Source organism: Sphaerodactylus townsendi, linkage group LG03 (genome assembly GCF_021028975.2).
Source record: "Sphaerodactylus townsendi isolate TG3544 linkage group LG03, MPM_Stown_v2.3, whole genome shotgun sequence".
Classification (NCBI taxonomy): domain Eukaryota; kingdom Metazoa; phylum Chordata; class Lepidosauria; order Squamata; family Sphaerodactylidae; genus Sphaerodactylus; species Sphaerodactylus townsendi.
This window is the reverse complement of record NC_059427.1, coordinates 174522108-174641073: the sequence shown is the minus strand read 5'-3', so window position 1 is coordinate 174641073 and position 118966 is coordinate 174522108. Positions and strand designations below refer to the sequence as shown.

At 46.5% G+C, this 118966-nt stretch overlaps 1 protein-coding gene across 15 annotated transcripts; it reads right to left on the bottom strand.

Moving 5' to 3' along the window:
• Positions 1–14317: 14317 nt before the first annotated feature.
• On the bottom strand, positions 14318–110725 carry IKZF4 (IKAROS family zinc finger 4). Of its 15 annotated transcripts, none has more exons than XR_007243835.1 (9): positions 110492–110724; positions 79866–79917; positions 60812–60952; positions 48958–49218; positions 45921–46088; positions 23824–23973; positions 21658–21789; positions 14911–20111; positions 14318–14741 (listed from the first exon to the last, which is right to left on the bottom strand). XR_007243835.1 is itself a non-coding variant. In XM_048488563.1 (8 exons), exons 2-8 carry the CDS (start codon positions 79903–79905, stop codon positions 19363–19365), a joined length of 1638 nt encoding a protein of 545 aa, XP_048344520.1. In that variant the 5' UTR covers positions 79906–79917; positions 110492–110725; the 3' UTR covers positions 14886–19362. The 15 variants fall into 15 exon arrangements, 13 of the variants coding, with proteins under 13 accessions (XP_048344520.1, XP_048344518.1, XP_048344517.1 ...); XR_007243836.1 differs by lacking the exon at positions 14318–14741 and having other exon boundaries at positions 14886–15863; positions 16057–20111; XM_048488563.1 differs by lacking the exon at positions 14318–14741 and having other exon boundaries at positions 14886–20111; positions 48958–49215; positions 110492–110725.
• Positions 110726–118966: the final 8241 nt, after the last annotated feature.

Below are 118966 nucleotides of genomic sequence, written 5' to 3'. Positions count from 1 at the left end.
GGTGCCTGCCATTGGCCTCGAGGAGAGAGGGTGGCCCGGCTCATGCCGGCCTTCAGTATGGATGCCCAGCAAACCTTCGGCAGTTTGAGATCCAGAGACAAAGTGGGCTACGGGAAAGTAAAGGCTGCCTTCATGCAAGGAAACTCCATCGGCACAGAGATACACCGCCAGCGCTTCAGGCAGTTCTCTGCAATGAAGCTTGGGGCCACGCTGGTCTGGCTGTGGGCTAATTTGACCCCGGCTACCACTTGGCTCTAACCCGGAGGAGTCGAAACTGGAAGGAGTTGGAGGAAGCGGAGCTGCTGATCTTAGAGCAGTTCTTGAACATCCTGCCACAGGAGATCCAAAGCCAGGTCAGAGAACGGAGCCCCAAGACCTGCGCCCAAGCGGTAGCCCTGGCCGAAGGCTTCATCCTGAGGCAGCAGGAAGGTGACCAACCAGAAGATCAGGTGAGGATGCTTCCTTTCAGAGCAGGGGCAAAATCAGCCACATGTGCAGAGCTGTAAGGGCCATTCTGCGCACGAAGCAAGGCTTGCCAACCTCCAGGTGTGGCCTGGAGAACTCCCAGAATTACAACTGATCTGTAGACTTCAGAGATTAGTTCCCCTGGAGAAACTTGCTTCTTTGGAAGGTACTCCACACAGTGGTGGGATCCAAAAATTTTAGTAACAGGTTCCCATGGTGGTGGGATTCAAACAGTGGTGTAGCGCCAATGGGGCTGGGAGGGGCACGACGGGGGCGTGGTTGGGCATTCTGGGGGTGGGGCATTAATAATTTCTTTGTTGCTGTAAAAAACTCTTACTGTAAAAAAAAAGTTCCTAATTTCCAGCTGGTATCTTTCTGTCTGTAATTTAAACTCATTATAGCAAGTCCTATTGTCTACTGCCAACAGAAACAACTACTTCTCCTCTAATTGACTGCCTGTCAAATACTTAATACTTTCAAATACTTAATTTTGTTTCTAGAAATCAAAAGAAGGATACTGTCCTTAAACAAGGAACTTTACCATATTTCTAAAACATGTTTTTAAAACAGCCCAACAGGGAGAATTATCCCGTTTTCCACCTTCGCTAACCAGCCACATAGGAAACAACAGGACTTGATGATTTTTGGACCTAATGGAATTTCTAACGGAAAAGCAGACCCAATTAGTAACCCCCTCTCGGCACCCACAAATAATTAGTAACCCACTCTCGGGAACTGGTGAGAACCTGCTGGATCCCACCTCTGACTCCACGGTATTATACTCCACTGAAGTCCCTCCTCAAACTCCACCTACAAACTACCAAGAATTTCCCAACCAGAGTTGGTAACTTTATGCAATGATCTGACTCTACTGTTGAGGTATCTATTGTACATTTGAGAAAAGGAAACAAGGACACCAGCTATGTATTATGGAAGCAAATAATGCATAGCGCTGCAGTATGCAGGCATGTTCACTTTTTCCCTTTTCTCTTTAAGATAGAGTAGGGAGAGTGTGCGCCCTCCCCGCATTTTCTTAGCCTTATGCTGAATAGATCATAAGGGGAAGCTGCAATACGGGATCAGAAAAATGTGACTATTTCTTTTCCACTCGCTATGTGAGCACATGGAGCCTTTTGTAGGGTTGCTGGGTCCCCTCTGGCCACAGCTAGTGGCCCTGTGGTTGGCTACTGCTGGTAGCTACAAACAGAAAAAAAGATTTTGCTGTACTGACAAAGGCTTTCACGGCCGGATTCAACTAGTTGTGGTGGGTTTTCCGGGCTGTGTGGCCGTGGTCTGGTAGATCTTGTTTCTAGGACAAGGAACAAGATCTAGGAACAAGTTCCTAGGAACAAGATCGACCAGACCACGGCCACAAAGCCCAAAAACCCTACCACAACCAGATTTTGCTGTGTTCCTCCGTCACCTGCTAGAAAGCTGCTCTGGGCTGTATACTAGATGAAGGATACTGTGCCCTCCAAATGGTCTTTTTCTTCTTCAGTGGGGCATTGACTGAGATACATTGTGTTTAGCATGGCCTAGAGCCTGGCTCTCACATAATGCAATTCCTGTGTGTAATCGATTGGCGCTATTGCTGCAAAGAGCGCTTGATCTCAGTCGGTCGAAGTTCCTTCAGAACGAAGGCCTGCTGCCCCCAAAGCACAAGAGCGAAACAAAACACCACCAGCTTGAAGGGTTAAAAATTTAGGACATACTTACAAAGTTGGGAGCTACAGTGTATGCATAAGCTAGCTAATATTGTGTATTGGATGATTAGCCGCAATTTGGCTACTAAATTTAAAAAAGCCAAACACCTCACCAGGAATCTGGGTTGGGAAATACCTAGAGATGTTTTTTGGGGGTGGGGGTTGGAGCCTGAGAATGTGGGTTTTGAGAAGTGGAGGAACCTCTGTAGGATACAATGGCATAGAATCCATCCTCCTAAGATGCCATTTTCTCTATTCCAGTGATTCCCAACATTTTTTCACTCATGTACCTCTTGGCAACTCATTTCCCTCAAATTGTACACCCATAAGCACAAAGAAGAAGAAGAGTTTGGATTTATATCCCCCCTTTCTCTCCTGCAGGAGACTCAAAGGGGCTTACAATCTCCTTGCCCTTCCCCCCTCACAACAAACACCCTGTGAGGTAGGTGGGGCTGAGAGAGCTCCGAAGAACTGTGACTAGCCCAAGGTCCTGCCCAGTTGATGCATGTGGGAGTGCACAGGCTAATCTGAATTCCCCAGATCAGCCTCCACAGCTCAGGCGGCAAAGCTGGGAATCAAACCCGGTTCCTCCAGATTAGATACACGAGCTCTTAACCTCCTACGCCACTGCTGCTCCCCATCACATAATTTTTTTCATGTAGCCCCAAACGTTCTGGGTGCACCCCTGGAGGTACATGTACCCCAGGCTGGGAACCACTGCTCTAGTCTAGAAGAATTATCTTGGTTGTTTTGAGATTATTTGTGATAGCAGAAAATCTTCAGGTGTCATCTGGAGGTTGGCTGTCTCACAATCTGGGGCTGCTTTGCTTGGGTAGTATGAACTGGTTGAATATCATTTGCACACCTATCTGTCTTGCTGCTGTTCCTCAAATTTACAGGGAAGGCCCATTATACCAATAAAGGTGACATTTTCAGTTAGGTGGGGGAGAGGAAGCAGAACTTCCTATTTCCGTGCTTGTCTGGAATTTTTGAAGTCGATCCTGTGCGTTTAACTCCCCTGGAGAAATGCATATTTTCCTATCCTTCGAACAACCCTCAAGGGAGGTTCAGTAGATGTTCTGAACTTCGCGGTCCCTCTTGCCCTGCTTAGAACATCCGAAGACACTCTTGGCCAGACCAGTGGCCTATCTAAACTGCGGCTGTCAGTTCAAGCTAGCTCTCTCACACTGGTTGTTCCTAACTTTCCTACCAGAGATCTGTTGTATGGGATATTGTTTCGTGTTCTCCCATAATTCAATAAAGAACATGCTGCTCCACTGCTAAAAAACATTGATCCCTTCCTGAACGGGACTGTTGATATCATTTCAGAAGCCCGAGTCATTCCCAGGCATAACTGTGGATTTTTCTGAAGCACAGAGAGTGCCATTGGATGCCAGACAGAGACCGCTTGGCAGAGAGGTCAGGAAGCAAGATAACTGCAGCACCAACTGTTTGGGTAAGAAATACATTTGGCCCAATCGACCACATTTTATGCTCCTTGTCATTTCTAGATGTAGTCTTACAGCAACGGAGACAGCATGTTGTTTCGGCCAGTGAGAGATGCAGGGGGCAACTCTGCCGTCCCGTTTCTCCCCAAGCCCTTTTATTGACAGTTTACAAGAGGAAAAACAAACAAGGCAGGCAGGTAGGGGTTTGCAGCACCTGGATACAAGACAATATGAACAGGGCAAGGAAGCAGGCTTAGGGGATTTGGGCTGGGGGGATTTGGCAAAATTGTAACGTGCATTACATATTGGAGCCAGGAGGTCTTGTAACCTCAGCGGTTTCTCGAATCCACACTTTGGCTGAGAGGTCAGTCAGGGGAGTGTGAGAGACCCTTTTCCGGTGGTGTGCCCCCGTACTCGAGCGTTTCCCAGGCACTCATGCCCTCCAACACTAGGGAAGAAGCTACATAGTTTTCTCACCTGCTCCCTCCTGCTGCAGTTCCAGGAACAGAATTTGGGGGGACATGACCAGGGGTGGGGGTTCTGCCCCGAATGTGGAAACGCTTCCATCCACAGACCCACATCTGGTGGATCTAAGCCAGGGTCCCCAACCTTTTGGAGTCTGTGGGCACATTTGGAATTCTGACATGGCAGAGCGGGAACAGCAACAAAATGGCTGCTGCAGGAGGTAGAAACAGCTGCAAAATGATTGCCAATTTAACTTCAGTAACACAGCACAGATCCTTGTGCTGTGGTGTCAACTGCAGCCAAAGTAACATTAAATAAAAATCTGCACAACCAATCAAATGTCTAGTAGTCAATCAGAAGCCTTGCTGGGCAAAAGCTCTATCTGGCCCCACCGACTTCCTAAATATACTTAGTGGGCACCGTGGTGACTGAGTGCCAATGCAGCACGGTTACCACATTGGGAACCCTCTGACCTAAGCAAATAGATCATGCTGTGCCTCTGGTCCACTGAGATGATAGGAACTTAAGAGATGGTCAGGTGGAGTAGGACTGAGTCCAGATCATCTGCTCATGTGATTCCAGGGGTGGTTAACCACATGTCTGTGGAAGCTCACAAGCAAAGTTTCCACGTTAGCTTTGGGCAGGTGCTTCTGACTTTGGATTGAGAATTCCCTTTTATCCAACCTGCAAATAGAGGCACTGATAGAACAATTAGTCCCTCAAGACTAACTGGATTAAGGCAATGGCCCTTGTTTGAGGCACTCATTCGCAATGATTCCCTACACGGGGATGCCCTTGAAAACAATCCAGAAGCTGTTTAAACATAATCTTTCAGCATTTGTTTAGCACACCTTTCCTAAGAGTGATTCTTGCATAGTTCCACTGTTTCTGTTCTCAGTTCGGCGGATGGTAAAAACTCATCTCTTCTGACAAGCTTTTGGAGACTGGAATTGGATTTTATTGTTGCCTGTTTTCTTAATTTTCAGCATTTCTACTGATTTTTTTCTATTTGAATTTTATAACTATTGTTTTATAAGGTGGAAGTTGCTCAGAGGCTATATGACCAAAACTTGACTTGCATATTATAAAACAACGACTTGTAAAATATATGCAATTATTTTGAACACTTAAATTGAAGAATTGGATCCTTTGGTTTGCAAATACTTGGGGTTTATTTTTATTTAGATATTTATATCCCACTATTCTCTCCAATGGGGACCCAAGTGGCTTGCAATATAATTCTCCTCTTCTCTGTTTTATCACAACAGCCCCTTTGTTATTATTAGTAGCAGAGTTCAAACTATATTCTCAGATAAACATGGACTACAATTTGTACCTCATCCCAGCCCCTGCCAGCATGGCTAAGTGGCAGGGCTGATGGGAATTGTAGTTCATGAACATCTGGGGGACCATAGTTTGAAGACCCCTGGGTTAGGGTTTGACAAAGAGTGACTGGCCTAAAGTCACCTAGAGAGTTTCCGTAGGTCTTCCAGATCGTAGTCTGACACCCTAACCACTACACCATTCTCTCTTTCTTTTAGCAAAGGATTGTAAACTCTTAGATGTGGACTGTCCCAAAGACCACAGTGCTTTGCTTTGTAGGGAAATTCAGAGGCTGTACTGTAGCAACAATTCTTGAGGGGCAAGGAGCTATCACACCCAGGGTGGTCTTAATGGTTCTGGAGCCTTGCTGGATGGGGATCCAAATCACTGCCACCATAACTGCCTCCCACCACTGTGATCCAGGGTTGTTCCTCCCTTGTACGAGGTGGATAGGAGCTGCTGCTGGAAGCCCTAGACGTGGTGGGTTGATCTGCCTGCCCCCCCCCTCACCATAGGGCACAGGTGTCAAACTCACGGCCCTCCAGATGTTGTGGACTACAGTTCCCATCATTCCCTGCCAGCATAGCAGTGGATGATGGGAACTGTAGTCCATAACATCTGGAGGGCTGCAAGTTTGACACCTATGCCATAGGGGCAGGGCTATGGGACCTAGGCAGCCACTCCTTGATGCGCATTGGTTAAGGTCACCCTTGCCTCCGCATGTTATAGAAGGGTGATTTTTCTTCCTCATTTTACAGGTACTGAGATTGCAAATGAAACTGGGGAGAAGTTTGAACATCCAGAAATGAAGGAAGAGGAGGTAACTGCAGCACCAGAAGGAACTCAAAGGAAAGAGAAGTCTCACCTCTGCATTGAGTGTGGGAAAAGCTTCACTCGTCCATCAGACCTGGCAAAACACCTGAATGTTCACACGGGAGAAAAACCCTACCTGTGTGTCGAGTGCGGGAAAAGCTTCAGTCAGCTCTCTCATCTGACCAGGCATCAGAAAATCCACTCGGGGGAAAAACCTCACATCTGCTCTGAGTGTGGAGATACATTCAGCCAACGGGCCTATCTTGTCAGTCATCAGAGAAGCCATTCTGGAGAGCAGCCGTACTGCCGTTGTTAGTGCATCTGTCAGAAACAGCCAGCTGATCAGTCCAAGCTCAAGGATATTACGGAAGTGGAAACCCATGGCGGGCTTAGAAACCAGATAGCCTAGTGGGATTTGGAAAGCTTTTTTTGCTTCTCTTCCTCTCTTACAACCCCACAGGATCCACACGGGAGAGAAACCTCATGCCTGCAATGTGTGCGGGAAAAGGTTCATCCAACACTCTAATCTCGTATCACACCAGCGAACCCACTCGGGGGAAAAGCCGTTCTCCTGTAAGGTGTGTGGGAGGAGATTTGCTTACCCTTCTGATCTTACAAGACACCAAAAAATCCACACAGGAGAAAAACCCTACCCTTGCGATGAGTGCGAGAGACGATTCACCAGGCTCTCAGATCTTATTACACACCAGCGAATCCATACGGGAGAAAAAACCATTAAAACCGACGCTGCTCTCGAAAGCTGGCAGGAGGTTCCGCCAGAGGGGGGTACTAGTCAAACACCAGAAGTGCCATTCAAAAGAAAATCCAAAAGGAGGTGAATTTTTCCAGCCTGTAGAATCACAGACAGACAGAGAATTTAAAACGTGTGAGATAAAGCAAGAGAAAGGCAATTTAGAAAACCTGACGGAGTCTAGCTTGATCCCTTTTCCTTACTCCTGATTTCCTTACTACCACTTATGCTCAGCATCAGTTAAAAGGGAGCAAACATCTTTTAAGCCACAAAAAGGTACGGCTTTGCTCCTTCTGCAGAAAAACAATTCTTTTTATTGATGCTGAATGACTGGTTGTGAGGGCCATTGTCCCTCCTCATCTCCTATGGGGGGCTGTTGTGAACAGGGTGAGCAAATCGCTGTGAAGACTGTCCTCAGTTCAGGAGAGGCAGGAAGTGAGGAATAGTTTTTCCCTTTCCTCTGACCTTTCACCCTCCTGCTGCCATTCTGATTTTTGGAAGAAGCTGAAACAATGCTCCATAGGGAGCAACGGAAATAAAGCTCTCCCTAGCAGCTGGCTTGTCATTCCCAAGAAAGTTGGCAGTGTGGTTTACAAAACAGCTGGTCTCTCATAATCTTCTCCTGTTTAGTGTTACTACTAAAAATTATCTGTTGGGATGCAAAATGTGCCAAGTTGGTTAAGGTAGGTAAATGGGACTTGGCTACTTTTGAGGGTGGAATGCGGGGGTAAGAGTGGGATCCAAACCTGCAAATTGTATTTTAGAATGCAGTACAGAACATTTGTATAGAACTGGCAAAGGTGGGATTGTGTACACCATAATTTCCAGGGAAACGTAGAAATTAGCATCTTGAGAATCACAACTTCAAAAAAGCAAGTTTTTCATTGCCTTAGTTGTGCACATAAGTGTAGAAACTGAAGGGCAGCGCCTAACGGGAATCTAACAAGTATTGTCAAAGGCTTTCCGACAAGATCCCTGAAGTTGTTGTGAGGTCTCTGGTGTGTACTGACATACTCCAGCAGCATTTTCTCCTAACGCTTCGCATCTGTGGCGGGCATCTTCAGAGATCCTTAGGCGAAACGTCAGAAGAAAATGCTACTGGAACACAGCCATACAACCCGGAAACCCCACAACACCCCAATCTAACAAGTGTCACTGCCACACACAGAGCCAAACCGTTGGTCTGTTGAGTCTGGTATTATTTCCTTCCCTGACATTATGGTCTCTTGCAAGAAGCACTTGACATTCTTTGAACTGGAGATCGCATCTGGGACACATTGACGGACGACTCAAGAAGGGTGAAAAGGAGCTGTCATCCTAGGGCAGGATTTGGGAGAAATGTGGTTAGCTTGTTGGGGTTTTGATTCCCTCCCCCTTCCAAGTGTTGAGTTCACACAGCCCTGCTCCTCGGAACTTCTGCTGCGGGGATGAAAGCATCTTCACGTGATCTTGAAAAGATCTTAAAAGCAAAATCATTAATATTTTGCCCTGCATTGATATGTATCTTGAGCTCCGGAAGAGAAGCATGGAAGAAATACATCTCTTGTCACATTTAATAACACGCCTTCTTTCAGCCCCTGGGAATTGCTGCTGTTTGTTTCAAGGCCCAAAGGTAACCTGGCAGACAACCATGCTGGTTTCCAAGTCCTTTTGTAAATAACTTTTTAACAAATGAGCTAAAAATTTTTTCCAAAAAGCTTTCTTCTAGTATATTTTTATAGTTAATCTATTCATGAAGGATTAGACAGTTTTATGACAACTTTTACGTTTTCAACAGGAATATGACGAGTTCAGCGATCACAGGAATTCTTCATTTCCTGGGGTTTTCTACTTCATGACTGTCGTGTAATGGGATTGCAACTAGAGGTCACAGGAGCTGTTTTGTTTGGAATACCAGATGAGAGGAAAAAAAGAAGCGTGTAGTTTCCTATGTTAGAACTGGACTGATCAGGGCAGATTGTCCCAGATAAGAACACTGATTCAGGGTATGAGGAAGCAGGAAAAATGATATACCTAAAGAGAGCTGTATGTACCCAGGAAAGTTCTGGTACCTGTTGCAGTTTTCATTTTAAACACTGTACATTTCTAGTTCTTATGGTAGTGGAGAGTCACTTAAAAGCATGTAGTCTATTTGAAAGCTCCGAAATTCATGCAGAGGAGAACAGGGATGAAGTGTTCTAAATACCTCCTTGTCCATGCCCATGACTAGGGGGAAGATGTGTGTGAAATACAGTCTATACAAGCATTTTGGCTGCCTATTTTATTCAAAGTATGCCGTCCTGAATGTTACTTGCCCTTGTAGCATTTTTTAAAAGTTAAACCTACATGGAAAAGACAAGCAGAGGTGTCCAACTCTGTAGACCAGAGGTGTCCAACTCTGGCGTTTTCAGATGTTCATGGATTACAATTCCCATCAGCCCCCGCTGGCATGGCCTACTGGCCATGCCAGCGGGGGCTGATGGGAACTGTAGTTTATGAACATCTGTAGTTTATGAACATCTGAAGTTTATGAACATCTGAAGCACCAGAGTTGGACACCCCTGATGGAGACAGAGGATTGGAAATTAACCTGGTAATGAATGGAAAGAAGACACTAGGACCATGGTGGTGAACCTTTGGCACTCCAGATGTTATGGACTACAATTCCCATCAGCCCCTTCCAGCATGGCCAATTGGAAGGGGCTGATGGGAATTGTAGTCCATAACATCTGAAGTGCCAAAGGTTCGCCACCACTGCACTAGGATATATGGGTAGGTGAATTTCCATCTTCCGGTTTAGTCCGCGAGAACCTGAAGAATGAGATTTTGTCTACAGGAACTGGCAACTGCAGCGCTAGCAGATGCTTTAAAAACTACTTTTGTAAATGAATTGCTTTGGTTAGAAAAAGAATTTAGAAGCTCCTACATTAGCTGACTTTGACCTGGGGCACAGGCATTCTTCTATTTTAAGCAAAAAAGCAAAGTGAAACAATTGAAGGCTGAAAAATACAGAAAAGAGTGGCGCTTTCAATATTAAAATGATCTGAGAGATCTGGAGTCCTGAGCAGGTTCTTGATTGAGTAATGAACGTTGGTTAGTTGCAGGGTGGGAAGACTAGTAAGCTGGGAGGGTTAGGGTCCAGCTGTTTGGAGCTGATATGCAGATGACCACATTTTGCTGAGGTTATTATTGGAACTACTAAACTTCCTTTTTAGCACTGCTGTTTAGCTGGCTTATTCCTTTGGTTGGTGCCACCATTAAAATCTAGTTTTGACTGAAAATTTTGCTGTTTTGTCTCATCTCGGAGCTATTAAAAGTGGACGGCTGCAGAAGCACAGCCCAAGCAGATCACATTTGTTATTCTGCCCTTCCTTAAAGAAGCTCATAAGAACATAAGAAAGAGCCTGCTGGATCAGACCAGAGTCCTTCTAGTCCAGCACTCTGCTACTCACAGTGGCCCACCAGGTGCCTTTGGGAGCTCAAATGCAGGAGGTGAAAGCAATGGCCTTCTGCTGCTACTGCTGCTCCAGAGCACCCTATTCGTTATATGCTTTGGCAATCTCAGATCCTGGAGGGATCAAGATTGGTAGCCATAGATTGACTTCTCCTCCATAAATCTGTCCAAGCCCTTTTTAAAGCTATCCAGGTTAGTGGCCATCACCACCTCCTGTGGCAGCATATTCCAAACACCAATCACACGCTATGCGGAAGAAGTGTTTCCTTTTATTAGTCCTAATTCTTCCCCCCAGCATTTTCAATGTATGCCCCCTGGTTCTAGTACTGTGAGAAAGAGAGAAAGCTCAAGGGAACATACCTGTGTTTTCCTTGCAACAACCCAGTGATCAGCTAAGATCATTCAATGAACTTCAGGGCGAAGCAGGGATCTGAACACGTCAGACTTTGAGGACACTGTTACCACTACGCTGGCTCTTAAAATAGTGAGAATGGCACAGGAAGGGGTGTGGCCAAAGGCTATTTGCATAACTGTACAGTTATCCCTTCCACATCATTGGGCTTGGGTGCAGTCTTCATAAAATGTTTGGCCCACCCTTTTTGTGCGAGAAGTCTGATTTTTTTCTTTTCTTTCAACTTTTTAAAAAGAAACGGTGCATATTTATGGTATTAAAATATATTATAAAATACTATACATATATTTTATGCATTTCTGAATTCCTAAACCTTTTCTGTGTCGTCTGCTGTGTCGTTTTCTGTGGCCTCCGTGTATCATCTGAGGCTTCTGCAAAACTTTCCCAAATTTCCCATTTAATTCCTTATGCTGACCCACAATATATCAAAACTGTGATGGGGAAAGTCATGACGTGGAAGGGATACCTGTACATCTGCAAAAGTAATATATATTATGTGTGCAATGTGGATCTGAGCATAAATCCCGCTCTTGGATTTATAGTGGTTCTCAACCTTCCTAATGCCATGACCCTTTAATACAGTTCCTCATGTTGTGGTGACCCCCAACCCTAACATTTATCCATTTTACAGATGGAGAACACTGATGCAGAGAGTCTTAGGCGACCCCTGTGAAAGGGTCGTTCGACCCCCAAAGGGGTCGCAACTCACAGGTTGAGAACCGCTGATTTAGAAACTGTAGGGAGCACACTGTAGGGTACAATGGTTACAAATGAATACTGATAAAAGCAATTAGAGTAGAAGGGCACAGAACTGGGATCGTATATGAGAAGCTTTACCCTGGGCATACAAAAATACATCCCAGAAAAACAGAAGTCATCAGATTCCTAACATCGGGATGGAAATGAACTGATAGCCAAACTCTTAAGAATGAACTGCTGGCTCCTAAAAACACAGCCATAAAAGGGTAAGAACCGGGGGGGAAATGTCCAAGGTGGTTTCTTAACTACAGGTGGCACTTTTTCGCATCTGACCCCCATGGAAGGTGAGGAAGGACTCTACGAGTATATGCTGCATCTAATCCCTCGGTGATGGCTTAACCTTTTCAAGGACCGAAAACCAGAAACAGCAACCCAGAACCCACTTATTTATGTCGCAGTGCCAACACGGCAATTTAACCCGGAGTACCAGGTTTCAGTTTAGAAAAAACCTTGGTTGGCTCAAGCGCGCGCTACTTTCGGGAGTAAGCTTGGTGGTACCGGTGGCAGCAACCGCGGCAACTCTTCCGAAAGCTGGGTGAATTCACCACTCTTTGAGAGGTTTACCAGAAGCAAGCCCCCATTGCCAGCAACCGAAGCTTACTCCCAGGTAAAGGGATCACGCTTTAGTTCTTTTGTATGAAGAAAATCAGTGGGGTTTAACAGCGCTTAACAGGGTTAACCTACACTGCTTCCCCAAAACTAGGTCTTAGGTTTAATGCTAATAATCGAGCCCAGCGGCCCAGGCCACCCTAGATGTGTGTGTGGGAGGGGGGGAGAGGGCGACTCTATTTGCACGTGCCCACAGAGAGGGCTCTGAGTGCCACCTCTGGCACCTGTGCCATAGGTTCGCCACCACTGATCTAACTCAACGTGTGGGGGATAGGGGAGCGGTTACATGACTGGTCATGTTCCAATGCCCATAACACCACATACCTTTCTGCCTGCACACAGAAGCCATCAGATGGATCCAGGGAAGCATCTCACTGGGAACGTCCTGAATGACGACAGCTTGACCATTCTCCACCTGCGTACCTGACATACTTTATACATACCTGACAGGCTACAAGGAAGATAAAAGCAAACTCTAGCAGTGTATCGTCAGTACTCATTTCAGGCCTAGGAACAAGTTAATGACAAGGCAGATTTTTGAACCAGACTTTAAATCTAGTTTAGTTTCACAGTACAGGGTAGTATTTTTGATACTCTTCCCCTTTCCCCCAAAAGAGAAAGAAGTCTTGTCCTAAACTTACATGCATACAAATGTTGGCCACTGCTCTGTGGTCACCCAGAAATAGATCTGGAAGCTGTCTTCTGTAAAAGCTACACTGTTCATACGGCTCCAAGGTAGCTCAGCGGCATGGCCACGTGCCCACCACGCTGAATGAGGTGAGTCAACACATGCAAGTACATTGGGTTACTCTGGATAGGAAAGGAAAGTCAGCAAAAGGTAGACAACATATAGAGGAAAGACCAGACTGTTAAATTACTCATGTTTATTTGTAACAGACCTTCAGCCAGTACAGTACAAAACTTAACAGTAGTATAATCTCCATTACACAAATACGTACTTACAATATATTACAGATACAAAAAAGATTTTGCAGTAAGAGGTTTTCCTTTCATTTAAAAGCAAGTTTAACCCCACCAAAGAAAAAAAGGGGGAAAAAGACACCAGCAAGTCCAATAACAATATACAAATGAAAGCTTGTTAGAAAGAGAAATAGTGTAGCGGGTTGGGGATATTGCACATCTTTCTTTTGTTCTTCATACATCTGGTTGCAATATATATTTTGCAATTCAAGTTAAAGAGACTTGAGGATTTATTGAAAATTCCTACTTTTTAGGGAAACCTCTCATATAGATGAAAGAGCTATTAAAAGAAAGAAAAAAAACGACCGGTTTTTTTCTAGAAATTTCCAGAGTTTTGATGTTTCTAAAAAACAAGCCTGTTTTTGTTTTCACCAAAGGAGAGAGGAGGAGGTATGGTGTAAAGTCCAAAACAGGATAATTCTTCCCTGATTCATAACGGAAGCAGGGCTAAGGGAGGTTCGTACCATTCCACAGTGCAGTAAACAAGGTTTAATCGTGATGCTCTGGGTGCCTACCTTCGGCTCCAGAACTGTCCAATATTTCTGATTTAAAAAAACAAAACAAAACACGACCACCACCGAGAGAATTCCTACTGAAAGCATTTCTATTCCCACTAAAAACAGGAAGCAGCAAAATTCTGAATGTGGGTTTTGTATGGAGGCACAAAGGGGTAGCTTTTTTTTTCTTGTTTAAAAGAATCGGCAACTGTGCCGAGCAACTTTTGGTGTTTCTGCTTCTGGGAAATAAATGCCGGAAGGCTAAGCGCTAAGCGCCATCTTTTAGCGTATTTTCTCCTCGAAGTCAGTATCCGGCTGCGAAAACTGATTTTCCTGTGGCAGATTTACACTACTGTCAGAGGGGAAAAAATGTGTAAAAATGTAACAACAACTGCACGCATATTCTCTTTGAAGCGTCACATCTCAGGAAAGCTAATGCGTAACCTCTGCTTCTTCAGGAATGCATGAGGCCGACTGCTTACATTTTACACAGTCTTTGACAAGAAGTAGTGGTCTCTGCATTGAAAATGAGGTGACAGAACTTTTTCTACGGGATTCAGGAAGAGCTCCCTTCTCGCATGGAAAAGTTGAGGAGACCAGTTCATTTCTGAAAATTCCAGAAGTCTAGGACGCTTTGACAAGGTCCTAAAGCGAGTCTCTACTCATGCACAATACAAGCTTCTAAGTTGCCATGTTGTTGTTGCTGAGTAGTTCCATAACTCTCACTTTAGCCAATCGGATGCACAAAAGTGAGCAACTTAAAAGCAGATACAACTGGCCCACTGAGAAAGCTGGCGACATACATTTACACTAATATACTAAGCAGAGTCGTACCCTTTTAATCCATTGAAATCTGTTGTATTAGAAGGTTATAAACTCTGCTTCGGGTTGGAGAATGATTTATTTTATTTTATTTGACCAGGCAGGAAACGGCACCTTTTCCATGCAAAACTAGACCGTTCTTGGGTTTGGCTGGAGGATTTCATCAATACCATTTTGTCGTTTTGCTTTGGTATTATAGAAGGAGTGCCCATTAAAATGCACGGTTTGACTCAAAAGACACTAGATCAGTGGTGGCGAACCTTTGGCGACGCTTCCATACTCTATCAGGGCTGTTCATTCCAGCACACTGGCCATGCTGCGGTAGGGTTGATGCCGGAAGTGTAGAATCCATGCTGGCAGAGTCATCTGGAGATGCCAAAGGTCTCACCACCAATAATTAGATCAAGGACCACAGAAGCAGTGGCATACTAAGCCTATACGGGACCCGAGGGGATGACCGCCTCTCCCTGCCCTGATTCCCGCACCCCTTGCGCCCCTCTTACAGAAGCCAGCAGGGAGGGCAGGGCTCAGACGGGCACCGCAGCGCTCGCCTGGGCTGGCTGCTGCCGAGCCCCGCCCCCCAGCCTCTCTGCAGGCTGGCTCCTGCCCTCCCCAGGGCCTGGGCAGGAGTCAGCCTGCAGGGAGGCCAGGGAGAGGGGTGGGGCTCGGCGGCAGGTGCACGGCGGCATGGGATACCCCATGTCCCCATTAGCGGTACGCCACTGCATAGAAGTATAGCAGAAATTACAGATCAGGAGTCAAGATAGCCCCAGAGAAAAACGCCATTGCTAAGGTTCGACACGGAGAAGATCTGCTTATGTTGTATACCGAAAAGCATCTGCATTTTCTACTTAGACACAGAGTCATACTGGGGAAAAACATGTATACAAATGGCCCTTCTGTGGGTTGCTCCATTATTTCATAAAACACAAGTCTGTTTGGACCTGAACATACGTCTCTTCTCCCAGAGATCCAATCCTGCTGTGACATTTGGTCTCTGTGGGTATTCTCATTACAGTGCCGGTGCTAACCCTGAAACTTTTCTAAGGGCATCCTTCTAAAAAGGAATCCTGCTCTGCAGAGCGATTCCCAGAAAAGCTATACTCTGAAGTTGAATTGAAAAAGAATATTATGCTCACTCATCGGATGGGCCAAAAACATGATTTGGCAAACAGCAAGTTGGAAATCAGCTTTGAGGTTATTACAAGTAATAGCATTAGATTTCTGATGCTCTTACAGGTCTTTAGAGAAGTCTTCCTGAGGGCCCACCCGTGCTTTTTAAAGAAACATGGGAAGCAACTTTTAAGATCTGTTCTCTCAGAGTTCTGGGGACACACATGGAACAACCTTGCAGTTTATGCACTACACCAGGGGTCTGCAACCTGCGGTGCTCCAGATGTTCATGGACTACAAATCCCATCAGCCCCTGCCAGAATGGCCAATTGGCCATGTATATCAGTAGATCTACAATTGGCCACGTAGATCAGAAGATCAATTGGCCATGCTGGCAGGGGCTGATGGGAATTGTAGTCCATGAACATCTGGAGAGCCACAGGTTGCAGACTCCTGCACTACACAATTCTCTTTTACCAAACTACCTGCATCAATCTATCTTAAACCTTCACATTGCCCGATCCGTAGCAGATAAATCCCTTTAGAACAACCTGAACTCAAAAACCATTCAAAAGAACAATGTTTAAGGGCTCGTTCACACAATCTTATTTGCCAGTCAACTGGGGAGCCCCACCCTCCCCCAAACAATTTGCCAAACTGCCAGTGGCCAATTCCTGTTGCTGAATAATTTGCACAACACATTTTAATGAACATCTAAATCTTGGGAATTGTTTGGGGGATAAGGCAGGCCACGTGAGCGGCTTCTTTAGATGCAACAGTCGTAAAGAAGTGCTGAATATTTTATAGGGACATCGAGAGGAAAGGCAAGTGCTTTAAAAAAAACCCAACCCTTTGAGCCTAAAGGACTTCAGGGGTTTAAAAGTGTAGCCCTCGCTGAAAAGCAAGACTGAGACGAGCATGCCCCCATAACAATTTGGCAAAAAAAACCCCAGCGTATTTCATTTTTAGTGCACAACTGTGATCAGAATGACAAGGATTCTAACATCCCATTATTTCATCATCTGTTGAAGCTACACTATATATTGCTGGGACCAGTTCAAAAGGCCCCCAGAGCCTATAAGATATGCTAAACCAGAGAGAGAGCGCCGGGGGGGGGGGGGGGGCAGCTTTGTACCACAATAACTTAGAGATCTCCCCCGCCCCAATATAACAGTAGAGGGCAAGTTCTTAAAGGAAGGCGCCCCACCCCTTCCCACTTCCTTGAATAACTCCCCCCAAATGTCCCACCTGACCAGAGCTTTTCACCTAAGCACCTAAACCCTTCAAAGAACAGCTCTAAAACACCGCTATTTCACATCTTGAAACAATAAGAGGGAACGAAAGTGTTGTATCTTGAGGTTTTCTTTCTTTTTGTAGAAAAAAAGAGAAAAGAACAGCCTTTGGTTTATCCCGCAAAAACAGTTCACCGGGCTGCAATTGAGCAAAGTAATTTTATGCATGACGGGCGTTTGCGTAAAAGCCAAGAGCCGTGTCCTCCTTGCCATGGCCTCTGCCCAGCTAGATCAGAAGGCAGCCGTAGCTTTATCTCCGGATTTTCAGTCAGCCAAGGTTCCCCCCCCTTGCAGGTCAGCCTCCAAGACTGGTCCTTGAACAAAGGCAAAAACTCCCAAGTGATTCTGCCTTAATACATTTGGCAAATACTACACTCTTCAGAGAAAGTACCATCGGCATGCCTGGTTTTTCTTTTTTTTAATTGCACTATAAAGGAAAAAAAAACTTTAAAAAAATATGCAGTTGGTGTAATTTTGATGGGCAGGAACGGCTGCATAAACCTGACAAGCGAAGTGACCGACTTCCGAAAGCGGTCCTGTCATGACAGCCGTACGAGACCCGAGCTACGGAATGGAAGTTTCAGCCCTTTACTGCGACTTTAAGACACTGAATACCCACGGCAGGACAAGAGCTCCCTACTGAATCTGCACCGGTGTCGGGTTGCCCCCCCCAAGCCGGCTGCCCAACAATATGTCCTATAAGGAAACTGGGACAGGTGTCCGCTGCCACTCTTTCCAGGCTGTTGAAAAAAGTGACCTATAAAAAAAAGAAAAGTCACCTCTCTAATCCAGGGGGGGGAGAGATTCTCCTGAAAAGAAGCTGGGGTTTTTTTGCAAAGCACGCACCCTCCTGGCTGCAGATGACGGACTTCTTTTGCCACAGAAGCAGACTTTCTGACTGTGATCTTACTAATGAGTAAAAAAAAAAAAATCCCGGCTGTTGATTGACAAGGCTTGCAAACCATCTGAAGAGTCCAAGCAAACACCGGAAGTCACGCTCGGTGGGGGAAAAAGCTGCGCAGTCAAAGCTCAAGCTCCTCATTGGCCAACAAATCTGCGGACTATGGACGACAGAGGCCAAATAACTAGGCACGGGTGTAAGAAGAGGACGAAGCACGATTTGTGCTCCCAGCTCTGGAGGACTGTCCTAGTTCGGCTTGCTACTAGAGAGGCAGTTGGGTTAATCCCAGAGACCGCAGCCAGCATCTTTCCTCCCCCCCGATGGAAAATTTATCAGAGACGTCTCTTTGGGACTTATCCTGGGCAGCAGGGTCATGTTTGTTTATTCATCCTAAAGGAAGTTGCACTCTTTTGGAAGCCAGGCAGTGGAGAGCTTCTTGCTTAAAACAGGCGAGACTTGCACCTTCTAAGAACACAGGCAAGAACAGCTCTTTCAGAGCCAACGGAAGGAAGCTCAGGGAAGGTTACCTCCAACACAACTACTGGAGAGAAGGGTCAGGCTGTCCGCCCAATGTACCAAGCATGACTGTGGGCAGGGCAACATCCCAGATTCCTGACAGCTGGGAGGCAGAAGACAGCCTTGCCTAGAAGTTGCTCAAGTTCCTTCACTGCATCCTCAGGACAGCGTTTGCTTTCCAAATGCCACCTCTCGGTTGAGTTTGTAAAGGCAGCGCCCGGGCAGGTTTTGCGTACAAAGCGTTCGCCACCTGCCTTCAACTCAGGTGGCGCAGCGGCTCCTTCATCTTCACCGGCTGCAAAATCTGCCATACGCCTTCAATGCCCCGACAGAGGAAGATAGCACATTTCAGTTAAAAAGCTATTGTGAGCAGAAGCACAGAGGTATTGAGTTCTTGCAACCACGGAAGTCCTAACAGGACATTATTCTATGCTCCGTTTCACTGACGCCCAGAAAAGAGGGCGCGTGTGGTTCGTCTTGACATTACCTCGGGCGAGCGTGTTGCCACTTTCCTGTCCCCTCAAATGGGAGGGAGAGGGGAGTTCTATAATATTTTAGCACCTGATCTGAGGTTCAGGATGTCTAACACGATGGACCGACCAAGACACCTGGACTGAAACCAAAAGAAACCCAAAGGAACTTCAAACGGAGGAGGAAGAAGGGACTTAGACCTTAAAGAGACACACACACACCTGTGTCCCTCAGCGGATAAAGTTCCTAGCAAAACAACCAAGGAAAGGGTTAACAAACAAAAATTAAAGATTCATAAATAACTACAAGGGGAAGAGAATCAGAGAACAAATCTCAAAACCAGTTAACGATATTTAAATAACACAGCATAGAAAAAGGCAAATCAATACAAGCTCCTCCCGGTCTCAAGCTTAATAGATTTTTAGTTAGTGTTTTTTTTTTATATTTCTCTTTTTTAGCCAAAGTCAGTGCAAAGGAGTTATAAAAGAAACAAAAAAAAAAGGATCCATACCCAACTAGGATGGAGCACTAGAGACGGGAAGGGGGGACTTCTAGGGAGGAGGAAGAAGAGGGAAGGGGATTTGGGGGTCAGCCTACTTTATGCTCCCCTCGCACTATGTGGGAGGAGAACTCGTACCGGTCTTGGCTGTGATAGCCACAGATGTTGCATTCAAAAGGGTCTCTGAAACCATGACAGCCCATGTGGATGGTGAACATGACATGGTCCAGGAATAAGATCCGGCAGTGCTCGCATTTGAAGGCTTTCACCTGCTCCCCTTCGTCGTTCACCACCCGCAGGGCTTCTTTGGCTGAGCTGGGAGTTGACCGGGTAGTGGCGGGGATGATGCCCTCCTGCAGTTTCAGGTCCTCTTTGGCGTAGGCCGGACTCTGCCGGCTGCTGGTGCAGTTCCCAATGCCCGACAGCAGCGGCTGTTGGGAGCCCCTCTCCTCGTGGATGCTCTCAGTGTCTGTGGAATCCTGGCAGCCGTTGCTAGGCGACACCATGCTCGGCTCCCGCGACGCCCGGTACACGATCTGCGTCCCGTCGTGGAGGTCCTCGTGGCCTTCGGCAGCTTCTCGGCTTCCTGCGATTTCCAGCCGGCCTGGCAGGGGTTGGATTTGGGTGTAGACAGAACTGATGACAGGAGTGATCTCAGAGATGCAGTTTGTGGGCGGGAGTCGGAGGGGGCGCAAGTGTTCTGCCCCCACAAATGACAGCGAGCCTCCAAAGCTGTGGTCCATGGGGTGGTGAGCAGCCACCATCTCCACGTCCTTGTCAAAGCTAGAGTTGACGTCAAAAGCTACTTCGGAGAGGCCAAACCGCATCTGCTTCTCTCCTAAGGCAAAGGATAGACAGCGTCAAAAGGAACATTTGCACCTAAAGCCTGAGTTTGGACCAGTAAGAACGCAAGAAAAATAAGGCATGTGAGGTACAGTGCTTGGGGTGAAAGAGTGCAAAGAAAGCCCTTGGGTCAGGGGTCTGCAACCTGCGGCTCTCCAGATGTTCATAGACTACAATTCCCATCAGCCCCTGCCACCATGGCCAATTGGCCATGCTGGCGAAGGCTGATAGGAACTGTAGTCCATGGTTTATCGTCGCCGAGAGTCGCACGGAGCAAACCACCGCCTTGGAAACGATGCGATAATTAGTTGACAGTGCTCAAATCTTCATGTCTGTACAGGAGAGCATGGAAACAGCATTGATGGGTGGTGGTGGTTTATACTTCCCCACTGCAGGTAAAGTCTCCCAAAATGGAGTAAAGCATTGAAATGACACACACTAGAAAACAGCTTCACATTCACTTGAATGGGCTCAGGTTCGGAGGGAGGCGGATTGACGATTCTGCTTCGTAGACATTTATGTATTGATCTCCAGTATCTCCATCACATTGTAGTACAGTGGAACCTTGGTTTTCGCCGGTAATCCGTCCGGCAACGCTTGGCGAAAACTGAAGCTATGCCATTTGCGCACGCATTATGCAAACGAAGTAGCAAATTTATGCAGAAAGTGTAAATTTACGCAAATGGCATAGCAATTTTGCGCAAAAAACGTAAATTTGCGCAAAAAGCGTAGCCGAAAACGGAGGCTCCCGGCAAAAACCGAGGCAAAAAATGGCCAGGGGCAAACTGGCAAAACCCAAAACCGGCGAAAACCAAAGGCGATGATTACTGAGATGCCACTGTATTGTATTGTTGAAGGCTTTCACTATATTGTTTTCTTCTTGTCTAAGCACGGTCAAATTCCTTTAACAGCAGATGCTTTAGAGCAGTGATGGCGAACCTTTTCGAGACCGAGTGCCCAAATTGCAACCCAAAACCCACTTATTTATCGCCAAGTGCCAACACGGAAATTTAACCTGAATGCTTAGGTTTTCGTTTAGAAAAAACAGTTGGCTCCGAGGCGCACGTTACTCAGGAGTAAGCTTGGTGAAGCAACCATGCAACGCTTCGAATGGGTGAATCACGACCCTAGGAGAGTTTACTCAGAAGCAAGCCCCATTGCCAGCAACCGACCTTACTCCCAGGTAAAGGATTGTGCCCAGGCCAGCCTAGATGTGTGTGTGTGTGTGGGGTGATTTTCCGCCCCGCCCACATGATGAATTCTGGGCACGCGTGCCCACAGAGAAGGCTCTGAGTGCCACCTCTGGCACCCGTGCCATAGGTTCGCCACCACTGCTTTAGAGAAACAGAATAGCTACCAAATATTACTCTTGAAGTTACTACCATCACGCTAATGAGACTCAACAGAAAGCTGGCAGAATGAAGAATACAGGGGTCAAAAACCAGGACAGGGACACACCCAAAGGCCTGAAACTATGCAAATAGGAACAGCTGCCTCACTGTTATGTCACCATCTCTAGGAATCCAGGGGAAATGCCTTACCCACGAATTTCTGAGGTGTAGAGCGTTTTCGTTTGGTGATGCTATTTGCCAGTCGGTCAATGAAGGCAGGCCGATCGGCTGAGGAGTGAAGCATGGAGTCTGGCACCATCTCCAAGTCTCGCATCTCGTCACCTAAAAAAAAAAAGGCCACCTGTGGGTTTTTTTTTTGGGGGGGGGGGCTATTTTCATCGCATCTCTTCCCTAGTCAAGGCCTGGGATTATTAACAACGCACAAGGTTGATCAGGACCAATAGTCCCTCAAAGGCTTCCGTACCACTTTGTGGAAGCTCACGGTCACTGAGTGGAACTCAGCCGCCAGCAAAAGCTCCCCCTGCCAGGCAGCCGCCAACCTGCACGACACCAATACAATGCCTGTGCGGCCGCACAGCTTACACGGAATGTTGAGAAGGACTGTGCTCTGTGCATTTGTAGGAGAAAGAACTCACACAGCAAAACTGGTTCCCCATTCTAATTTTGGTCCAACCCATTCCTCTGTAGCAGTGATTCTCAACCAGTGGCACGTGTACAACTGGTGGGACACTGAGCAGTCTAGGAGAGAAGCAATGCTTTCACAGAAGTAAGAATTCACCCTCCCTTAAACCCCACGTCCGCCTGCAAGTGTTATGTGCCATCTTCAGCCGACCCTGCTTGTTACAGATTATTCACCTGTGACCTTTTTGGCATTCTAGTAGTAACCTTTACTCCCCTGTTACCCTGGTCTACCAGCGAGTGTCCTTGATGTGCTACTTCCTGCCAACCTTAGCTGCCAGGGATTATCCATTGTGCTTCTGCAATTTTTATGTCCTTAAAATTTACCATAAATGATAAATATAATAGAAGGTCTGTGAACATAGAAATCATAGAAACACAGAGGTGGAAGGGACCTCCAGGGTCATGTAGTCCAATCCACGGGTCTGCAAACTGTAGCTCTCCAGATGTTCATGGACTATGATTCCCATCAGCCCCTGCCGGCATGGCCAAGTGGCAGGGCTGATGGGAATTGTAGTCCATGAACATCTGGAGAGCCACAGTTTGCAGACCCCTGGTCCAATCCCATGCAAAAAATTTTCCAGGACCCCTGACCAATTTGGCCTGGAGGAAAATTCCTGCCTGACCTCAAAGTGGTGATGAGCATTACCCTGGACATGGAAGAAAGGGCCAGGAGAACCAAGTACGGACACAACCGTTCTGGCCCTCCCTCTTATGATCTGCCTATCTCAGGGGTGTCGAGCTCTGTCACCCCAGATGTTCATGGACTACGATTCCCATCAGCCCCTGCCAGCATGGTCAATTGGCCATGTTGGCAGGGGTTGATGGGAATCGTAGTCCATGAACATCTGGGGTGCCAGAGTTGGACACTCCTGGCCTATCTGATCCCTCTTATGATCAGCCCCAGCTACCTCACAGGGTGTTTGCTGTGGGGGGGGGGGGGGGAGGGGAAAGGAGTTTGTCAGCCCCTTTGAGTCTCCTACAGGAGAGAAAGGGGGGATATAAATCCAACTCTTCTTCTTCTAAGTTTGCAAAATCAGCATTGCTGTCTGATGGCCATCAAGCCCCTGCTTAAAAACCTCCAAAGAAGGAGAAGACTGTCCATGGAAAAAGGGGACAAGATGCTTCCTATCATGGTAGGGCCCGAGTTTTTTTTGATAAAGTGGTTGGAATGTAACATACAAAAGACCGAGGACCTCTTCTCTTGGATATGGTCATCTAATTAATTTAGAAGGCTTCTCTGAGTCTGTGCGCTCTCTGATGACCAGCCTCCCGTTTCCCAACCACCAGAGCCCGATGCTATTTACCTGGGAATGGGATTCTGGCCGATGACCTGCACTAGCAGCAGATGATATTTAAAGCAGAGAGAAGCTCTCAGCAGCGAATGTAGCATTAGACCAGAGGTCTGCAACCTGTGGCTCTCCAGATGTTCATGGACTACAAATCCCATCAGCCCAATTGGCCATGCTGGCAGTGGCTGATGGGAATTGTAGTCCATGAACATCTGGAGAGCTGCAGGTTGCAGACCCCTGCATTAGACCAAAATGGGGCTCTCCAAAGTGCACATCCCAACTGAACGATGATTTTGCTCCACAGTAGCTGACTGGGACTCTGACCGTGACACCCGCATGCCTGGATGAACTCGATTCAGCTGTTGCAGGGCCACGACAAACTTACCGTGCTGGCCAGCCAGCGACTGTGGTTCAGTGTTAAGACTCTGCAGGTAGTTGTGACAGCGTTCTTTGTGCTCTTCCAAGGTGCTTTGCTGCTTGTAGCTGCGGCCACAATAATTACATTTGTAGGGCTTGCCGACCGTGGGGGAGGAGACTGAAATGAAAACAAACACAAAAGAAAAGAGTCCACTAGAGGAGCTCATAGGCTTCTTGAGACATCGCAGCAACAGGGTGTGTGTGTGTGTGTGTGTGTGTGTGTGTGCGCGTGCGTGTGTGGAGGGTCAGCAAGGACTGGGAACGGGTGACAATCTGCCTGCAGCCAAGAAGATGAAAAGAGGCAGACGCAAACTCAGGCCTTTTGAAGAAAATCTTGACAAAAAAGCAAACAAAAAACCCACTCTGCATACAGCACCACCTGCTCTCTCCTGCCAGTCTCTCCTTACCTGGAAGATTAAAAACAACCACCACCACCACCACCTCCACCACCACCACCAGAAGTGTTTTCATGTCCGGTTGCATCCCACCTGCCCCCACCCCTACCAGGAACAGACAGGGTATCGACAGGGAAATAAGAATGGTGGCAAGGATGCTGACAGGATCCAGTGTGCGGGCTTCGGTCTGAAGATATCAAGACCCTCCTCTATAAGAGCACACGCCCTGTATAAACAACAGCCAAGCCATTTTTTAAGACCCAGCCACAGTATGCTTTGCTTACAATTCTTGAAAATGCCACTGGTTCCTATACAGAACAGACTGCCAATTCATACATTCTTACCATACATCAAGGGAACCACTGACCACATAGGAAAACTGATGAAGAAGCATAACCTACAAACAATCTACAGAGCCACTAAGAAAATTCAACAAATGCTACGTTCACCAAAGGATAAGAGGGATCCTCTAGCTACTGCAGGAGTCTACCGCATACCATGTAGCTGTGGACAAGTCTACATAGGAACCACCAAACACAGCGCTCAGACACGAATCAAAGAACATGAAAGGCACTGCAGACTATTTCAGCCAGAAAAATCAGCAATAGCAGAACACATGATAAACCAACCTGGACACAGAATATTATTTGAAAACACAGAAATTCTGGACCACTCTGACAACCACTACGTCAGACTACACAGAGAAGTGAAATCCACAAACACAAGGACAATATCAACAGAAAGGAAGAAACCATGAAAATGAACAGAACTTGGCTGCCAGTGTTGAAAAACACTAGAGTCAAGACAGTGACTAATCAGCTCCACACAAACGCAGGATGACTATAGACAATAAACAATCAAAGGGAACAAAGGCCAGGCTACTTCTATTCAGATGCCCTCACCTTGCTATCTTCATTGTTACTCACATGCTACATACTTCATTGTTACTCACATGCCAGGCTACTTCTATTCACATGCCCTCACCTATTGACCTTGCTACCTTCATTGTTACTCACAGGTATATATACTCCACTTGCTTTCCTTTCCTACTATCAGATCCTCTGAACATGCCAGCCACAGATGCAGGTGAAACGTCAGGAGAGAATGCTGCTAGAACATGGCCATACAGCCCGGAAACCACACAGCACCCCAGTGATTCCAGCCATGAAAGCCTTCGACAATAGACTGCCAATAGTTTGAGTGAATGTATACAATGAAAAATAAAAAGAGTCAAGATCATAAAGACCAGGGTCTTTTGACTAAGCCAGAAAAATCCTGATGGAGGATACATTACTTCACCAACAGCTAGATGACGTATGGAATCTCCACCTCACGGACATTGAAGCCACCAAGTGGTTTGTTTCCAAGATTGTGGTATAGAAGGCTTGTCACAAAGCAGAGATGGATTTCTGGTCACAGAAAGGGACTCACCAGTGCCCAGTGCTTAATTTCTAAAAGAATGGGGAGTTCACACCTACTGCCACCGGAGGCTACTACTTCAAGAACTCCACAACTGGTTGTGAAGTACAGGCACTCTTTTTAGACAATGGTCAAAGTTCTGACAGCAGACCCAGGGACATGAACGTTGCTGCTTTTTTTCTGTTATGCCTTTTGCTTGCTAGTGGACAAAAATAATAAAACACTGGAAAGGGTGGGGATTCCTCTCTGCTTTGTTGCTTGTAGCTGCAGCCACAATAGTTACATTTGTAGGGCTTGCCGACCGTGGATGAAGTGGTCTTAGGAGACAAGTAGCATAGTAAGAGGCTGAAGAAACCACAGAGGTACGATGCCAGAGGAACGATGCTGGATAGGATCCATTAAAAAAATAGACTGGACTTGACAGTTACGGCAAAAATGTTCAGTTCTTGACAACCTTAAGATACCGGCTATAAGAGGTGGCCCAGGTAGGATGTAGATGGTACCCACACTGAAAACATTCCATACAGAGAGCCTTCTCTGTGGCGGCCCCAGCACCCTACCCCTGGAGAGCCACTAGGCCCCAACTCTGCAAGAGTATAGGCTCCTAGTCAAGACCACCTGCTGTTCCTGGGCATACATATTCTCTATTCTGGACAATACCTGCCCCCCTCCCTCTCCCTTTTATCCTGGTACCTTCTCTCACCTGTACTGGCTCTCTGGATTGGGTTCTATGTGGATTGGATGACCATGTATTTTTGGGAGGGTGGGTTATGGCGGGGGACAGGGAGGTTTTATGAAGGAGTCTTAGCATGGTTTTATGATTGTATTTTTATGGTGTTTTAGGACTGTGCCTCACCCAGGGACTTTGGTGCTGGGCATGAAATAAATATACAGCAAATACATACATAAACATACATGCTTCGGTGCTCCAATAACCCTCATGACCTGGTTTGCTGAGTTTTTTTTTTTTAAAAAATAAAGCACGAATGCACCTAGTTAGGGGATGGGAGATAGAGAGTACATTTAATCTCAGGAGCTAGTTACAGATAGAAAGGGTCTCCTATAAATAGCTCTGTATTACTGGTTGACGGGGGGAGGGGGGGGCTTGTATAACACAGTCTGCAAAGATCTCTGTGTAGAATTTCATCCATTTCTGAAATCAGGAGCAATCTGGACATCTGGAAATTACTCAAGTATTCCACTAAGCCTCAATATTTGCAAGCAAGTACTCCAAGAACCTGGAAAGTGCCCCTTGAACGGCAGCAGAAAAGCCAACACACACACACACAAAAGCCATACGTTTTTTTGTAAGTGGGAAATGTTTTTTTAAAGAGGCTACAGGTCTGCTTTGGCTTCTCCGGAGCTTCCAGTTAAAACATAAGGAAAACTGCGATCCGCATTTGCCTTCCTTGAGAACTAAGGCCCCTTCCGCACATGCAGAAAAATGCACTTTCAATACCCTTTCAATCCACGTTGCAGCTGGATTTTACTGCGAGGAATAGCAAAATCCACTTGCAAACAATTGTGAAAGTGGATTGAAAGTGCATTATTCAGCAGGTAGGGCATAAGATTTCCCCATTCTTGCATTCCAAGGGCTTTAAGGTCTCAGCAATTTTGGTACAGGCAGCACCAGACAATAAGAGTCTCTTCTCATCATTATCTACTCAAGCCAAAAAGAAAGAAAGAAAGAAAGAAAGAAAGAAAGAAAGAAAGAAAGAAAGAAAGAAAGAAAGAAAGAAAGAAAGAAAGAAAGAAAGAAAGAAAGAAAGAAAGAAAGAAAGAAAGAAAGAAAGAAAGAAAGAAAGAAAGAAATGCACCCTGAACTTTTTACAGTAGCCTGGCTGACGGTATGTTTGGTCGCTCCAGCCCCGAAGGCGAGGAGATGCAATATAGACAGGGGGATCAGGCAAACTGTATAGACTAGAACAGTGGTGGCGAACCTTTGGCACTCCAGATGTTATGGACTACAATTCCCATCAGCCCCTGCCAGCATGGCCATGCTGGCAGCGGCTGATGGGAATTGTAGTCCATAACATCTGGAGTGCCAAAGGTTCGCCACCACGGGACTAGAAGCAGATCTTTAAAGGAATTCTGAGACACAGGTTCGGAAAGAAAAGGTCCCACCCCAACAAAAAGTAAGTTAGTTAGTTAGTTAGTTAGTTAGTTAGTTAGTTAGTTAGTTAGTTAGTTAGTTAGTTAGTTAGTTAGTTAGTTAGTTAGTTAGTTAGGTAGATAGGTAGATAGATAGGTAGATAGGTAGGTAGATAGGTAGGTAGATAGGTAGATAGGTAGATATATATCTATATATATATATCTATATCTATATATATATCTATATATCTATATATCTATATATCTATATCTATATCTATATCTATATCTATATCTATATATATATATATATATATAGAGAGAGAGAGAGAGAGAGAGAGAGAGAGACCCCCCGGGATTGGGCGGTTTATAAATTCAAATAATAAAATAAAATAAAATAAAAAAATAAGAGAGAGGGAGAGAGAGAGAGAGAGAGAGAAATTCCAAACCTACTTATGAACATATGAAACCACCTTTCCACCGAGATCAGAGGATCAACTACCAGTCCAGAACTATCTAATAAGACGAAAGGCTTGCTCTCTAAAACCTCAACTACTACCCGCACTAAACTCTACTGCTACAACATCTATACACAAATACTGAATATTGTTTAAATGGAATATTATTATACCACAGTGTCTTAAATAAATGCAAAACATAACATGAAAAGTCTTGTTCTCTCTTTTGGGATAAAATATCCAATAAATGACAATCCAATGAATCCTTACAATTACAAACCTTATACGAGCCTGACTAATCAATCTTTTACGATACAAGATACATAAACAGAAGGTTCAGCTTAAAAGTGCAAATTTGTTCCATAGATATTCAGACATTGCTTACTGCATCGTCTCCATTCCGATAGCTCATCACAACGGCCAGAGCTTACTGTGGGACACTAATTGCTGGAGAGACCAAATCAGTCACTCCTCCTAAACTGAGGAGTTTTGAAGAGCTTGTAAGATTGATTCAAATAGTTTTTACGATGCGTTGTAGCAGTCCTAGCCTATAAATCAACTCTCCAGGCTCAGACAATCCAAGCTCGGAAGCTTCTGAATCTCAAAGCAGACGTCTCCACTAGTCCTGCTTCGGGAAAGGCCAACTTTTTGACCTAGGATCCTTTTCTAGAGAGCATGGACCCCTTCCTTACACTGTAGGCCTCCTACCCCGGACATCAGTCAATACAATTTCTTTGTGATCCTGCACCTTCGTTTTCCAGCTGAACCGTTTGTCGGACAATTTCTACTTTGACTCAGACTAGTTCTGCTGCCACAATTACCACAAGTACCACAAGTGCCACTCCCTCCAGCTGTCCGGGCCTTGCGGGACCTTGGTGAGTTCCGCAGGGCCTGTAAGACTGTGTTGTTCCACTGGGCCTTCGGAGGGTCCAGCCGCTGATATGGTGCCCCCTTACTGCTCTTTGCCTTGGTGCTGTTACATCAGGGTCCCCTCACATTGAGGGGCCCGCCGTCCCCCTTTTGGGGGTAGGTTTTAAATTGGGGTTTTTGGACGCCTCTTGTTTATTTTTGTATTAACTATTATCCGCTGTTTTATATGAGTTTTTAGGTTGTTTTATTGATGATTATGGGATGGAGCCAATGTATTTGTATTTTGTGTATGACCTGCTCCTGCCGATGTTTGAACTGTGCTGTTCACCGCCCGGAGCCCTTTGGGGATCGGGCGGTATAAAAATCGAAGAAATAAATAAATAAAATAAATAAAAGAGCATTGGGCACTTTCAACTCCTGCTGCGCTTGCCCTGTGGGGTGGTGGCATTAATGATCAGTTTGTCTTCTTACATTTTGGAGAAACTGTGTCAAGTTCATTTGTCATGAGGGCCAGGTATGACATAAATATGACTTGGTTGGGCTGGGCCTGGGGGGTGGCCGCCTCAGCTGCCCCCAAAATGGCACTGTGGGGGGAGGGGTTTCTGGACTGATGAGCCCACAGTGGGGTGGAGTGGCAGCCCTGAGAGGGTTTATCAGGCCCTTGTGCCGGTTGAGGTAACTCACCCTTGCTCCCAATCCGGCCTGGCAAGCCCAGCAGATCTGGCTCTCGGGTTGCATGTTTGACACCCCTGCTCTATGTAGTATTTTGTTCCCCTGCAGCTAACCATCTGGTGCACTGCTTTCCCAGTGAGGACAGCAAATATATACCAAGTTGACAGGAGCTTTTTAAAGAAATCAGAAAAAAAGAGTGGAATAGGATCACTTTGCTCAGAATTCTGCTGAAAAGCAAGGTGTTCTGCTCAATAATATACACTTCCAAAACTTGCTACACAAAATACAAATACATTGGCTCCATCCCAATGTGACCAGAACTGCCCACATATTTGCACCATTTTATGACTCTTTGCTAGCTCCTCCTTTTCCAACTCTCCCAAATAAACCTTCTTGCCTCCTTGATTCCTATCCTTCATTTCTTTTCCTGTCTCTCCCTGCTTCAGAGCACCACACAGCTTACTGCGGTCTTTACCAGAGTCAGTCAGACACACAACAACTATGCTCTCAACAAATGGTTCTGTTCAATCGCTCAGCCTTCCAACCTCACTCACCATATTGGTAAAATACCCTTTTGAAACATAAAGGTAAAAAGGTAAAGCTTCCCCTTCAGTCGTGTCTGACCCTGGGGTACCCCTGCGAGCAGTGATTTTATAGGAAAGCTGTTTTTGTGGGGTAGTTTGCCATTATAAGAACATAAGAACATAAGAACAAGCCAGCTGGATCAGACCAGAGTCCATCTAGTCCAGCTCTCTGCTACTCGCAGTGGCCCACCAGGTGCCTTTGGGAGCTCACATGCAGGAGGTGAAAGCAATGGCCTTCTGCGGCTGTTGCTCCCGAGCACCTGGACTGTTAAGGCATTTGCAATCTCAGATCAAAGAGGATCAAGATTGGTAGCCATAAATCGACTTCTCCATAAATCGCCATTGCTTTCCCCAGCTATTATTTACCCCCTAGCTATGAGCTAGGTGCTCATTTACCAACCAAGAAATGGATGGATGGCTGAGCTGAGCTGACCATGAGCCAGCTGACAGGATATCTGACCCACAGCGGGCTCGAACTCCTGACCGTGTGAGTGGCAGTACAAGCACTTAACCACTACGCCACATGGCTCTTCAAGTTTGAAATATACCTGCCTTTAAATAGAAACTTAACAACCCTTCCCACAGAATGTCTACAGAGGGCAGGGGGAGAAGAGATGGACCTTCTTCAGAAGTATAAAAATCAGCTAAATGCAATTTCCCAATTCATTTATTTACTGGGCTCTGGAACGAGAGAAATACACCAAAGAGAGGTGGTCTCATAGGAGGAAAAGCATCTTAGCGATCCCCCATGTAGATGCAGCTTCTGATCTATTTCTAACTGATGTGATGTGTTTGATCTAGGTTATAAAAACTTCCCTTTTTGGGGAGGCCGCTCTTCAGAGATGAAAGCAATGCCATCACCCATGGGGATAGCATGAAACACACACAGCGTGTTAAGGAGAGAGGGAAACATTCTGTGCTCACCCTCCAAAGGTGGATGAAACTATTTTTACAGCTGCAAAATCCGAACGTGGAAAAAGCCAGCGTCACACTTTCAACTGTCCTTCATCAATAATCTGCTTTTGGGGAGATAGGATGATTTTAACCGTTGGCACATTTTATATACCTGTCAATTGAGGAGTCTAATTTTAGGCCTTGAGATGCTGAAGGTCGGAGACACAGAAAATACATCCTTGAGACAAGGTGCGACACGGAAGTTCCAAAACACCGTGTGGGGCTGAGCCGCCTGGGAGAGCTCCCCTGCCAAGCAGTGCCAATACGGTGGCTGAGTCGCTGCACAAATGCACAGCTTACAGGGAACGTTGTTGAGGGATTAGGATCTAACAAAGAAAATACGCTTTCCTAGACAATTAATTTAAAAGTCCTGATGTGACCGCGCCCAGCCTCCAAAACAGGATGACTGCCGGCTCATATAATTTGGGTAAGGACTTCTAACACTCCGAACTACAGGCTTTATAATTTCTTTCCTGAGAAAAAGTAAAGGAGCTTCCCATAGTACTCTGGCCAGAATCAGAATGCCTGCCCTGGTAGGCCAGCTGCCACTACCTTCTGGATGTAGCCAGCGTGGTACAGTGGTTAAGAGTGGTGGATTTGAATCTGGAGTGCGGTTTGATTCCCCACTCTTCCACATGAGCAGGGGACTCTAATGTGCTGAACCAGGTTTGTTTCCCCACTTCTACACACGAAGCCGGCCGGGTGAACTTGAGCGAGTCACAGTTCTCTCAGAACTCTCTCGGCCCCACCTGCCTCGCCAGGTGCCTGTTTTGGGAGGGAAAGAGAAGGTGGTTGTGAGCTGCTTTGAGACTCCTTAAAGGCTGAGAAAAGTGGGATATAAAAACCAACTCTTCTTCCTCTACACCACTCACTTATTTCTTTGTAAATAAATATAATGGGTGCAAAAAGAAATGTCTGTTTATTCCTTTCTTTCTCTATCTGTATCTTGCAGCCACTAGGAATTTAATTCCAAACTCCTTTATAATATCTCCTGAAGCAGTGCATCTGAGCTATAAGGCAGTTTTGAAGGGCTGCGCGGCCCTGAGGAAATTACTAGTGCGGGATTCCGGGTTACGTTTAATAAATTAAAATGTTATTTATGTATGTTCTTTAGCGTAAAAGTTTCAATAAATAATTCACAACAAATGAAACCAACTGAGGCAACAACTTCTGCTGAGGTGACTTTTACTTCACACCAATCCACACGCTCGCACCTTTATATCGCTGAGATCCTATTAGGATTTGACTCCATTTGTAACCTTGGAACGTTTCTTCCTGTTTCCTTGGCAATTCTACCCTTCATATAAGACTATAAGTTTAGCACAGGCAGCCTCTCTCTTCCAGACTCTCCTCTGACAACCAATCACCGCACTCCCTCATCTCCCTTTCAACCCCAGCCATTTCCTTCTACAACTTACCTTTCAATCTAAAGAAACACGCACACAAACACACACGACATTTGAAATCGGTACGTACACAAAGGCCATGAGTTCCTATTCTGACACTCCAGAAGTTAGAGAACAGTTTTAATTGCACTTTCTACACTGGCACATTTACCTCCTCTGAACCTCCTTGAAGTTGCTCTTGTCAACTATCAAAAGGGTAACTTGCACACGGTTTGAGCTGCATGAGCTTCACGAGGGAACTCAAATGCTGAGCTAAGGAACGCCCACCCACACACAAAAGAATTTTTGCACATACGAAGCGTATAGATTAAACTCTTCTGCACACTAGTGCAGGGAAGAAGGAACGAAGTGTGGCTGATGACAAGGAAAAATAAAACGGCCACCCCACTCACAGGAGATACAAAATAAGACTGAAGCTGATCACGCAAACTAGGTAGAAATATATTAGTCAGATAAAATTCCCTACCCATTTTGCCCGAGAGGTTTCTTCAGGGAAAACTGTTAGTCTTGCAGCAGTTTTTCCAAAGAAGATTATAAGTTTGACGGCGCACAGAATTTTATCTGAGTAATAAAATATATTGTTACTACTGTTATCAAGCGGACCTTGATAAATTAGGTGAGTGGGCTAAGAAATGGCAAATGCAGTTCAATGTAGCAAAATGTAAAGTGATGCACATAGGGGCAAAAAATCCAAACTTCACATACACGCTACAGGGGTCAGTGATATCAGTCACAGACCAGGAAAGGGATTTGGGCGTCTTAGTTGATAGTTCCATGGGAATGTCAACTATGCTGGGGATAATTAGGAAAGGAATTGATAATAAAACTGCAAGGATTGTCATGCCCTTATATAAAGCCGTGGTGTGACCGCACTTGGAGTACTGTGTTCAGTTCTGGTCGCCACATGTCATAAAGGATATCGAAGAGATAGAAAAAGTGCAAAGAAGGGCAACGAAGATGATTGAAGGATTGGAGCACCTTCCTTATGAGGCTGCAGCGTTTGGGACTCTTTAGTTTGGAGAGGAGACGTCTGAGGGAGATATGATTGAAGTCTATAAAATTATGCATGGGGTAGAAAATGTCGACAGAGAGAAATTTTTCTCTCTTTCTCACAATATTAGAACCAGGGGGCATTCATTGAAAATGCTGGGGTGGGAAGAATTAGGACTAATGAAATGAAACACTTCTTCACGCAACGTGTGATTGGTGTTTGGAATATGCTGCCACAGGAGGTGGTGATGGCCACTAACCTGGATAGCTTTAAAAAGGGCTTGGACAGATTTATGGAGGAGAAGTCGATCTATGGCTACCAACCTTGATCCTCCTTGATCTGAGATTGCAAATGCCTTAGCAGACCAGGTGCTCGGGAGCAGCAGCAGAAGGCCATTGCTTTCACACCCTGCATGTGAGCTCCCAAAGGCACCTGGTGGGTCACTGTGAGTAGCAGAGTGATGGACTAGATGGACTCTGGTCTGATCCAGCAGGCTCTTTCTTATGTTCTTTTGTATATTCTTATGTTTTACGGCCAACGATGAGCCATGATCACAATCAAGCTTATTTTCCACAGTCATAAGCTAGAATAAACCTGGGAGCCTCAGGATGCTAAATTCTGTGCTATCTCCGCTCTGGCCACACTTCAGTAAGAGATGGAAACATGTAATACCTGCATCTTAAATGTCTGCAAACCAAAAGGGGTTCCTGGGGCAGGGGAGGGTTGTCCAAAGGATGTATTCTGAGCTATCCAGAGTTCCCTAATCCTCAGACATATGCTTTACTTCATTCTTTGCCACCCCTGACAGAATATGTTAGAAGAAGAAAACATATGCAAGGTTTTTTTAAAAGTGTAGAAATCTTCAGTCCAGAATACATCTGAATTTGGGGAACACAGCATACCCAGCCATGAATCCGGAGTCCTTCCTAGGTCACAGCAGGAAAGTGTAAACACAGGCAGAGATTGCATCCTTCCCTGTTCCAGATAATAATCTTTGAAGATTAATTTAATTGTTACTTTAATATTTTATAGCTTCCTAGTTTCTAATTAACCATCTTCGGGCTAGAAATACAGCGCGGCGTACAGACCCAGACGGGTGTCTGTATGTGTATCTACACTTCCGTTGCATAATGCAAAGTTGTTCCTACAGATCTCATAGCCTCAGGAAATCAAAGCAGGAGTTGGAGAGATGAACCAGTAATTGGGACAACAAGAGCATCAAGGCACGCTGGAGGAAGCCAGGTCCTTTTCAATAAGAAGATCCATGTCTCCCCAACCTCCAATTCACCAATCATCAAAAAGGGGATGTAGCTGGAACTGCTTACCTCGTGCACGTTTAGCATAATGGTTTGTTCCGCAATCCTTCATCCATGGCATCAAACAATAGTAGTTTGAGGACAGGATGGATGGAGGTTACCTATCCTCCCCAGTGCTGAATTTTTTAAAAGGTGCAAGTGGGCTCAAATGGAATAGTATGGGAATCCCATATTTCATACACACACAGACTCACAGAACTCAGCAGATAGCTTACCTTACACTGTGTGTGTGTGTGTGTGTGTGTGTGTAAAGCACTGCCCAGTCGAAACTTGTTTATGATGATCCTGTAGGGTTTTCAAGGCAAGAGACTAATAGAGGCGGTTTGCTGTTGCTTTCCTCCGCACAGTGAGCCCTGGCATTCCTTGGTGGTCTCCCATCCAATTATTAACTGTTTAGCTTAACCTTAAAAAGCAGACTTCTAGAACAGGAATACCATATCTTGTTGGGCCAAGCAAATAAATCATGCTCACCCCTTTCTGTCGGAATAGTACCAGAACAGGGGCACATAGCCAAATATCTTGAACTATTAACTGAACCCCAACAGAGATGGATTATTACAAGGGCCAGGTGCAATACTTTTCCATCGGCCATTACAAAGGGTCGCTACCTATCTATCCCTCTCCAGGATCGGGTCTGTCCACACTGTAAAAACCAAGTGGAGACTCTTGCTCACATTATACTTGACTGTCCGAGATATGTGGGTATTAGGAATTTCTCTCCCGGGCAGGTCTTAGACAAATCTGAAAGAGACTCTGACAACTCTGTTGTGGAGCTTTTGTTAAATAACACAGAGGGCGTGCTCTTGGGAAAAGTAGCAAAATTTCTTTTACAAGTGACAGAATTTTCTGAGTAACGTTCAATGCTAGCTACAGTTTATCTGTCTGTGTTTTGAATGTACTTTTGATTTGTACTTCAGAAATGTCTGTAATGCTCTGGAGCCTATTTTAATATGCCTAATAAAAGTTGTTGTATTGACTAAAACTGTTTAGCTTCTGAGATCTGAAAACATCAGGCGAGTCTGGGCCACCCAGGTCAGGGCAAAAAGTTATCCTGTCTTCACTTTGCTCACTTGTATTCTTTACTTTGCTTCTGCCTTTTTTTGGTGTGCCATCAAGTCAAGACTGATGGCGCCCCCTGGTGGGGTTTTCAAAGCAAGAGACATTCAGAGGTAGTTTGCCATTACCTTCCTCTACGTCCGTGGTTCTCAACCTGTGGGTCGCGACCCCTTTGGGGGTCGAACGACCCTTTCCCGGGGGTCGCCTAAGACTCTCTCCATCAGTGTTCTCCATCTGTAAAGTGGATAAATGTTAGGGTTGGGGGTCACCACAACATGAGGAACTGTATTAAAGGGTCGCGGCATTAGGAAGGTTGAGAACCACTGCTCTACGTCATGCCCTTGTATTCCTTGGAGGAATTCCAAACAAATAGTAACCAGGGCCAATCCTGCTTAGCTTCCGAGATCTGTCGAGGGCAGGCTAGTCTGGGGTTACCCAGGTCAGGAGCTTATGCTACCAATTCCCTGCTCACAGAGGATTGGTATGTTAGGAAAAAGGCTCCCCTTTTTGCATGGAGGAATAGTACATTAGTCAACAAGCCCCATCTACTGTGTGCATGATATAATCCAGTTTAAGTACACACTAGCAGTCAAATAAGATGGGACGTCACTTTAGAACAACTACAAGGACTGAATGGGATTACAGCTATGAGTTCCTCGGCATTGGGGCTACTAGTTGCCCCATGCCCATCACTGGGGTGAGCAGAAGTTTGTTTCTAAGGACATTAGAAGTAAGTCAAGAGAACACCACTCCTAGGACCACTAACTTTCCAAGAGGCTTACAGCAGAACCTGGCTTCTCCTAGGTCTAACTAATGCTTTGAAACATGAGCTGGATTCCCTCTTTTGAAGAGAGAATGCTGACTTAGCTGAAGTTGCGTATCAATTCCCACAGCCCAGTTCCCACAATTTGACACTCCAAAGGCCACTGATTCCGAAAACGCTGCTTGCGGAGGCAGGTCCGCGCTGGGTGGCGAATGCCAGAGCTTTTTGTTTCACTACCAAACAGATCTCAGGCCTGCACCTTCTTCCTCGGCCTCACAATGCAACATGCAAAACAGTCCCCAGCTCAAACTAAGCACCACGGGTACCCACCAATGTGTTCCCTGAAGGGTCAGATTGAGAGGAGCTGCCGTCACTGCTGTCGTCGTGAACCACCCAAGCGGAAGCTGGTCCGGGGAAACTGACAGCTGATTTTGATTGTTCTAGACTGAAGGACTGTTCGGGAAGATCAAAAGCCTCAAGGCAGAGAGCAGCGGCATCCCGGCAAAGCACAGTGATCTGTGAAGAAAGCTGTCATGGTTCCACAGCTTCCCCCAAGCTCCGTACAAACAAAAACCCCGCGCTTTCATTTGTTCACATGGCAGTTAATTAGGGGTTTTGACTCGAGCAACAAAGTTGCTTCTGATTTGGGGAGGGTAGCATGTATGTATCATCCTCTACCACAGACTACCTTGCTCATCGGTCTTTTTTTTTCTCCCCGCAGGTGAAACTACTCAGAAGCAGTCCAGAAATGGAAGAAAGGTCGCCAAGAAGAAGAAGAAGAAGAAGAAGAAGATGATGATGATGATGATTAGAGCCCACCGCTCATGTGGAGGAGTGAGGAATCAAGCCTGATTCTCCAGATTAAAGGGACAGGCAGGTCTTCCAAAGGAGACCAAGTCAGCTGCAAAGGGGAAGCAACTTTCTCCAAGGTCCGGTTTTTCATTCCTCTAGACAGGGTGAATGTGCTACATTTTCACTTTCTCTCTCTCATTCAATGTAACAGAGGTGTCTGTGCCCTCTGATGAGTGTCTGATGGGGGGGGGGTGTCTGCAAAGCAACCTCTTTCTTTTCATAGATTTCTCTCTCTCTCAGGAATGCCACAGGCCAACATATTGCTGTTCTCTCCTTTTAAGAAAGCATTCCTGTCTCCAGATCAGGAAATTCCCAATTCCTGATGGGAATTGTAGCTCATCAGGGGCCAGAGGTGTATTTGCTTAGGGACATGGGGCATATCCCTGGGTGCCCCCATTTGGTCATGTGTGGGGGTGCAAAAATTTCAGGTTCGTTCATGTGTGTTTTGTATTTTTTAGTGTTTTTTCCCTTTTTGTCCAGCAGGGGGTGCAGTTTTTAGGCTCGCGGCACCAAAATTTCAGTGTATCATCAGGTGAAACTCCTGATGATACCATACAGGTTTGGTGAATATTGGTTCAGGGGGCCAAAGCTATGGACCCCCAAAGGGGGCGCCCTCACCCCCCATTGTTTCTAATGTTTGCGGTGGCTTTAAGCTGAATTCTGCGGGGGAGGGAGGGAAAGGCCCACCGCAAAACAGAAAGCCAAGTACTAGAGACAGCAACACGGGCGTCAAAAGAGGAAGCCGGATGTCGAGGGAGGGGCCAGTCAATTTGCAGGGAAACACGATGTGAAAACTGACAAGTGTATAATGCTCACGGTCTCTTGATGTCAATATACAAATGCACAGAGTATGGGAAACAAACAGCGGGAATTCAAGTACGGAAGGCAAGTCTGAAGTGACAGGTATTACTGAGACTCGGTAGGACGAGACTCATGACTGGAATACAGAAACTGGAGGGTATATTTTGTTCAAAACAATCAGCCAGCAGAAGACAATCCAGAAGAAGGGGAGGGGGAGTAGCATTATGTGTAAAGAACATAGAAACCTGTATGGAAATCCATTCATTTGGGAGTTGGAAGCCCTATCAAAAACATCTGGGTCACAAAAGCCTTTCATTTGAGAGTTGGAAGCCCTATCAAAAACATCTGGGTCACAAAAGCCTTTCATTTGAGAGTTGGAAGCCCTATCCAAAACATCTGGGTCAAGTGGAGAAGCGAAAATGATCCTATTGTGGCATTATGATTATGGACAGCCCAACAAACTGTAAGATTTGGGTGCTGTGTGGTTTCTGGGCTGTATGGCCGTGTTCTAGCAGCATTCTCTCCTGACGTTTCGCCTGCATCTGTGGCTGGCATCTTCAGAGGATGCCACAGATGCAGGCGAAACGTCAGGAGAGAATGCTGCTAGAACACGGCCATACAGCCCGGAAACCACACAGCACCCAAGTGATTCTGGCCGTGAAAGCCTTCGACAAAACTGTAAGATGCTGGATGATCTCATCACAGAGGCTGGGAATGGGGGTATCCTGCCTTTCTGGGGATCATCAACTAAACGGTTGAACAGCCTTGTGGATGGCTTCCAAGGTGGAGGAAGGCGCAAGGGGCAAGCTGTTATCCTGGACTTCATCCAAGCCAACAGGGAAGAACAGATGGATGAAGTGAAAGAGGCGAGAGTCTTGGGGGAATCTGACCAGCTCATATTGGAATGTCTTTATTGACTTTTAATTGCAGACCAACTTTCTCACTTGGACTCAAAGTGAATTACACAGACTGGGTCAATGCAAACGACGGATAGGGCGTGCAACGTAAAATGAGACAGGGTTAAAGTTGTAGAACCAACCAGAAGTCAAAAAAACAGAACTGAAGCAAAGCATAAGTATTAATACGACCCTTTCAACGATGCAAAATCCCGCATAAGGATCCTAGTGTCAGCAAGCTATACGCAGTAGACGACAGTACAGACCACAGTCACTAATAAATATTCTTTGTGAAGCATTTCGTACAGGGCTGGATCAAGGGGAAGCCAAGGGGGGTGGGTTGAGCATGCAGAGGGGAGCAGACCAGCAGATTAGACAAAGAAAGAATATGTATGTATTTGTACTTTTTCCCTCATTCAAAAGAAAATGTAGATCCAGACCTGATTTAGTACAGTGCAACTCTATCACCTGTAGGAGATTACTGCATAGAGAAGTGGCTAGCACACTGATGAAAAGGGCAAAAGGAACATGTTGTTTAGGAAGTACATTTAGGATAGGAAAGATGGAGAGATAGCATGCTGCTATCTTGCAAGCTACGAAGAGTCTCTTTTCTAACTTCAAAAAGAAGCAGGATATTAGACCCGAGAGTATCGGTAAAAGGGGTCAGTAACTTTACAACCCTCTCTAGCGGACCCTTTGCCCGCCCCCTGCTGGGTCTTAGCGCCTTTGCACATTAGACATTGCTGTATCCAACATTGCCTGCACAGAGAAGGCCTCTTGAATAATTCAGCTTTGCATGGTTTGCTATGTGAGTGGGAGCTTTCCTAACTTCCTCGGGCAATCTGTATTTGTGATATCAAGGGGCCTGAAGTCCTATTTCATTGAGCTGAGGAAACAAGAGTGGGCAGGCTTAAAAGAAAACATATAGGAAACGGGATACACAACAAGGGGCAAATTCAAGAGAGTAGCTTGAACCTGAGGCCAGTGGCGGAGCGCCAAGGGGAAGAGGGGGTGCATCGTGAACCGGGAGCACGCCTGGGGGGCGCGGAAAATTGCCCCTGGCCCCTCCCCCTTTTCCCTGCGCCCCCTCCCGCAACCCCCCCCCGCAGCACACACACACACACCCCTTCTCATACTTACCTATGTTCCTTTTCTTTTTTTAGTACTTTTTGAGGCTGAAAAAAGCGGCCTCTTAACAGTTCAGGCTAAAAACTGCCTGAGGAACTACAGTTCCCAGGAGACCTTGGGGCTCACAAGGTCTCCTGGGAAGTATGGATTCGTCAGGCAGTTTTCCTGAATTTGTGAAGAAGCCGCTTGGCACAAGCCTCAAAAAGTACTCATCGAGAATATAGGCTAGTATGGAAAGAGGGACGGTGTATGTGTGCAGCGGGAGGGAAGAGAATCTACGCGGGGGGGGGCAGGGGGCCATGGGGGGCGGAAAAAACACACTGCACACCGGGCGCAGTTTGGCCCAGCTACGCCTCTGCCTGAGGCTTAGGAAAGATATTTTAGAAAAAGCTTCTTTGGCTGCATTCAGAGCAAAAAGGGCCCCACTGTGCTGGAAAAAAGGATGAAATCCTAGCAGGGGACAGAAACAAGGTAGAATTACTTGATTCCTATTTGGCCTCTTTCTTTTCCCGCAAGGGGAATTGCTCTTCCCGAGATGATACAAAGCAATGCAAGGTAGCAGCTTGCAACCCAGCATAGGTAAGGAGAAAGGAAGAAAACATCTCTGGTGATTTAAATGAGTTCAAGTCTCTGGGGCCAGGCAAGCTGCACCCCGGATGACTCAAGAAGCTTTCTGAGGTTATTACAGAGGCTCTGGTTCTAATCGCTGAGCATTCTTGGAGAGTGGATGAGGTGCTGGAAGACTGGCAAACACGGCCGAGATCTCAAATAAAGGGAGCAAAGGAAACTACGGAGGGGGAGGGGTGGCATGCAAGGGAAGGGGTGGGAGGGGAGGAAGTAAGGGGTGGCATGCAAGGGAGGGGAGGGAGGGGGCCCGGCATCTGGATCTGGTCCACCCACTCTAGCAGAGGGAGGGGGAGGGGAGGCATGCAAGGGAAGGGGAGAGGCCCCGGCATCTGGACCTGCCCCACCCACCCTAGTGGAGGGAGGGGGAGGGGAGGGAGGGAGGGGTGGCATGCAAGAGGGGGGGAAGGGAAGGGGATCTGTCAACTCAATGTACATACCTGGTAAAATTCTAGAATCTGTTGATTACTAATATTATGGAAGGATTGGTCTTTGACCGCAATAAAATTCATTCATACTAATAGCCAGCAAAGGTTTATCAGGCATTAAGTCATGCCAGGCTGACTTTATCTCGCCGGCTGATGAAGCTCTTGACATAGTCTTCTATGAAACTCTTGTGGATAAGATGGTTAAACATGGACTTGAGAATACTACTAAAGCAGATTCATAGCAAACAACTGTATCCAATGAGTGCTTCTTAATGGCTTTGAGCCAGCTTGGAGGTAGAGCTTGAGTGGTCTGCCACAAGGCCGTGCCCAATACTTGGAAGACTGCAGCGCTCTTATACATTATTTGGATGAAGGCATAGAGGAGATGCTGGCATGAAGCCGGGAGGGACTGATAACACCAAAGGCAGCAGAGCCAAGATTCTAAGTGATCTTGACAGGTTGGAAGACCTGGCCAAGACCTACAAGATTAATTTCAACAGCTTTGAAAGTAAACTTCTACATTTATGTCCCCTACCCTATTCCAAAATCAAAGGCATAAGTTTAGGAGGAAGGGGAACTGACTTGGTAGCAGGGTATGTGAGAAGCATCAACAGGTCTTGGTTGATCACAAGCTAAAGATGAACCAGCAGTGCAACCCAACTGCTAAAAAAGCTAATGCAATTTTGTCCATCCCCAGAAGTGTAGCATCCAGGTCATAGGAAGTAGTAGGTCTCCTGCTTTGGTTGAGACTAAACGTGGAGCACCGTGTCCACTTCAGGGCACCATAGTTTAAGAAGCAAACTGACAAACTAGAGCACAAACAGAGGACAAGGAACAGGGTGGCATGGGATCTGGAAACCAAACCTTCTTCTTCTTGGTTGTTGTGGGTTTTCCGGGCTGTGGGGCTGTGGTCTGGTAGATTTTGTTCCTAACGTTTCGCCTGCTTCTGTGGCTGGCATCTTCAGAGGTATATCACAGAGAGAAGTCTGTTACACCTCTGAAGATGCCAGCCATAGATGTAGGCAAAACATTAGGAACAAGATCTACCAGACCACGGCCACACAGCCTGGAAAACCCACAACAACCGGTTGAATCCGGCCATGAAAGCCTTTGACAACTTCTTGTTGTTCTTGGGGCTATATTCACCATAAGGGGGTAAGCACTGACATTTTCTTCACCAAATAGCTCGATTTTGGGCATTTTCAGGGGAAACCAAACCCTATCATGAAATACTGAAAGGGTTGGGCACGTTTAGTGTGCAGAAGAGGAGAGTAAGGGAAGTGTATGGGGGGAGAGGGAGCTGCCACTGTCAAACTCTAAATTTTACAAAATACTGTGGCAAATGTGGATGCAAAAATGTAGCAGCATTCAAACCAGTTCAGACAGTAAACTGTATTGGGCCCACTGGCATAATGCCCATTGGGCAAGGTGGGCAGCTGCCCAGGGCATCACCTTGTGGGGGGCATCAAAATACTGGGTTCGTTTTTGGGTATTTTAGTGGTTTTCCATTTTTGGCCTGCAGGGGGCGCAGTTTTTAGGCTAGCGGCACCAAAATCTCAGCGTATCATCAGGAGACGGTCCTTATGCTACCCCCCAAGTTTGGTGAGGTTTGGTTCAGGGAGTCCAAAGTTATGGACTCCCAAAGGGGGTGCCCCTATCCCCCATTGTTTCTAATGGGAGCTAATAGGAGATGGGGGCTACAGTTTTGAGGGTCCATAACTTTGGCCCCCCTGAACCAAACTGCACCAAAACTGGGGGGTATCATTAGGGCAGTCTCCTGATGAGACCATGAAAGTTTTGAGACTGTGCCTTCAGAAATGTGCCCCCCCGCCTGCAACTCCCATTGACAGCAATGCAGAAAACTCAATGCAGAACAAAGATTCTTGGGCAAATTTCGGGATGTTCTTGCAGGGAGGGCATTCTTGGACATATCAGCACCAAAAGTTCAGGGTATCATCTGGAGACTGTCATGATGGCAACCCCAAGGTTTGGTGCAGTTTGGTTCAGGGGGTCCAAAGTTATGGACCCTCAAAGGGTAACCCCCATCTCCTTAGCAAAGAATGTGGGATGGGGTACCCCCTTTGAGGGTCCATAACTTTGGACTCCTTGAACCAAACCTCACCAAACTTGGGGAGTAGCATAAGGACAGTCTCCTGATGATATGCTGAGAGCCCCGGTGCTGAAATATCTAAAAATGCTCACCTGCAGGCACCAATGTCCTGGTGCAAAAAAATGGTCGTGGTGGAGTGGCTGCCCATGGGAGGGAGACATCCAACTTAGGTTTTGCCCAGGGCTACAGTTTGCCCAGGGCTGTCTCGTTACGCCCCTGATTGGGCCTATTGTGTTTTAACTGTGCAGAGTCCTTCTTCAGTCAAGAAGAGTTCACTGCTCCTACACAAAATCAGTTCTATCTTCATGATTCTATTAACAGACGTTGCTTGGCAAAGAAAAGCACCTGTACCACTTTAGGAACCATCAAACAACCCCATCATTTAATCAAACACACAATAAAGAATCTCCAGCAATTTTGTGCCTGAAATGTTGACAGGGAGAAGGGTCCCAGGCAGCACCTGGACAAACTTTTAAAAGTCTAAAACCAATTCAGAAACAAAAAGCTCAGCATGTGAAGAGACTTCACTCTCCCGCCCATAATAAACCAGCTGTTAAAACACAGAACTTCAAACTAAAGTAAAAACCATGGCATTCGACTTGCAGCTTATCAGACAATTGTCAACCCTTCACATCAACCACCTGCACAACTTCTGTCTCAAGAAATTCAGGCCGTAGAGAGAAGGACCAACTTTCATCAAGGCACAGTAAACAATGGTTATGTCTGTCCATCAAGGCAATATCTGTTCCGCATTAAGTGACAGCACTTAAATGTAGTTAGCAGTAACGCAAGTGTCCACAATACAGAGATACTATTTACACAGCAACTATGTCACTAAGACACAAGTATAAGAAAGTATTCTCCTGTAACAAACAAGACATGTCCAAGAAAGGAGACGATGTTCCTGCGGCAGATAAAAAAAAGGAACTGGGAAAATAAGCGTGAGTCCTCTCCTCTGGGTATGAGCAGCCAAAGCCATATCTCTGAGGCCCCTTCCACACACGCAAAATAATGCGTTTTCAAACCACTTTCACAACTGTTTGAAAGTGAATTTTACTATTCCGCACAGCTTCAAAGAGCACTGAAAGCAGTTTGAAAGTGCATTATTTTGCATGTGCGGAATGAGCCTGAGCTCAGAGGATTTTCTTGGCCAAGATTTAGCTCTACATATTTCTGAACTGTAGCGCTGCACAGGACAAAATTCCATTGGTTTAACACACAGAAACCACAAAGAAGTAACTGTGGTTTGCTTAGTGATGTTGACACGAAGCTTTTTTGGGTAAGGCGAAACTTGAGGTATCCTAACCACAGGAATAATCTGGCCAGGAGAGGTTCAGAATCATCCCGAACAGAGCGATGCCCTTCTAAGTCCCTTGAAATCAAAGCGCTTACGAGGGTGCAACTCTGCCCAGGAGGGCATTGACGGAGTTGCAAAGACACCTAATTCTTGAACTTAACCGCTCCTGCGCGTAAGTTGGGAACTACTGCGAGACTGCTCTGCCACCCCCACCGTGATCTTTTCAGAGAAAAGATTTATTTATTATTTATTAATTTTATATACCGCCCCTCCCCCGAAGGGCTCTGGGCGGTGCACAACATAAATAACAAAAAAACAAGTGGAGCACGTAAACAGTTACAAACATAAATAATATAGGCTTCATTAATCATAAATTAAAACCCCATTAAAATACAGTGAAACAAAATTGGCAGCATCCAACATTAAAACCCTCGTAAAAACCCTCCCAAGAGGGGGAACAACGGGCCCCATAGATGTCAAGGGACCCAAGATGTTAAGGAGAACAAGAAGGGGGCGCACATCAGCGGCCAGCCCCCCCAAATGGCATGCAAATATAAATGCAATGGAATGGCGTCTCGCCTAGAGAGAAGAGCATCGCCCAGAGACGTTAGCTTTGATACTTCTCTTTCAGAAGAAGAAGATGAAATATAAATAACAGGTGTCAGAGCAGGAGGAGCCATGAATTGGTAGAGGAAGATATTGGAAACAACAGAAGCGAAACAAGAGCTGAACCACACAGCACAGCTGGCAAATTGGTAACGGTGAGACTCCTCCTACATTTGAATTCCCACAGACTGCAGCTTCGTCCGAGGCCTCAGAGCAGGAAACAGCACCGGCCAACCAGCTTTCACTTTCAAGGCCTCGGAGCAGGAAGCAGCACCAGCCAACCAGCTTTCGAGCCTCACCCAGTCCGTTATCAGAGCTCTCAGGTGGCAGAAGTGCCCTGCAACCCACCTGAATGTGTGCGGAGGTGGCCGGTGAGCGCATCTCTCCTCCGGCAGGCGTAATTGCAGAACGGACATTTGAAAGGCTTCTCGCCCGAATGCAGCTTGATGTGACGCAGGAGGTTCCCTTTCTGGGTGAACGAGGCGCCACACTGGTTGCAATGGAACGGCCTCTCGCCTAGAGAGAAGAGCATCGTTAGTGAACGCCCAGAGACATTAGCTTTGATACTTCTCTTTCGGAAGAAGAGTCGATTTTTACAGCTTGCTTTTCTCAACCTTTTAAGGATTCTCAGAACAGCTTATGATCACCTTCCCTTCTCTTCCCCAGAACCAGCGCCTTGTGAAGTAGATGGGGCTAAGAGAGTTCTGAGAGAACTGTGACCAGTTCAAAGTCACCCAGCAGGTTTCCTGTGAAGGAGGAAGGGAAACCAATCTGGGGCTATAGATTAGAGCCTGCTGCTCCTAACCACTATACCACTGTGGCATCCTGCTTTTATCTTTTTCTGAATGGTATCCCATTTAATAGCAATGCAGCTTGTTCCAACCCATTTCACCCCTGCTGCAACTCATAAGAACATAAGAACAAGCCAGCTGGATCAGACCAGAGTCCATCTAGTCCAGCTCTCTGCTACTCGCAGTGGCCCACCAGGTGCCTTTGGGAGCTCACATGCAGGATGTGAAAGCAATGGCCTTCTGCGGCTGTTGCTCCCGATCACCTGGTCTGTTAAGGCATTTGCAATCTTAGATCAAGAGGATCAAGGTTGGTAGCCATAGGTCGACTACTCCTCCATAAGAATCTGTCCAAGCCCCTTTTAAAGCTATCCAGGTTAGTGGCCACCACCACCTCCTGTGGCAGCATATTCCAAACACCAATCACACGTTGCGTGAAGAAGTGTTTCCTTTTATTAGTCCTAATTCTTCCCCCGAGCATTTTCAATGTATGCCCCCTGGTTCTAGTATTGTGAGAAAGAGAGAAAAATTTCTCTCTGTCAACATTTTCTACCCAGTTAACAAGACTCAGTTAAAGATTCCATATTACAAGTATTCATAAAGGATGAAGAAGAGTTTGGATTTATACCCCATCTTTTTCTCCTGCAAGGGGTCTCAAAGAGGCTTACAAAAGCCTTCCCTTTCTCTCCCCACAATAGACACCTTGTGAGGCAGGTGGGGGCTGAGAGAATTCTGAGAGAACTGTGACCAGACTAGGCCCCTAGACCAGGCTTCCTGTGGAGGAGTGGGGACACAAATCCAGTTCGCCAGATAAGAGTCTGCCATTCATGTGAAGAAGTGGAGAATAAAATCTGATTCTCCAGATTAGAAGACGACGACTTTGTATTTATTTCCTCCCTTTCTCTCCTGCAGGAGACTCAAAGGGGTTTACATTCTCCTTGCCCTTCCCCCCTCACAACAAACACCCTGCGAGGTGGATGGGGCTGAGAGAGCTCTGCTGTTCCTCCTAACCGCTACACCACAGTGGCTCTCCCAAGTGGCATCCCGGCTCTTATCTTCTGTTGAACGGCATCCCGTTTCATAGAAAAGCAGCTCACTCCAACACATTTTATTCTTGCTGCTGCTTAGATAAAGATTCCATAATCGGTGTGATGAGTGTTCACACAGGATCTTAAATAGGATCCCCTTTCTCAACTGAAATGCTCACTTTCCTAGCGTAACAACTTAAATGCTTCTACAGATTTTCCCATCCATCACAAAGTGACTGGGAACTGGAAGCATAGATTTTTTTTAATCATTTATTTAAATTTCAACCTAAAAATAGAAAATAATAGTACATACAGCGTTGATATTTCTGGGAACATGTAAACACAAAACATTTCTATATCATTGAAGATACAGCTCATATTTCTTACTTCTTTGTTATTCTTTTATCTCCATTTTCTCGAGAGTATCATTTTTGTTCCCTTAATTAAATATACATTATTAACTACAGTAGCTATAGAAGATGGAAGTAACATATTAAGTATAAGGAATGAAAAGAGAGAGAAGAAAGGGTAAAGTAAAGAGGCAAAGTTCCATTAACCTTCACTTATATGTAGCATTTTTATTTTTACTTATACATATGCATCTTACTATATTGAGTGAAGAAGAAGTAAAAATTATGAAATAAAGGAGTAGTGAACTTATAAGGAACTGGAAGCAGAGATTAATGAAGAACTAGAATGGTCAAATCAGGCCATGCTACCTTATGTACTGGCCTGGTCTTTGCCTCTGTTCTAGAATCTCTGGTGTCTCCAAGCAACCTCCGCTTGTTCTTGCTTTACTGCCTGTGTGATGTGCTTTGCCCCATAAGTCTCCTTTAATCCTCAGACTATACTCATCAGGACCCTTCTCTACCTGATGACCGGAAAGCACGTCCTACTCCTTTCACTGTGGATGGAACCCCTTTAGCTCGCCCATTCTTACAGCTGGCAAAATATACTATCTCAGCTAAAAACCTATTAGGTGAGTTTAGGCAAGCCACTGCGTCTTAGCCTCATCTACAACATCGTGCTTATTTTACAGCACTGTCATGAGAGTTCAAGATGATGTACAGAAAGAGCTTCGAACGTTCAAAAGTACTGTATAAGTATCACTATCACTTGAATTGATCCAGAGTGCAACCCTGCGAGAAACTACCATGGCATAGTGGTTAAGAGCAGGTGCATTCTAATCTGGAGGAACCGGGTTTGATTCCCCACTCTGCCGCTTGAGCTGTGGAGGCTTATCTGGGGAATTCAGATTAGCCTGTACACTCCCACACACACCAGCTGGGTGACCTTGGGCTAGTCACAGCTTCTCGGAGCTCTCTCAGCCCCACCCACCTCACAGGGTGTTTGTTGTGAGGGGGGAAGGGCAAGGAGATTGTAAGCCCCTTTCAGTTTCCTACAGGAGAGAAAGGAGGGATATAAATCCAAACTCTTCTTCTTCTATGCTAGCCAAGGTTAGAAAACTTAAGTTTGACAAGCGGATTCTCATACCATTAAGGCCTTAGGCTATTGTAACACAGTGGGATTCCTTACTGTTATTGGTTTCTAGCAGCCACGCCTGCTCACCAGTGTGACTGCGTTTGTGCACCATCAACACATTCGGGCCGATGCACACCATCCCACAAATGTCGCATTTTAGCTTGCCATTGGGTAGCCGGATGCCGCCAGGGGAATGTGGTTCCTGCCCGGACCCATCACAGTAGCCAAGGGGCTCAGAGAGAGAATCCTCCACAATCACACTGTCATCCTTTTCAAGGAGCCGGTCGTCTTGCGACAGCAGCCTGCTTCCTTCTTCATCACTGTACATTTCCACCTTGATCGAATCTGCTAGAAAAGAAAAAAGGCAAACCCAACTTTTTAAAAGCTCATATTAAAGAATTTGTAACCAATGGACAATATAAATAAAACCTGCCACAGTGCCCCCTCCCCAATATAAATAAAACCTGCCACAGCGCCCCCTCCCCAATATAAATAAAACCTGCCACAGCGCCCCCTCCCCAATGTAAATAAAACCTGCCACAGCGCCCCCTCCCCAATGTAAATAAAACCACAGGTGCCACAGCGCCCCTCCCCCCCGGTATAAATAAAACCTGCCACAGCCCTTGGGGAGGGGGGAAAAGTGATGGCCAAACCTTTTCCATTTTGACAACTCTCAAAAGACTCAAGAAACCTCTCCCTGTTAGCATCCAAAAGCCAAGCCTATCATCAGTGCCACAGCTGGTTCAGAGTTGGGGTACAGCTGCCTCACCCCGTTACTGAAACATTTGCCAACCCTCCCTAACTTCTCACACTGAAAAAACAAGGACCAGCAACCTCTCGAGACCACTTTTGGACACGCAGGACTCTCTGAGGACAACTCTACAATAATTTTCACGTACAGACATTTTAGGCATAGGAGTATGAAACCTACCCTACTAGGTCGAGAGTGCTAAACCAAGGATCGGGTCAGCTGAAAAAGCCTGTATCGCAACTGTAAAGAATGTACATCAAAGAAGACTATTATGATGTAATGCAAGTTCCTACCAGGAAAAGACAAAAGCAGGCAGGCAAATCCTCTCTTAAGAGAAGGCGCAGAGGATAGAAGACGATTTGGACTGCTTAAATGTGAAAGGTGGGATCGCATCATTAAAGGCAAGGCAGAGGAATAAAGTAATGGCACCACATCGCTGGAAAGGAGAACCAGTTTTATATCCAACTGCCCAAACAAATGCATATGCAGCATTTATAATTTGTTATCTATAAAATATTCTCTTCCCACCACTGCTGCAATGCACATTCCAGTAATTACAATTATGGGCAAAATCCCAGGATTTAAAATAATGCTCCTCAGTTGCAGTGTTTAGACACACAACCGCTACTAAGAAACTGATATCAACATACTACAGACCGAAGTAGAACCACCATGGAAGGCGGGGATGTGTACGTTACACGGGCATCGCCCGGTGGAAATTGCCCCCCCCCCCCCCAGCAAACTTACCTTAGTGAAACAGTGCAGGCTGGAGAAGCGGCCTGTTCCCTTCAGGCTGAAAACGGCCTGGTGGGAACTACACTTCGCAGGAGACCTTGCGAGTCCCAAGGTCTCATGGGAAGTGTAGTTCCCACCAGGCCATTTTCAGAAGCCTGAAGTGAACAGACCACTTGTCCAGGCTGAACTAAGGTAAAGGAGGGGGGCAGGGCACCGTGGAGGGGGTGGGGGGGAAACACAGAATGCGAACTAGGTGCAGTATGGTCCAACTACAGAGTGCAACATGGAACAGCTTTTCACATCCAGCAGAACAGAATACTTCCAAAGTCAGGCAGTGGAGGATGGGAAACAAAGACCATTTACCTCAGGTGAGCCCCTTGAAGTTTGAGAAATGTAGGTTGTCTGATACATTTAATATATGCAATAGCCTTCATTGCAGCTGTTCCCAAAAGCTATAAAGAACAGCCAAATTTAGTCTTCTATACCAGCAGCAATGTGTTTGGGGGGGGGGGGGAAGGGGGGCTCATGCATTCAAATTCCTTCTGTTTCCCCCACTGCATCCTCTTCTAACTAACACTCTTTTCAAATGGGAGAAACATAGCAGTAGGGACCAAACACCCATGAGCCACATTTATTTGAAAGTATGGCCCAAGTGGGGCAGGAATGTCCCTGCCTTAACATGAAAAAAAGAGGAACTAAAACCACTCTATCCTCATTCTTCCTGCATTCCATCTCTTCAGGAATTTTCTCCAAGTCTGCCTTGCTTCCGGTGTTGAAGGCAGGCTGGGAGGAGATTCAGTCCCCCTAATTGTATGTTACTTTCACATTTTTTTAAAAAAGGACTATCATCCCTCCTCCGTATGTGAACAGGCCAGGGCAGGGAATCAAACCAAGTGGGTCGCTGTCATTGCTTCTATACCAGTGGTGGCAAACCTATGGCACGCATGCCAGAGGTGGCATTCAGGGCCCTCTCTGTGGGCATGCGTGCACAGAGTTCGTCATGTGGTGGAAGCAGAAAATCGCCCCCCCCCACATCTAGGCTGGCCTTGCTTCTGAGTAAACCCTCCTTGGGTCATGATTCACCCGTTCGAAGCGTTGCACAGTTGCTTCACCAAGCTTACTCCTGAGTAACGCACACCTCGGAGCAAACCGTTTTTTTCTAAACTAAAACCTCAGTATTCAGGTTAAATTGCCATGTTGGCACTTTGCGATAAATAAGTGTGTTTTGGGTTGCAATGTGGGCACTCGGTCTCGAAAAGGTTCGCCATCACTGTTTTATAGTCTGTTTTACATAAAGATACTACTAGATTGGATATTCTTCCACCACAGAACAAAGCATGTCGGACCTTCTTTGTTGCAGAATGTTCCGTCTGGGTCCTAGTGCCTACCTAGCCCTTGCTCCCTGCATCCATCTGAAAGTAAAAATACATCTTGGCATAAATGCCCTTGTATCAAAATCCCATGTTCAATAACGTGCGAAAGAATGAGCTTGACCAAGGCAGTGTGTAAAAATGAATGATAATTCTCATATTTGTTTGGAACTATATTCTAATGCAGAAGCATATAATTTTCTCAACCACAGCACCTCAGCTAACCAAACTAACATCTTTATTTGAAACAGAATATAGAGATGGGCCTGAAGATGAAACTTTTTTGTACTCTTATGTTGTTTTGTGGAAGGAAGGGGTTGCGGGGAGACAACGGCACTGTAAGCCTGCTGATTCTCTATGAAATAGCCCCAAGCAAGACCGTGACAATTACCATTTAATTGGAGTGTACACTTCTACAGGCTGTTTGGTTTGCGGTATTCCACAGAGCATTAGAATAGTTAAGAATGTAGGTCATCACTGGAATATCTGGAGTATCTTTTTTCCCCTCCCAGTTGTTCCCTTCCCTATCTTGCCACAGAACTGAAGAAAATGCAGCGACTGGGAGGCTTCGTGAGGGGCATGCATATTCCCTGCCTGCAGCCATGGGAGGAGGCCAGAGATAAGATATGCTGCGTAGTCAGAGAATTCACCACAGAATAGGTTGGCATTAAATTACCTCAGTAAGACAGAAGATCCGACCTGCGTAGACACACAACTGTTCACAAACCAAAAAGCATCCCCAATCTTTTAAAATTCTCTCACACCCCAATGTTAAGGTACACAGTGGAACCTTGGTTTTCATTGCCTTCGGTTTTCATCGGTTTCGATTTTCATCGATTTTTTCAGGGAAAAAATTTATCTCAGTTTTCATCAATTTGCAGTAAGGTGCAGGAGTTTGTGGAGAAAAATCACCCGGACAAAGCTGTTGCAGGCCGTGTCTGCAACTTGTTTAATGACAATGTCTTGCCCCATTTCAGACAAATCTTAAAGAGGCGTCAGAAACAGACCTCTTTGGACAGCTTTCTGGTGTGACATTGGTCCACTGACTCTGAAGCTGGTCCCAGTGTTATTGTTTGTTACTGTTTTCAGCATTAAACACTATGTTTATTCACCCAAAAAAATGTGTTTCTGGTATGTTTTTTGGAGTGCCTAGAACGGATTAATTGGATTGACATTGATTCCTATGGAAAAGTTTGCCTCGGTTTTCATCGACTCTTTTCAGACGGATTACCAACGAAAACCGAGGTTCCACTATACTTCTCTAAAACAGGGAATAATGGCACAAGAAGGGTTTTGGATTTATACCCTACCTTCCTCTTCCGTAAGGAATCTCCAGAGGCCTTACAAACTCTTTCCCTTCCTCTCCCCACAACAGGTACCTCATGAGGCAGGTGGGGCTGAGAGAGTTCTGTGACCGAACCAAGACATCATACGGAAGAGCAGGGAAACAAATCTGGTTTGCCAGATAAGAGCCCACCGCTCGTGTGCAGGAGTGGGGAACCAAACCCGGTTCTCCAGATTAGAGCCCACCTGTCTCTGCAAGGGACATGGGAAAAAAGAAACATTCCTTCTGCAAGGGACGTGGGACAAAACAACAACTTAGGTCACAGTGATATGCAGCAAGCAACTCCATTGTATTGTTGAAGGCTTTCATGGCTGAATTCAACTGGTTATGGTGGGTTTTCCAGGCTGTATGGCTGTGGTCTGGTGGATCCTGTTCCTAACGTTTCGCCTGCATCTGTGGCTGGCATCTTCAGAGGTGTATCACAGAGGGAAGTCTGTCATAGAACACAGTGTGTAACAGACTTCCCTCTGTGATACACCTCTAAAGATACCAGCCACAGATGCAGGCGAAACGTTAGGAACAAAATGCACCCAACCACGGACACACAGCCCGGAAAACCCACCACAACCAGCAACTACATTGTACTTGCTATCTATAGCAAACACCTACTACAGATGGTAGCAGAGGACAGCCATGTTGGCCAGCATAAAAGAGCTAGAGTCAAAGTCCAGGAGCACCTTAGAAATAAGCAAGATTTTGGGGGTATGAGCTTTCAAGAGTCAAAGCTCCCTTCGTCAGAGTAGGTGTCAAAGAGAGCTCTGACCTTCCAAAGTTCATACCTTGAAAATATTGCCAGTCTTTAGGCTACTAGACTTGAATACAGTACACGGTATACTAGGCATCCATAGATATCACCAGAGCTGCCACTATGGCAGAACTGGACAAGTGAGGGTTCTGAATCCGGCCCCCCCACTCCCCAGATTCCCAGCTAGATGGAGTCAAAAGGGTCTCCATGAAGGTGGCTTTGTCTGGTAGTGTGGCAGAGTAGTTTAACTTCACCTGTGGAAGAGCACACAGTTCCTGGTGGTGAGGCCTGTCTCTGATGAGCAGACCTTGTACCACTCAGTCTGATTCTTGGGAAAGGGCAGGCTGGTGTTGGTGGAATCCTGTGCATGTGAAAAAATTCCAACCTAGCTAGTTAGGCAATGAAAGCCTGCTAGTACCTTCAAATGTTAAAGAGAATTCAACCACAGTCTGAAGTCATAACTGGCTTAAATTCATGTGCCTCAGCCAGGTTTCTCCTTTTGGCTATCTAGAGACTTGGGCTGCTGGTTTATGTTTTAAAATAAAACAGTAAATACCGTATATACTCATGTATAAGTCGAGTTTTTCAGCACATTTTTTGTGCTGAAAAAGCCTCCCTCGACTTATACAAGAGTCAGCTGTATTTTAAAAAATATTTTAGGGTTTTTACTTTGTCGGCCTCCAGGGGGTGCAGTTTTTAGGCTAGCGGCACCAAAATTTCAGGATATCACCAGGTTACACTTCTGATGATACCTGCCAAGTTTGGTAAAGTTTGGTTCAGGGTGTTCAAAGTTCTGGACCCCCAAAGGGGTGCCCCCATCACCCATTGTTTCCAATGGGAGATAATAGTAGATGGGGCTACATTTTGAGGGTCCATAACTTTGGACCCCTTGAATCAAGCTTCACTAAACCTGGGTGGTATCATCAGGATAATTTCTTGCTGATACCATCCAGGTTTGGTGATGTTTGGTTCAGGGAGTCCAAACTTATGGACCCCCAAAGTGGGTGCTCCCATCCCCCATTGTTTCCAATGGAAGCTAATAGTAGAGGGGGCTATCCTTTTGAGGGTCCATAACTTTGGACCCCCTGAACCAAACTTCACCAAACCTGAATGGTATCATCAGGAGGGTCTCCTAAAGATACTCTGAAATGTTGGAACTGCTAACATAAACATTCCTTCCCTGACAGGTTGTGTGAATGTCCCTTCTAAAGTGACACCTGCCATGTGCAATTTTAAAAATATGTACACTAAAAATAATGAACTATTCTTTTAAAAAGCAGGGTAGTTTTGAGTCACAGTGAACAGGCATGTTCATTCCAGTTTTTATTGTGAGATCCATTGTTTAAAACCCTTCCTTACAAAAAAGCTAAGGTTTTTGTACTTTTACAGTTATTGTTGATACCATATTGTTCTTGTTGACCCTCTTTTCCACTTACAGAGCTAGTTTACGGTTTTTCTTTGAAATAAATATTCAAAAACATTTAACCTACTGATGCCTCAATTGATGCTGCATTTCCCACCCTCGACTTATACGCGAGTCAATAAGTTTTCCCAGTTTTTTGTGGTAAAATTAGGTGCCTCGACTTATATGCGGGTCGACTTATACACGAGTATATACAGTAAATAAATCTCCTTCATTATTTACATACACCTCCGGCTTCAGTGATCTCAGTGTTCTACTTGTTTGTCACAAAACCTACCTCATAGGGGCAAACTCAAAGCCTTTACATTTGCTACCCTACAAATATCTTGTAACTGAGGGGAAGGTTTACCGTTCTAAACTAACGTGGTTTCCCAAAATCATAAGAGTGGGCCCCTTCAGTTGGTAAAAGAGGCCTGTCACAGCCCCCTCATTTTAAATTAATTTACGCATGCTAGCCAGAGACCTCAGAATTGACTTTCTCCATAAGCATCTCAAAAACACAGTGAATTACAAATGCTTTGAAGAGGCCAGCCAACACCTACAGGGTCACATGCCAACACATCTGGGGTCACCCCCTTGTACCAACAACTAGGGGGTCACATGATATAAACAGGACAGGGGGACTTCACATCCTGTCTCCACATTAACAGGAGTGCCAGAGAAGAATTCGCTTTTTTAATAGCTATTATTCAGCGAACCCTTCTGTTCTAGGGTGAATGCCTAGTTGTTCTTAGAAAAAAAGGGGGACAATGGAATGATCCAAGCTGAATACTTTAGACAAGTTTGAGGTCAAAAACGACCCATTCGATACTCACCGTGAAGGGGTCTTCTCATGGGTGGTCGGGGGCCGTCTTGTGGGTTATTCACCGCTACTCGTCAATGAGGCAGGAAGAAGCTTTTGGTCACTTCCTGTAGTTGGTCGTGGCCATCTTAACTCCAGTATCTGACTAGGCCGAGACACCAAGCTCCACATTACGAAAACAGAACATATAAACGAACAACTACAACAAGCAAACCAGAACATGGAAGGGACCAAATTCTAGAACCTATTAAATAGCCTATTAAAAAACATAACGTTTCTGATTAGCCCTATACTAGGGAGTAGAACACTGTCCTTGGAGAAGAGCGAGAACAGGGAGGGTCAAGACGGCCCCCAACCACCCATGAGAAGACCCCTTCACGGTGAGTATCCAATGGGTCGTTCTCATGGATGGTGGGGGGCGTCTTGTGGGTACTCCCCAAGCAGTGACCCCTTAGGGCGGGTTCCGCTAATCTCCAATGACATGCTCCAGGACTCTCCTCCCGAAGGAGGCCTGGACCGCGTCTATTGAGGACAGCCTGTAGTGGCGCACGAAGGAACAGGGTGAAGCCCAGGTGGCCGCCCTACATATCTGTTCCAGCGGAACATGTTTGAAAAGTGCAGCATTGGAGGCTGCACTCCTGGTAGAGTGTGCCATAATCCCCTCGGGAACGGGCAGTTGTTTTGCCTTATGCGCCTCTATAATACACGCTTTAATATTCGCACTGATGGCTACAGTGGACATGGTCTCGCCTAATCGGGGCGGAGCCACATTGATGAACAGGGCCTCAGACTTACGGAACTGCTCCGTGCGGATGAGGAAAGCCTTAAGGGAACGACGCACATCCAAGTGATGCCGTAAGCGTTCCCTTGGATGCACAGGCTTTGGCCAGAAGTTCGGTAGGACTATCTCCTGGAGCAGGTGGAACCCTGATGCCATCTTTGGCCTGAAAGAGGGATCCAACTTAAGCACCACCCTGTCAGGGAAGAAAAGACAAAGGTTAGGATTTGTCGAGAGGGCCCTAATCTCTGAAGCCCTTCTAGCAGAAGTGATGGCGACTAAAAGGAGCAGCTTCATCCTGAGCCAACGCAAATGATGGACTGCACAGGCTCAAAGGGGGACTTAGTCAAAGCATCCAAGGCTGTATGTAGCCGCCAGGAGGGAAACCGATGCTGTACCTGGCCCTGCGACTGTTGTACCCCCTTGAGAAACTGCAAGACATCTGGATGCCTGGTGATGGGGCACCCCTGAACGTGTGGTAAGACTGTCGCCAAGGCCGCCAGCTGCCGGCGCAGGGTGAAGCTGCGCAGGCCCCTGGCGAAACCCTCCTGCAAAAATCTGAGGATGTTGGGCATGGAGGGACATTCCGGCTGAAGACGCTTGCGCCTACACCATCTGACGAAGGCCTTCCAGGAGGCATTATAGATTTTAATGGTGGCCCTACGTCTGGCTGCAACGATGGTATCCACAACTGCCTTGGGATAACCCTTATTTCTCAGCAGCCGCCTCTCAAGCGCCAGGTGGTCAGCTTGAGCCAACCTGGATCCGGATGAAGGAGGGGCCCCTGGGATAACAGGTCGGGAATGACCAGGAGATGGAATGCCAGGGCACTCGCTAACTCCCGGAGAACAGAGTACCAGGACCTCCTGGGCCAGTCTGGTGCCACCAGGAGGATCTCCCTTCTCTCTAACTGTACCCTCTGGAGTAGCCTGTGTAAGGGAGGCAGCGGAGGAAAGGCATAGAGAAGACCCTCCGGCCAGACTGAGGACAGAACATCCTTGGACATGGCCCTCGGATGGTAAAACCAAGTGATGAAGCAGTCTAGCTGAGCATTCTGAGAAGAGGCGAATAAATTCACCTTCGGGACCCCTAGCCTCTGGGTGATCAGCCTGAAAATCTCCGGCTTGAGCCTCCATTCTGCACTGGACTCCCTGGACCAACTGAGCCAGTCCACCTCGATATTCAGGCATCCCCTGATGTGGACCGCATGCAGAGATGCCAAGTTGCTCTCTGCCCATCTGAGGATGTGGAATGCTTCCCTGTTCAGCTGTGAGGACCTGGACCCCCCATGGTGGTTTATGTATGCCATGGCCGAGGTGTTGTCGGTGTGAACCACCACGTGCTTCTTCTGGACCAGGGGTCTGAAGGCTCTCAGGGCTAATAGGATTGCCCTGACCTCCAGAATGTTGATGGGGAGGGCTGCAGCCTCCCTTGACCACGTCCCCTGGGCCAAGTGCATTTCTAGTTTGGCGCCCCAGCCCATTAGGCTGGCATCCGAGAAGATGTGCAGTTGATGGGGCGCTGCAAAGGACTTCCCCCCGCTCAGATTGCTCGCTACCAGCCACCAACGAAGGCTGAGGCGGACCGATGGAGAGAGTGGCAACAGACAATCTCTTTTGCAGATGATGCGCTGGGAGTGAGGTCGAAGGAAGGTCTGAAGCGCCCTTGCATTTGTTCAGTCCCCCTGCCCATGAAACTGCCAAGCACCAGACAAACACGCACACTGGGGATGACGAGACTCACAAGGAACAGGAAAAAACACAGTTGGTAAGGGTAGAAAGGAAGCCAAATCTTCTCAGCTAAAGGAGCCTGCCGAAATTGCTGCACTCATTGACGAGGCAGGAAGATACTGGGGTTAAGATGGCCACGACCAACTACAGGAAGTGACCAAAAGCTTCTTCCTGCCTCATTGACGAGTAGCGGTGAATAACCCACAAGACGGCCCCCACCATCCATGAGAACAAAAGTCACAATTTAACCTTTGCTTTTTGGAGGTCAGGACAGAGGCAGGCCAAGATAAAATGTAGAACTGACTCCCAACATGGTACATTAACTAAAAGCGATATGTGGTTTGGGAGGCCTTTGACAGGGAACACCACTGAAGCATGTCTGTCATACTTCATGCCAGAGTGTAGTAAGAACGTATTCTTGGATGGGGAGGAGAGAACTGGGAGTTTAGGGCTGTAAAAATCCTATTCACCAACGCCATCGTGAAGATATAGCACACGGTAACACTTTCGTGCACAAATACAAAGCTAAAGCCTATTCGTCAGGGCTGGAGCTACCCAGATAGATTGAGGCTTGCTGGACTTTGATGTTTTCCCATCCCCTGGGAATGAGTTTCTTTCTCTTTTTCTCCTGGCCAGAGAGCTGGCTATTGTTCAGCAATCTTCCTTACAGAACCAAAGGCAGTGTCTGGTTGAGCTGGCAAAACAGGTTATGTAATGCTCCTACTCCGCTGGGGCATGAGTTTGCTGTAGGAACCAGCTGTGAAATCAAGTCTGATCAGAAGCAACGGCATCAGCCGGTGTATCCCTGTTAAAGGGGAAGATATTTGGTTCCTGTTTGTTCAGTCCATGTGCTAAATTCCTTTCAAGCTACGCCGGACCAGCTTGTTCCCCGCAACACACTGGGTGTGCTACAGGGACTTCTGAACATTCCATTCCAAACACTGGATTCCACTCCGGCATTTCCAACCCAACACTGGACATGAGCTGTTCCCCCTGCCCGTGTTTAAGATCAGGAAGGCATGGCTGGTCAATGCTAACAGCTTTTAGAAACATCATGGGACCAGTGTTCCTGGAGACCAGCCTGAGAATCCTGCCTTGATTCTGCAATTTGGTGGCTTCTTGTGTTTGTGAAGAATTTGGAAGGAACAGAAATTTACAGGATATTTGTTTGTTTGTTTGTTAAATTTGATAGACCGCCCTATCCCAAAAGGGCTCAGGGCGATGTACAGTAAAACAAATCATAACATAACACAATATAACAATTTAAAAAACACTCTATAGCCATAAAAAACAGTAGCAGCATAATATAACATCCAACCCCGCATTAAGGGACACCCGGACCCCTCCCTCCCCCCCTCTCTGGGAGGGGATTGGCAGATCGCCGTAGATGGTGCGCCCTGTTGGTACATGGGCATCAAGGGCATCAGGACATCAGAAGGGGGCAGACAATCCACAGCTAGCCTCTCCAAAAGCCCGGTGGAACAACTCAGTCTTACAGACCCTGTGGAACTCCCCAAGGTCCCTCAGGGCCCTAACACACAGGTGTCAAACTCGTGGCCCTCCAGATGTTATGGACTACTGATGCTGGCAGGGGATGCTACAGTTCCCATCATCCAATGATGCTGGCAGGGGATCATGGGAACTGTAGTCCACAACATCTGGAGGGCCACGAGTTTGACACCTGTGCCCTAACAGATGGCGGAAGTGTTTTCCACCAGGCAGGGGCCAGGGCAGAGAAAGCCCTGGCCCGGGTGGAGGCTAGTGGCATCATTAATTCCAGCATGAGATGCCCGAGGTTACAAAATGCAACAGTTCCAAAAACCCATCAGCACAAACATGCCCCTTTTCAACATTCTTCAGATATAGAGGTCTCTCTCAAAGCAGAATCCATGTCTAATTCCTCTGGGTCTGGTACAAACTTGAAACAGTACCCATACACTCCCAATTACAGTCACATAATCTCAAATACTGAAGGGAAAAAAAAACACACGAATAGTCTTTCTGAAGTTATGCAAGCAGTAATGGGTTACAGCCTGGTCCAGATCACTGACACTGATCTGACATAAAGTACATCTGCTTCTAGCTCCACTCCTAGGCCCTGCTCTCGTTTTCCCCCAAAGGCTGCATTTACACGGCCCAGCGACATTTCCACTCTCTCAAACAAAATCCCAGCTCCCAGCCGTTCAGTAGGAGAGGCTCTGATCTTGAGAAACGTTCTTTTCCAATAAGCATTGCACAGCGACTCACACACTAAAATCTCACCTGTAGGTATCTGGAGCAGGTAGGTCATGTACTCACCGCTAAGAGAGCGGATTGGAGAGGAGTGCTGGCTGTTTGGTGTGCTCACTGTGGGCCCCACAATGGTGGAGCTGAACTCCTTTTCCAAAGAAGAATCCCCACTACCTTTAGGAAATAAAAAGAAGCAGGGAGCGCAGGTAACTTTGGGTGCTTTGCAGTAAGAATCCGTCTCAAGAAACAAGCTTATTTCCCCTGTGACTGGAGCTAATGAAAGGCTGGAAGGTGGGGAGCTATTCTATGGTACGTAAGCAGGAGCCAGCCCTTGTGGCTTGCATTTTTTGAAGGAAAATTTGCACACTAGTGCTCTTGGTGATATGTCAACGTGGAAAGAAGAATCCAAAAGTCATATTAAAAATAACCTTAAGGAAGTATTTCTGAATTATGTAATTGGAAGTCAACGATTTAGAAGAAGAAGAAGAGTTTGGATTTATCTCCCAACTTTCTCTCCTGTAAGGAGACTTAAGGTGGCAGACAAGCTCCTTTCCCTTCCTTTCCCCACAACAGACACCTTGTGAGGTGGGTGGGGCTGAGAGAGTTCCAAAGAACTGTGGCCAGCCCAAGGTCACCCAGCAGGAATGTAGGAGTGCGGAAACACGTCTGGTTCACATGTGGTTTCGATTTCGAATACCTTTAATGGCATATAAATAGTTTAAGATTAACTTAGCAAGATAATAACAGCCTTTACAACTTTACAACTTCTGACGAGTTAAAATAACACCATGTAAAAATTTACCCACCGCTTCCAACAGCTCGTAGTTGTGGCTGTTTAAAAGATATATAACTTTCTGTTTATCTGTAATGCCTTCACTTCCATGCAGGAAGGGGATTATGTGCTTCTTCCTACCTATCTCATAAAAAGGACAATTCAACAGCATATGAGATACTGTTTCCACAGAACCCATGCCACACGGGCATTTCCTTACTTTATGTGGGATTCCAAGGTGGCGTCCAAGGCTAAAGGAAGAAGGCAGGGCATTACACCTAGCAAGGTGATTGCTCTACGCCACCGGGCCTCAACCAGGAGATAAAGGTACTGGGCTACAATTAATCTATCCACAGGTATTCCCAGAGAATATGTGGTACAGGTTTAATGGGTTGCCTTTCCCTGAACAAAGTATCAGCACATCCCCTTGCTGAGAACGGCTGGCGCATAAGGAATCAGATCACAGATCCTTCTTTCACTGCTGATGGAGCAAGAACCTGATCGGGACTGAGAAGATACAAGACACATGGTCGGGAGATAAAGCTAATTCACTCAGATTCGAATGGCACCTCTGTAACGTTTAAGAGGCTAACATGGCAACACTTACAGGACGGTACAGGTTTAACACGAATTGCTAAAATTAGACCAGCTCATTCAGGTTTTTAAATAATTCGGGTACTGCCACTTGGGGGTTGCTCAAAATATCTCTCCTGACATGGCAGTTGCAGGAAAAATGGATTTTCACTTAGAATCACTATCATAAATAAGGCCAGGTATACATATGGGTTTTGCTGGGGTAGGCTTCACAGACAAAATAATGTGCGTCGTTAATAAAGCATCTTGCAGAAATCTCCAAGAACAGTGTTGACAGAGCAGCCAACACAATTAGTTTTCAGAAAGACTGAGACTGCCAAATCCACCCTCAGGATGACAACGTTAAAGCGTATTCATTTCATACACATTCTGAATATGGATAACTCTCGTTTCACTGCGGCTGCTTCCCACAGAAAGGGCACATACGCCAAAGTCTACGCATGGCATCTCCTTAGAGACTGTCCCCCCCCCCATTTTGTCCCATTTGGCTTTACGTACCCAACCCAACTTAAACATTTGTGCTGATGTACCCGCCTCCAACTCCAGCCACTCAATGTTGATCTAACACACCTTGCAATATTGTGCGGATGCAAAATTGTGTTGACAAGTTCCATCAAAAACCCTCACTTCCTGGTGCACAGTCTTAGGGGTCTGCAACCTGTGGCTCTCCACATGTTCATGGACTACAATTCCCATCAGCCTCTGCCAGCATGGCCAATTGGCCAATGCTGGCAAGGGCTGATGGGAATTGTAGTCCATGAACATCTGGAGAGCCACAGGTTGCAGATCCCTGGCTTAGGCAGTTATCTTCAGTTCATCTTCCAAGATTTCACAACATGTTTAGTTTCCAAGGCCTACCTACCCTTAGATTCAGGACTCAAAAAACCCAAAACACCGTTCACAAACTTTCTTGGTCCTTGTGTGCCTTTTCTCACACAGCACGTACCCCGATGCTCCTAAGGTTTTTGAATGTCTTGGATTTAACATTCACACTCGTGTCTTAAAAAACGCTTACGGGGACCCATGCTTCCAGAGCGCTGCCACAGGTGCTCCAACCTCTAGAATTCCCTTCAAACCATTCATATCAGAATTCACCAAATGGAAAATTCCGTTGTCAGGCTCTCCAATGGGAAGCCAACATAGGAATTACCTTACTCAAGACACATGAATGTGTAACCCCTATGTTCAGAATGGGTTGACCCAGAAAGGGGTGGAGACTCAAAGCAGGAGAAGGCTGCAAAAACTGGTGAAGTTGGAGGAAGCAAGGCTACCAGGCTGGGACCTTGATTTAATTCTTTATAAGCTCTTAACACCTCGTTTAAGGTAACTGCAAAGTTGTTGGGAACTAGTGGGAAGGGAGTTGTTTATTTTTGCTATATTTGTAAATGTTAGAATTTATTGTTTCAGGGCTTGCTATGTATGTAGTTGATGGGAGTTCGTTTGGGGACCTTCATCATTTTGGATCCCATTCACCAAGCCTCTGAAGTCTTCATAAGCCAACCACCAGCAGGAAGAATTGGACTTGGCATTTATCAGTAGATTGTCAAGATAAGGACTTGAAATGCAACCTAGAAGGACTGTAAATTGTTAATGTTAAATGTTAATGTTAAAAGTGTTATTTGTTAAGGAAGTAAACCATTTTGTTTTAAAATTTAGTACTTTGCAACTCCTTCCAAGTTCTGCCCCACAGAACCCACAGTTAGAGGTTACACATGCACCAATGGAGAAAGCACTTTTCACTAATTACCCCCTCAAGCTGCTGCAGGGGCCCTTCAGTTCTGCCCGGGCTGCTCTTGGGGGATTCTGTCCCTCAACAATGGCACGCCAGGGGGCATTTCAGGCTGCCCCATGAGTAGAGGAGCAAGGGGAGTCATGCTTCCCCGCACAGAATCTAGACAGGATACAAGTAGGGTTGTCAGCTCCAGGTTTATCTATTTAATTTTTTAATTACATTTCTAAGCCACCCTTCCCCTTATGGGCTCAGGGTGGCTTGCAACATCGAAAGCCACAATTTAAAACCATCACACTTCACAGTTTACACCCAACCACGAATGGAAACCAGTAATCCAAGATGGCGCTAATATCCTTTACAATAAATAACCCTAGCCCCGTGGTGGTGAACCTTTGGCACTCCAGATGTTATGGACTACAATTCCCATCAGCCCCTGCCAGCATGGCCAATTGGCCATGCTGGCAGAGGCTGATGGGAATTGTAGTCCATAACATCTGGAGTGCCAAAGGTTCGCCACCACTGCCCTAGCCTAACCCTGTTAAAATTACACTGAAGGGACTCTACTAAAACTCCACTGAGGGGACAGAGAGGAGGGGGGCCACTAGGTGGTAACCGCCATAGCGGTCTCGACCATAAGCCTGGTGGAACAGCTCCGTCTCACAGACCCTGCGGAACTGCATTAGGTCTTGCGGGGCTCTGGTCTCACTGACTAGACTAGTGATGGCGAACCTTTTTGAGACCGAGTGCCCAAATTGCAACCCAAACCCCACTTATTTATCGCAACGTGCCAACCCGGCAATTTAACCTGAATGCTGAGGTTTTAGTTTAGAAAAAAATGGTTGGCTCCCTCTTCCTCCGCCCCACCCGCTCGAGCAGGACCAGCCTGCTCTAGCCTCCAGCAAGTCCCGTGCAAACCGCTCTGTGCCTCTCTAGCATCTCTGCCTCTTCTGCGCGCCCCCCCCCCCCCAGGAGGAAGCCACCTGGAGCACAGGCACCAGGCCCGCCAGCTGAGTCCTCCCTGCTCACCGCGGTGCGCGCACGTCGTGCTCAGTGGCCCAGGCCAGCCTAGGGGTGTGTGTGTGTGTGGGGTGATTTTCCGCCCCCCACATGATGAACTCCGTGTGTGCGTGCCCACAGAGAGGGCTCCGAGTGCCACCTCTGGCACCCATGCCATAGGTTCATCATCACTGGACTAGACAGAGCATTCCACCAGGCAGGAGCCAGAGCTGAGGAAGCCCGGCCCCTGGTTAAGACCAAGATGATCTCTTTCAGGCCAGGGACCACTAGCAAGTTATTTGCTGAATGTAATGCCCATTGGGGAGAGGACGTCCCGCAGATATGATGGCCCCAGACCATTTAGGGCTTCAAAGGTAAGCACCAAAACCTTGAATATGATTTGATACTCCACTCGCAGCCAATGCAGCTGGCGGAGCACAGGCTGTATATAAGAACATAAGAAAGAGCCTGCTGGATCAGACCAGAGTCCATCTAGTCCAGCACTCTGCTATTTGCAGTGGCCCACCAGGTGCCTTTGGGAGCTCGCATGCAGGAGGTGAAAGCAATGGCCTTCTGCTGCTCCCGAGCACCTGGTCTGCTAAGGCATTTGCAATCTCAGATCAAGGAGGATCAAGATTGGTAGCCATAGATCGACTTTTCCTCCATAAATCTGTCCAAGCCCCTTTTAAAGCTATCCAGGTGAGTGGCCATCGCCACCTCCTGTGGCAGCATATTCCAAACACCAATCATGCGTTGCGTGAAGAAATGTTTCCTTTTATTAGTCCTAATTCTTCCCCCCATGGGGTCCCCGTAAGGACCCGCGCTGCCACATTTTGTACGAGTTGGTGTTTCCGAAGCAGACCCAAGGTTGGGAAATTCCTGCAGATGGGAGGGTGAAGCCTGGGGAGGGAGGGATTTGGGATGGAGCTCGGGAGGGATGTGACTGAGTCCCTCCAAAGGCCCTTTTCTCCAGAAGACTTGAGTTCTGTGGTCTGGAGATTTGTGGTAATTCTGAGAGAACTCCAGGCCCCACCTGGAGGCCGGGCAGCCCCAGAACAACCCCCCCAACAAGTGTGCTCCGTAACATCCCACTTTCAGCTCAGACAAAATGACCATTAAAGACTCAAGAGCAGCTGGTGGGTAAAGTCAGTGGCTGTTCGCCATTACGGAAAACAAGATAAGGGACCCAGCCTGAAAGCGGCGGGGAGCTCAGCCAGTACAATGGAAATCGAGCTGAAGGCAGTTCCGTAAATGGGGCTATATTACCTGGGACACTGTCGGGCCTTCTTCACAGAAGGTTTTTAAAAAGACTGCAAGCGCAGCTTAGTTCCTACCCAGGTGGTAAACGTGGGTCTGAACAGTGCTGCGACAGACTTCAGGAGGAAGTTCATGTAATTGAATGCTCTTTTCAGTTAACTAGCCCATCAGCTGGAACACAAAACTGGAATCCTTCTCTCTGACCTCAAATTTATGTGAACAACCCTCCCCGTTTTTGTATTAGGAAGCATTCAGCCATGAGCGCTTCTGTACAGTTTGAAATGGCTGTACACACACAGGGTTACACCTCAGTGAATAAATCCAGCCTCAGTGCAAGCATTAGATGTTTTTCAGTATTTTAACCACCAGGGAAGGTAATGTGGACATCAGAGAAGCGGGACACTTTGTCTGGATACACAAAGAATGCCAGTTCTTTCCCTGCAAGTGAATTCCTTCTTCCCAACTTCAATTCCTGTGTCCCGTAACTGAAAGGTACTTCTAGATGGGCAGCCGTTGTGAGCAAAGATGTGGCCGCCGGGTAGCAGGGCTAGCGCAGGTCACACTGCCGCAGTGAAGAAAAGACAAGTCGCGCCAACCATCTTTTGCGCTCCTTGGTACCTGCTTGGGAAATAACTCCCCCCTGTGCAGTTCCTGTTTAGCACACTTCTGTATAAGCTCTAGCAACAGAACTAATATCTGAAGAAAAATCTTACCAGTGACACTTCAGTTATTTCCTTTTTAATCGGAACAATTTTGTAATAGTCATGCTCAGCTCAACAGATTCCAGCATTTACCAGGATATGAAAGAACACTGCTCCGAAGCAGTTGCATTTAAGTTTAACATAAGCATGGCACACTGCTTCTGCCTTTTTAAGTTTTTCAAAGATAACCCCCTCTTCTCCCTCAGGTGCCAGAGCATGAAACCCTGAAAGCCCTCTCAACTTTCCCCTTAACCCTTCCATCTGTTAGACCAGGGGTCTGCAACCTGCAGCTCTCCAGATGTTCATGGACTACAATTCCAATCAGCCCCTGCCAGCCTGGCAGGGTCTGATGGGATTTGTAGTCCATGAACATCTGGAGAGCCGCAGGTTGCAGACCCCTGTGTTAGACAATTAAACAGGGAGGTTTCCGACGTGCTAAACCTAAGCGGTGGCCGGAAGTGGACACGCTCCATACAGATATTAAACGGGATTTTTTAGAAGTTAAAAAGATAAATATGGTTAAGCCTAATAAAGCAAGCTGGTAACTACAAACGTCATCACAGTAAATGAAGTACCACAGACTCAGACCAAGCATTTGTTGCCAGCATGCACCGTGAATTTGGGCCCCTGCCTTTCCCCAGGCTTAAGCAAAATATAGCCAGAAGAAGAAGAGGAAGAGTTTGGATTTATAACCCACCTTTCTGTCCTGTAAGGAGACTCAAGGTGGCTTACAAGCTGCTTTCCTTTCCTCTCCCAACAACAGACACCTTGTACGGCAGGTGGGGCTGAAAGAGCTCCGAAGAACTGTGACTAGCCCAAGGTCACCCAGCAGGAGTGCAGAAACACACCTGGTTCACCAGATAAGCCTCTGCCACTCAGGTGGAGGAAAGGGGAATCAAACCCGGTTCTCCAGATTAGGATCCACCTGCTCTTAAACACTACACCACGCTGGCTCAGGACCACAAAAAGGGAAGCCCTTAACCTAGCCTGTCCAACCCAGACTGCTCTTATCCTGCCCTTTTTGTTGTTCACCCAAATCCAATCACCTGCAGTAACATTTCAGGCAGCTTCTATTCCCCCACCCCACCCCTCGCACAGATGAGGGGATTCCAGAGATCCATTCATCTGCATCTAAAGTAACTACCTCTGCTGCTCTTCTGCAGGGCAACGAGAAACACCCCGCCCGCCCTAACTGGCACCAAGTGTAAATAAAAACAGAAACGGCGTGGTGTTATTTCAGACCGCTCCCCTTCCCCCTTAAACTTACATGATTCTATCTTGCTGAAGATACCCTGGAGTGTTATCACAGCCTTGGAAATGGCACTGGAATAAAGGCTGTGAGTGTGTGTGGCTGCATCTCGGCAGCAGGGTGAAATCAGCCGCTCACCTTCCAGGAAGAAGAGATTCCTGGAAGTGAGAGAAACGGCTGTCATTTTACAGTCAAGAGGCACGGTTCGAGCAGGAATCCATACGGCTGCAAGCGTCCCCTTTTCACTGAGATCCAGGCTCTCTCGCCTATTGCTTTTGTGCTTGCATCCTAAAATAGAGCCATCGGCTACAGGGTGGCATCCTTTCAGTACAATTTTTTAAACAAAAAAAATACAACAATGAACACACACACACATTGACGTAGCTAGACAGGGCAAGGAGGTCTGTGTAAAACGCCACTGTTGCTGTCCGCCCCACGTCACTTTGGCAACAGAAAGGGATGCTTCACCGTTAAAGGACATGTTGCTCTGGAGAGGCAAGAGCTCCCGTCAAGAGCTTTTAACCGTCCAGAAAACTGACAGCAAGAACTGCGCGAGTACAACGAAATCGCCTCCATCGGCGTTTCATTGAGAAAAAAAAACATTCTATCAGCAATTGCTCCACGCTTGGCACAACCGTTTCATCCTGTAATAATAAAGCACCCGCGCCCCTTTGTCTGATGGATTTCTCCTGGCCAAAAGGTAGCCAGGTTAAAAGCCCGATGTGCCTGATTAACGTAAAGAACAGGTTTCATCTGAATATTTTCTAGTTGTGGTGCAAATTGAGGGGATGGGTAGGGGTGGGGGAGAACAAACCTGTTCTTGGATACATAAAGCACCAACTGATGAAGGATGCGATCCTGATCTTTGGGCAGACAGCTCTCAAGCTACAGTAAATTATTCTTAATAAACCTTTAGGGAAGTAAAAAAACACACACAAGGATCTCCCGTGTGTTTTTCTCCTCTTTTTAAATCTAAAGGGAGACAACTCATGAGTCAAATCCAATTAAATAGGAGTGGGCAACCTATGGTGCTCCAGATGTTCATGGACTTCAATTTCCAATTGGCCATGCTGGCAGGGGCTGATGGGAATTGTATTCCATGAACATCTGGAGCACCATAGGTTGCCCACCTCTGCAAATCTCCACTCCAAAGAATGCCCCCCCTCCCCATTCTGTTTTTTCCCCTAAAAGTTCAATTACTTCCAGGAAAGATACTGCGTGTTTGGTGGGGAGCATAAATTATCTTCTGATTTAAAATATACCCTTTAGCACTCTGTATTTTACAATGGTTTAAGCAAATTTTTAATGAATTTGCATATGAATAGGAATAGTTCTGAAGAAAGGAAAGCACCCTTCACTTTTAAATACTATCCATTTAAGTCTTAGCAAGGCCTAACTGTAGAAGAGGCATCCTGCTGAGTAAGAGAATGCCTCTTCTTGTTTAGATGTTTCACGATTTTAAAAAGGTTATTTTTTCAAAAGTCTGTGGCCTGATTTCTTTTTATTGATTCGTTTCATTTGAATCTAACGGATTGCTCAACTAAACATTTCAAACCTGGTTAATTTCGTGACAGGCTTACGTTTCACTTGAGAAAGTGCTACCCTGCACCCAAAGGAGGGAAAGTTGAACAAATTCCCAGGAGCCAGAACAAAAGTCCCGAAACAAATATTCTGAACTCTAAGCAATGTCATCATCCAGTTTTTCCAAGCTGCAGGGCTAAATCCTTAGGATTTCTCCAACCGTGCCTATGTGTTTACTCCATATCACTGCTGATCTCACATATTCATCAATACTGATCTCCTTCTACCCTGGCAGGTTTATTCTGTAGGATGTATCATTCTTGGTTTCCCCTGGAATCGTTTACACCAGGGTTCTGCAACCTGCGGCTCTCCAGATGTTCATGGATTACAATTCCCATGGCCAATTGGCCATGCTGGTAGGGGATGATGGGATTTGTAGTCCATGAACATCTGGAGAGCCGCAGGTTGCGGAACCCTGATTTACACAATAGGTGTCAAACTTGCAGCCCTCCAGATGTTATGGACTACAGTTCCCATCATCCCCTGGCAAGGGCTGATGGGAACTGTAGTCCATAACATCTGGAGGGCTGCGAGTTTGACACCTATGATTTACCCCAACAGCAAATAGGATCATAAATGACCTGGAAGTAGGGGTGGGTAGCATGGTGGCCAAGTTTGCAGATGATACCAAATTATGTAGGGTGGTGAGAACCACAAAGGATTGCGAAGAGCTCCAAGCGGACCTTGATAAATTAGGTGAGTGGGCTCAGAAATGGCAAATGCAGTTCAATGTAGCAAAATGTAAAGTGATGCACATAGGGCAAAAAATCCAAAACTTCACATATTGCCACGCTTACAGGGGTCAGTGCTATCAGTCACAGACCAGGAAAGGGATTTAGGCGTCTTAGTTGATAGTTCCATCGGAATGTCAACTCAATGCATGGCAGCTGTAAAAAAGGCAAACTCTATGCTGGGGATCATTAGAAAAGGAATTGATAATAAAACTGCAAAGATTGTCATCCCTTATATAAAGCAGTGGTGCGACCGCACTTGGAGTACTGTGTCCAGCGTCTCTGGTCGCCGCATCTCAAAAAGGATATTGAGGAGATAGAAAAAGTGCAGGAGGAAGGGCAACCAAAAGGATGATTGAGGGATTCTGGAGCACCTTCCCTATGAGGAGAGGCTGCAGCCGCTTTGGGACTCTTTAGTTTGGAGAGGAGGCTGCTGAGGGGGGATATGATTGAAGTCTACAAAATTATGCATGGGGTAGAAAATGTTGACAGAGAGAAATTTTTCTCTCTTTCTCACAATACTAGAACCAGGGGGCATGCATTGAAAATGCTGGGGGGAAGAATTAGGACTAATAAAAGGAAACACTTCTTCACGCAACGTGTGATTAGTGTTTGGAATATGCTGCCACAGGAGGTGGTGATGGCCACTAACCTGGATAGCTTTAAAAGGGGCTTGGACAGATTTATGGAGGAGAAGTCGATTTGTGGCTACCAATCTTGATCCTCCTTGATCTGAGATTGCAAATGCCTTAACAGACCAGGTGATCGGGAGCAGCAGCCGCAGAAGGCCGTTGCGTTCACATCCTACATGTGAGCTCCCAAAGGCACGTGGTGGGCCACTGCGAGTAGCAGAGAGCGGGACTAGATGGACTTTGGTCTGATCCAGCTGGCTTGTTCTAATGTTCTTATGTTCTTATGATCAGGTACACTCCAAACATTCTCCTCCTATTCCCTACCCCTCACGCCAGTGAAGAGACAGATTGCTCTGTTTGTGCACACACATGCATACCCCGTGCTGCAAACACAGATTTAAGTGGACATTTGACACACTTCATGTAGGGCTGCCAACTCTGGCTTGGGAAATTCCTGGAGAACTCTAGAGTCTGCAGGTCAGCTGTACTTCTGCGCGATCCAGGCCTCACCTGGACGATGATAACCCTAATTTCAAGGTCTTCAACCTTTTCTACTCGACACTAGTTGAGGCAGGGGGGCATTTGCCAACATTCTGCTGGGAAAGCTGAAGGGGAACTAGAGATGTAAAGGGCGGGGGAGGGGTTAATTCCCACTCCTCCAAGAACTTTCAATTTCTCCACTATAACTGGGAACTTCGAGGGAGAACCAGAAAAACTTTTTGAAATATTATTTTAGAGCGAGTGAAATGTTTAAGACAAAGATCTTGTTGAAATAATATACTTCAACTGTTTACTACAGAAACGGTTTGCCAGTTTCAGTCTCCCCCGCCACTCCCCCCAGATAGCAAAAACTAAGATCTACGTGCTAAGGTAGCATAAGGTGCAGCAATTCATTGTTCTTTCTCACCCTCTGTTTTGCTTAAAGAAATTCCACAAATACGCCAAATTGTATGGTAAGTTTGCCAGGTCTGTGTCGTGGTGGTGGTTTAGAGCTTGGAGAGTTGCCATCTCCATGTTGGGGAACTCCTGGAGATTTTTTTTTGGGAGGGGGGCTGGAGTTTGGAGAGGACAGGGAACTCAGTGAGGTGCAATGCCAAAGAGTCCACCCCCAAAAGTATTCAGTTTCTCCAGGGAAATTAATCTTTGACATCTGAAGCTGTAATTCCAGGGCATCTCCTGGAGGCTACAGTATGATGATGCATTTCATGTTGCAAAAGCAGTAAAATAAGTTTAGGCTTCACAGAAACTACTGCACATTTCAACTGACTCTGAAATTTATTTTTCAAAACCAGGAAAAAAGCATCTTCCACCACCCGGATTTCAAAATCCCTGATAAAGGTATCTCTGCAAGGAACAGACGCTCTTGCAGTTCTTCATGAAGATTCTTTGATTGACTCAGCGGCACCCACGCAACAGTATTTTTCATGATAAGAATAATTTTTTCCTGATAAAGACAAAGATCTTGTCCAAATAATATACTTCAATTGTTTACTACAGAAATGGTTTGCCGGTTTCAGTCTCCCCGGCCACTCCCCCAGAAAGCAAAAACTAAGATCTACGTGTTAAGGTAGCATAAGGTGCAGCAATTCATTGCTCTTTCTCACCCTCTGTTTTGCTTAAAGAAATTCCACAAATATGCCAAACAGTATGGTAGGCAAATGCCCCACTGCCTCAACTAGCATCAAGTAGAAAAGGTTGAAAACCTTGAAACTCGTTTTTTAAAAAAACTGGAACGGATGGAAAAAGAGAGCATCGGAAAGCTGCAAAATGCATGAAGGCATTCCACAGAAGATCTCAGCTGTTCCATAAAAATTCGGCATCAATAAGGGTGTCAAGTGGATTCTGCAATTTGAGCAATCTTGAGAACATTCCTGGTTTTATTAGCCAATTCAAAGATGTAGTGGAAACGGAGTGAAGAATACATTGACGGCTACTGGTGAACTCGCCCCTCTCCTGTGATGTCTCCTTGATGTAGAAATGCCAGCTCCTGGTCGGCAAATACCTGGAGATTTTGGGGGTGGGGCCTGAGGAGGGCAGGGTTGGAGGAGAAGAGGTACTTCAGTGGGGCATGACGCCACACAGTCCACCTTCCAAAGAGGCCATTTTCTCCAGACGAACTGACCCCTGTTGCCTGGAGGTCAGTTGTAATCCCAGGGAATCTCCCGCCACTACCTGGAGGCTGACAATTCTACCTTGATGTCACGCTGAACTCAAAAGCAGCGAGACTCAGTGGAGTCCCAGCCGTTATTCAACAGATTTCAGAGATTTCAGGAATGCCTTGACTGTGTTTTCCTGCATAGCAGGGGGTTGGACTTGATAGCCCTTGGGGTCTCTTCCAACTCTATGATTCTATGACGCTTGCCAGCAGTGAACTAGTCGGTATGTTTCTGGACTCTTGGTAGAAGAAAGGAGCCACATTCATCCATGCTTTCCAAAAATGAATTTAAATAGAAGCCAAGAGGTTGACCAAAGAAGGTTACTGCCCTTGCAGCTAGGACCGCACTCAAATCTATCATTGTTTTAAAGGTGACTAAACACACCTGACTGGACCACTCAAATTCAAACACTCTGATCTCTTGACTATTTCTCCATCTAAAGGGCAAGCCTTTACTTCCCAAGCTGCACTCACCTTCACGGCTCTGTATGGCATACTGATATCACAAATGTAATACTGACAGAGGTTAGTGGAAAAAAGAGATGCTTGTGCAAACCTAAACACAGTGCAGATAAATCCCACCATGGGGACATATTTATATAGTGAACTGGCCCACTTATAGAGATCAGACAACTAACACACGTTTCTCAGTCGCCCTTCATGATCTCCACGTTTGCAAGGTTTCACCTACTCCTGAAATATTTAATTCCACTTCACCCATTGCTTGCCATACCTCATGTATAAGTCGCATCCGAGTATAGAGTCGAGGGGCAACCCAATTTTTACCGCCAAAACTGGGAAACTTTGAGGCTTGATACGTGTAACATAGAGTCGAGGGTGGGAAATGCAGCAGCTCCATGATCAGCTCCTGCACTGCAATCCACTGCAGCTCAACCACGCCCCCTTTTAGCCCCGACCCCTCACTTACCCTTTCCTTTCCCCGCAGGCTCTGAGGCTCGGCTTCAGGGAAGCTGCTGCTCGGGCAGCCTGTCTCTATGACTTTCTTAAAAGGGCAATGTTCCAAAGATTGCTAAAGTTTTTGGCCTGCAGGGGACACAGTTTAAGCTATCTTTGGAGCACTGCCCTTTTATGAAAGTTATAGAGACAGGCTGCCCGAGCAGCAGCTTCCCTGAAGCCGAGCCTCAGAGCCTGCGGGGAAAGGAAAGGGTGAGTGAGTGAGTGAGGGGGACGAGGCACTGCGCGAGTAAGCATTGCAGCTGGGGGCTGACCAAGGTGTGGAAAGGGTGTGGGACCCTCACTCACGTATAAGTCGAGGGGGCATTTTTCAGCCTTAAAAACTCGACTTATACGTGAGTATATACAGTATACCCAAAATTTCTCCCCTCCCTTTCATCCTCACAACAATCCTATGAGGTAGATTAGGCTGGGCATTTGTGCCTGGCCCAGGGATACCCAATCAGCTTCCATGACAAAGTAGGAATCTGACACTCTAATGACTACACCATGCTGGCTCGCTGACAATCCTTCAGCGCCGAGAGGATATTCCTATATTTTAACATAGCTCCTTTTAAAAAAGTTCTGCGCTACAAGCAATCATGGACCACATTTAACCAGTGGCATTTCCTGTACTTTTCAAGCTTACTACTGTCATAGGATGTTCCCACAAATCCTGAGATTGAAAACAATCAATGGCTAAACCTTGATTTGTCTAAAACTATTAGTGCTTTACCTCTTATTCTCAGAATCTGATCCCCAGCAGGCTTCTTGTTATCAAAATCTGCCCTCCCGGGGAGCATTACAAACTTAGCCTTCACCACTCCGGATGATTTAACCTTTCATTCCTTGTGACTGCCAATACGCATTTGGCACTCATTTTGTGTGTTTGATCCCCCCCACAGCCATCAGCAAGCCACAGCCTACTGATTTCTCCAATGTGAACTGCTGTCTTCCCACCATTCTACACTGGCAGGCTTTAGATATCCATGTTCAATTGTTTTTAAATCACATCACGTGAACTTCACCTTGTAGTGATCGTTTTTGTTTTTTTTTTTAAAACGTGGTATTCAAAATATGTGGTATGACTGGGGGACCTGCAAAGATCATTTGATCCCACCAATGTCATTGTAAGTATCCACTTCAGAGTGATCCGGTTGCTTTAAGAGGGTTGGATCCAGCAGAGTCATCAAGAGGAGGAGTGTGGCCGTTTGTTGAACTATCTTTCCTGCAACAGTCCCTTCAGATTCTGCAAAATATGATGCCCAGGATCTGGGACTCATGTAGACAAAAACCAGTGGTGGATCTACAAGGGGACAGGGGCGAGCATGTAAAATTTCCCCCAGCCCCCCCCCTTCCCACGCTTACCTTAGTTCCTTTCCTTTTCTTAGAACTTTTTCAGGCTGAAAAAAATGCTTGTTCATAGAACAGGCTAAAAACGGCCTGAGGAACTACAGTTCCCAGGAGACCTTGGGGCTCACAAGGTCTCTTGGGAAGTATAGTTCCCATCAGGCTGTTTTTCAGCCTGAAAAAGTTCTAGGAAAAGGAAAGGAACTAAGGTAAGTGTGGGAAGGGGGGAGCCGTGGGGGGGGGGGCGCTGCAAGGGGGCCGGGGTGTGTGGAAAATATATACTGCACATCGGGTGCAGTTTGGCCCAGCTATGCCTCTGACAAACACTCATGAAGGTCAGAGGGCTAACCCAATGACAGGAAGGGGAGAGGAGAGGAGCAGAATGAATGTGGCTCCTTTGCCATACTCACTGCAGTTCCCTCCCCAAACCATACAGCCAACAATCTCTGTAAACCCCCCCCCCCCCATCACTGCATGGAACTTCCCAAACACTGAGCAGAACTGAGCTTCCTGGGAGAGATCCCCCTGCCAGGTGGCCCCTTACCTGCACAGCACCAATGCAGTGACTGTGCGACTTACAGGGAACACTGCATACAGCTGTTAGTCCAGCGTGGTGTAGGGGTTAAGAGTGGTGAACTGGGTTTGTTTCCCTGCTCCTCCACATGAGAGTCAGACTATAATCTGCTGAACTGGATTTGCTTCCCTGCTGTGAAGCCTGCTGGATGTTCCCTGCTGTGAAGGCTGGATGACCTTGGTCTACTCACAGTTCTCTCTGAACTCTTTTAATCCCACCTCCTCATAAGGTGTCTGTTGTGGGGAGAGAAAGGGAAAAGGAGTTTGTAAGCTGCTTTGAGTCTTCTTGCAGTCCAGAAAAGCAGGTTATAAATTCAAATCCTTCTTCTTTTTCCCATGCGTCCCAAGATCTCTTTGATAAATTCTCCTAGGGGGTAAAGGGACCGCAGCTAAAATCCGCATCCCTCAGCGTGTTCGGCCGCTGGACCTCTGGATCCAGCGTATTCTGATAAATATTTAACCATTTTCACTGGTATCTGATACTGTTTCCTCCCATTATTTGATACCTGTTGACCTTGTACAGCTTCCTCAAGTCTACTTTGCCCAGGACAAAAAGGTGCTTTGCAGTTGGGATTTATTCTCGAGCAGAGCAGTGAGTCCCATTTATTTATATATATATACGTGTCATCTATTCCCCACTGTTCACACCATGCTGGTGGGAATTGCAGTCCATGAACATCTGGAGCACCGTAGGTTGGCCACCCCTGGTTCATACCAATGAGAAAGCAAAGTGGCTTCACGTCACTCTCCTCTCCTTCATTTTACCTTCACAACAACCCTGAGAGGAAGGTTACTCTGAAACTGGGTGATGGCCCAAGGTCACCCAGCAAGCTTCCATGGCAGCGTTGGGACTTGAACATGGGTTTCCCAGAGGCTAAGCCGGTACTCTAATGACTATACAGCTCTGTCTCTCAGTCAGTCAGTCTGGGAGCTGATGGGTGGGTGCATATATCCAATTAATCCGGATCCTTCCCACAGGTGTGGCCCGAATACAATTAAACTGGCGAACTAATCCCAGCGGTTCTTTTTAATAATTCCTTCCCAGTCCAGTGAAGTCAATATGTTTAAATCAACGCCTTTTAGGTGCAAGTAGCTTTTATTGCCACAACTTGATTTGATTTTGTTGCGGTTCCAATCTAACAAGGTCTCAGACGGAGAAACAAAACCAGATTATGCACCTTAATTCCCAGTTAAGTCTCGTCTTTTTAACAAGTTTTTGGTCAGCATCTGATGCATCAACGCTTTGGAGAGGCTTTTTTTTTTTTGTACTTCTACTCAAACCATTTTCTGCTGCAGGAAACCTACAAACACATGCAAGGAACACTGTTGTTGCCTGACCAGCAGCGTCTTCTCGACGCTTCTGCATTCATCTGCAGTCCTTCACAAGCTCATGTGGATGTAAATCTCACTGAAGGTAGCTGGATTTTGTTCAAGGTTAATACGTATGAGATCACCCTATTTTTGCCTGCTGAAGTCACAACTCCTTCCACGGAAAGGGCCGTCGGCATCGTTAATATTTGCCATAAATATTACTAATATTAGCTATTCTCGGAAGCAATAAAGCCCACCCTTCACCACGAGGATATTCCTGATGTTTCACTCTTAGGTCCCCCTCGTACCTGTTACAGCATCGAACTTTAGCTCACCCCTACATTTAATCTTAAAGAATGACGTCAACAACAGGACAGATTTCAGGAAGGCAAATAAGATGGGCATCAAACTAGCTTTGTGGGTGCACCAGTGCAAAACATCACTCCAGCCTGCAAAGTTATAAAGTACCCATCAATTTAAAGAAATACAATATTCAGACTGTACAAGATAGTTGTAGGTAACCTGCTGACGTATGTGCCAAAGAGTAGCCTTCCAGATCACTCTGTTCAGTACATGGGACCTATTCTGCGCTCAAAGGGAGCTCGCTCCTATTTTATCTGGCCAATCACAGACTGTCAATTTTCCCTCTTTTGTTTAATGGAGTACCAGAATCTCCACCAGTAGATGATGCAGAGCTTTGAAACTCAGGCCAAAAAGGTTGCCCAATCCTGCTCAGACTCTTCCTAATTTGTAACAGGAAAATCCAGCCTAGGGCTAAACCTTCTAGCACATAAGATGACAGCAGAGAGAAGCCACATTTTCCACTACCAGCAGGCTCTGGAAAATAGGTGTACATCCTAACTAAGAATTATTTATAATTGGTCAAGTAATGGAAGGGTAACCCGGGCTACCACAATTTTATCAGACCTTGAAAGTTGAGCAAGGTCCCTCAAGGGTAGTACTTGGATGGAAGACCACCAGGGAAGTCTCAGGTTGCTATGGAGAAGCAGACAAAGGCAAATTGCCTTTCCTTGAAAACCCTATGAGGTTGCTGTGTCGGCTATGGTTAGACGGTAAACATAGAAGACGACTTTGGATTTATATCCCTCCTTTCTCTCCTATAAGGAGACTCAAAGCGGCTTACAAACTCCTTTCCTTTCCTCTCCCCACAACAGACACCTTGTGAGGTAGGTGGGGCTGAGAGAGTTCTGACAGAACTGTGACTAGTCCAAGGTCACCCAGCAGGAATGTAGGAGTGCAGAAACAAATCCGGTTCACCAGATAAGACTCCGCCGCTCATGTGAAGGAGTGGGGAATCAAACCCAGCTTTTCAAATTCTCCACCTGCTCTTAACCACACCGACTCTCCATACATAAGCAGAATTGTTCATGCTTTGGTCTATTGCGCAAAGGTTTGCTCCATGGTAATTACAACAACTTGTAACTGGGAAGCAACATACATGTATTCATACTTTCCAGTTAGCCATATTATCAAACAAACTAATATTGTTTGGCTATGTACTTGAAATGAGGTAGACCACTCAGGAATTATACTTACCTTGGTGAAATGCTGGTTAAATCTGAACAGATGAAGGCCTCCCTCTTCCCTGATTAACTGAACTCTTCTCTACATCTTCCTAATGAAAAATCCCACCAGGCTGAACAACAGTAACCTGGCTGGTGATGGCTTCCATTAAAAGCTGTACGGCGACCCATGAACTGTGGCCTGGAAGAGCCCCACAAAGGTCATTGCATAGTGACTTGGTGGGCACAAGCCCCTCCCTGGATGCACTCTAGAGCACAGCTCTGAGCTCAACGTGGGCAGGGACAGAGGAGGCCACTGCAAAGCTGACCAGAGCAGCAGTGGCATAGTGGTTAAGAGCAGGTGCACTCTAATCTGGAGGAACCTGGTTTGATTCCCTGCTCTGCCGCTTGAGTTGTGGAGGCTTATCTGGGGAATTCAGATTAGCCTGTGCACCCCCACACACGCCAGCTGGGTGACCTTGGGCTAGTCACAGCTTTTCGGAGCTCTCTCAGCCCCACCCACCTCGCAGGGTATTTGTTGTGAGGGAGGAAGGGCAAGGAGATTGTAAGCTCCTTTGAGTCTCCTATAGGAGAGAAAGGGGGGATATAAATCCAACTCTTCTTCTTCTTCTATTCTCTCCGGTGACGGCCAATCATTACCTGCCAGAAAGTAGTAAGTTTTTCCTTCCCATTTCACCACCCCACAAATCCCAGCAAACACTAAGCACAGGGACCGCCTACAGTTGCTAGACCATGTACAGATGGCAACCTTCAAACAGTTGCAGAAGGAACCCGTGTGACCCCCTCAACTCAACCCCTCAGCCACCCTGAAAGGACCAGTGTACAAGTTCAATTGTGACCCAAGGACAGAAGTCTTGCACTGACCTTGGCATACATAATGATGGCACCTCAAAAAAAAAAACTGTATGAAAAAAATATAAACTTAAGTACAGAGAAAGTCAAAATAAGAACATACCGGATATGTAAGAACGCCCATTGCAGTCCTCTATATCCATCTTTAAGACACTCTGCTGAAAAAGAGACAGGCTCTATCAGAACAGTAGATATAAACCAAGGCAGGTCTAAGATTTCCTCCCTCTCTACTGCAGAAGGATGTAACACCACCCGAACATCCTAACTAACTAAATGGCATCCAGTTGCACAAACAGACATTTGCAGAACGGACGCCTCAGTATCATCAAGCAGGGGTGTCCAGCCCTGGCCCTCCAGATGTTTGTGGACTAGGATTCCCATCAGCCCCCGCCAGAAATGGCATTCAGTTGCACAAACAGACATTCGTAGAACTGAAGCCTCACTATCAAACGATAAACCACTCTATATAAATCAAGGAGCGTTTTAAACAAGGGAAATATATCAGCTTTCAACAGGAATACAGAAATGCATAGTAAATAAGTAGCAGCAATAAATACGAGACTGTGATTCCTTATGTTGCCAAACCACAAGACTGTCACACATGCCCTCTAACTGGAAAGAAAAGGTCTGGACATCCTTCCCAGCTAATTCTAATTTTGTGCGGGCCAATACAGTAAAGTTTGGGCAGGTTTTCCTGCTACTGCCTCTGTTCAGCTGCCCTTTCTACGGGGAGAGGAGGCTGTCAAATGGCGTTAAGTTCACAAAACAGAAGTTAACACCGCTTCTAAACCTTGCACAAGAAGGGACAGCTGTCAGTCTCGTGCCTGATGAGGCAAGACCTGATTCAGACTTGGCTGGTGTAGAACACAAGCAGCCACGGGCCAGCGCTAGTTTGGACTCTTTCAGTGGCAAGGTACAGTAGCAACTGTCCATGCAATTCACTTCAGCAAAGCCGACTCCCTGCCATCATTGGCTGCTTGAGCCTGAACTGAAAAATGATGCCTGTGCACAGAAGGTATAACTGTCAGACTCTCGAACGTGGAAATAACAGAGACCATAGGAAAGTCCAAAAGCAGTTTATTCCAGGAGATGCGAAGAGTAAAAATGTATAGCAGGATCTGAGCTAGAGAGCTCAGATCCAGGACTTATATCTTTTAATCCCCCCCCCCCCCGCCCTACAAAGGACCTGGGAACCTTTCACACCTCTTTGAGGATGGGCTGGCGCCAGGAGATTGCTAACAGGAGATTGCTAGGAAGGGAAGAGGGAAACAGGAAAACAATTGCAAATCACACACAGCAAGACATCAAGATACTGACAGGCATGGTCCTGACAATAACTGGGCTCCAGATGCACAAACGCGGCTTCATTCTATCGGTGAAAACTGATCATTCTTTGAGCCAGGAGACTGAAAACTAAACACGATACCACAGAGCAGACTTGGAACCGGCTTTTCCCAAGCTCACAATAGAAAAACAGCTAAGCTGGCCGTATCTCCCTCTCGCCACTTAGCACCCCATGGAGATAATTAACATTTTATACATTCAAAGCAGCTTTTCCCTCCCAGTCAGAATGGATGTTTAAAAAACAAAAGTGAGCACAGCTACAAGTTTTACCCACTGCGAACTCACACTGTAATTGCCTGCCAGTAAGTTCAGATACAAAAAAAGGAGGGGGGGGGGAAGCCCAATTAAAAAGCAATAGTTTGTCGGAATGAATTAAACCCTTAAGTTCAAAAGATGGGTGTGATTTGAAGAATACGAGGGAACCAAAATCAACGTTTATCCCAGCTCTTAAGTGTTCAAAACATGGCACACCTATGAATTACTAAAACAGCTGGCATATATTATGAAGGACAATACTGGATTCCTAAAGAAAAGTCAAGGGATGTACTCACATCTAAAGAAGGCTTGAAGCATAGATGGAAGTGACAAAAGCTTCCCAATATGGAAGGCAACGCTATGCATTCTCCATGGAGAGTAGGACAAAGGAAAATAGTCCTAAAACTGCATGTAGATTTAGATAAAAACATGAGAAGTAACTTCTAACCATGCCTTCCTGACCAAGAAAACAAGTTGCCGGGGGGGGGGGGGGGGCGATTCCCTATCACTAGTGAATAGATCAGTGGTTCTCAACCTTCCTAATGCCGCGACCCTTTAATACAGTTCCTCATGTTGTGGTGACCCCCAACCCTAACATTTATCCATTTTGCAGATGGAGAACACTGATGCAGAGAGTCTTAGGCGACCCCTGTGAAAGGGTCGTTCGGTGACCCCTGTGAAAGTGTCGTTCGACCCCCAAAGGGGTCGCGACCCACAGGTTGAGAACCGCTGGAATAGATGAACGACTGCATCCAAGTGAAAACGTTCCATTTTCGGGGGGAAGAGTATTTCAAGTATCACCAGGTTTCTGGGCCCAGGAAGAAGAATATTTATTTAAAAAGAGAGAGGACGAAATGCGCAAAACTGCACAGATTCACAGCATGTCATGATATTCCTGCAGGAAGGAAACTTTATTTATTTATCATGTAATTTATATGCCACCCTTTCCCTCTGGCCTGCTCAGGGCGGCTCGCAGAAAATCCACTTCAAACCCAGTAACTCCGTTAATACTTCATAGTGCCTTAAAATTCCACTCTAGCTAGGGAAATGAAAGGAACTAATAAGGCAAAAAAAGGGAAAGGAAAGCGGAAGCCAGCAATGATGGAGAGGGCCGTTGTTGTCCTCAACCAAAGGCCTGGCAGAATAGCTCCATCATACGGGCCCTGTGGAACTGAGACAAGTCCTGCAGGGCCCGAGTCTCATTCAGTAGAGCATCCCACCAGGCTGGGACCAGAGCCGAAAATGCTCTGGCACTGGTTGAGGGCAGGTGGATCTCCTTCGGGCCAGGGATCGCCCGCAAGTTTGTTATGAGTGGAAGGAGGAGGAGGAGGAGGAGGAGGAAGAGTTGGATTTATATCCCCCTTTCTCTCCCGTAGGAGACTCAAAGGGGCTTACAATCTCCTTGCCCTTCCCCCCTCATAACAAACACCCTGTGAGGTGGTTGGGGCTGAGAGAGCTCGGAAAAGCTGCGACTAGCCCAAGGTCACCCAGCTGGCGTGTGTGGGAGTGCACAGGCTAATCTGAATTCCCCAGATAAGCCTCCACAGCTCAAGCGGGAGAGCAGGGGAATCAAACCCGGTTCCTCCAGATTAGAATGCACCTGCTCTTAACCACTACGCCACTGCTGCTTCTTGAGGAGAAATTGAGTCCCTATTTTTCATATCAATCCGACCTGACCATGTAAAAACAAAACATCTTGAAGATTGGAACTTAACAATGTTTGAGATATAATAAATGGACAAGTAAAAATGCCCAGAAGTATACAAATGAAAAAGATTTTAGAACCTTATAAAGTCACTCTAATAAATAGAAAATGTTATATTGGAATACATTATGTAATATGTACTTAACATAATGAGGGGTAGGTTTCTTTTTCTTTGATGTAATGATGTCTGTTTTCTATTATTTCTTTTACTTTTTACTTTTTCCTGTATGTTTAATAAATGTTGAAAAACAATTAATTTTTTTTTAAAGAACTACAGTTGTCCCTTCCACACTGCAGGAGTTAGGGACGTGTCACCCCCACAACCCGGAGGAGCGCCTAAAATTCAAGACGCAACAATCACTGCAAGATCACCACAAGATGTCACGTGAAAGATTGCCGTAAACACACAGTCCTTTTCCTACAAATTTAATTTTACGGGAAAGAAATTAGTTAGCTGTTCATGTATGTAATTAAACAGTTGTGTCATTAAAATTCCCGTTTACAGTACTTTCTCATGCTGGCCCACGATATATATCGAAACAGTGATCAGAAAAGTTGCGATCTGGAAGGGACAACTGTACATACAATGTCGATACGACATATCCCATTTGACTATTACGTAGTAATTCCACCTTCAGGAAGCATACAACAATTTATTCCCAGTAACCATATATATAACTATGCTGTACTTCCTTTCTAAATGAGTGACCTTAAATATTTTCTTGGTGCTTCAAAAATAAAATAACCAAGCAGCCATTCAAGCAGAATGTGGCAGAGAGTCCCTTGGTTTAATTACCGTATATACTCGTGTATAAGTCGACCCAAATATAAGTCGAGGCACCTAATTTTACCATAAAAAACTGGAAAAACTTATTGACTCGAGTGTAAGTCTAGGGTGGGAAATGCAGCAGCTACTGGTAAATTTCAAAAATAAAAATAGATATGGTCAGGCGCTACTTGGGGGTCTCTGCCACTGACCCGCCATCTCACCAATCCCAAGGTCTCTGCCACCGACCTCTCCATCCCGCAGCTTGTCCAGCTCACCCAGGTTGACTGGCTGTCACCCGCCAAGAGCCAGAGGCCAGCCGCCGTCGAGAAGGCAGAGGCAGAGAAAGAGTCTGAAAGGGGGAAGGCAGAGAAGAAGGCGGAGGGGAGCAAAGCAGAGAAGGAGGCTGAGAAAGTGGCTGAAAGGGGGGAGGGCTGAGAACAAGGCAGATGAAAGCGAAGCAGAGAAGGAGGCCGAGAAAGCAGCTGAAAGGGGGGCAGAGAACAAAGCAGAGGAGAGCGAAACAGAGGCAGAGAAAGTGGCTGAAAGGGGGAAGGCAGAGAAGAAGGCAGGAGAGAGTGAAGATGGGCGGGGGGAACGCCACACAAGAATTAAGTGGGACCCTCACTCGCATATAAGTCGAGGGGGGCTTTTCCAGCACAAAAAATGTGCTGAAAAAGTAGACTTATACGCGAGTATATAAGGTATACCTTGTGAGAAATACTTCAACAAGCTCCCTATAGCAGATTACATTATAAACCAAATCAGCTTCCCAAGAAGGCAAATTATTCTATATCAAATATACATCTTTACCCAGGCTCATCACAGTTATGCAACTGCAGGACTTAAAACGCTGTGTAAACATTCCAGAGCAGAACAGATGAGAGTAGCTTCGGGGAAAATTCACCATTCATTCATGAGAATCTATTCTTCGCTGAAAGCTGTTAATGGAATCTAGCTGGCTTCCACTGATTCACCAGCCGGAATACTTGAAGGGCACCCAAAGGGAACACAGGAGAAGTTCCCGCACAGCATACACAGGAGATAATGGCTATAATGGAGCAATATAGCTCTGCCTGCTTCTTCCCATTTCTCCTTCACATGCCACAGTACGTTGCTGTCTGAATAAGGGAGTTCACAGAAGCTTAATAGAGGCTAACAAGACCTATCAGTCGAATACTTCTGCACAGGAAGGGACAGCACCCTACATTTAACAGCCCCCCCCCCCCCCCGCAGTGTCAAGCTGCCGGACTATCATCCAGAAAACAAGTACTGTGCATGTGTGTTTCAGATCAACATTTTTTTAAAAAAAGATAACTTTCCCCCCACCAGGGCATGCTAGGGAAGGGACGGTGACATGGAATTGCCTGATCGTGTCAGATCTTGGAAGCTAAGCAGGGTCAGTACTTGAAAGAGAGACCACCAAGGAAGGCTCTGCAGAGGAAGGCAGCAGCAAACCACCTCAGCTTCTCACTTGCCTTGAAAGTCCCTTCCTGGGCTGGCTGCGACTTTACAGCACTATACACACGCACGGGATGCTAGACACTGGAGCGGGACCACATATTGCAGCCTGGTAATAATGTCATCTTTTCAAGTGGAGTTTCACACGGGAGAGAAAATATTTCTCCCACGCGCAAGAACTTAGAAATAAGAGCAGAATGTGATTGTTCCCAATGTCACTGGAAGCGCAACGCAGACAAAATGGTTAAACTAGTGACTCATCAAATGGGCAATTGATAACATTTTGTAGATAACGCATGAACTGTAACAGCCAAGAGCTCAGCTTCCTAAAAGCTGCTGCATTCCCTGAAGGCTTTTCCATATATTTTCTGTCTCCCGTCTCCTGTTACTACCTTAGAAATAGGACTAGTTTGTAGGGAAATGAGTTTGGAACACATGAAGCTGTCCTAGACTGGTCTAACATCACCACTGTCTTCTCTGACTAGCAGCAGTGCTCCAGCATCTCAGGTGAAAATCTTTCACATCACCTACTTTGTTTGTTGTTGTCAAATCGCATCTGACTTACGGCGACCCCTGATGGGGTCTTCAAGGCAAGAGACATTCAGAGGTGGTTTGGTCTGAGGGAGAGGGAGGGGAAGGGGTGCCATGCAAGGGAAGGGAGGGGTGGCATGCAAGGGAGGGGAGGGAGGCGCCCCGGCATCTGGACATGGCCCACCCACCCAAGCAGAGGGAGGGGTGCAATGCAAGGGAAGGGGAGGGGTGGCATGCAAGGGAGGGGAGGGAGGGGCCCCAGCATCTGGACATGGGCCACTCACCCTAGCAGAGTGAGGGGAGAGAGGGGGAGGGGTGCCATACAAGGGAAGGGGAGTGAGGGAGGGGAGGGAGTGAGGGGTGGCATGCAAGGGAGGGGAGAGAGGGAGGGGAGGCATGTAAGGGAGGGGAGAAAAGGGGAGGCACAACAACCTTCCTCTGCATAGCTATGCTGGTATACCCTACTGGTCTCCCATCTAATTGCTAACCAGGGCTGACCCTGTTTAGCTTCTGAGATCTGAAGGAATCAGGCTGGCCTGGGCTGGCCTACTATCTGATTCTTTTAAATGAAGATTTCAGAGATTACACCCAAGGACCTTCTGTAAGGCAAGCTGATGATCCGCCACTGAGCTACTGTCCCTCCTCCAAGTTGAGGAGAAGCAGGAATCCCCCTGGCCTTTGCAGCTGGGCAGTTATCCACTGGATTTCAGCAACCACAAAAACACGGTATCTTGACATCACAGCAGTTTCCTCTGCAAGTCTAAACTGATATCCTTGTTCCAGGCAAAGGTAATCAAAGCCATGTTTAGCAAACTAAACGCAAGCAGACATGCTATTGGTAAAACTGCAGCCTTTGATAATCTAAAGTGCTGTTTTTTATTTCTGGAGAGCAAAAGACCTCCCACGCGAGCAAGCTACAAAAAAGTTAAAGACTGCTTTCGCTGAGCGATCGGGAGAATCCACACCATCTCAAAGAATGTCAATGCGAGCAGGATCAAAATCGTTTGGGAGGCCGACACGTTCACGTGTTTCATGCACAAAACCTAATAGCAAATATAGTACATTTTAGCTGTCTGGGAGCCATGCCTCGAAGCTTCCAAACTTCAGGCACTGCAGAAGAGAAAACAAGGCTAGTATCTAGAATCCCCTCAAGGCGCTGAGAATTAGGAACATTCGCACACTAAAAGTAGAACACAGTGGCTTCAGAAGCCCTTGAAGTTTCTAACTTTTGAAATAAGGGCTTTTCCCAAGTGACCAAAAAAAAAAAAGACTTAGCGAGTAAGTAAAACCTTTGGAAGTAGCCCAATTATTTTAAGCGCATACACACAGCAACAACCACCTCAGCACGATGCTGTCTGGGAGCATCCTTTGTGCATAAAGATCAGTGGTTTTCGATGAGCAGGGCCTTAATGAAGGAAAATCCAGGTGACCATTTGCATACCTCCTCATTATTTTGGACATTCAAAACCCAGAGGGGGCAAACGCCAAGTGAATGCAGGCCTCTTCCCTCATCAGAACAATGATATTCCCAACCCTGACAGGTTTACATTCTGCTGGGCAAACCGGTAGGAAATAGGGTGGGATGCAGCATCAAAAGCGAAGCTATTTCGCCAGAGCAGCAATACTGGATAACCTTGAATTAAAAAAAAATCTGTGAGGCTTATAAATTTTAGGAAAAACAACAGCTCCAGTGCAAAATGAGTGTTGATATGCAAATAAGCATTTAGGTGTAAGTTGGGGGGAGGAGGAGGAGGGTTGGATTTATATCCCCCCTTTCTCTCCTGTAAGGAGACTCAAAGGGGCTTACAAACTCCTTACCCTTCCCTCCTCACAACAAACACCCTGTGAGGTAGGTTGGGCTGAGAGAGCTCCGAAGAACTGTGACTAGCCCAAGGTCACCCAGCTGGCATGTGTTGAAACATACAGGCTAATCTGAATTCCCCAGATGAGCCTCCACAGCTCAGGCGGCAGAGCGGGGAATCAAACCCGGTTCCTCCAGATTGGAGCACACCTGCTCTTAACCACTTCGCCACTGCTGCTCCAACGTGGTGTAGTGGTTAAGAGGGGTGGACTCTGTTTTTGATTCTCCCCTCCTTCACATGAGCGGCGGACTCTTATCTGGTGAACTGTATGTCTTCCCTCTGCTCCTACACAAGAAGCCTGCTGGATGACCTTGGGCCAGTCACAGTTCTCGCCACACTCTCTCAGCCCCACCTACCTCACAAGGTGTCTGTTGTGGGGAGAGGAAGGGAAGCAGTTTGTAAGCTGCTTTGAGACTCCTTACAGGAGAGAAAGCTGGGGTATAAATCCACACTCTTCTTCTCAATTATACCTTTCGGGCGCATCTTCAAGGCAGCCGTTAAAAAATGAGCAACGGACAGGGTAACAGAGCATGAGACCTTTAAAACAGAGCATGATACGAAGCTCTGCACAAGATCAGATATGGGCAGGGGAGTCATTTGGAAGTTCAAAAACAAAGGTAATCAATAGCGCTTGGACATGTGTGAAGACTGATCAAAATTGCTCCCGTAAGCAACTGGGAATATCCTGTCTCCAAATAAGGGATCCAACTAGCACAATGTTTAAACCGCAGTGTCCAGTTCAAAAATCTGTCCCGATCCGCAGCAGAAAAAACACACTGGATGCACAGCAGGAACAAGACGCTGATAATCTTACATGAGAGTAAGTGCTGATACAACAGCTGTTATCACAAGACCAGATGCCCATATCACACTGAGGCTTATGTCTAATAACTTGGGGAGCAATGCAAGCCCATCAACCTGTGGGTCGCGACCCCTTTGGGAGTCGAACGACCCTTTCACAGGGATCGCCGTAGACCAGAGGTCTGCAACCTGCGGCTCTCTAGATGTTCATGGACTACAATTTCCATCAGCCCCTGCCAGCATGGCCAATTGGCTGATGGGAATTGTAATCCAGGAACATCTGGAGAGCCGCAGGTTGCAGACCCCTGCCTTAGACCATCGGAAAACACATATTTCCAATGTAGCAACGAAAATAATTTTATGGTTTGGGGGTCACCACAACATGAGGAACTGTATTAAAGGGTTGCGGCATTAGGAAGGTTGAGAACCACTGTTCTACAGCTAAAAGATAAAGCAAGGTCAGCAGGGAAAGCAAACTAAAACAGGGGTCCGGTTGGCAGTGGTACCTCTTCAAGATTTATCAACATTGATTCCAGCAAAAGATTTCATGAAAGGCAAGGCTTCACAAGAGGCACCTGGTTCTTATTCGCAGTAGATGCATTTTTACTAACAAGTCCAAACAAGAAAAAGGTGAAGGGGGGGATTTTGGAACAGGCTGCCCTTCAGCTACAACTTCCTGTTGTTTACGCTTTGAATATACACATCTGCCATGAAGGTGCATGGATCTGATGAAGCAAAGTTTATGCTGGAATTAAAGATTAACATTAATTCATGCCACTGACTTCCTGCTTCGTTTTGCAGCTGCAGCTTAACAGCTACCTGTCTGCGATGATCAGTCAATGAACCTGCTCTATACACCATGGATGCGCACAACAACCTGGCTTTGCAAACAAATGATGCAGGCTTACCTGGAAAACACCAGGATGACGATGCACATTACTGACTTCTAATCGATCTGTTGGTGAGCAACTAATGCTAAATGGGCGGGAGACAGACTGCTTCTGGCAAGACAATTTTATATAAGTTTTATATTAAAAGTTTTTTTTTATAAAAAGAAGAGTTTGAATTTATACCCCCACCTCTCTCTCCTGTAAGAAGACTCAAGGTGGCTTACAAATTACTTTCCCTTCCTCTCCCCACAACAGACACCTTGAGAGGTAGGTGTGGCTGAGAGAGTTCCAAAGAACTGTTACTAGTCCAAGGTCACCCAGCAGGAATGTAGGAGTGCGGAACCACATCTGGTTCGCCAGATAAGCCTCTGCCACTCAGGTGGAGGAGTGGGGAATCAAACCCGGTTCTCCAGATTAGAATCCACCTGCTCTTAACCACTACACCACGATGGCTAAGCTTTTTGGTGAGAATTCTAGAAGCTGCATGGCTATTAGAAAAAAAAAAGAATTGGTACTTACAGGGTGGCTAGGTCCCGTTGGCTGCCAAAGTGGGGTGGGGGTACAAAAGATTCATGCTGAATCTTTCAGATTTGGGGGTACAGCCTATGGAGGGCAGGGACCTCAGTGGGGTACAATACCACAAGGTCCACATAAACACCACACCACCCCCGGAAGCATCCAATTTCGAAGTCTGGAGATAAGCGGTCATTAAAGGAGGATCCCCAGGTCACACCTGGAAGGTGGCATCCATAGCTACCTTATATACTCGCACAGAGGCGTTCCTCCCATTGGGCAAAGTGGGCAGTTGCCCTGGGCGCAGCCTTGTGGGGGGGCGTAGGTTCGTTTGTGGGATTTTTTGTATTTTCAGTGTTTTTTCCATTTTTGGCCTGCAGGGGGCGCAGTTTTTAGGCTAGCAGCACCAAAATTTCAGGGATTCATCGGAAGACTCTCCTGATGATATCACCCAGGTTTGGTGAGGTTTGGTTTAGGGAGTCCAAAGTTATTGACTCCCAAAGGGAGTGCCCCCATCCTCCATTGTTTCCAATGGGAGCTAATAGGAGATGAGGGCTACACCTTTGAGGGTCCATAACTTTGGACCCCCTGAACCAAACTTCACCAAACCTGGGTGGTATCATCAGTAGGGTTTCACGAAAATACTCTGAAATTTTGGTGCTGCTACCTTAATAATTGCACCCCTGACAGCAGGCACCCCCTAAATTTCCCCAGATTCTCCTTTTAAATCCACCCCCTTCCTGCCAATGCTTGTTTTCTTTCTTTCTTTTATTCTCTCAATGCCTAATAAAGGTTATTATTATCATTATTAAATCCATCCCCTTCGGCATCGATTTAAAGGGAGAATCTGAGGTCCCCGGTTTAAACATTGAAAATAATGCTGTTTGGGGGTGGATTCCAGCATCACTTGTTTAAACTAGGGAGCCCAGATTCTCCTTTTAAATCCACCTTAAAGGGAGAATCTGGGGTCCCCTGTTTAAATAATATTGAAAGTGATGCTGTTTTCCCCAATTGGGAGGATTGGATACAACACCATAAAATGTTTTCATAGCAGTAATAAAACATTTCGAAAGCATTTTGAAAATGTTTTCAAAAAATATTTCTGCTGTGTTCAAATTTGTGAGTTGGGGCATGTTCTATAATGTGATGATGACTTTGAAACAACCTGGTGGAAAAAATCATTGTTTGGTTACCATGGGAGAGGTTGGCCGCCCGTGGGGGGGGGGGGGGGCATCAAACTCAGGTTTTGCCCAGGGCTCCAGTTTGCCTAGGTACGCCCCTGTACTCGCATATAAGTCTACTTTTTCAGCACATTTTTTGTGCTGAAAAAGCCCCCCTTGACTTATACGCGAGTGAGGGTCCCACTTAATTCTTGTGTGGCGTTCCCCCTCTCCCGTCTTCACTCTCTCCTGCCTTCTTCTCTGCCTTCCCCCTTTCAGCTGCTTTCTCAGTCTCCTTCTCTGCTTCGCTCCCCTCTGCCTTCTTCTCTGCCTTCCCCCTTTCAGACTCTTTCTCTGCCTTCTTCTTGACGGCGGCTGGCCCCTGGCTCTTGGTGGGTGACAGCCAGTCGACCTGGGTGAGCTGGACAAGCTGCGGGATGGAGAGGTCGATGGCAGAGACCTTGGGATTGGTGAGATGGGGGGTCTTTTAGAGCGAAAATTAATATAAGACCCTGTCTTATTTTGGGGGGAAAATGGTAGCATGAATTGCAGATATAGCTGTGACACTAAAACTACAGCTAAAACTATAAGAAAGGGACCTAAATTCTCTTCAGGTATTTTGTATCCTCTGGTCAGAGGTGTCCACTATATTTTTATGGGTTTCCATAATTTTTTCTATTGCTGCGGATGTTCATCTTGGTTCTCCCCAATAAAATAAACCAGACCTATTCTTGTTCAGCCAGTCAGAAATAGTAAAACCAAACATTCTTTTAAGTGTTAATAGCAGGACTGTGATTGTCATTTTTATGGTTGTTTTATTGGTCGCCGCCCTGAGCCCTGCAGGGGAGAGCGGGATACAAATTGAAAAATAAATTTTAAAAAATTAACAAGGGGGGGGGGGGGCCTCCATACCATATTTTTTATCTTAATTCAGTTGGTTCCCCCCCCCACGTCCACCGTTGGGGAGGCTACAACCATATTCCTGGTTTGATGCATGTTAGTTTGCCAGAAGTCAACGCACTGATGCACTTACGACAGGACAGAGGTTTAATGCCACATGGGCACATTGTGATAATGAAGTTTATCCAAGATGTTATATGAGGCACATAATCCCAGCTTTCAGTAATTTTTAATGCCTTCTGGAAGCTCCTCTAAATTTTCCCCCTATACGGCACCAAACTGAGCACAGCTTCGCTCATTTTTTTCTTTACAAGGCCATAGAGAAAAGTCAGGTCCTCAAAGAATTGCTGATAGTAAAACACACCATCTTCATTCATCGCTGCAGGGTAATAATTGGGGTTTAGACTAAAAAAAACCTACTTCATCTGGTGCGCCTCTGTCAACTTACCATGCATTTCCCACCCCACCCTGAAATCGAAGGAACAAACTGAAGGGTCGTGTATCTGGATTCAAATCAGCTTGGGCGCTCTTCAAACGTATACCTGAATAACTCTGGCAGTTAAAGTTCATGGAATGCCCATCCAATACTAAGAACATGAAACTCTGTAGTGGAACCGATAAGAAAACATTACTTAAAATATTATATTTTGCAGGCAGGTGGATTCCAACTTTTAACTGAAGTTCCCACATACATACTATGAACCATGGATTTCTCTCTACACTGGTATTCAAATTCCACCCTGGGGCACAGCGGTGGAAAACACCATCAAGTTGCAGCCAACTTCTGGTGACTCCATAGGATTTTCAAGGTAAGAGACTTTGCCGTTGCCTGCCTCTGTGTCGCAACCCTGGACTACCTTGGTGGTCTCCCATCCAAGTCTTAACCAGGGCCAAGTCTACTTAGCTGCCAAGATCTGATGCATTTAGGCTACCCTATACCTTTCAGGTCAGGGCAACCTGGGGCACAATGTCAAATAAAAATAGGGAATGTACGCCAAACACTGTATTGCAGGCTGTTACACCACCTCAGAAAGGTTCCTATCTATTACAGCATTAGAAGGAGGAGGAGGAGGAGGAGGAGGAGGAGAAGAGGAGGAGGAGGAGGAGGAGGAAGAGTTTGGATTTATATCCCCCCTTTCTCTCCTGCAGGAGACTCAAAGGGGCTTACAATCTCCTTGCCCTTCCCCCCTCACAACAAATACCCTGTGAGGTAGGTGGGGCTGAGAGAGCTCCGAGAAGCTGTGACTAGCCCAAGGTCACCCAGCTGGCGTGTGTGGGAGTGTACAGGCTAATCTGAATTCCCCACATAAGCCTCCACAGCTCAGGCGTCAGAGCTGGGAATCAAACCCGGTTCCTCCAGATTAGATACACGAGCTCTTAACCTCCTATGCCACTGCCACTGAAGACTATAGATCAGCTATTCCCACTGCTACCGGCCCCCCTCACTTTTGCAGTGTCTCCCGCCCGCACCAGCAAGGATATGGAGCTGGCCCAGGGGGCAGGGCCTGCCGCAAGGTCAGCAGCTGCTTCCCTTCACCCTGGGAGGGGAAGGGGGGGTGAAGATGGCAGGAGTACCGTGAGATGTGAAGAGTGAGGTCAAGGGTACCATAACGTTGAAAAGGTTGGAAAACACTGCTATAGATGTTACATATTGCACCCAGAAAAAAAGGCTAACTTGCACTATAGACCGAAGGAAACCCCAACCAGCATGTTCCTTGTTGCCCCAGATTCATCTAATATTTTTAAGCCTTCCCTCTCCCTCATGCTAACCTCACAGTCTCTTTGTGAGGTAAGTTAGCTGCAGAGGGAACAACTGAAAGAAGCTGTTGCTGGTTGTGCCAGTCCCAAAAGAAAAAAAAAATCCACCAACCCAGAACACAATCCACTTCATAATTGTAACCAAATTACACCTAACAATGTGCAAGCTTTCCAGATCTCCAGAACTCTTTTTTTTCCAAGCTGGATTAAGTCTAGTCAGTTGTAACCTTCAGGAACCTGAAAACCTTTTGTTCATTTTTCTAACCTGCAATCATTATAAATGTGAGCGATGTAAGTGGATTCTTCCATTATTTACAAGGTGAAGTGTAAATTCTGTACAGCCATGAATGAAGTTCTTATTAGAGAATAAACATTCTCAAATCGCCTTGGGGGTAGCAGAACGTTTAGCAGAGGTGTTTAAGGGAAAGAACTACCGGTAGGTGCAGAGCTGAGTCCTGTAAATCGTGATCTTTCCAAGAGTGTGGGCCGCCTTCTCAACGGTAACAACATGGCCCCAGTTCTGCTTAACAGCATTTTGAAACAGTTCTGCATTTTGAAACAGTTCTGCCTTTTGAAACAGTTCTGCATTTAACATTAATCTTATTAATTCTCTAATAAGAACTCTGCACCTGGACACTAGGGGTCACATGTCCCCGGGCGCATGCCATCCTGTCACGTGGGGGAAAGCGCAAAATCACCCCCCCACACCCCCGCGCCAATTTGGCTCAAGGGAGGAGGGGATGGCAACCATGGGGGAGGGGTGCAAAATCGCCCCCACCCCTCCCCCCTCAGTTAGGCTCCACCCCACCAGGCCGCTGAACGGTGTCCCAGCGGTGTCCCGCCCAGCGGAGGCTGCAGCCGAGTGCCCCTCGGCCCCGCCAGGCTGCCTGGGACTGCCACCAGCTCAGGAAAGTGGGGAAGTGTAGCTACCATGGGGTGCAAGGAGGGAGTCATTCCCCCCCGGGCACCATGTCCCCCTGCTACGCCTCTGCTGGACACTAACTGTTTTTCATGCTTCGACATTTATGAGTTGACTATTATTATTGTTCTATTTCCATGGTGGCGAACCTTTGGTTATGGACTACAATTCCCATCAGCCCCTGCCAGCATGGCCAATTGTAGGGGCTGATGGGAATTGTAGTCCATAACATCTGGAGTGCCAAAGGTTCGCCACCACTACTCTATTTGGTTGTGTGGACTAACCTGACGTTTGGTTTTACATTTCCGGAAAGGTCCATGGACCTCAAAGTTCTTAAATAAATAGTCAAGTCTGCAATTAATGTTAAATGCAGAACTGTTTCAAAATGCTGTTAAGCAGAACTGGGGCCATGTTGTTACCGTTGAGAAGGCGGCCCACACTCTTGGAAAGATCAAGATTTACAGGGCTCAGCTCTGCACCCATTCCTAGGGAGAAGCATGAAGCAACAACACAGCAGTTGTAAGATCTAGAGCAGGAGTGTCCAACTATGGCGCTTCAGATGTTCGTGGACTTCAGGCAATTGGCTATGCCAGCAGGGGCTGATGGAAATTGTAGCCCATGAACATCTGAAGCCCCAGAGTTGGACACCCCTGATCTAGAGGGTAGAGGTGAGCAGTGGCGGGGCTACCAGGGGACGGGGGGGTGCCATGCACCGGGCGCACGGCTTTGGGTCATGTGGGGGTCAGAAAATTCCCCCCTCCCCCTCCTCCTTCCCAGGGTCTCTGGGAAATGTAGTTCCCACCAGGTCGTTTGCAGTCTGGAAGGGAACACAGGCAGGCCTCTTCTCCAGCCTGCTCGATCTGCTAAAGTAAGGGGGGGCGCCGTGGCGGGGGGGCGACGAAAAAGCCAGAGTGTGCACCGGGTGCACTCTGGCCCAGTTACGCCTCTGGAGGTGAGGAGTTGAAGAAAAAGAAGTAGAGGTGAAGAGTTGAGGGAAAAGAAGAGGGCTAGCACACTTACACACAGAACCTTCTTTTATCCCTGCAACGGATAATCTTAATTGTGAATTGCTTCAATTTGATTCAATTGCAAACAATCTTGGCTGACAGGCAGTTTGTAAACATAATAAACAAACACGCTTAGCCAACTCAGGAGGTGACAATGAAAACACGAAAGCTGCCCAGGTTTGAAAGCATGCACGCTGCTGCTCTTTGATGCCCGTTCTTTGCAAAATCTCTTTCTGAGCTGGCACAGACAGCTCTCAGGACTTTCCTGTGCAAATAATTGCTTGGGCAAGAGGTTCACACAGTTGAGCTGCAACATCAGAGGAGCTCGTCCTGTAAAACTGCAGCCTGTGAAGCAAGTGGGTTCTCTTTTCTTTTGTTCCGAAAGCAAACCACCCCCGATCTTCTCAAGTTAGACGGCTCAGGCGACGGAGCCCAAGATTTTGGAAACTAAGAGCGTGTCTGATTCGAGTTTGTTAGCTACAAGTGTGCGGCTCAGCCTTCACAAAATCAGCACCCCAGTCGCAAGAAGCTCTCAAAAGAGGGATTGCCTTTATAGTCTGCTTTTCTCACGGACAGCAAAGGCAGGTGGCACAGTGGCGTAGGAGGTTAAGAGCTCATATATCTAATCTGGAGGAACCGGGTTTGATTCCCCACTCTGCTGCCTGAGCTGTGGAGGCTTATCTGGGGAATTCAGATTAGCCTGTGCACTCCCACACACACCAGCTGTGTGACCTTGGGATAGTCACAGCTTCTCTCAGCCCCACCCATCTCACAGGGTGTTTGTTGTGAGGGGGGAAGGGCAAGGAGATTGTAAGCCCCTTTGAGTCTCCTGCAGGAGAGAAAGGGGGGATAAAAATCCAAACTACTACTACTACTACTACTACTTCTACTTCTTCTTCTACTTCTTCAAATCAATGCAATGAATAAGGTGAGACATCTAATAAGCAATCTGGGATTTCTTGATGATGTGGATATTCTGGATCCATTTCACTTGGGCTTCCTGCCTGGGTATGGGACAGAAACGGCCTGGAATGCCCCAGTGGATGACCTTTCTCCAGAGCTAAATGGGAGAGTGCATCCTTGTTGGACCTCTCAGCAACTTTCTATACCACTGACCATGGTATCCTTCTGAATCGCTTAGCCCAGAGGTGTCCAACTCTAGTGCTTCAGATGTTCATGGACTACAATTCCTATCAGTCCTTGCTGGCATGGCCAGACTAGGTCTTGGGGGCACTGTGTTACAGTGGTTCCAGTCCTTTCTGGAAGGCCATTCTCAGAAGGTTGTGCTGGCGGATGCCTGTCTGACACCTTGGCGATTAATGTGTGATGTCCATCAGGGTTCCACTCTATCCTCCAAGCCATTTAATGTCTACATGAGACCACTGAGACTGGTTATCCAGAGGTATGGGATACAGCACAGGTGTCAAACTCGCAGTCCTCCAGATGTTATGGACTACTGTTCCCATCATCTCCTGCCAGCATCATGCTGGCAGAGGATGATGGGGACTGTAGTCCATAACATCTGGAGGGCTGCGAGTTTGACACCTATGGGATACAGGGTCAACAATACACAGATAACATCAGCTCTACCTCTCATTTTCATTGCAAGTTAGGGAGGCTGTGGAACCGCTAAACCACCATGCCTGGGATCAGTAATGGACTGGATGAGAGTCAACAACTTGAAGCTTAATCCAGACAAGACAAAGGTGTTGTTGGCAGATCATAGGACAAACCAGGGAAAGGAATGTTAACAGTGCTGGGTGGGGTTGCACCCTCCTTGAAGGCTGAAGTCCATAGTTTTGGAGGGGGGGTAGAGTTGCTGAGCCTGGATAATCAGGTCTCGTTGGTGGTCAAGGATGCATTTACCTATCTATGGCTTTTAAGCCAGCTACATCCCTACCTGGAATTAGCCACATCCCGTACAGATTGCTGTAATGTGTTCTACATAGGACTGTCTCTGAAGAGTGTTTGGAAGCTTCAGCTGGTACAAAACACAGCAGCTAGACTGCTGACAGGAGTCAGGTGAAGGGACCGTGTGTCCCCTTTACTGCAACAACTACACTGGCTACCGGCATGCTTCAAAGTCCAATTCAAAGTGCTGGTTGTTGCCTATAAAGCCCTCCATGGCATTGAGGCAGGTTACCAGTTTCCATATAAACCTATTGCCATATAAACCTGCCCAGTTATTAAGATCACCTGGAGAAAGTTATCTCTCCATCCCAAAGTATATTTGGTAGGGACTCAGGAGAGAGTTTTCTTGGTGGCTGCACCCAGACTTTGGAATGCTCTTCTAACAGAAGTTCGGTGTGCCCATTTCCTTGCTGTCCTTCCGCCATCAGGTGAACTAAGTTTTTATTTTGCAGTTTTTAACATCTAGATTTTAATAAGCAGTTATTCAGGTTTTAGTTGTGTATTTTATAGTAGTCTGGATTTTTTTATGGTATGGGGTGATTTATTGTGTTTCATTGTGCTGTAGTGGGTTTCACTGTTATTGGTTTTCTTATTGCATGTTATTGGATTTCATGTATTTTGTAAACCGCCTTGAGGGTCGAATCCCCACTACCGTCTTAGCCAGGTTTCAGAACACAGACTACCCAGGTTTGAGGGACGACCTCCCCATTGCTTGCGTGGCAGATTCCGTTTCTGGCGCTCGTTCTCCCCGTTAATCCGCGTTCCAGCAGGACCTGGTTGCTGCAAGTGGCATAGACCCCATTAACACGGTTCAGAGCTGATCCAAGGGGAGGGATGAGGGTTTAAACCCAGACTCGTTTCCCACCCTGGAGTGTGACGCAGAATTTGGGCAACCAATCAGCGCTGCGATGCGCGCACAGCCTTTCCTTGGTTTCATTTCCGCTTTTGCGATCGGCCATAAGAAGGGGATGCAAACGTTAAACAGTCAAACGTGTAACTTTGAATCGTTAATGGTTTACACAGGTAACGATTAACTGTCTGCACAGTTAAATGCTAAACTTTTACACGCTGTTTTTTTATCACACCCCTACAATGTACATTTCCACAGTGGGAAAAGGTCCCGCCCCATCAAGGCACACCAGCCAATCAGGGGAGACCGCCAAAGCGAGCTCGCCTGGTAGTGTGGATTGCTAATTCTGCAACAGGGTGTGTCTGCTGTGTGCTCGCTGCGGTGGGAAGGGAGAAACTTCGATGAAGAGGACACGGTTTCACAACGAACAGGTTTTGATCTGCATGCAAATTTAAAGTGGGGATTCGACTGAGGAGGAGGAGTTAAGAGTTTGGATTTATATTCCACATTACCCTCCTGTAAGGAGACTCAGGGTAGCTTACAAACTCCTTTCCTTTCCTCTCCCCACAACAGACACCTTGTGAGGCAGGTGGGGCTGAGAGAGTTCCGAAGAACTGTGACTGGCCCAAGCTCACCCAGCAGGAATGTAGGAATACAGAAACACATCTGGTTCACCAGATAAGCCTCTGCCACTCAGGTGGAAGAGTGGGGAATCAAACCTTGTTCTCTAGATTAGAATCCACCTGCTCTCAACCACTACACCATGCTGGATGGGTTACCTCCCTATCTATCTATATAAAAAGCTAACCATTCGTTTGTTGGTCTTGCCCTAACGCCGAAACGGCTGGACAGATCGCCCCCAAATTTTCACATGATGTTCCTCCCTGTTGCGGGCAGGTAATCAGACCTTCAAATCGCCAAAAGTCCATACCTGAGCCAGGGAAAACGTCTTTTTCCTGGTGCACCAGGCCATGAAGCTGGCTGTGTTTAACTGTCACCCTTAGAATGTTCGTACAGCCTGTCTGTGGCCTGAGGCCTTGGTATGCCCTTAGAATGTTCGTGCAGATGGGCAGAGATGAGCAGTGAAAACAGTAAATAGGTAATACTGTTAGGTAATACGAGTGGAAGTGAAACACATACACAGTTTGCCGTGTGAGACGTCAGGTGGGGTTCCCCCCACACACACATGAAGGTAACTTTTACTCTCTGTGCCTCACCCACTACTACCACACAACACACACTCTCATACACATCCAGCTCATCCTCACTACCTCTCTGCCCTCCCTCACATCCAACCACCACTTACCCACTTCCTCACCCATATTCGCCACAGCTTTTACTAAAAGCAAGCTGGAGTTCGCATTTTTCTTCTAAGACAATCCACGGGGTGGGGGCGAACCAACACTACTGCCTCCGCTTCTTTTGCACGTGGCCCTTTAAAAACCCAGGGAACTGGCCTCAATCTGAGCGCCTCACCACCCTGCCTCTGCAGCCCGACTGGGATAGCCTCCTTGCCCCAGTTCTGCCTTACCCAAGCCAGGCCTGTGCGTTTCAACCAGCCTCATGGACAGCGGGATTCGCACTCTGGACAGTTCCGTAGTGGAATGGAAAGGGTTACCTTATACTAAAAACCAAGACAGCACCATATAATAATGTGAATTGAAAAGGGAAAGAGGGATTCCATTTGACCACCCCAAAAGAAGAAGAAGAGGAAGAGGAGGAGGAGGAGTTTGGATTTATATCCCCCCTTTCTCTCCCGTAGGAGACTCAAAGGGGCTTACAACCTCCTTGCCCTTCACCCCTCACAACAAACACCCTGTGAGATGGGTGGGGCTGAGAGAGCTCCGAAAATCTGTGACTATCCCAAGGTCACACAGCTGGTGTGTGTGGGAGTGCACAGGCTAATCTGAATTCCCCAGATAAGCCTCCACAACTCAAGCTGCAGAGCTGGGAATCAAACCCAGTTCCTCCAGATCAGAGTGCACCTGCTCTTAGCCACTATGCCACTGCTGCTCCCAAAAGGCTATGCTGGGAATCATTGGACCTGCATGGACATCTGGGTGGGTTGCGGACTGTGATGAGAAGGACAATTGCCACAGCAACGCGTGATCGGGCCCGCTAGTTTCTAATTGGTGCAAACCATTAACACCACAACAAGCTTTTATTTAAACGACTTACGCTGCCCAAGGTGCCTGCTTCTCAGCCAAAAAAAAAGGGCGATACCATCACGGAAGAAAGGTCATCAGTGGCAAGATAAGCAGGAAGAGATTAAGAATGATGAAGCCATGTGATCACATGCCACCAACCAAGTGAGGAACTATTTCAAGGCAACGGAGGCAAAAGCAGAACTTAAGTGCTGAACTCCCTTAAAAGCCAATAATTGTATACTTCCAGAGAGCCCTTCAGAGTAGGGAGGGCATGGATTCCACCCAGCCAAGTTCTATTATCTGTGAGACCCAGTAGCCAGTAATTAACATCTTAAAGCCTACCAAGTTGCAATATAGCTTAGTATCTACAGAGGCTCCAATGTTTTCCCCCAACCCATTGTTTCCATGGGATGCCTTTCATTTTCCTCCTTGAGGACTTATTTTCCACTGCTGCTGCAAAGAGAAGTTAGTCAGATGAGCCAATGCATTGGAATGAGACAGAGAAGAGAGCCTGGATTGTTAGAAACATTTCAAAAGAAAACCTTGACAGACACAGTTTGCAAGCAGGGAAGCTGATGCAGTGGTCAAAACAGTGGTGCAGTAAACACCAAGAACAGTTGGTTTTCTACCCTGCTTTTCTTAAGCATAAGTTGTCCCCAAGCAGCTTACATTCGCCTTCCCTTTCCCCTCCCCACAACACATACCTTGTGAGGTAGGTGGGGCTGAGAGAGTTTTGATGGACTGTGATTAGCCCAAGGTCACCCAGCAGGCTTTATGTGGAGGAGCAGGGAAACCAATCCAGTTCACCAGGTAAGAGTCCACCACTCAGGTGAAGGAGTGGGGAATCAAGCCCGGTTCTCCAGACTGGGTTAGAGTGAAGAAGAAGAGTTTGGATTTATACCCTGCCTTTCTCTCCTGTAAAGAGTCTCAAAGCAGCTTACAAACTCCTTCCTCTACGAAGATTTCCATGTATCAGGCCCAAGAAGAAAACGAAAGACCCAGAGAATTCTCTTTCTCAGAAATGACAGCATGCAGTTCCTTTACCTGTACCCTGTACCCAACAGATTTGCTGGGAAATCTCGATTGGAAAAATCCAACAACAAGCAAAAATGGCTGTAGGATTTCACTTTCACTTGGGCAATTGGTGAGTTTTAATCACTGCAGAAATCTAGCGAGTAAAGCAAATGGAACTGATGGGTGACTTGGGAGCCCAGAAAGGACACTGGAATGCAAACATCCCTAAAGTCCAAATGTACCTTTTGCAACCAAGATTAGCCCTGTACAATTCTGTAATCTGTTTGAAAAGGAACAAGCATTGCTTGTCCAAGTTCACACAGCAGGAGCTCCAGACTCAGTCTAACCACTGAATCCCACAACTTTTAACTCCACTACTCCACTGTATACATAAATACCTAGACCTGATTTTTGCAACTGAACCAAATGAGGCAGATAAGCTTGATTTGACTCACACTGTTTGCAATTCATTTTCACACAAGTGTATCTGTCTTCAGATCTTAAGGGCAACAGAAGAGGTTTTAAAGGTAGAATAGCTTTTAAAGGCAGGATTGCCCCATCTTTTTGCAAGGATTACTTCAGAGTGACCACTCAGGAAAGCAATTGGCAAATTGGAAACAGCTGAACCTCTTCCACCCCAAGCCACGAGCGTGCCACAAATTGCTAGTGGGGTGTGTGGGCAATGCAATGTCTTCTACAACTGTATTTGTCAGGCTGCTTTAAGGGTGAAGAACTACCTGCAGATCATTGTAATCCCCATCTAAAAGGAACCACCACCACACTTTTAAGTTCTCTACAGGCCTGAGTAGAAGAAACCTGCTTTAAAACAATATCAACAACTGGAGCCCTTAAGATTATGCAACAATTCTTAGATTACACATTGGATACCAACAGGTGAAAACAGGATCACTCGCAAGAAGCTACAAGACTGAGGGCATGCACATTTGTTTACAGTCTCCCTCTTTCTCTCTTACAAGAATCTATCAGTTGGGCGGTATAAGGCATGTGTTTAGAAAGAGTAATTTGAAGAACGCACCACTGTAATCAGGGAGCTGAACCCAAAGGAACAGCACACTTGCCCACGAACCAGCATTGGCAATGCCCCCCTTTATAAAGGTTTGCGGTAGTTCCTCAAGTTTCTACTAAAGTGGTTCTTGTCTTTTTGTAGAACTGTGATTTCTTTGGGGCCCGGGTTGTTTGTCATCGCCAGTGCTAGTTCAGCAGGGAGCACAACAGTGGGACTCACTAGGCCAGTGATGGCGAACCTATGGCACGGGTGCCAGAGGTGGCACTCGGAGCCCTCTCTGTGGGCACGCGCACACAGAGTTCATCATGTGGGGGGCAGAAAATTAAATACACACACCCCCACACACACATCTAGGCTGGCCTGGGCCACTGAACACAACGTGCGCGCACCGCAGTGAGCAGGGAGGACTCAGCTGGCGGGCCTAGTGCCTGTGCTCTGGGTGGCTGCTGCCCGAGGGGGGGGGGGTGCAGAGGAGGCAGAGATGCTAGAGAGGCACAGAGTGGTGCGTGCGGGACTTGCTGGAGGCTAGAGCAGGCTGGCCCCTGCCTCAGAGCTAGAAAGTGGGGGCAGGAGGGAAGAGGGAGAGCCAACCAGTTTTTTCTTCTAAAACTAAAACCCCTCAGCATTCAGGTTAAATCTCTGCCGCTACACCTTTTATGGTATAAATAAGTGGGGTTTAAGGTTGCAATTTGGGCACTTCCGTCTCAGCACTACCATCACTGCACTGGGGCCTCACACAATTCACCACCACAGTCAGCATGATTAATACCTGAGGGTCCTGCGAAGTGGCTGAGTGAAAGCTCTAATTCAAAAGAGTGAAGCTCCCGCCTAGCGTTTCAATACAGCCTCAAGTTTTAGTTAGGGCTTTAAGGTTCCATAGCCGTACAATCAATCAGCCAGCAGCTTCACTGAGATAAGATTTTTAAAAAACCCTCATTTTGCTCATCGTCCTTCCATGCGAAAAGACAGGGGGAAAAACCAAGCTTTTCCCTTCAGCATACACCTAGACAGATCCATGAATGTCAGCCCCACTTCTGCTTGCCACCTGAGAAAGTGCAGATCTGACCTTTAAAACGAAAAGGCGTGCGCCCAACAGTATTTGAGAGGTGGCGCAGAAACGCAATGCACCGGGCTAACACTGGTAACGGCAGACACACATGCGCTTCAAGATGAAAATTTCCCGAGGAACACAGAAAAAAACCCCCTGCCATTTAGCTCACCCTGACATTTTGTGTCATCTTCCCTATGAGTGACCTCGTATAACCTCAGTCTCTCAGGGTAGGAGGCTAAATATCTGTGGCCCAATAATTCCATTACAGGTTTCTCCTGGCTAGATCAATCCCAGAGATATTTCTATCTTCTGGTGGAAAATTAGTTAATTGCTAGGCGCTACCACTACTCCAGCTGTAACTGGGGACAGATACTAGGAATTGTGGCCAAAGGCCTGCATTCTGGAACAGAAAGCACAAGCCGTTAGGGAGCAACAGTGGCGTAGTGGTTAAGAGCAGGTGCATTCTAATCTGGAGGAACCGGGTTTGATTCCCAGCTCTGACGCCTGAGCTGTGGAGGCTTATCTGGGGAATTCAGATTAGCCTGTGCACTCCCACACACGCCAGCTGGGTGACCTTGGGCTAGTCACAGCTTCTCGGAGCTCTCTCAGCCCCACCCACCTCACAGGGTGTTTGCTGTGAGAGGGGAAGGGCAAGGAAATTGTAAGCCCCTTTGAGTCTCCTACAGGAGAGAAAGGGGGGGGGATATAAATCCAAACTCTTCTTCTCTTCACTAGTCTTCTGAAGCAGAGATACCTTTACAGCAAGGGCAGACACATCCACTCACAACTTCGAAGCAAGTTATCATGAAGACTCAAAATGTTTTGAGGAATACAATGATAGAGACTGACTCCTTCTGAATCCCATTCTAAAACCAATTAAGCACAACCTGTTGACAGCCACATCTTCGATCATTTGAACATCAAGAAGTTGGGGTTCATGCCCAACTTTTCTCTATTGTAAGGAGACTCAAAGAGGCTTACAAACTCCTTCCTTTCCGCTCCCCACAACAGACACCTTATAAGGTAGGTGGGGCAGAGAGAGTTCCAAAGAACTGGGATAAGTCTAAGGTCACTCAGCAAACTTCAGGTGCAGGAGCAGGGAAACAAACCTAGTTCACAAGATCCGAGTCCACCACTCAAGTGGAGGAGTGGGTCATCAAATCTGGTTCTCCAGATTACAGTCTACCTGCTCCAAACCTATCATACACAATATATTCACCAAATTCCCAAGTGGGTACCTCCTTGGGTTCCGCGAGGACGTCGCCCGGGTACCGTGATGCTACCGGCCCCCTCCCTTTGCAGAATTGCTTCCCACATAGTACCAATCAAGCTGCCAGCGGCAGCAACAACTGTGGCCTCTGGCCCTCCCCAGCCTCCTCCCCATCAGCCTATGACCTGAAAATCTCCAACCACGCATCATGGGGGTGGTAGGGCAAGGGTGCTCACGGGCCAGTGGGCTGGGACCTATGAGCTGCCAACCCTCCGGAGCCCGTTCCGGCACTGCCCTTTCCAGCCTTCCAAGAAGTAGACCTGGGTCCCTTCCACCCTTCCCAATGGTAGACCTGGGCAAGCAGGGGCACTGGGAGGGGAAGGTGGGGGGTGGCAGGGGCTTACCACCCATGGGGTGCCGTGAGATATGAAGAGTGAGGTCAAGGGTACCGCAATGTCAAAAACAGTTGGGAAACACTGCACTACGCTATGCTGGCTCTCGTAGAGGGAGGGCACATAGTAGTTTCTCAGATGCTTCTCCACATTTATGGAACCACCTTTCTTTGGAAGCCTCGCAGAATCCTGACCTCCACACATTTCTCAATCAGCAGAAGACAATTAGCAGAAGACTAAACATTCAGCAACAGAAAAATAGCAATATTGAACATTCATATTTTTGCCATTTTTTAAGGTATTACCTATCTTTAACACCCAGAATAGCAAGTTAAAAGGCATGACCTCCGGGACAAGAGATTTCAGCTGAAAACTTTGTACCAAAAAGAGAAGGAAAAAACACCACCAAACACTGGACTGCTTCTCCAGTTAATATAAACTGCAGCTAACTTTAGTTTACAGTACCACAGGCTTTGTGTCCTAACTAGTTGGTCATTTTGCTTTAAGCCAACCTCATCCCAACATCAAAGGTAATGCAGTGACATCACTAAAAACACAGAAGTATGATATCTTACTAAGGAGCAGCAGTGGCGTAGGAGGTTAAGAGCTCATGTATCTAATCTGGAGGAAGCGGGTTTGATTCCCTGCTCTGCCGCCTGAGCTGTGGAGGCTTATCTGGGGAATTCAGATTAGCCTGTACACTCCCACACATGCCAGCTGGGTGACCTTGGGCTAGTCATAGCTTCTCAGAGCTCTCTCAGCCCCACCCACCTCACAGGGTGTTTGTTGTGAGGGGGGAAGGGCAAGGAGATTGTAAGCCCCTTTGAGTCTCCTGCAGGAGAGAAAGGGGGGATATAAATCCAAACTCTTCTCTTCTTCTTCTAAATGATGTAATGTTGTGAGCTAAGACTAGCAACAAAAGCTTCACCCAGGTCGGCCACATAGGGAGGTTGCTTGCATAACATTCAAGGCTATGGCAAATCTTAAGAAGACAATACAACTGTGGAGCAGCCATCAGAAATGGCTCTCTAACAGACTGGGTATATGGTGTGAGGGATGTTCTCAGAAGCGTTTCTTGAGCAATCTTGACATACCTCAAAGAGGAATAAGGGAGGCTGTAGTTGTTGAAGTTCACAGATCCAAAGCCATGTAACCAGCAAAGCTGAATCACAGAGCGCAAGCCTGTTTCTCCTGATGCTACCACCACACTTGTAAGGCAAAGGCAGAGCCATCCGTTTATCTTGATTACAGATGCTTAAGTTGTCAAAGCATAATCAGAACTATTCATAAGAAACAAAGCTTTCACCTTAGATAAGCCTGGAATACAACAGAAGCTAGAGTGTTAGGGTTTCACAGGGCTCTTTATAGAACAAACTCCCCTCTTGCTTCCAATCTGGCCCAGGGAGTCCACTGCAGGCTGGCCAGTCCAGGCACCCATTCACCCCTGCTCCCAACCTGGAGAGTCCACCCTTACTCCTGATCTGGCCTGGGGCAGCCACTCCCTCCCAATGCTGACCTGGCGAGCCTGCTGCAGGCACCCCAGCGGAGGCAACCAACCCCACCCCTCCAAGCTGATCTGGGCTGGCAAGTCTTCTGGCAACTTGCCACTTTCCCACCCTCGGGCCCAGCCGAACCAAACTCATGACAAATGAGTTAGACACCTCTGCTTTAGGTTAGCTACTTACATCCAGCCTACACTCCACCCCCCATCTACAGCAATAACAAGAATGATGAACACTGGTCCACCTTATAGGGCTGCTTTAAGGATTATAACCTAATGTGAGTGACATATTTATAACACTTTACATCACTATATAAACGGATATTATTTCCTTAGACTACAATTATACAGACAGTACTTTTAGAAGTTAGCCAGAGTTGTGGAGTTGTTAAGAACAGGTGGATTCTAATCTGGAGAACCGGGTTTGATTCCCCACTCTCCACCTGAGTGGTAGAGGCTTATCTGGTGAACCAGATGTGTTTCCCCACTCCTACATTTCTGCTGGGTGACCTTGGGCTAGTCCAGGGGTCTGCAACCTGTGGCTCTCCAGATGTTCATGGACTACAATTCCCATCAGCCGTGGCCAATTGGCCATGGTGGAAGGGGCTGATGGGAATTGTAGTCCATGAACATCTGGTGAGCCGCAGGTTGCAGACCCCTGGGCTAGTCACAGTTCTCTCAGAATTCTCTCAGCCCCACCTACCTCACAAGGTGTCTGTTGTGGGGAGAGGAAGAGAAAGGAGTTTGTAAGCCACCTTGAGTCTCCTTACAGGAGAGAACAGTGGGGTATAAATCCAAACTCTTCTCTTCTTCTTCTAGCTCTATTGAACACATTTCCAAATGACCATGCACTGGACCAGGTGGTTAGACAGCACTTAAGAGAGAATTCCAAAACACTTAAAAAGTTACCATAAAGCATTGTATTTTTTGAAGCGACTCATAGTTACTCCTACCACTTCTAAAAATCAAAGAAACAGAAACTAATCTAGCCAATAGACTGCAATGTGTGACAATTATTAAACACACTATAAACACATTATAGCATCTTGAAGCTGGCAACAGCAGCATAAATCTCCTTCGTCCATAATAACCAGAAAGTAGCATGTCTTCTGCTATGCAGATCTATGGCACTTTATATACCATTTCAATGAGACAACAGAAGCAAAGTTTATCTTGAAACTTAACTAGGCTTTCGGTTAAAAAAAAAGTCTATTGACAATGCCAGCTCCAGTGACGTAACTGTGCCAAGCTAAGAAACATTAAACCTTTTAAAGATTCAGTTTCCTGATACATGTTTAGAAGCATATGCTACAGAATGAATGAAGCTCTGCTGTTATCTGATAATCCCCAACTGACAAAGAGAGTGTTTTGCCTCGATGAATACTGCTTTTTGTGGAGAATTACTGTTGCATTGATGGCACTGCAAGTCAGCTTTGGTCCAAGAACCTATTAGCTAGGATCCAACACCTCAACTTTCATGCATTTTTAATCTAACATGGGTTGGAAGTTGCCCTTCTTTAACTATAACTGGCAAAAACAAAGTTAAGACTATCAGTTCAAACGTCTGCCAGGAGAGTCATGCAGTATACACTGTGTCTCAAAAAAGATGTTAGAACAGTCAGTTGAGGTGCAGCAATTGAGAAAATCGTAAGCTTCCACATTAGAAAATATTCCCAAATATGAGAATTATCATTCATTTTGACGCGCTGCTTTTCTCAAAACCTTTATTTTGTGCATTACTGAACACGATACTTTATACAAGAGCATTTGCCATTCATTGAACGACTATCACCAACACTTTCAAATAGATTGGGGAGGAATACTAGGTGGGCACTAGGACCCAAGCAGAGCATTCTACAACCAAAAAAGATCCAGGGAATATACAACCCTACCAACATCTTTTCTTCAGATAGGCTATATACCCTTCAAGCATCTTTGTTAAGACAACACAGACAACTCTGTTATGAAACTTAGCACATCGATGTTGTACTGAAGCACAACATATCTTTGTTCTGTAGGAAGAAAGGTTACTGATCTGGAGCTCAATGGTCTCTTCTAGTGGACACTAATTTTCATTGTCTAAAAACAAGTTCATTCCTCAAACCAGATATACAAAGCAAGCCAACTTGGGAGATAGAAAACTAGGATTTAATCCCAGTGCTACTATCTTCATTCATAATTAAATGTTAGCTCCAGAGCAAGGCACCTCCTTTAAATTAAATATCTGAGCTTGGCACTATAATGGGTTGGATAAGAGAATGAATGTAAATCTCAGTGCATTAGATGCAAGCTCTCTCCCCACCCCTTAGCTAAGAAAACAAAACAACGGCAAGGAATCCCCCCTACAATTTCCGCATTTCTCAAAACAAGAGTATTTCCTCTTAAAATCTTTTACTATGGTAAAAACAAAACAAAAACTGACACTATTACATTTTTTCCACCACCACCACCCCTCATTTAGGAAGGAACAAACTGGTCATTTTCCAACATTCATTTTAGCAGGAGAGATGATCTGCAAACGGCTGGAAAACAGAGAAACGAGATGCTAGCAAACTTTCTTGCCAAGAGAAGTTTCACTCCCCCCAAAAAGCCACGCTAAGCCAGATTGCATGATTCAAACATAAAGGGAAAATGAAATGGCAGAGATATGAAGTGGAAGAACGGTTCGGACCACATCAGATTACACGTAGAGGATCACATTTTGTTAGCATTCTGCTCTGTCAAAGCCTCCCGAGCAAAAGAAAACTAGCAAAGCAGGTGGAAATGTTCAGCCTCATCTCTTGGATTTCTATGCCAGATTTCAGTTTCCAGGAAGGTTTTTATGCAAAGGAACATCCGAAGCCAGACTCCACCTCCAGCAATTTGATCTGGCCCGGCCCATTCTACTACTCAGCAGTCTGACCCCCCCTACTTACCATACAGATCCTCCTCTATTCTTGATTCCCGAAACATGCTAAGAGCCACTGGCAGAAAGAGGCTGCATCGAGCTTGTGCAATGGGGAAGCTTTCCCCAAATCCTTTCCCTTGATGGGAAACATATTTCGGAAGCTAGATGGGCCACCACAAGAAGGGGGGGAAAGTGTGCCTGTAAAAGTGTGCAAAGATCAAAGGAGACACTCCTTTTCACCAAATATTCCAGCAACAGAATTCAACCCTCAACAAGGAATTACCATCTCTGGGTAGGAGGCACATGATGAAACCCTCAGCATTTTTCCCCTGATGCTCCCACACCAGTATAAGCTGACCGGACAGATATCTTTCCTGCACTTCAGCAACTGCTTCTGTTTGCTTAAAGATGAAAGGTAGAGTATTGGATTATAGGTATGACTATTTCCATGAGTTGTTGATCTTTCAACTGTCCAACTTCTCGAGTCACCCTCACAGTCTACAACCGGTTGCCCTTCTACCTGCCTAAAAGGTAACACTAAGGGCGCCTCTCCCCATAAAATCAACCTTCTCTTTAGAAATCTCCCTGAAGCTCCTCCGAGGCGCAGCCCAAGTTTTCCTCCACGCTTTCCTCCTTGCAGCCAGTTGCTCCTTAGTTACAATCACTTACAAATAGCTACTCCTTGTAAGGCACCGGCTTTCCTCTCCCCACATCATCCCTTCCCAAGCCTCGACGGGATCGCTCCTCTGAGGCCAACGCAAACCTCCAGCGCCTCTCCCCTACCTCCTGCCCCCCCCCCACTTCAAACTACCCCTTTCGCCGTTGTCCCCTCTCGGCCCCCGTACACCCACTCCTGTTCCTCCGCACCTGAACGGGGGGGCTCCAACCCAGCGGCTTCACTGCGGGGAGGGCCCCCCCGGCCCAGTCACTGGGAGGAGTGTGGGGGGCGCCGGAGCGGGGCTCAACGGCTCCGCAGCGGCGGCTCCATCGGCGGCGCCTTCACCTGAGGAGGGACCGAGCCCCCCTCTTCGAACCACTTCCGGTCCCTCTGCTAGGAGACAGGCACTGGGAGAAGAGCGTCGAGAGGGTCGAGCGGTCGGAGAAAGAGCCCAGGGCATCGTTCCGTCAGAGGTGGGAGAGGGCGAGCACCGGACGCATCGAACGCCGTCCGAGCGTCTCGTTCCCCTAGGAAGAGGGTTGAGAGCCGAGCGAGTCGATTGGGAGAAAGGGCCATCGTCGCTGAAAGGGTGGGAGAAACGGCGGCTGTGCGGAGACTTTCGAATGACAGGAGCCGTCAGAATACCCATCTCATCGATTGCTGTCTTAAGAAGCTGTGGCGGGTTAAGTTGTGAGAGAGCAGGCAGAGTAGTTGAACACCGAGACCATCGATCCCCCCTCCCCCGGAAAAACGGGCAATCTGGGCAATGAATAGTCCACAGTTGATTTCCTCCCCACTACTCCTAAGGGAATTGAGTTGACTTGGCCAGCAAATAATAAAGCAGCGTGAACAGATTCATATTTAACAATTCACCCTGGATTGATATTTTCTGTGTTGCCGAATTTTAATGGCAAAACTATTACTTATTCCAATTGTGTCGCTTTGAACAGCCGTAGAATCGAACAACGTCATAATTTGTTTTATTGGATTTAATTACCCGGCCGAAACCGGGTTTAGGACGGCTAAGACAGATAATTCCAAATCGCAATAAAAAAAACAGCTTCCCATTTTAACAAATAAATAATTAAAACATTACAGGGACGCATTCACAGATAGCTGCTAAAATATCACAGGACTGTCAAATAACCGTATTATATTTAAAAAACATAGACAGTACCACAATTCAGACGTATTAATTGGTATTAACAGCTCATCTGACCTAAACAGGTGTTTGAATCGTGTTTGTAGCAAAACACAGGTCTGAATACACCCAAAAAATGTGTTCAAAGCTGTTTCCAAAAAAACCTACATTTATTCTTTACACACACCGAAAAGAATTAAGATGCAGGCTCTACTGCTATGCATAGAACTTCCTTCCAACTAAGTATGCTTAGGATTTTAGCCTAGATGACAGTCCACTCAGATTCATGGTTTTTCAGAAATAAATCACAGGGGATATGATACACCCACTTAAAAGTCTGCAGGATTGTAATTTTAGTAACCCATGATCGATATATTGGGGAACAAGTTTCAAGTGTCCTACAGTAGGGATGGGCCAAGACTGGGCTCCCCTGGTTCTCTTGGAGACACCAACAGCTAGAAGTGACTTGGATAAAGTGACTTATACACATCCTTTCTTTCACCACCAGCCAGCAAACAGACTGTCTTATTTCCATTTAATGCAGACATACTAACTAGCAACCTTAGCTGAGTTACACTCTTTGAAGTCAATGGTGTAACTTTCTGCAGGATTGCAAAAACCACTTTTAAAAATTGTCATGCAGGGCACCTTTACTACTGCCTCTACCTTTAGCTTACGGGTAGAGAATTCTTGGCTTCAAAGTATGGTTGTCAGTTGTGCTGAAGAAACTTGATATGCGGCAGGAGAAGCTGAAGTTTTTGGAGTCATGGAGGTAAGCAACATCACCTGGGTAAATAATAGCCTAGTAAGTCTCTATTAAAGGGACACACATTTTTTTTCCAGGCAAGGTAGTCATTCTACAAAATTTGGAATGTTTTGGTTCGGATTCCTCCCTAACCTTAGACACTGAACAAAATGAAAATAGCTAGGATTTGATTCACAGGACTGTTGAGAGGATAGGCTAGGTAGTGACACTTCAAAGACAGTGCTGTGATTAAAAATGAATTGACACCTCCATTTCCTGTCCAGACAATTTTGATTTAGAATTCTCTTTGAAGCAAGCAGCCTTGTAATAGGAACACATTAAATCTGGGGGGTTTCATCCCGTGTGCACTAATGTAGATCTCTTTGGAGTTTACAAGCTGATGGTTTAGCTAATTAAAGCCTTTATCCCACATGTAAATAGGGCAGAGTCCATGCTGAAGTGATCCAAATTAGGTTTGGCGCGGAGACTCTTGTTTGATCTAGATGCAAAATGCACATCAAAAAACCCCCACATAATCTAATAATGTTGACCTGGAAACAAAACCACTGTTGTCCTCAAACTGAGTCATAACACACACACACACACCCTTCATCTGCAATGATTATTGCTTTCACGGCAATAAGCACTTTGGTGTTAACCCTTGGTCCTTCCTTTAAAAAGTCGACGGTGACAAGAGCTGCTTAGATTTTTTTCAGTAGCCCACCATAGAATTTAAGTCTGTTAATATTACATTAAGGAAGGAAAGGCAACATGTTATAGCCCAAGAAAGGGGGTGTAGATCAAGGACGTAGGTAAGGGAGGGTTTCTCGGGTTCAACCCCCTCCATTCATGTCCAAAGCTCCGCCCCTCCGTTTGTGGATTTTAAAAACATTTTGTTTTTGGCCTGCAGGGGGCACATTGTTTGGGCTAGCAGCACCAAACTTTCAGGGATTGTTTGGGGGACTCTCCTGATGATACTACCTGGGTTTGGTGAGGTTTGGTCCAGGGGGTCCAAAGCTATGGATTCCCAAAGGGGGTGCCCCATCCTTCATTGTTTCCAAAGGGAGCTAATGGAAGATGGGGGCTACACCTTTGAGGGTCCATAACTTTGGACCCCCTGAACCAAACTTCACCAAACCTGGGTGGTATCATTAGGAGAGTCTCCTAAAGATACCCTGAAAGTTTGGTGCTTCTAGCTTAGCAATTGCACCCCTGACAGCTGGCACCCCCCAAATTTCCCCAGATACTCCTTTTAAATCCATCACCTTCGGCATGGATTTAAAGGGAGAATCTGAGGTCCTCAGTTTAGAAGAAAAAGAAGAGTTTGGATTTATATCTCCCCTTTCTCTTCCTCCCTCACAACAAACACCCTGTGATGTGGGTGGGGTTGAGAGAGCACCGAAAAGCTGTGACTAGCCCAAGGTCACCCAGCTGGTGTGTGTGGGAGTGTACAGGCTAATCTGAATTCCCCAGATAAGCCTCCACAGCTCAAGTGGCAGAGCAGGGAATCAAACCCGGTTCCTCCAGATTAGAATGCACCTGCTCTTAATCACTACACCACATTGAAAGTGATGCTGTTTCAGGGTGGGGGATAATCCACCCCAAAACAGCATCACTGTAATGAACCAGTAAAGTCCAGTCAAAAGCAACCGTGTTAAGTTCTTTATTGAGCTGGAATTCTTAGTCGGAAACAGGCAATGCGAGATCTGGAGCCCCAGATCTCGGTCAATAGCTTTTACAGGGCATCAAATAGGCTCCCGCCAAGATAGTGTAAACAAAGCAGAATTTCACACAGACTAGCAAGCAAGGGAGAGATAACCAAAACAGCAAAATTCCCCTTCCCAGGCAGAGGGCCAGGAACCTCCAGTGGGAACCTCTCAAGGTCGGAACGCACACACTCACAACCTTACAATCACTTTCAATGTTGTTTAACTGGGGACCCCAGATTCTCCCTTTAAGGTGGATTTAAAAGGAGAATTTGGGCTCTCTAGTTTAAACACCATTGAAAGTGATTCAGTTTGGGGGTGGATTCCAGCATCATAGCGGCTGCCCGGGGGGAGGGGGGGGGAACAGGACGCAAAACTCAGGTTTTGCAATGGGCTCCATTTTCCCTCTATGCCTCTGCCCAGAGGGGAGGGCAGAAGGAACTGCCGGCTGCCGGCTGGGAGCCCAGCTGGTGGGGGGCAGGGGAGTCTGCTGTCCCTGGCCTCAGAAAGCTGCTTTTATAAGCGCTAGGCCAGGGGCGGGGCTTGGGGAGGCGTGGCCATGCCCTAGGGATGTGGCCCCACCCCCGAACCTCCCCCAATAAAAAATCTATACCTACGTCCCTGGTGTAGATCCAGATTCTTCTTCTACTCTTCAGTCTCATCAGATTTTGGGTCAGTATTTGGAAGGGAGACCACAAGGAAGGCTCTGCAGAGGAAAGCAACTGCAAACTACCTCAGCTTCTCAACTTGCTTCAAAAGTCCCTTGCTGTAACCACCATGAAACTTGGTGGCATTTTACACTCACAATATTATATTAAAAGAAAGGAGTGGAGAATCATGTATGCAGCACCAAGTTCCCTGAAAGAAGAAGAGTTTGTATTTATATCCTCCCTTTCTCTCCTTTGAGGGTCCATAACTTTGGACCCCCTGAACCAAACTTCACCAAACCTGGGTGGTATCTTTAGGAGAGTCTCCTAAAGATACCCTGAAAGTTTGGTGCTTCTAGCTTAGCAATTGCACCCCTGACAGCTGGCACCCCCCAAATTTCCCCAGATTCTCTTTTTAAATCCACCACCTTCGGCATGGATTTAAAGGGAGAATCTGAGGTCCTCAGTTTAGAAGAAAAATAAGAGTTTGGATTTATATCCCCCCTTTCTCTCCTGCAGGAGACTCAAAGGGGCTTACAATCTCCTTGCCCTTCCCCCCTCACAACAAACACCCTGTGAGGTAGGTGGGACTGAGAGAGCTCCGAGAAGCTGTGACTAGCCCAAGGTCACCCAGCTGGCGTGTGTGGGAGTGCACAGGCTAATCTGAATTCCCCAGATAAGCCTCCACAGCTCAGGTGGCAGAGCAGGGAATCAAACCCGGCTCCTCCAAATTAGAGGGCCTGGGGTAAGGTTTTCACAGAGCAGCAGCTATGATTAGGTTTGGTACAACAGTAAGCATAAACACTGAAGGAGAGGAAGAAGATGAAAAAGAGGAAGAGGTGTTTGGATTTATACTTCGCTTTTCTCAACAGTAAGGAGTCTCAATGCAGCTTACAAATTCCTCTCACCAAAACAGGCACCTTGCAAAGGAGTTCAGAAAACCATGACTGGCCCAGGGTCAGTACATGTGCAGGAAGGGAGAATCAAATCCAGTTCACCAGATTAGAGTCCACCTGCTCTTAACCACTACACCACACTGGCTAGACTCTAACCCAGAGATCTCAGGCTATTTAAACTAGGCTGACCAGCCGTCCCGCTTTTGGCGGGACCGTCACGCCTTTAGACAATTTGTCCCGCGTTCCGCGGGTTCTACCAATTGTCCCAATTTTTGGGAGGCTGCTGCACTGCCTTGGGGGCGCAAGGCAGTGCGGCAGCCTCCAGGGCGCCCAGCTGCAGGAGCGCATGGCCTTCTGGGGCTTGCTGTTTGCCGCTCTGTGACAGGGCGGCAAACAGCAAGCCCCAGAAGCCCATGCGTTTCTGCGGCCGTGTGCACGTGCGCTGCCACTTCCCCGTCCCGGATCGCAAAGGTGACCATCTGGTCACCTTAATTTAAACATATGGACACTTTGACTTCTATGAAAGTTTAATGGGCTCTACTGCAAAATGGCTGGCTCTGGGAAAACAGTGCTTCACAACTGGTTGAAAGCTGTGGTGGGATCCAAATAATGTAACAACTGGTTGTTTACGAGCACCGTTTTAACAACTGGTTCTGCTGAAGTGGTGCAAACCTGCTAAATCCCACCACTGGCTGAAAGGCTCTTCGCCCAGTTCAGATGTAAAGGCCTCTCTGGCACCTGCAAAGCACATCCTGCACCATGGAAGTGGGGGAACGCTTCCTCCCTGCTTTGTGGAAAATGCCATTTTGCTTCAAAGGTGGCTTTCTCCCCTGCTTTGAAAGAGAGGTCCCCAATCTTTTCAAGCCAGAGGGCACCTTTGGAATTCTGACTTAGGACGTTTGGTGCAGTGGCAAAATGGTTGCCACAGGTGGCAGAGCCCATCCTAAAACGTGACGGACAAAGGCTAGGCATAACTCTTAAGTCTTCCTCATTTTCAGGCAGAAGCTCTGTTTAACAGAATGTCTTTTAAAATGAATGTAATAGAAAGATGTCTAGCATTCACACACAGCACAGAGAAAGCCTTGTGCGCTGTGATGGTGGTGGTTGCCAAAGAAGCAGCTTTGGAGAAGTACAGCCAATAAGATCATCAGTGGCCCTCCTGGGCCACACCCACTTTCTAAGAATGCAAGCCAAGTGCCAGGAAGGGTGTTGCTGGGCACCATGTTGGTGACCCCAGGCCATGACCGCAAGATACCGCTCAGCATGGGCTCAGCGCTTCATCAGGAGTGCCTCAAAGTCCCCCATTATCATCTCAAACACGCTTTGCAGAAAGAATGCAAGTTCCCCTGAAATATGATGGAATGTACTTCAAATTAAGTATGTGAAGATCCCATTTGAGGTGAGAAACAAACTAACAAAAAAATAAAGAGCCAAGAGCACAAAAACACATTTTGCTGCCACTTCAGATGTGCCATGCTCAGTGGGACACCATTGGGCACAGAGAATCCTTTTCAATCTGGTTAACTCATCCCAATCCTAATTTTCATACCTGAATTAGAAGTGGAAAATAGGAATGACAGAAAAAGGAAAGGAGGAAGCAGCAGAGACAGAAGAATGGAGAGAACAAAAACAGGAGGCATCAAATCTGAACAAAATCGAGATCTTTTATTATGCACAAGCTACTAGAAAAATAGATTCTTGTTCTCTCCAAGGTAACTGCCATAAAATTTACATAACAATACCAAGTTTCCTATAATTGGAGGGGGTTAAAGGCAGAGCTAGGCTTTTCTCATGCGGTACAGTAATTTAAAATCCAATTTGAGTCTAATAAATTCCCTCCCATCCTAGCTTCTGCAATGAGCCACACACACACATACCCTCTCTGGATGCAGTGTTTATCTAAACTTAATTCTGGATGGATAATAAATATAGTATAAGTATAATCAAGTTTTTAAAATTCTTCCTCGGGACTGTTTGTAACAGAATTTCCGTAACAGGGTTTTTGATCATTCCCCTTTTGTAATGGCTGGAGTATGTCAAGCTTTACTGCTTGAAAGCAGGGGAAAGGTATCAGCTGCTAAACTGTTAAAAGCAGACTGGCAGGAATAGCTCTAAAGGTGGCGAACCTACTTTTGCAACGTACATACGCACATCACCACTGTTTATTTCTGGATGCAACTCATGCTGTCTTATTCAAAGGCGTTTTCTGTCTGCAAAACAGCCCTTAAAAGTTCACTACCAGAAACAGACCAAAATGTACACCCAGCCAGATTCTTGCACTCTTCAGTTGCAGCCGACTAGTTAATAAAACAGGTGAACAATGGAGCGTATTTCTGACAGCTCATCATAAGAAGCAGCCAGGCCGCTTTTGTTTTTAATCTTATCAACTGTGAAGCAAATGCAGACAATGGCACACTACGGGCTCAGTGGTTCAGCCAGCCCTCACCAGTCACAAGAGAATGTAGGGTGACCTCATGGGGCCCTCTCTGTTCTCTGCTTCCTTATAGCTAGATGAAACAGATTTTAAAAACCATGACAACATGGGAAGCTTCATTCAGTGCTAAGTCACTGCCCTACCAACCCTCCTGCACTTCTGGAGCTCAATAACCAGGAGAAAGTGGGCATCTGTGAGGAACAGCATGAGACGGGTCTTCCTGCTACTTCCTGCTACTGCAGCCAGTTCTAGTTTCCTGGCCTCCAGTCCTGATGGTATAGTGAGGGGTGAGGAGATGCAGGCCAAAGCAGGGGGGGGGGACGGGGACGACAAAAGAGCAGGCAGGGAAGCCAGAGCCAGCTTTGCCTCCTCAACAGATCCGGGTAGTCTTAGCCATCCAGCTTTCAAACAACGTTTTACCACTTAAGCTGCAGGGTTCTTATTTGAGGCCTCCACAACATCGCTGTTAGCTTTTGGGTGGTGGTGTATTTATCCCAGAATCAGCTGCTTTAAACATGATCTCCTGCAGATCCAAGGGTTCCCTTGGATTTGCGAAAACTGTGAATGATAGCTATGGCTAGCCCCATTGTACAGCTTTACTCATTTGCACAGGGGCCAGTCGGTGGCTATTAGACCTAGCGGTAATGAAGAGCTAGTGTGAGGATGTTGCTGCTCCCTTGCTTCGGTTCACTTGAGAACTATTGGATCCCAGTCAACCATGGGGGAGAAGGCGAAAGCAGAGACTCCATGGAAAGGCCTGAACACTTAAAAGAATGAGCAGCTGGGCTCAGGCACACTTAACACTGGGCAGGAGAGATCTGCAACCAACCCTACAGGCAGTGCAAAATCTTGCTTCAGAAGATCACCAGCCCAGAGAAAACGCTGCCCATATTATCAGTTCCAAATCCAGCAAGCATCTCCATTGACATCGCCTTCCTTTGATGGGTTTATCATGTCTTATCCTTGAAAAACTGCTGCCTTTGCATGTAACACACATGCTACCTTTCTGGCAACCACCCAGCCTTCTTTGATTCACGGCACAGTTCCAAGTCAGCATCAAACTTTCTGTCATCAAGACACTAATCAGAGCTGCCAACAAACGTATTAAGAGTTAA

What these genes read in the sequence shown, in the direction of transcription:
- IKZF4 (XM_048488561.1), bottom strand. Translation starts at nt 79,905, where the DNA reads ATGGATATAGAGGACTGCAATGGGCGTTCTTACATATCCG. An exon ending in TGGGCGTTCTTACATATCCG is followed by an intron (nt 60,953 to 79,865) that starts GTATGTTCTTAT and finishes TATTTCCTAAAG; the next exon opens with GTAGTGGGGATTCTTCTTTG. An exon ending in GTCGCTGGCTGGCCAGCACG is followed by an intron (nt 21,790 to 23,823) that starts GTAAGTTTGTCG and finishes TTTTTTTTTTAG; the next exon opens with GTGACGAGATGCGAGACTTG.